At 38.1% G+C, this 144,179-nt stretch overlaps 1 protein-coding gene across 5 annotated transcripts; it reads left to right on the forward strand.

The window, feature by feature from the left end:
• Positions 1–44,257: 44,257 nt before the first annotated feature.
• On the forward strand, positions 44,258–111,412 carry ST18 (ST18 C2H2C-type zinc finger transcription factor). 5 transcript variants are annotated; one of them, XM_028119003.2, is made up of 19 exons: positions 44,258–44,447; positions 51,917–52,298; positions 52,386–52,708; positions 57,323–57,457; positions 59,164–59,254; positions 60,297–60,401; positions 62,601–62,794; positions 64,978–65,189; positions 73,771–74,016; positions 81,062–81,177; positions 89,869–89,931; positions 90,715–90,783; positions 92,848–92,910; positions 93,012–93,092; positions 93,996–94,217; positions 100,202–100,290; positions 106,944–107,047; positions 108,929–109,072; positions 111,272–111,412. In XM_028119003.2, exons 1-19 carry the CDS (start codon positions 44,267–44,269, stop codon positions 111,410–111,412), a joined length of 2,961 nt encoding a protein of 986 aa, XP_027974804.1. In that variant the 5' UTR covers positions 44,258–44,266. The 5 variants fall into 5 exon arrangements, with proteins under 5 accessions (XP_027974804.1, XP_087879269.1, XP_087879270.1 ...); XM_088023143.1 differs by having other exon boundaries at positions 51,917–52,708; XM_088023144.1 differs by having other exon boundaries at positions 51,920–52,708.
• The last annotated feature ends 32,767 nt before the right edge of the window (positions 111,413–144,179 follow it).

The raw sequence follows: 144,179 nt of genomic DNA on the forward strand, positions 1-144,179 counted from the left end.
GTTGACGACTTTAATCTTTGAAAAATGATCAGGAGATTAAGACTGTTTGAGGTTGTGGAGACATGGCCTCAAAGAATAGCAGTGCTAATGTAAATATGCTGGCATTCTTCTGTTTTTATTTTACTCCTTAAGAAACTAAGTCCGAGAGTGGTCTCTGCAGCTTGTATTAACATTCCAAACTTCTGAGAGGACCCTGCCATGCATTTCCATCCTGACTGAAGTACAATAGTCTGTCCATTGGTGAGAAATTCCAAAAAGAAATTGGTGGTCGTGGTGAGCTCCTTTTAGTTATTAGTTAAAAGGCTAGAAGTGTTACATACCCTTCCTATTAAATTTATTGGTTGGTCGTGTCATCAAATTTTTCACTTTGAGTATAGTTTGGAGGATTTCTTTTTTTAATATTGCATTTTTTTTTTTGGAACCACAAGTAAATCTGTGGTTCTCTTTTTAAGGATACAACTGACATACACATCATATCACTTTAGGTCATTCGCTCCCACCCCCACCCCAGATCACCAATAAAACATAATCTGATATACTCTTCTAAAAAATAACACAGCAGATTCATTCTAATGTATCATTGGTTGAAGGAACTGTCTTTTTCAGAAGCAAGTAGTCACCCATGAAGCAGCTGTAAAGAACTGAGAGGCCCTAATTATTGGCATATAGTAAAGCAGACAAATGAAGTACTTTGTGATGATTCCATTTAACAAGTAAAGCCATGTCTTAATTAGAGAGTACATTTAAGGACCGTGTAGCCCATTAGGCTACTAACACTTTGGTGGTTGTCATCTGGTTTTATCTTTTGAGATTGGTGTTTCATAAAAATATGAGCTTTAATGGAAAAGTGTTCATCCTAGTAGGGGGGATAGAACTAATGTTCTTGCCAATTGTGGGAACTTGGTCAAGATTCCAAGTCTTAAGTTCTGTTCCAGAATGTCTATTTTCTATGAATATATTAGTATGTCCTGAAGTTTTACAAAATGGTTCAAGATCAGTGAAAGAGATTGAAGTATGGCAATTAATAAAAATGGGTTTTATAGGTATCCCCTTGCTGTAATAATAGGACACATGTAAGGGACAGAGGGAACCAATTTCGGTGGAAGATTCCTTTTAGTAACAGCCAAGAGTGTGTTTCCAAAAAGTGGGGGTGGGGGGTGGAGTTATTAATGATAGCACATGGAATGGGGAGCCTCTGAAGGGCTCAAATTTCCCATTTGTATTTTGGTGTACTTGGATTTTTCAAGCCCTTTTGTGTCAAATCCTATTTCTAAACTTATATTTGTTGGTGCCCTCTGTGCACTTCTCCAAGTTGATCTCAGCTGTGCTGCCTTAACTCTTCTCCCCAGGGAAGGGAGAGACAGCAGATGGGGTTAGGGCAGAGGGCTGATGCATCTGACAGCAAACGGCCGGGTTGTTGAGTGGAAGCTGCAAGCGTTAGGAAGCTACTTTTCCCCTGAGAACCAACTAACCACTGAAGAAAGTTGAAAATGAGCCCTTTGAGAAACGCTATTAAAAGTAGTAAAAAATTGCAATTGTGCAGATGATGTGCTGCTGTGTGCTTATTCGGATGCTAATGAGTTTGACATTAGGGAACTCAGAGGGTTTACAGCTACTCCCTTATGTGATTCAGTTCTTTATTGGCAATCTTTGAGAAAATAAATGGAAAATGTATTGCTAATAAATACATAACACGATAGGGTATTAGACAAAAAGCCATTACTTTCAGGATTTAGAAAGAGCTTTGCTCACCAGTGTGACTGTTTTCCAGGATCTTTTGTTTTAGGTTAGAGTGTGGCAAACAAAAGGGAATAGGCAGGTGGAAAGCTTCGGGACTCTTTCTGAACTGAGAGTGAAGTAGAATCAGCCAAACGCCATTTGTACAGAAAGCCTTTTTTTTTTTTTTCCAGTTGCAGTCAAACACAAACTAAGAATTCCCAAGCTCCTGTGCCACTTTTCAATTCTGACATCATGTTCAATAATCTGCTCTATCACTTGAGAGAGTTTTATACCTATTTTTCCCCAGGAACTACAGTTGCTGACTTGAGTTGAAGAAGCATCTGCTTAATGTCTGGTCAAAGCTTACAAGCAATACAGAAACCTATGGTTAAAAAGCCAAGCACTTCAATCTACTGAAAGGGTGAAATACAGGAAGATAGAAATCTTCTACAGGGAAGGTTAGTGGCTTGTGTTTTAAAATACCAGAACTTCCAGATATACACACTTTAGATGTGCATTGGTATATGTGATATTTGTATAAATAGCCCCTCTCTAGGATGCTGAGTGTACTATGCTGAATGTCAAAGTTTTCTCTCAAGGGCCAAATGGCCTCAAGACAGATTCTCTTTCCATCCCTGGGACAAAATAGAGGTGAAGCAGCTCTGTGTGTTATGTCTGAATGCAAAGTAAAACAAGGGTAAATCATTTCTATGGAAAGCAGGTTAAAATATTGGCAAAAATCATTAGTAGCATTTTCTGACAGTCTCATTAAAGAGAGCTCTAAACAACAGAAGGATGAAATTTGAATCTGTCTTTTGTGATTTCTTGAGTAGAGCACTTTCCAAATCTTGTCTGAACTTCTTTTGGTGGTTAAAAGTAAAAATACTAGTGATAATCGTAAAAATACTAGTGATAGATAATACTATCCAATTTATCTACCAAATTGAGATGTAATATATATAGGTCAGTAATTAAGACAAGAATTAATTTGGCGACCTTTAAAAATGTAAAAGTCTTTTTCCAATTGATATTGTAGTATAAAATTTTTCGTTCTGTCTATGGTAGAGCCCAACCAGATTACAGGTAAAAGTGTCAATGCATTACTGTTCACATCAGTGTTTACTACTGATCTTCTGTTTAATTTGACACGCCTTCCTTCTTTTATTTTTGATCCCAATAGAATGAATTTAAGGACTTCTCACTGAAGTGGACATTTAGTCACTTTGACAGAGCAGGGCAAACCAAGTTGGCAGACAAGTTACCTGGAGAAAAAGAGAGGTAAGGCAACATTTTGTATTAAAGAGTAGAATCTATTGGAATAAAATGTATCAAATCAAAGCATTTATATAAAAGCTCTCCTTTATAACAGCATTTTATGGATTTGCTCTGAAAGAGATTTATTGTTAGTGCCGAATTTGGAATTGGGATTTTTGTCAGAAGCATGATCACTTTAATATTTAAAAATATTAAGCAAGTGGAGTCCTTTTGCATATTGATTGGTTTATGTTATTTGCTCATACATGTTTACCCTTAAAGAAAAGTTCAGCATTAAAATCATCTTAAAAATCTATTTAAATTCATTTGTGTTAGAAATTAGTTTCCTGAAGGATTAAGAATAAACAAGTGAGATAGTTTAAAAGTATGTTTTTAAAAGCACTATAGATGACTTCTGAAGTTAATTCCTACAAACACTGGAAGATAAAGAATTGAATTGTCCTTGGGAAAAACCTATTAAAATAATTTATCCCTCTATGAAGGAGCTTGTCTTCTAACAATTACATATTTGTACACATGCATCTCAATATATCAGCAAGAAAAAAATTAAGGCCCTTTTAAGGTATTACTTACTCTGAGTTATCTCTAAACAGGGTATATTTAAAAAATACACAAAAATTCTCTTAAAACGTAAAGCTGGCGATTGCCCCCTTATGTCTCAAAGCTGTGACTCAGAGGCCGTAGTACAGCGACTAATAGAAATCCTTGGCACACGTTGGCTACCTAAGGGAATAATAGAACTATTTGCTGGAGTCGTTTGGCAAAAGGACACAAACATATGGCTTTGGTTTATATTCAGCTTTGCCAGTTGTGCGAAGTTACAGGATGAAGTCGACAATAGCCAGTGACAACTCAGGAATGAGAAATGAGACTCAAAATAGAACAACTTCCTTATAAAGCTACCCAAGCTTTTCTCAGGTCTAAGATTTCTTTTACTGGAGTGCATTTCCAAGTGACTCTGGAAATCCCTCTGAAAATCATCTCCTTATCTAAGGGGAATGGGCATGTAGTTGGCTCTCAGAAAGAAGAGTTTCCCAGAGAACTGCACTTTTTTTTTTTTTTATCTGATGGCGGACTGAGTCTGCTTCTTCCTTAGGTGTGGTGTTTGTCGGGGTGAGAAAGATTAGGGCAGACGAGAGAGGTATCCTAAATCTAAAGGGGACACATCATTCAATTCTCTAGCTTTCTGTACAGAATCAAAGATAGTATAATTAGAGACATATAGGTAAGAACAAGGATTGGAATCAGAGGTAAGGATAAAGGATTCAGAAAATTTTCATTTTATCTAGAATAAAGGATTTAGAGAAAGTTGAGAAAATTAATACAACATGTTGAATGATGTAAACAACAGTTTTTATTAGTTTACATTTTTTTAAAAATCCATTTTTTGATGTACTCTTTCTGAGTAATTAAGAAACATATGAAAAGAAAACCAGAAAATTAAAAAGAGGGTCAGAACAGAGAAAAGAAATACTTGAACATTCCATCTCAATATTCTCTCAACAAGTAAACTATTTTTTTAGTATCACAACTCATGTTCCCCATCCTTTCCCTGTATAACAGGGAGACAGCTTTTGGTGCCATTTTGGGCAGGTCCAAACCTGTATTTAAAAGAAAATTATGCCAGAAATCAGCAAAAGAAAGGGCAATCAGTGTAAGATTCTTTGTTCTTCAGTCTGGCCAAATTTCATTCTAAGATACTGGCATCCTCCAGTTGTTTCATTTTCTGGGTTTAGCCTTTCCAACTTCCTGAGTTTCTCTTTGTTATTTTTTTTAAAAAAATTGATTTTTGTAAAGGAAGCATCCACTGAGGATAAAAGGCTCCTCATGGAGAGGACCCCAGGACCTCTTCTCGGCAGCCATAGAGCTTCCTCTCTCCATTGCCACATGTTCCCTGGACTTGAAATGACATCTAACAAGAGTCATGTGGCACAACCTACAAAAATGCATTGCCAGTCCAAAGCTCTGAGGAGGGAAACACAATGAAATCTTGTTATAAGTGGAAATTATTGCAAGTTGAGTGTATGTGAAGGACTTCTCAAATTAAAGGTAGTTACCATCACGAGATTGTATGTAAGTAGACAGTATTAAGAATAATTGCATCAGGATTTTGAGAAGGTGTGCTCGAAATGCTATGATCACTATGGCTTTTTATATTAATAGTAAGAAATTCAAGACTACTTATATATATTATATCTATCTATCTATCTATCTATCTATCTATCTATCTATCTATCTATCTAGGACATCAGTGTCTACGGTTCTGTTGAGAGGAAAAATAAAACTTCAACATCACCAAGAGATATTTTTTATCCAGTTTTTAAGAAATGATTAAATATTTACTTGGAGATTTTTTGTTTTTTAACCATTAGGTTAAAATAGGATTTTGAGTGAAAAATAAAATCAAAGGGAACTTTGTGTGACTGAAAGCAAAACTGAGTTTATAAATTCTGTGTCCTGCTCCTTGAGGCTCTCCTTCCCACAAACCAGCGATTTCAGGACTCTCTCTTCAGCCCAGAAGAAGGCTCCAGATCTGTGCACTGGGGTGATGTGGACAGGAGATCTGCTGATTGCCCCTGATGTGAGTGCCAGTAAGAAAAGATGGTCAAGTAAAAGTAACTAGGAATTTATGATGTGCACCTGTATACAGGTTTGTGAGTATATAAGGATGTTAAGTAAGGGGTTTCCAAATTCAACTAGTAGTTAAATTTTATTTTATGGTCATTTTTCTTCTTCATTGCCTAACTACTTATTACTTGCTGGTTCTTGCATGTTCTTCCTGCAAGCATATGCTTGTTGGATCTTGCATGTCCTTCCTGCAAGTTTCACTCCTTTGCCTTCTTTATCTCATAAGTTTCTTTCCCTTTTGCCATTTCTCCTTGTATTAACTCCTCTTCCCAGAGAACTGGGGAATGAAGTCTTGTAAAAATTTTTTCATGGCTTTATTATGAATACCAGGTAAGAACCACTTTTTTCTCCTTTTCACATATTTATACATAAAATTTTTATACTTGTAGGTTAGATGAATTTTTTTAAGATTTTATTTATTTATTTGAGAGAGAGCGAATAAGAGATAGAGAGCACGAGAGGGAAGAGGGTCAGAGGGAGAAGCAGACTCCCTGCTGAGCAGAGAGCCCGATGCGGGACTCGATCCTGGGACTCCAGGATCATGACCTAAGCCGAAGGCAGTCGCTTAACCAACTGAGCCACCCAGGCACCTGGTTAGATGAATTTTCTTAAAGTAGTTTCAGATCAGGAAAAACAAATGGCAAAGCCTACCTTCAATATTTTATCTCTTTCGAGAAGTAGATTATCAGAGCCAGGAGGAACCCATTATAGGGATCTCAGAAAATATCTTGACGTGTTCCCATTCATAAACAATGAAATGAGGTAGACAAAAGTTCTAAGAAACCTCAAAAAGGACAGCTTTTTTAGAAAATCAGATCTCTGTATTGAGAAAGGAAATGATTCATCAAGTTTTGCCAAATTCATTGGAGACTTGTCAATAGCATTTGGGACTTCAGCAGTAAAAATGACCAAGTCTCCTCTTCCAACAGAAAAAAAAAAAAAAATGTTCCCAGCTAGAAGTGTAGCTTCCCAGATTGTAGCACGTGTTAATTAGGTCAGTCTCCTGAATCATGCCATAGCTGTGGGCCTTCTCTATAGGTCTGGAAGAAGTTGGAAGGATGGGAATTCCACCCCCACCCCCACCCTGGCACACTTCCCCCAGGTATCAACACATGCACTGAGATAGAAATCTCTTTCCACCTTTAATGCACCATTCCCAGAACAAGGTACTCACTGAATATGAAGTTTGATTTTATAAAAATTAAGTCTGCTTATTGGGAGTTTATTAAAATCCACGAGAATAGTCCATATAAAATGCTTAGAAATTTCTACACCCATATATAAGGTTTTAGAAAACAAAGACTTATCTTCAGATGGAGATCTGTCAGGAGAGCAAGCCATCTCATGAATGTTAAAAACTTCCACCCCTAAAAAGAAAGCACATTGCTTTAGGTTTCTGATCTTCTTATTCCTCAATGAGCTATCAGACATGAGTAGACACTGAATTTAGTAACTTTTATTGTTCTTTGGTTGTGAAACAGAGAAAGAAGGTGAAATCGATGGATTATATATTATGGCCTCGATCCATTTCACTCATACAACTTGGCACAAAGTTAAATTTGAAAACTTAGCTTTATGAATGAGTTACCAGTCTTTAAAATGTTTAATGGGATATATATGCTATACCATCAAGAGGACAATAGTGCCACAAAACACAATTAGGAGGCTAGCATTCCAAGCGTAATCAAGCAGAGGGCCATGAATATGCATTCCTTCCAATGACTTTAATGGGGAGGCGGCTGCATGGGGTGGTTGCAGACCTGTCAGGTCCAAAGGGGTAGCTGAATTGCAAAATTGAATTAGTCTTAAAGCTGTTATAAGGAAGGTTCCAGTTAAGGATGTTTCTGAAACTTTTATATGTGCCTGCTGGCACTCTTTGCAACCTGTGTTTCAGTTTTGGTAAAGAAACTTATGGAGTTCAATCTTCACTTGCCTTTCGGGAGAGATTTTTCAGAGTGGTTGGGGAGACCTCACAGCACCTGTGTGGCAGGAAAATGTTAGAATTGTGTTGAGTTGCTACTTGCCCGTGGGAGTAGCCTCCTCAGAAATAGTTGGTGGTTTTCATCATTTTAACCCTCCCTGCTACTGATCTCTCTTAACTAAGTTACTCCTTGAGCACATGGAGGGGAGTTTGCGTGAGTTGAGCCACTTTATATGCAACAGAGATACTCATGGAAGAGGAGGATTTCACAACGCAGTGCTCACCATGCTGAGTAAACCAAGCCATTTTAATCCTAGGCAGTGTCACATCTGTCATAAATTCATGTGGTTTTAAAAGAAGGAAAATCTACAGGAAAAAAAAATCACCTCTGTTTTATTATTATTTTCTCTTATGTGGTTTTAAAATATTCATAACGATGGACCATTTTATTTAGACTAAAGCAACTGCGCTTAGCAAAAGCAGTGAACACTTTTTGTTTGCTAATTTAAAAAAACAGTTCAATGATTGGTGTGGTGTTTATTATGAAATGATGACAAAAGAGTACTGGTGGTTTTAATAGTTTTAGCTTACGAGAGCTGTCGTTAATTTTGTCTGTAGTGTTGCAGGTGAAAAAATGCACAATGGATAAATAGTCTATATTGGTTTAACTGAACATAATATATAGTGTGTTCTGGAGTTGTTTGTCTCAATAGACTATAGTAATCAAAAGTAATGAACCTATTATGTGCAGGACCTTGGAGAGCGTCGAATGGCAGTAAAAGTGTGGCACATAAAAGGTTTATTAAAGGAAATTAAAGTCCATCATTGCCACACCTGCTCCCCTATTATAAGTCTATGGCAGGTCAGTGCCTTCAATCACAACTCAGCCTGAGAGAGCAGAGATGCGCCTCCCATTACCATTGCAGTCATACCGCATCCATGCTAGTGTCAGGATTTAAGGATGGGCACCACGGACAGTGCCTTCTGGCTACTTCTCAATTTCAAGCAAAATAACTTCTCTCCATTTAAGAATTCCTTCTGATAATGTGCAAAGGTGAATTAAACTAGAGATTATTGGAAGATTCTAGTGAAACCGAAGGGAGTAGTCATGTCTGACTATCTTCAGAGGGACAAAAACAGCAGGCTCTTAAAGTCTTTCCATCCTTTCGATAGTTTATTTGATTACATTTAAAATATTTAGTAATGATGTTTTAGGGAGTTTGATGCTGACACGTGCAGCACTCAAATTTCACTTTCCTTACAGATTTGCACAATTATAACCAATATTTATTATGGAATTCTGGGAGTGAATATATATCATTTGATGATCAACGTTTCCAGTGGTATTTTGAAATGGGGGCATTTCAGGGATTTGCCTTCATGTGGCTTTTTTGCACAGGGGATTATTTTTCCTGAATTAGAAAGAGGTGCATATCAGACAGGGTCTAGAAATGCAAAGGAATTAGGTTTTAGTAAATTAGTCTGAAACCGTTTGGTTTGGCATTTGAGGTTTTGTCTCCTTTACAACCACCGTTAATCAGACAATCCTCCCCCCCCATTTTTGTAATGCCAGAAGTGTTTGAATCACTAGCAAACACTTATGGACAAGGACATCTGCCCTCTTGTCACTGGTCCCTCTGGTTTCAGCATCTATAAAAGTATTTCCAAAACTCATGTATTGCAAGGGCAGTCGTAGCTATATACCTGCCAAGGCAGGGTGCTATTCAAGAGCATGGAAGGCTAATCTATTTTTCACTATGACCTTTAGAACTTGCAAGGACATATTTTCATATTTTGGTCAATGTCAAAGGAATGACCTCAGGACTTTGTGTTCATGTTACAGATGGATGCAGAAGCTGAAGATAAAATGCTGCATACCCGCTCTAAAGGAACGAAGGGTGAGTTAGCAAGCAGGTTCCATGACACCGTGTCCACCACACCATGAAATATGGGAGTTCCAATGTTCAGTCCCTAACGTATAGTCAGAATGATTACAACTTCCTCAGGGCTTCTCTTTTTAAATCAAGCTAGGACATTGGATCATGGCATTGAGAGGCAAAATATTACGAACCAGGAGCTAAAGGACTCAGAAAAGTCCCAATGTGTGTGATGCTAATTTTTACAAAATGCAATCATGAGTAGATTTAAAACATCATGCAAAACAACATAAGGGTCAGCAAGGGAAGAATGCTTCATGGAGACCTCCAAATTATTGAAGTGACCTTTAATGGCCAAGGGAAAAAACAGAATTGTTAGTTTACTGCCAAAGCAGATTTTGATTTTTATGTTATCTGGTTTAGTGGCTCCCAATCTAAACTTAGTTCAAGTAAAATGATGATGTTTGTTTTTTGCCTGTCCCTGCTGGGAATTTCTGGCAGCTCCGCAAAGTAACGTTTGAAAGGTTTAACTTGCCGGTTATCCTTCTCTTTTTGTAACCAACAGATGGTAATGTAATATTGAAATATAAACAGGCCCTTGATGATCTAAACATCTGGAAAACAGGATTGACTGGCAATAATACCCCTTAAGGAAAATAACTTTTATTATAATTAGCTATATTTTTGTGACCCTTAATTCTAAATGGACAACTGTAGTTTCACCATAACCTCTGAAAACACTCTGGATAGCCGTTCCCCACCTGACTCTTCTCCCGGTCGGCCTTGTAAGGAAGGGTTTTCGAGATTTATCGTTGAAAGTGGCTAATCAGATGAAATGCTTTCCTTTGCTATGTTTATCTTTGTGGTCAAGGTAAATAATGCCTGTTTGAATAAAGTCCAGAATCCCAAAATTTTTAATAAATTCCAAGATGATTTTTTTTCAGTTAAAATGTAACCATGGTTATTATTAGTTATGATAAACAAAATGCAGAATAATGCTGTACAAGATGCAGGAACTTTCTCTACCCAAACAGAAGATTTACACCATGTTAGTGCCCAGTTTTACTTCAAGTTACATTTAAAGTAATTACATCATATATCCTAATATTTGAAATGCAATAGTTCTAACCATTAAATTTTTATGCAACAAACTTCTCAATAGAACACAAGTTGAAGAAAGAAATGGTTTGTATTGTTCTTTAGGATAAGCTCACATCTGCTATAAATACCAGCCTTCTAGGGACTGTATTTGGATTATATGAATCCCTTGTTTTGACTTCTAAAAGCACACTATTCTAGCATACTTTTAAAATGTGGTCTTTTAATTTGCAATTCTTTTTGTACTTTGAATTCTTTGGCATGTAATATACACCCTTAAATAGAGCCAAAATGTTCTTCTAGAAATGAAACAACTGTTTCTCGTGCGGCATGAGTAATCTTTAAAACCACCTGTTGTCTTTCTCAATATGCTGCTTATCCTTGTGTAGGCAGGTATTTATAAACATGAACTTCTTTAATTCCCATCACTTGTCAGAAAAAAATCAAAACTCTTTTTTCTACAAGATTCTTATTTTTAAAACGATATTGATACTAACATGGCTGAAGCATATCTTTCTCTTTCTATACATATAAAATTTATGGAACGTAATCTTGGGACACATTCACTTAGTAAAACTTTCCCAGTTTTGTATAAATACTTGTTTAATGTCAATAAAAGTGTCAGGATTCTTTTGAAAAATTTTGTATAAACAATAAAATTGATTTAAAAAATAATTCAAGTCCTTCATGTTCTTGTATGTTTTCAATGAATCTTTAAAGATGGGTATTTGGAAAATCCAATCCATGAATGCAAGGTCCCAGGGTCACCTAAGGCACTAAACCCAGAATCATCTGTTCTGGGCCATATTCATCTATCCACTGGTATCCACTTCAAAGAACCAGAACCAGAAATGATCCATTCACCCAGTGGGAAGTTAAGTGGGGTCTGGATTAACCATTTATTGGTCATAATCTCTAGGTGGGTGAAAAGTTTCAAACAGTTTTCAAAATTACAAACTGATTTTTCTCCTTTCTTTTTGTCAACAGTGCCAATAGATTCTCTAATTCAGGAGCTCAGGTAAGATTGGTCCCACGTTACTTTTTCTAGTATTGATTTGACTTTAATTATTAGAATGTTTTTGTACATTTCAAACCTGAGAATCCCTGTGGTAGTAGGAGGTATAGGCCAACAGGCTTATTAGTCTATACCCCAAAGGAAAAGAGAAAGGGAAAATTGATTCAATTGATTCAAAACAATTAGGGCTCCCATTTTGATAACAAAACACAACATTTTGCTGTAATGTAGTTTCCCACTTTCCTCTGTGGAGTGTTTGCCGCTTCTGTGCCCACACCTTGCCTGTGGTTCGTTTGTGCACTGGTTATAAGTGAAGAACTGAACTGTCATCTGTGAACCTGATCAACAAATGACCCAAGTTCCAAGTTCTCCAGTTTTTGTTATAAATGATTAGATAATTCTATTATATAAATTTTTAAATGCAGTCATTGGAAGACAGTAGGTTTGTGGGTGTGTCCATGCATTTCCAACTTAGAGACTATGAATGCACCTAAGGCAATGTTATGGAAATTCCATCATAAGAGGTTTAGCAGAATAAACTCCAATTAGTTGTGGAGTTTGTTTTGTTTTGTTTTTTTGCAGAGTCTCTGTTAAGGTGTAATTTATTTTACTTTTTTTAAATACATTCAAAAAAAGAAACACATGCTGACATACATATTTTGTACCAGTGATATTTTTTAGGGAATTGTGTCAGGAGCAAGATGAGTCCTTTTTCCCTTTTCTCTTGTTTGCTATTGCAGTCCCAGAAAGTCTCAAACCTACCATCTAATCCAACTTTCTGAAAACCACAATGGTCTATATGTGTTCCTCAGGGAAATGTCTGAAAATAGGAGGATATAGAACAGCATTTGATACACCTTGAAATTTACACTGTATCCATGAACAGTTTACATGGTTTTTTTTCCAGGTAACTGTGTTCTGTGATTTCCTGAAGCAAAGGCTCTCTTAGTTGCTTCCATGTTTCAGAGGATTCATTCTGTCATAATTTTGGTTCACTTATTTAGTGGAACACCTATCTATCAGAATGGAGTACAAGCTTTCATGCTGGTACTCTTCTCTGGAAATTTGTTCGTAGGCAATCCCTGGTCCTCCCTACATTTCCAATTTTGTGATTGAGAAGTTTACATTTTACATTTTAAATCACTTGAGCAGAAAGAAGAATGCACCCACACATCAGGGCAGGATTAAATGCATGAAGTGTCTGACTTGCTTAATTTCTTGGTTTTTAATCTGCTCTCATTTAAAATTCCTATCTGCTTGGAGACTTTATGTTCCCTATAGAATGAGCAAAAGAAGTTTAAAAGGATCAAAGGCTTAAAGTGCATGAGGTGTTTCCCTATTAGGCAATGGTTTCCTAGTGGTCCGAGCAGAAACAGGGCACCCAGGAACTCATGGTCTTCCCCGCTGTAGAAATGACTGTGTCTCCAGTCAGTCTTTTTAGGGAAGCAAACCCTTCTTGGGAGGGAAGAGGGCCTTTTGAGTGATATCTTTTAAAAAATAACTTGAAAAGAAAAGAATTTTGAAGGAATGAATGAGTGTTTTGGCTTAAGGAGAAATCTATAATTCATAGAGGAAAAGGGAGGAATTAGCAGAGAGAAGCAACTTTGTAAGAAAAAACTGTTTAATATAAACTTTCTGGAGAAATAGAGATTACTATTTAAGCATACTGTTAGCTTTAGTAATTACAATAAAACTAATATATATTGAGGTCTTGTTGTGTACCACACTCTTGAGCATTCTTTTTCACATTACTGTCTCATTTAATCCTCACAATAAACTTGTAAGTTAAGAACTATGGTTTTTCCAATTTTCAGATGAAGAAAGTAAAAATAACTAGCCCAAGATTACACAGCTAGTAAGTAGTCCAGACTTCTGACTCAGGCCAGGTTCTCGACCACCAGACTATGCTTTCTCTCATACACAATTAATACTAACCATCTAGAATATAAATCAAAAAGAAATGGTTTATTCATATTGTCAGCAGCTGGATTTTTGAAATTCTATATTTTAACCTTTATGGACTGTTTTTCAACAGCTTAGGTTTCTGAAATTGAAACAAAGAAGATATTTTGATTAAAAGTAAAAATATTTCCTATTTTCCAAATCATTTTTTGTCAGATATTCAATTTTACCTAATTTGTCATTAGCCCAACTCAGAAAGCTGGTGATAATTGCTGGGAAAATTCATAAGCGAAACCAATTCACCTATTTTTCTTTAATAAGAACCAGTTTATAAAAATCACTAACTAATTATTTATTTTATAATTACTTATTTTCAACAGAATGTTCATGCTTAAGCCAAATAGTTTCCAAATTATTTCTTACGTGATTTAAGTTGACTCAGGTATAGACCTGAACTATCATTCTATGTAAATCTTGGAAAACATTCCAATTTATACGGAAGGTTATATTTTTAGTGTCTTTGACATTCTTATATGACTTTATACATTTGCTACAATTGCTCCTCCAATTTATTCTGCAGATTTGTTGTGCTCCAGAATCTAGAATTTTTGTGCACCTGAATTCTGAGTATCTTAGGATATGTGGCACATTTTCCCCAGTGTAAAAGTTATGGCCATTTTCTAGAGAACATTGGCAACTTTATTTAGTTCTTTTTAGAATGCATTGGACATGTTATTGCTTCTAGAGCTACTACTTACAAAAATACTAATACAAATGAAGCTAATTTAAATATACTATATATTGTTCATGACACTAATAAAAATTGATAGTGACATTCTCATCTTCTTATTATACTCTATGTCAGCTACTATCATCACCATTAAAAAAGCAATTTATAACCACAGGCCCACCTTTAATCACATTCCTTATTAGCATTTCCAGTCTTTCCTCCGACACAATTCAGGTTACAGGTGGTGTTGAGAAGGTGCTCTCATGTCCTTCTAAATCATGACCATTGTATTATCTCTGCTTTTCTTTTATTACTATTATCCGTAATCTGATCTGAATGCTATTGCATCTACTAATATTGGTAATTGTCTCACGCATTGGCAAAGTGTTTTACACCAATCCAGGCTTTTCCTCTAATTAGGAAAATACATTCTAGCCTCTGAAATGGCTTTCCTATGTGACTACTTAGAGACACAAATGAATTCAAGACTCTTAAGTGTATTAGAGTCAAATCCCACTGTCCTTTTGTGGTCTTATTGCTGCTTAGCAATTTGTTGGCAAGTTTTGTAATGAAAATTACAATTTTGTTGTCTCTTTTCACTTTTTTAAATTTTGTATAATTTGTTTCTTTATTTAAAAACCATGTCATTTGGCATTTTTTATAAGTTTTAAAATGTTAAGTATTTTATAAAGTCTGTAATCAATAGTCTATAGATTTAATCATAATATTTAATCAGCATGTGAAAAAAATGTGACTTACAGATTTAGATGGCTTTCTCTTTTTTCTTCTATTTTATTTCATTCATAAGAGTTTTTATATCAATTAAACATTTTACTTAATACTTAATAGCTTTCTTCCCAATTTTGGGGTGGGGGAATAGAGTTTCTTTTAATAAGTATGATTTTATTGCAACTACTTGTTGCACAGAGATTTCTGGAGATGACAACTGAAGGAAATAAAATAGACGTAAGTGGAGTTCTAAAATTAAGAGTTCCATAAGTCCATCATCCACGTTAAAGGAAATAAGTAGCTGTAATCACAAGGTTGGATAAAAAAATCACAAGGTTCATTGCTATGATTTCCAAAAGCAGAGTTCAGTTCATGTTTTAGATTTTTATAGCATATCTACTACATTCATGTTAGCAATATGTCTAAATATTGTTGCCAAACCTATAAATTAGAATCCAAAAGCCTGACACCTTAAAGAAAACTCATTTTATGATAGGCCACTTTGGGGGCAAGTGAGATTGATAACCGAAGTAGCGGATGATAAAGATTGGATGTAGAAGAGAAGTGTCCGTCTGGGGGTGCCTGAGGCACCATTGTTTATTTGCCCACTCTCCGCCTTCCTCATCCTCACCTCTGGGTAATGGGTAGGCTGTTGTTGGACATGTGACGTTGAGGCATAAGATGAGTTAATCACTCCAGAGAGATAATTTTGTTTTCTCTACTGTACTTAGAGGGACAGAGAGTATCTTAAAATAGATTAGGGAGACTTCCAATAAGAATGAAATTTAAAAAAGAGTTTGTTATGTAACAAGAAAATCTCATTAACCATAATTCTATCATATGTTTATGTACTTACATAGCCTTTAATAGCATTTAGCACTGAACCTACCATTGAGTGGGGCTTCAATAGGTGCCTGTAGAGTGAGTGGTTGAAAGAACACACAGTGTCTAATTGGATCCGTACAAGCCGCCTGGGAGGTAGTCAGGACAAATGACATTAGCCACATTTAACTCATGAGCTGGGGAAGTTAAGTGATTTTTACAAGGTGTCTGAGTAATTAGTGACTGAACTAGAAGTAGAACTTAGGTCCTATGTGTGGTCCAGGGCACATCCCACATTTCCCAGTACCTGATGCAGCCTCTGTATTATTTTCCACTACTGCAAGCCCTCACATTCCAAGCCCACCCACTCCTGTTTTTTGTTTTTTGTTTTTACTTTTTAGAGCAGTTTTAGGGTCACAGAATAACTGAGCAGAAGCTGGAAGGTACAGGAACTCCCCATAGACCCTGTGCCCTGATGCGCACAGCCTCCCCCCAAGTATCTCCCCTCCCCCCACCAGAGCGGTACTTTTGTTACAACTGATGAACCTCCATTAACACACCAGCATTCCAATTCATTATCCGCTTCTGGGGTAAATATTTATTTGAACTTTATCAATAAATTAATAAATCAAGTTGACATATATCCACTAACTAACCCCGGCACCTTCTCTTTGTTCACCACAGTACCAATTATAAAGAGGTCATTGTCCTTTCTTTCTAGATCTTTCCATGAATTGCGTGTGATTTTATGTCTATATTAAAGTATTAGGAGATGATACAAATATGTGTCTTCTCTATTTGTTTTTCCTTTCAAAATGCTACCTCCCAGGTGATGAATCTACCATGGGCCTTGTACTTCAAAGACTGCTTTCACAGTGTGGGAAGTGTGTGTCACTTAACACCCAACTGAGGCTGATGATAGGCAATTAGAAATGGGCCAACAATGGGGTTCTGTCCCTTCAGAGCACATTGAACTTAGAGACTAAATGGCTGTGTATTTTCCAGTTTGCACACACCATATATATATATATATATATATATACATATATATATATGTATATATTACATATAAAGTTATGATTACATGGGATGGGGCACTCCCCAACTTAATTGTTTATGTTCTACTTTAAACTATAATGTCTGTATTTCAGTGAAATACCATGGAGCTTCTAAGTAAATATCCAGAGTGAAATTTCTCAGAAAAAAATAAGAACAAGGAAATGTGCTTTATTTTCTTTACCTTTTATTTTTATATTCGAATATTATCACAAGGATATTGGTGGCTTATGTCAACCAATGGCTTAAAAGAGTCTAAGGCACTAACATCTCTAGAAATCAGACATTTTCTAAAACTGTGAAAAAATGCCACCACTGCAAGCCACACGTGAAGATTTACCTCACTGTGGCTTTCAGATTTGCAGAGCTCACCAACAGAGATAATTTTTTTTCATCCATTTAGCTCTTCTTTTTTGTAACATGAATCTTTTTACACAGCAGTATTTGCCACTCTTGATTGAGGAATGAATTTTTCCTTCGCTATTTGTTCATTCAGTGCTATTTCTGCACCAATGTAGGGCTAGGGATTGCAGTAGACAGAAAATTAATGGTATCAGTGTAATAAGCCCAGGGAGTTATGTGATGATGTCATTGTGGGTGATGTGAGCAAAGTGCTACAGGTTTGTAGTGGGAGAGAGAACTTCTAACATGGGGATCAAATGTGACCTGAAGCCTGGCTACTCAGAATGTCAGTATGCTTGGCATCCCTGGGAGCTTATTAGCAATGCAGTCTCAGGCCCATCACAGACCTACTAAACTTGCATTTTTAATAGATCGCTAAGCTACTAACATGCATACTAAAGTTTGAGAAGCATTAGCTTAGACTTTACTACTTACTTGGAAAAACTCTTCTCTCCATTGCTAATTTTCAATGGTGTGGGTTGGCAGGAAAGTCAGATGTTTGGGTTTCTTTGGGATTTTCTTAGTTCGTGAATTCTTGGGCTAATGTTAATGATTGTTTGCTACACAGAAGTTTCCTTAGCCAAGAAGGCAGCAAGACTTGACATTTGAACATCTCTCCAAGGTCACACGCTAGCCACTGACAGAATCCCCAGAACCTAGGGCTTCTATTAACCCATTGTTTGCATTTCTATTTGATGAAAAGTAGCAGAATACCGAACAATTTTAATAGCAATGTAGCAAAAAGCACAAGCCTTAGTCTCCTGTGAGTCTTTGTTTTGACCTATTGGAAGTGTTTGATATCAACCAAATCTGCCTTAAATATTTTTCACAGATCATTAGATAGAGAAAATATGTAAGGATGCTTTTTAAACAGCATTTTATATGCCTCAATAGATGACTCCATAGTCATCCAGAGTGTGTTCTCAAAGTTTAATGATTGTGTCTCAAGCAAAATCCAGAATATCAACTTCCTTCTGTCACATGACTGCCTTGCTACTTTGACTTATTAGTAACTAATATGCTGAGGTTCCTTCTAACTTGCTAAGGCCCTTCACAGTTTACTTGTTCCCTTTGGTTGGCATCTTCTCGCCCTAATGTGCTTTTGAGCACCTCTAGCACAACACAGAATTATTTAATACTATTGCTTGTTTCAACTCAATCCTTCTTGAAGGAGGACATTGACTTTAATCTTCAGGCAGAATATTTCATCTCTTGCTGTTACCTTTTAGGTAAACTATAACCATTGGAAGTTCCATTTAAATTGCATGATATGTTTACAAAAATAATGTTTCTGGCATCTTGCAATATTTTTTCTGCATCAAGTGTGAACTGAAATAAGTATGTCCCACAGTGTTGACAGATCAGCTCCCACAACCAAAACATGGTGTTCTTGAGTTTTCATTCCTCACAATGGGTGACTTCTCATAACACTAATTCAAACCCTCACTTAGGATTTGGCTGGCCCATGTGGTAGAAAGAGTAGTGGGTTAACAGCAGCACTGGGTTCTAGGGGATTCTGTCAGTGGCTAGCATGTGACTGTGGAGAGGTGTTCAAATATCAAGTCTTGCTGCCTTCTTGACTAAGGAAACTTCTGTAGAGCACTTTCAGTCCTGGCCTCTGAACTCACCTAGCTGCCCCCAACCCCCATCCCAAAGTATAGCTACATTTAACCTCTTGGTTTATTCACACCTAACTTCTGAGTTCATCTTTGCCTTAGAACCTCTCCTTGGCTCCCTTTGCACCTGATCTTGTTTTCCTTGCATGATCTTTCTCCTTGCTTATTTTCTTTTTTTGAAGGAGAAAGCATTTTTTTTCTTTTTAAAAAAGATTTATTTATTTATCTTTGAGAGAGATAAAGAAGAGGGAGGGGGAGCAGAGAGAGAATCTCAAGCAGACTCCCTGCTGAGCATGGAGCTCAAAGCCAGGCTCCAACTCAGGAACCCGAGATCATGATCTGAGTTGAAATCAAAAGTTGGACACTTAACCAACTGAGCCACCCAGGAGTCCCCCTCCTTTTTCTTTTCTTTTTTTTTTAAGTATTTTTTTCTAATTATCTTCATCTTCACATTTTATTCTTCTAATCTCACCGCCATACTATTTCCTGTAGGAAAACCCATGCCTAAAGCTGGTGCTTATTCTTGTTTTTATAAAATGCCCTTTCCATTTCAACTCTATTATAGTCTATTCCTGGCAAAATTCTTTCATTTATCTTCTCCCACATGGGATTCATACTCATATTTAAAGCGAATGATGACTAATGTCATCTCCTCGATGAATTGTCCCTGTGACCTCCCAGGCTGACTAATACTTTTTTTTCCATTGTGTACTCAAAACACAACTTTTCTTGTCTGTGTTAAAGCACTTATTACATTGAATCATAGCTATTTTATTATTCATTCATCCATCTGTCCACCCATTCAAAAGAAAGCAGATCCCCTGCCTTTAAGTTTATAGTTTGAGGGGCAAAAATTAAAAAAAAAAAAAAAAACTAAACTAAAAAACTAAACACTAAAAAATTTAATTAGTCACATACCTTTTTGATACACTTTTTTTTTGGTCAACTTTTTAAGGACAAAAAATATTTTATTTGCCATTGTATCCCTAGTACAAGATGTTACAAAATATTTTACATTGTCCACCAATGTCTGTTTTTAGAATAATGTAGTTAGTAACTCATTGTAAAGGAATTTCTATTTAATGTTGATTCTCTTTAACTATTTTTATAGAGTGCCCACAACTTCTTTGCTTCCAAATTCTTAGATTCTTTCCTTAGTTCTGTTACATTAAAGTCAAGACTGGTTAGCCAGCAAAACTCCCACTGGCTCCTTAAATACAAGCCAGCCTACTCTAGGTGGCTTCTAATTCATTTCTAAGTCATATTCCTACTGTCAATACATGTCTGCCTCTCCAAATATATTCTATGAAAGTGTCAAACATAAAAGTGAGGTGCTCTTTATTCTGTTAACTTCTCCTTTGGTCTCATTTGGCCAGTTTCAGTCAGGAAGAGAAAACAGAACTGGAATACAAAATCATATTTCTATGTTTGTATGGAGGGATCAGCCAAGTGAGTCTTTGGACAGGGGTAACCTCATGCCACAAGGTCAGAAAGTAAAGCCACTGCTGGACCTATGGACACTTAGAAGAAATCCAAGGCTGGGGCAACCAGGTGCAGAACAGTGTAGATAAAGAATGGCTTTTGAACTTGGGTTTTCTTTGAAGATCCTCACCTTGGTTCAGGGGCACACTCCCCTCTGTGGGGGAGGCACACATCAAGATGATCCTGAGTTGGGGTGGGGGATGCATTCTGGGGACTCATTTCAAAATCAGGGTCTGGGGAGTGAACCTATGCAGGGAAATGATTGCAATATGTCCCTGAGGGCACACTCTCCACCTTCTTTCCTGTGTGGGAGTCACAGAGTGAACTCCCTTCTTCCAGGTCACCCCTATGAGAATGGAGAGAATTTAGATTCCGGACTCATCACAGTATTTGTGGTAATTGCTCCAGAGCCTTTGTCCTTGGAGGACCCAGTGTCCTTGTAGATGGAAGCTAACACAAAGCCTGCAGCCTGTCCTGTGGGATCACTAAGCTCTGAGCTCCTTGAAGGAAGGACTGGCAGGTTCATTCTGCCATGATCATTTTTAAAGAAACTTGGCTTCCTGACATGACACACTTCCTGATTTCCTTCTAGCTCTTTGTATCTTCTTAGTTCTTATTGCTAGTTTCCCCTCAATGTCCCAGACTCTAAACACTGGATCCCCCCCCACCCCAGATGTGTCCTTGTTCCTTTTTGCTAGTGATCCTTTGATGATCTCATTTAGGCTTTTAGTATATTTACATGAAAATAAATCCTTTCTTCCCTAAACTTCAACTTGTATTTCCAACTGTGTAGTCAGCATCTCCAAATGGATCCCTAATGTGTATCTCAAACTTAATAATCCAAAATTGAAATCACAGTCTTCTGTAAATTGGACACATCTATAGCCTTGCCCATATCAGTAATTGGGGAAGCACAAAAGCCCTGGGGCCTCCTTGACTTTTCCCTTCATACACTATATGCAATCTCTCTGAATATTGTTATGACTTGAATTTCAAGATAAATCCACAGTCTGACCATTTCTCACCACGTCCACTGCTATTACTAGGCTTCCAACCCATCACTGTTCACTTGAGTTATTAAAACAACCTCCTCACAGGTTTCCTTATCTCTGTCCCCTTAGCAACTTGCAGTTCACTCTACAAGGTGGCCAGAATGACCTTGTTAAAGTGAAAGTCAGGCCATGCCACCCCTCTTCTCAAAGCTTCCCTATGGGTTTCTCTTTTCTCAAAAGAAAGGCAAAATTCTCACTCTGACCTGGTTTCTCTGACTTCTCCGTTGCCCCTTGTATGCCCGTGCCCTTCCCTGGATCAGACCTGCTGATGCCTCAGGCCTTTACATGCTATTCCCTTTGCCTAGAATGCTGTTCCTTGCATAGTTGCATGTCTCCCTCCCTCTCTTGCTTCAAGTCTCTACTTAAATGTTTCCTTGTCAGCAAGTCTTTCCCTGACTTCAGCCTTTAAAATGCCAAACCCTCATTTCTTAGTCTTCCCTATTCTCCTTCCCTGTTTTATTTTTGGTGGAAAAAAAAGAAAGAACACCTTTTAACATACAGTACAACTACTTATTACCTTGTTTCTAATCTGTCTCTTTTCATGGCATTGTTAAGTTTTCTGAGAGCAAGAATTGTTTTCCTTCATTACTTTGATAATATTCCCAAATCTAGAATAGTGCCTGATGCATATAAGGAGCAATTGAAAAATTTTTCATAAATGTGTTCTGAGTGCTACAGAAGGCACTGGAATAAGACAAGAACTCACAATGTTTGAAATAACCTAAAGGTCATGAAAACACAGTGTGATAATTTATAAAAAGTAGATTTATGTAAGGGAGCACAAGGGATGAGCCAGCTAATATGGTTGGGGGTTTGACCTGAGTTGTAAGGGTAAGAATGTATCTGCCTAGGCAATTCCTATGGGCAGAAAGCAGGCACTCTGTAAAGATGAGTGAAATTAGCTTGAATGGCAATCTCTTCCATCAGCCTGGTTCCTGGCCTGCTGTGGGTTTGGGGTGGCTTGGGTGGCAGGGTCAATAAAAAAGGGACAGATAAGAACAGAACTTTTCCCTTGAGTGTATATGAAGGCCAATTCCCTCTGTTACTTCAAACCCACTTCCACTTGCCCATCCTGAACAAGATTGCCCCATATTTTTAAAAGCAGTAAAAAATCATGTATCAGAAAAAAGCTTGTACTGTAGGATCCAGATGTCTTTTTTTTTTCTGATTTTGTGCTTTAATGAATTAAGCTTTAACATTCAATTTATTTCTATATCTAAAAAAAGCGGGATGATCTCTTGATAACACTGTAGACCAAGCCTGCAAACAGGTCTTTAACCTCATGATACTTATTAATCATGGAAACATCCTTACAAATAATGATTTACAAGATAGCTCCCAGAAGTGCACCCAACCAATGTGTGGATCAAATGGTGAAGTGAGAATCCTGAGCTCTCCCATGCTCTTGAAGCACTACTGTCCACAAGAAATGAGCAAACTCTGGCTCAGAACTCGGTTCCCAATTGCTTTGGTGTTCTCAGGGAAGCACAGTTTTATAATATTCTGAATAAGAACATGATTTTAAAAAAGGTTACGTGATAGAGTATTAAATTTGAATGGAGGCACTGGCAAAATAGTCACTCACTCCTACCCCCACTGGTGAATGGAAATGTAGGGGCATCCTGTGTGTTGCCCAGTAAGTTGAACAGCCTGCTGGGTTGGGAGACGGTAGAACCATGTTGGGACCATGGCTGTCTTCAGTGGAGCAGTCTGGGAACAGAGGTGGCCAGGAAGTGGCTCCTCAGAAGCTGTGGTGGTGCAGGGACGTGTAGAAGGGGTTGGGTTAAAGGAAGTGATGTGTGGGACTGGTAGGCTTCGTTTGTAGCAGTGTTTCTAAATCAGGGACAGCCTTTCAAAGCAAGTTATTTCTGATTCAATCGGATACTTGGCTGCTAAAACAGTTCACAGATTTGTGTGTGTACACATATATACTTACACATACTCACACAGAGAGATAGACATTACACATACATTTATATACACATAATTATAATGATATATTAAAGTAGGTGATTCCTACTATCTCAGTACTCACTTTGCTATTTTCACCCTTGATCCTCCTTTTAAATGTTATCCCAGCATGGCAGCAAGTTCTGTGAAATGATTCATAGTATGTTCTGGTGAAGTAGAGAAGGATAAATGGGAGCATTCCAAATATTGGGCAATTCTTTTTCATAGCAAAGACAGTGTGCATATCTATAGGCTTCTAGTATTTTAGTTCAGGGAACTAAGAAAGGAATGTAGATTTATGGACCAAATATCTGCATTCAGGTAAATGTCAAGAAATAAAATTGGCATTTATGATAGTAGTCATAAAACAACCACATGCTTTTTAAAAGTCTTTTGTCATAGTCATTTTAAAAACCAAAAAATTACCATATGACTCATATTACTTGATGAAGTTCTGTATTTGTGTCTGTTGTGTTTTGTTTTCCTTCAGTGGGTACATCTTGGCCTCCTGTTGGTGTGTCTGTGTCTCCTACTCTTTCCCACTTTAGGCTGTGCTCAGTGTCTTCATTTCTGCTCATCTTTGACGAGCTCATTGTGTCTGCCCCCACCCCATGCTTAGTTTCCTTCCCTTCCCCACTCCCCGTACCCCCTTCCTGGCCTCCCAGACCTCCACTTCCTTCCTCACGACCTCTTCCATCTCATCCTCTTTCCCTCTCTCTTAATACTCCTTTTCATAGACTCTGTCCTTATGCGAATTTCTATTCTAAACATCCACACTAGATCTATCCTACTTGAAATTGAGAAAAGCATTCTTTTTAACATTGAAAAATATCTATAGTAGAAATCACAATGGGAGTTGCTCAAAAAAAATCAGTGAATAATGAAAAGGGCAACATTGGTAAACTCTGTTCCAGATAACAAAAATAAATGTGACTTTCTTACTACAACATCATACAAATATAAATAATACCTAATGGAACTATTCATACATAAATTTCATCCAGGAGTCATGAATTAATTATATTTCAAAGAAAAGAAGCCACTATATTACTTTCCAATATACAAGTCATGGTTATATTTATCCATTGTAAGTAAAAATATTTAATTCTTACATCAAATTTTAAACCTATATTAAGCTTCATTCTCAATACCCATTCAGAGCCCACTTTTTAGCGAGTTCACATATGCACATCTTGGAAAAAGAAAATAAAATGTTCAAACTCAAGAACAGAAGGACACCTCTTTATTCATTACAGGGCTAATTAGACCTTTGTGTTTCCTGATCTTCATATAGAGCTCTACTAAATTAACTTTATTTTACTTATGTGGCCCTGGTTTGAGTGTTTCTGGGAGTGACTGACCCCCAGAAACAAGGAAACTCCAAACCCCATCATTAGTTAATGATTTTTACTTTGTAAATAAATGAGATCATTTTCATTAATAAGGATGTGCCTGCATCACAAACATGTAGGAACTTGATATTTGATAGGTTTGGACATGGTGCATATAGAAATAATTTTTTATAAAGTTGTCCACAATAAACTTTCTTCCCTCTGAGTTGTCTGGCTAATCCACATGATCTTGAATTTATTCACATGGCCATGAATTAAATATTAATTACCTTTGTTGTTTTTATTCAAAAGCAATTTTGAAGCAGATATTTTTCAATGTGTATTTTACAATCACTGTCACTTACTCCATTCTGACATTCCATTAAAAAATGAGAACAGAAGTGCAGTTTTGCCAGTGCCTGCATGGAGGGAGGTTCTGCATTCTATTCAACACCTTTCATTAAAGCTTAAAGTTCTCGCCCTGATTATTAAATAACTGCACTTACTTTGAACCCTAAGTTTTATGACAAAGTTAACTGTTTTTTTTTTTTTTTTCCTTAGAAGTGTGCATGGAAGGGTTCTGTTTCTCTTCCAGCTGCAGAAAGTGCTTGCCCAGTGGCTGGATGATCAAAACAAACACTACATAACCTCTAGGAAGCCCCAGGCACCATTCTACACACACATATATAAAGTGTTAATATGTTTAAATAAAGTATGAATAAGGTTTAAAGTCAGGGAGAAGACATAGAGGATGTCAGTCCTCACGAGACTTTTGCCAAACAAAATAAAATGAGATATTGATTAAATGGCAAGATGATTGAAGCTTTTCCACAGAATTCATGGGGGTGATTTGAAAATAACATGAAGATACTTGTTTTTAAGATTTCTTTTTCTTTCAAGTTTGAGGCTTGGGGCTTAAAACCATTTCCCCCAGGAAAGAGCTGAGCCAGCTTGGCTCCTTCCTCCCCAGAAAGCAGGGGGAGCCCTGGCAGCCCAGTGGTCTTGTTGGCCCAGCCTAGGGAAGTGGGAGGGAGATGGGGAGGAGCAAGGGCATTTTCCAACCCCAACTTCAGCCTCAACTATGTCTTTTACTTTATAAATTTAACCATTTTTGCAAGTGTTTTCTGCTAACAAAATTTCTGCTACTAGCACAATTGTTATATAAAATTTTATACAATACTATGCTAGAGAAATTAAAGGAGGGTACACTTTATTTTCTTCTAAAACTAGATATTTGTGAATATACCCAAAAAATGAGTGTATGTGGTCTCATCGTATACTAATATACAAAAATACAGTATTTTTATCCCCATTATCATGGAATTTTACAGCTCTCATTATTTTAACTTATTTTATTTTATTTTTGGCTAGGAATACCAACCTTAAATAAAAGAAAAGAATTCAGATCATTGACTCATTAATGTAAAAAGAGTCACTTTAAACTCAACGCTACAAATGTATTTAACTTGAATTGTCAAGATGCTATTATTATTCAACCATGTTTAATTTTTTAGCAGATACAATCTATATAATAAAATACTTATTATAGGATCAACTAAGATGCTGCCATAATCTTCTTTTAAAGTGTTTTTGGGGGGTGGTGCTTGGGTGGCTCAGTCAGTTAAGTGTCTGACTCTAGGTTTCAGCTCCGGTCATGATCTCAGGGTCATGAGATCGAGCCCCAGGTAAGGCTCTGTGCTCAGTGGGGAGTCAGCTCGAGATTCTCTTCCTTTCCCTCTCCCTCTGCCCCTCCCCCTTGTTTGTGCATGTGCTCTCTCACTGTCTCTCGAAAATAAATAAATCTTTTTAAAAAGAATAAAAAGTTTTTTTTTAAATAGGACTTAATTTAAATATCTTCTCAAATATAATACTATTTTGATAAGGCAAACATTTATGAACTGTGAATTTCATTTTTGTATTTCTTTAGGTTTAAATTAAGGTCCCCTGTATTTTATTTTTCTTAATACTTTGTTTTACTATTTGACAAAACATAAAACCACATATATTTTTATTTTATGTACTTAAAGAAGATATTTGGAAGTATTAATAAATTAAGTCTCATTTTAATGAAGTTAAATTTCCCAGCAAACAATAAATCTCTTTCTGTATTTAAATTATTTTTGAATTCTTTTGGTATCCTGATCATAAAATCCACATAATGACCATCTCTTGCTGTCTTTAATTTTCTAACTTTACCTTATTATATTCAACTTCTTTTGGGGAAATCCCATGACCCATCATATTATGTTTCTGAAAAGACCAACGAACTATTCATATATTTCATGGCTAAACCATCGCTATACATTAACTGAATTGTTTAGTTAATCTATAGGCAATTCAAAGAAGTTTGTTGGTACACACATTATTTAGCTGAGATACAGCATTTGCATTTGGTTACAAATTAGAGGAAATTTATATTTTAGTTAGACCATATTCCAAATTTTGGTATATTATTTTGTGTTTTAATGAATGATTGACTAGTTCTTTCTTTAAAATTTTTGGTTCATGTGCGGATTGAATTATTTTTAGAACTGTATGATTCTTCCGCATTCTTGGAGAGTAGAGTTTGGAACTGATTGGTTCATAACATCACGGTCATTTGGTCAGTCTTTATGGGGACCAACTAGGATTTCTTGACTTACCTGCTACTGTTAACTTACCTCCTGTCTCTTTTTTGGCTGTGTTACAAAAGCACATCTTCAGTGGTGAAGGGAACTATAAGCAAAAGCTCACATGGATCAGTGAACTTTTGCTCCAGGGAGGTGGGCCAGCGCATCATCTGTACATTCAGTGAGTAGCTTTTTGATGCATCTTCTGGAGAAAGGCAATTTTCTAGGTTCATGTTTGCACTGACGTCATTTTCATATGCTTATGTCTGAGTGGAGTTGAACTTCAATGAACATTTACTAATCATGTTACTAAGACACAGACCTTATATACGGGAGATATAAAAATAAATAAGAAACAATCTGTTTTCTTGCAGATGTTTCCAGGTTACTGGGTGAGGTGATTACAATTCAGAGGGTTAGGTTTTATAATCATGGTAAATGACAAATGCAATGGTAGCATAGAAGCAATGTGCTCTGACAATGTTGCTGGAATGACATCCCAAAGGAGGGTATGTTCACCAGCACAGAAGGGCAGCAGGAGGTTTGTAGGGAGTCTTCTTAGTGCCACTTACCTATTACCTCACATTTCAGAGCAAGTTATTATTATTATTATTATTTATTATTATTATTATTGCAATGTGGCTTTTAATGGCTTGACTATTTTTTTAAAAAAACTGTTGTGGGTGTTATACAATTAATCTATCATTCATAAAACTTAATCTCAATTAAATAAGGAAAAAAAGCATCTGTTAGCTCTGGCCTTATGGGAAAAAAATTCCCCACTCTTATAAACCTAATATTATCAAATAACCTTGCCAGTGAACCAGTGTTCCATGACAGCAAACCAACCATCGATAAATAGCAACAACTTAGATGCTGAATTTATGACATGAGTAATAGGAGAAGCTTAAATTATAAGTTTACTGTTGGGCACACTCTAGCTTGACATAGCTCTATAAACACGAACAGGGTCACAAGTTTCTAAGACATACCTGAGAGAGCTGGCTCGTGCATTGCAGGCGCTGTCCTTAAAGAACGAACAATATCTCTATAGTTCCTGTGTAAAAGTAAATTTGCCATTCACGGTAGCCTTTAGGCTCTCTCAGGAATCATAAGGCCCATTTCAAATGAACACAAGACTTTAACTTTCCCACAGGGTCCTATCTCCTGATTTCCTAAAAGTATAGTCAAGTAGCTATTGTAGATTGTCCGGGTATCCATACCTCAGAGTGTTGGGGTGGAGAGTTTCAGGAAAGGAAGTGACAACTCCTCAAATTAAACAAACAAACAAACAAAAAAAACTTCAGAGAAAATATAACATTGTATCAAATGTGGCATCATATCTGGGGTAAAAATTACTGCACATTTGCCCAAGTTCTTTTTTTTAATTTTTTATTGTTATGTTAACCACCATACATTAAATCATTAGTTTTTGATGTAGTGTTCCATGATTCATTGTTTGCATATAACACCCAGTGCTCATTACAACATGTGCCCTCTTTAATACCCATCACCAGGCTAATGCATCCCCACACCCCCCTCCCCTCTAGAACCCTCAATTTGTTTTTCAGAGTCCATAGTCTCTCATGGTTCGTCTCCCCCTCTGATTCCCCCCCTTCATTCTTCCCTTCCTGCTATCTTCTTCTTCTTTTTTTTTTTTAACATATATTGTATTATTTGTTTCAGAGGTACAGATCAGTTCTTACCAGCAATGATTTAGGCATTTAGGATAATCTGTTCATTTTGTGAAAAATATAGTGGAAAAATACTGAAAGCCCAATTTTTTAATATATAATATTAAGATTACATTTTCTTTTTTTTAAATGAGGTACTTAGACTTCAGTAGGTAGTATTTTAGATCACTAAAAGGAAGCTTATCTGTTAAAAGATAGAGACAAGAGCATCTGTTCTGTGTACCTCTTCTATGACCTACTCTCTCACATATTGCTGTGGCACTCATTTCAAATGTAATTGTGTATTCTCTCTTGTCAGTTGTTGTGGTCTTATGTGTTTACTTTCTCTCCATAGTTAGATTATGAGTTCTTAACAGAGATCATGTTTCACACTTTTATATTTTTTATTATACTGAGCTAATAACAAGCTCCTTGGAAAAGCCACCAAAATATCTCAAATTTTTTTCAGATTTTAAAATTAAATATATAATGATAAAGACTCACCATGAATGGATATCCCAATGGAGTAATGTGAAAAGCATATGTCAAAACAATACACTGTGTTGTCAAATAAACTAACATTTTATTTTTACCATCACTCTTTCGAGTAAAAAGCATCAATGTTTCTTGGTTTTCTACTTGAGTAATAACGAGATGTGCCTTCATCTTCTTGCCTCCAATGGAGTCAAGAACAAACCCACAAACTGCAGCCAAGGCCATGAATTCTCAAGGATCTCATAACAAAGATTGCAAGAAGGACTATATCCAGGTTTTTTTAAATTTTTTATTGTTATGTTAATCACCATACATTACATCATTAGTTTTTGAGGTAGTGTTCCATGATTCATTGTTTGTGCATAACACCCAGTGCTCCATGCAGAATGTGCCCTCTTTAATACCCATCACCAGGCTAACCCATCCTCCCACCCCCTCCACTTTTGTAGGTAAAGAGTGAGCTTCATACCTACCAGCACTTCCAGCCTAGCCATCAGTACCTGCCTTCAGCCCCCAGGGCTAATCTCATCAATCCTTGACCCATCATTAGATTCCCTGAAAAATAGATGGAGACAGGAATGTGCCACACAATGCTTTTGTTTTTGTTTGGAGGTGGGGTCATGCTCATGGGAGCAACACTTTTTAGAAGAAAGGACAGCAGGATTGGGCAGGGGAGAAGTTGAATTGTAATGCAGTTGTAACAGAAGACTTGGCCATTTCTACTGAGAGCTCTGGGATTGCTCTTCAGAGTCTGTCCTGCCTTAAGGCAAGAGTGAATGTGGGCTGCCCCTGTGGGGATGTGATTTGGGGTTAGATGGTTCTCTGACCAGGGGCAATTCCTAGAAATGGATTCAGCTAAGACCCATTAGATTCCAGCACTCTCACTAGGTGGGGGAAATGAATACCTTAGTCCTGAAGCAGAGAGAGGGTAATGGCATACCATGGTATCCACTACAGTCTACACGTCACAGTTCAAATCCACTTGCTTTGTATATTGTTTATTTTCTACTTACTCTTTTATTAATTTCCTTCATCCTTGCTAAATACCTCTGCTGATTTGGATGGCTTACTTGGCGGCATGACTCAGACCTTCCTCCTTAAGGGATCTGAGCCCCTGGTCACCATAACATTCAGTTATGTGCTGCATATGTTGCTTTGTTGCCAGGTTTGGACCAGGAAAAACCAGGAGACACCTCAGTGGATCACTTGGGTGCGAAATGTATTCTTCTCTGTCCCCAAAATGTAATAGCAGCCTCACTACTCCCAATGACCAAAGAAGTTACTCCTGCCAGGATGGTGACTCTTCTTTGCCATGCTGATTATCCCAGCAAAAGAAGCCCAAGTGGCTGAGAGGCATTCAGGGCTTAAAGTTTAATAGGACTTTTACTATGTTCCCTGATGGAAGCATTCTCCTCTTGAGGACCAGGGATCATTAGAGCCACAGAGTCCAGATTTGTGATGAGGGATGTATAAGTCCTTCAAGTTGGCCACTGGGAGTCATAGTAAACCAAGCCACTCCTAATTCTATCTCTTAGCTCTTGTACCCATATATTCAAACTCTCAAGGACATAGAATTATATAATAATCATTAAAAGTGCATATTGCCAGTGGACAGGCTTATCCTGGCCTGGTGCTCTCCCATGGCCCTAAGCCCAGTGGGTGATGTGCCCTGGTCCAATGGTTGCAGGCAGTCTGCACAGAGGGCACCGCTTGAATGCCTGGCTCTGTGATCATGAGGGCTTGTGTTTCTGGGTGCCAAGGGACTGAAACATCATAGAGACAATTCTTGGCAGGCTACCATCTTCAGAGCACAGTGCAGACAGCAGACTAAAACACTCCCCCAGTCTTCCTGTGACCATTCCTTAAAGGCTGGGAGAGACAGCTGTTAACCTAATACATAGAAACAAACACAGAGTCAATCAAAATGAGGAAACAAGAATATGTTCCAAACGAAAGAAGAAGATAAAATCCCAGAAAAAAATTAATGAAAGATAAGTAATTTATTTGATAAAAAGTTCAAAGTAATGTTCATTAAGATGCTCACCAATCTCAGGAGAAGAATAGATGAACCCAGAGAGAACTTCAACAAAGAGATAGAAGCTATAAGAAAGTACCAAACAGAAGCCACAGAGTGAAGAATACAATAACTGAACTGAAAATACACTAAAGGGGGGTACAACAGCAGACTAGATAAAGCAGAAGAAAGGATCAGTGACCTAGAAGACAGGACAGTGGAACTCACCCAAACAGAGCAGCAAAGAGAAAAAAGAATTTTAAAAAGTGAAAATAACTTCAGGAACCTATAGGACAAGGGCAACTGGAAAAACATAGGGGTCTTAAAAGGAGAAGAGAGAAAAAGGGACAGAAAACTTATTCGAAGAAATAATAGCTGAAAACATCCCTAACCTGGGGAAGGAAACAGATAGATCCAGGAAGTTCAGAGAATTTCAAATAAAATGAATCCAGAGATCCACCCCAAGATACATCATAATTAAAATGTCAAAGGCTAAAGATAATGACAGAATCCTAAAAGCATCAAGAGAAAAACAATTTGATATGTACAAGGAAACCCCCATAAGACTATGAGCAGATTTTTCAGCAGAAACTTTGCAGTCCAGAAAGGAGTGTCATGATATGATCAAAATGCTGAAAGCAAAAGCTTCTAACCAAGGATACTATACGTGGTAAGGTTATCATTCATAATTGAGAGAGAGATAAAGTGTTTTCCAGACAAGTGAAAACTGAAGTAGTTCATCACCACTAAACTTGCCATACAAGAAATGTTAAAGGAACTTCTTTAAGCCAAAAGAAAGAGTACTAATTAGTGACAAGAAAACATATGGAAGTAAAAGTTCACTGGTAAAGATAAATATATAGTCAAATCAGTAATCACTTATAAAGCTAACATGAAGGTTAAAAGACAACAGTGGTAAAATAAATAACTATCACTATAAAACTTAGTTAAGAAATAGACAAGATAGGGGCACCTGGGTGGCTCAGTCAGTTGAGCATCTGACTTGTGATTTTGGCTCAGGTCATGATCTCATGGGTTGTGCAATCGAGCCACAAATTGGGCTCCATGATCAGCAAGGAGTCTGCTTTAGACTCTCTCCCTCCCCCTCTGCCCCTCCTCCCCCATGCTCTCTCTCTCTCTAAAATAAATAAATCTTTTTAAAAAATAAATAGACAAAATAAAAAGATGTGTAATATGACATCAAAAACATAGAGTTTGAGAGCGGGGAATAAAAATGCAGTTTAGTTCAAACTTGCTACCAACTAAAAAAAAAAAACTAGTCTATATACATTGATATATGTAAGCATCATGGTAACCACAAAGCGAAAACCTATAGTAGCTACACAAAAAACAGTGACACTGCAATCTAAAAATAACACTAAAGAAAGGCATCAAACCACAATGGAAGAAGGCAATAAAAGAAGAAAGAAACAGAGAGGAACTACAAAAACAGCCAAAAACAATGAACAAAATGGCAATAAGTACGTACCTATCCATAATTACTTTAAATATAAATGAACTAAATACTCCAATCAAAAAACACAAAGTGGATGAATGGAATAAAAACAAAAAACAAAAACAAGACCCATCTATATGCTGTCTACAAGAGACTTACCTCAGATGTAAGAAAACACACAGACTGAAAGTGAAATGATGGAAAAAGGTGTTTTATGCAGATGGAAACAAACAAACGAACAAAAAGCTGGGGTAGCTATACATATTTCAGACAAAATAGACTTAAAAACAAAGACTGAAATAAAAGATAAGCTGGGCATTACATAATGACAAAAGGGTCAATGAAGCAAGAAAATGTAACATCTACAAATATTTATGCATCATACATAGGAGCACCAAATTATGCAAAGCAGGTATTAACAGACATAAAGGGAGAAATCAATGGCAATATAGTAGTAGTAGGAGACTCTAACACCAACTTGCATCAATAGATAAATTATCCAGACAGAAAATCAAGAAGGAAACATTGACACATTAGACCAGATGGACTAAACAGAACATTCTATCCAAAAGCAGCAGAAAACACATTCTTCTCAAGTGCACATGGAACATTCTCCAGGATAGATCATATGTTAGGTCACAAAACAAGTCCAAATAAATTTAAGAAGATTGAAATCATATCAAGCATCTTTTCAAACCACAATGGTGTGAAACTGGAAACCAATCACAGAAAACAAACTGGAAAAATCACAAATATGTAGAGATTAAACAACATGCTACTGAACAACCAATGGATCAGTGAAGAAATCAAAGAAGAAATAAAAAAATACCTGAGAAAATTAAAATGAAAATACAACATACCAAAATCTATTGGATGAAGCACAAGCAGTTTTAAAATAGAAATTCATTGCAATTCAGGCCTACCTCAAGAAACAAGAAAAATCTCAAATAAATAATCTAACTTTACACCCAAAATCTCAAATAAACAATTTAACCTTACACCAAAGGGAACTAGGAAAAAAGGAAACAAATGAAGCCCAAAGTTAATGAAAAGAAGGAAGGAGATAATAAAAGATCAGGGCAGAAATGAATAGACACCAAAAAGACAATAGAAAAGATCAGTGAACCTGAGAGCTGGTTTTTTGAAAAGATAAAAAAAATGATAAACTCTTAGCTAGACTAAGAAAAAAAAAAAAGCTCAAATAAATAATATCAGAAATGAAAGAGGGAAAGTTACAACTCATACCAAAGAAATACAAAGGACCATAAGAGACTACTATGAACAATTATATGCCAATAAATGACACCCTAGAAGAAATCAATAAATTCTTAGAAACAAAATCTTCTGGGTCTGAATTATGAAGAAATAGAAAATTTGAGTAGTTCAATTAGTAAAGATCTTGAAGCAGTAATCAAAAACCTCCCAAAGAACAAAAGTCCAGTGACAAAAGGGTCAATAAAGATGACCAGATGGCTTGGTGGTGAATTTTACCAAATATTCAAAGAAGATTCAATAATTATCCTTCCTAAATTATCCAAAACATTGAAGAGTAGGGATTATTTCCAAACTCATTTTACAAGGCCAGAATTGCCTTGCTACAAAGAAGTGGACAAGGACAATACACACAAAAAAGAAAATTTCAGTCTAATATCCCTGATGACACAGATGAAAAAATCCTCAACAAATATATTAGCAAACTGAATTCAACAGTACATGAAAAAGATCATACATGTGATCAAGTGGGCTATATTTCAGGGATTCAAGGATGGTTTACCACCCACATATTAATCAGTATGTTAACAAAATGAAGCATAAAAAATCTTATGATCATCTCAATTGATGCACAGAAAGCATTTGAAAAAATTCAACATACATTTATGCTAAAAATGCTCAACAAAGCAGTTATAGAAGGAATGTACTTCAGCATAATAAAGGCCATATATGATAAGTACACAACTAACACCATACTCAATGGTGAAAAACAGAGCATTTCCTTTAAGATCAGGAACAGGGCAAGGTGTCCATTCTCACCACTTTTATTCAACATAGTACTGGAAATCTTAGCCACAGCAATCAAACAAGAAAAATAAATAAAAAACATCCAAATTGGTAAGGAAGAAATAAAACTGTCACTATTTTCAGATGACGTGATACTATACGTAGAAAATCTTTCTAAAACCTTCACCAAAAAAAACTTAGAACTAATAAATGAATTCAGTAAAGTTGCATGATACAAAATCAATATATAAAAATCTGTTGTGTTTTTATACACTAACAACAAACTATCAGAAGGAGAAATCTTAAAAAACATTCTTACTTACAATTGCATTAAAAAAATACCTAGGAATAAATTTAACCAAGGAGATGAAACACCTGTACTCTAAAACTATAAGACAGTGATGAAATAAATTGAAGAAGACATGAGTAAATGGAAAGATATTCCATGCTCATGGATTGGAAGAATTAATATTGTTAAAATGTCCATACTAGGGGTACCTGGGTGGCTCAGTCAGTTGAGTGGCTGCCTTCAGCTGGGGGCATGATCCCAGAGTCCCAGGATCAAGCCCCACCTTGGGCTCCCCGTTCAGCGGGGAGTCTGCTTCTCCCTCTGCCATTCACCCTGCTCGTGCATACTCTTTCTATCTCAAATAAGTAAATAAAATCTTTTAAAAAATAAAATAAAATGTCCATACTACCCAAAGCATTTTACAGATTCAGTGCAATCACCATCAAAATTCCAATGGCATTTTTCACAGAAATAAAAAAAATCCTAAAATTTGTATGAAATCATAAAAGATCCTGAATAGCCAAAACAATCTTGATAAAGAAGAACAAAGCTGGAGGCATCACATTCCCTGATTTCAAACTATTTTGCAAAGCTATAGTAATCAAAACAGTATGGTATTGGCATAAAAACAGAAACATTGATCAGTAGAACAGAATGAGAGCCCAGAAATAAACCCACACATATATGGTAAGTTAATTTATGACAAAGGAGGCAATAATATAGAAATATAGAAAGGACAGTCTCTTCAGTAAATGGTGTTGGGTAAATTGGACAGCCACATTCAAAAGAATGAAACTGGACCACTATTTTATACAATACACATTAACTCAAAAATGGTTTAAAGACTTGAATATAGGACCAAAACCCACAGAACTCCTAGAAGAAAACATAGGCAGTAAGCTTGTTGGCATTGCTCTTGATGATACTTTTCTGGATCTGATTCCAAAGGCAATGGCAACAAAAGCCAAATAAACAAATAGCACAAATCAAGCTAAAAAGCTTCTGTGCAGTGAGAGAAATCATCAAGAAAACATAAAAGCAACATACTCATGGGGAGAAGATATTTGCAAGTCATTTATCTGCTAAGGTGTTAATATCCAAAATATATAAAGAACTCATGCAACTCAATAACAACAACAACAAAACACAAACAATCCAATTAAAAAATGGGCAGAAATCTGAATAGATATGTTTCCAAAGCTATATAGTTGGCCAACAGACATATGAAAGGATGTTCAACATCACTAATCATCAGGGAAATAAAATCAAAACCATAGTGAGATATCATCTCCCACCAGTCAGGATGGCTATTATCAAAAAGACAAGAAATAACAAGAGTTGGTGAAGATGTGGAGAAAAGGGAACACTGTTGGTGGGAATGTAAATTGGTGGACCCCCTGTGGAAAACAGAAAGGAGATTCCTCAAAAAACTAAAAATAAAACTACCATATGATCCAACAATTCCACTTCTGGGTACTTATTTGAAGAAAATAAAAACACTAATTTGAAAAGATTATTGCACCTCTATGTTCTTTGCAACACTATTCACAATAGCCAAGATATGGAAACAACCAAAGTATCTATCAATGAATTAATGGATAAAGATGATGTCACACACACACACACACACACACACACACACACACACACACACACACGATGGAGTACTACTCAGCCATAAAAAAGGATGAAATCTTTATTTGTAACAACATGGATGGACCTTGAGGGTATTATGCTAAGTGAAATAAATCAGATGGAGAAAAACAAATGCCATATGATTTCATCTTGGCAGGGTATCACCTCCAAAGGTAGCATCTCAGCTATGCCTTCCAGAAGCCATTGTATCACTCCATCAGGCCAGCAATTTCTGCGATGTGTGGTAAGTGATAATAACAGTGTGTCCAATTATTTTGTTCCCACAGTCATCTTCCTAACAGGGTTCCTTGGTCCAATGAGATGTATGAGAATTTCTTGTTAGTAGAACAAATGTTCTGTAAGCCCTCAGTGCTACTATCTGAGGTTCTGAAGGCAAGAAAAGCAAATCCATATCCAGAATATTGTTAATTCCAGTCAAGTTGAATTATTGCCCCTTCCAGAATAAAAAGGGTCCAGTGGCTAGTTGGTCTCCTCAAGGGATGATGTCATATTGGGTGCATGTCATTTATTTCTTTTGCTGATAGATTGTACTGTGAGAGTAGGTAAATCAGTCTTAGTGGGAATCCATGTTTTGGGGTCAGTTCAATGCTTCATTCCCTGCCCCTGAGTCTACTCCATTAATGATTCCACTGCAATAGCATATGACAGCTGAAGACAGACGCTGGCTGACTTCTGACCAGGTCATTCTGTCTAGATGGTGATTTAATGTTTATTCCTTGGTATGTGCTCTGTGGTGGGTGTGATCATGCAAGACAATGGCCTTCACATTTCATCCTTACTTTCATAAGTCCACCCAAATGCCTCTTCCTCAGACCTTCTTGTCACTGATCGTCCAGCTAAACCATTCTTCTCTGTCTCCACTGACTACCTAAACTATTCACTTTGCCCATGGGTACATATATTTTCTTACCTTGGCAACTTTTCTCTTCATGCAAAATGGGGAACCAGTTGCATCCCTGCCCTGTCCTGTAGCTCTACCCATTGAGAAGATTTCTTCTCTCTGAGCCTTTCAGAGCCATTCTTAAGTGGTGACCAGCAGCTTATTTTCAGATTGTACTCAGATGCTGAGCCAACTCACTTATAAATCAAGTTCATTCCTTTTCTTCCTTTGTATCTGATATTCGGGTTCATCTGTGGCAGCTGGGGGTGAGGTACTGACACCATAGTGGTGGATGTCATGGAGGTCTGTTCATTCATCTTGCTTGTTTCCTCTAGACTTGCTTCAGCCTAATACTAGATCTTTCATCTTACGATGGATTACTTCTACGCATGCTGGACATCATAACTTGGTAGATCTAACAGAAACCAGTCCATGATGGCCAGCTCTGGTCTCAAGGTCAGGGATATTTCTGCTAGAGCTGTTTTTCAAGTAATTTATAACTCTTTGCTGCAATATCATGGTCTTGCTCCAGAAGCCTGTGTGTGATTCTTCCATTAGATATCGCCATAAACTCCATAAGTATCATTTTCTTTTGCCACAGCTACCTCTAAACATACCATAGGCTCTATTGGGTTTTATGTCCAACCAGCAAGGCTATCTCAAGGTAGCCTGGATCAGCTCTGCAGCCCTTTCAAAGCTTTCCACCCCCCTTGTCACTCAATGCATGGGTCCAAATAATATTCCCACATGTGGAATATGCTGTCCCCCAAACCTAAAGAGGCTAATCTGGCATTGTGCTTCTGTCTCAGTGTAGGAAATGTGAGATGCAATAATTTGTCCTTAATTATAAATGGGGACATACAGAATGCTCCAGTCCACAGAGCCCCTAAAAACTTCACTGATATGGTGTGCCCCTGAATCTTTGTTCGTTTATCTTACACCCTCTGGAACACAGATGTCTTGCCAAAACTTCCAGAATACTTGCTGCTTCTGATTATCTGTTCTTGTTAATATGATGTCATCAATATAATTTACCAATGTGATATTTTGTGGGATGTCTGGATTACTCAGGCTGCATTATAATCAAGGGCAGCAAAATGTGCAGTCAAGACTTTACGTCTATACTCTTTTCCTTATCATTGGAATACTGGCTGGTCTTGGTTCTGTTCTCTGATAGAGATGGGAAAGAACATATTTGCCATGTCAGTGACTGCAAAATACATATTTGAATCTGTCTTAATCTACTAAAGCAAAGATTCCATACTTTGGTCTATTTGCTGTGGTTAGAACTATTATTTGTTTGAGTTTGTGATAGTCTGCTGTTAATCACCAGAAACATTCTTATTAGGGTCTGCAATGGTAAATTTAATGGAAAAATTATAGGAACCACTGACCATACATCCTCTAAGTTTAAGGATGGCACTAATCTTTACTATTCCTTCTAGAATATAAGATTTTGGATTTATATTTTGGTGATGGGAAGGAAGAAGTTTTACAGGATTCCACTTATGGTTATCACTTTATTAAACAAGGAGCCAATATATATTTTTGCATTTCTCTGGAGTTGAAAGAGCCTGAACACTTCTTCATTTGTGTATCTGATCTTTTGTAAGTGTCTGCCTTTATCTTTTGCCCGCTTTTTAAATTGATTGTCATTTTCTTATTTATTTGCAAGAATTCTTTATATATTCTGTATGTACCTTTTTTTTTTTTTTTAAATAAAGACGAACTGCAAATACCTTCTCCCATTCGGTGGCTTACTTTTTCTACTGTCTTGTTAGTCTTTTAAATCTATAATTCTTCCGGAATTGTTTGTTGTATATACTATAAGGTAGACGTCAAAACCTTTTTTTTTGTCAGATAGATACCTAGTTGACTCAGTGCCATTCATTGAAGAAACAACCCTTTTCTCAATGACACCATTGTCAAAAATTGACCATATATGTGTGAGCCTATTTCTGGACCCAATGGATGGAACATCTATTCTGTTTCATTGGTCTATTTGTTTATGCTTGCACCATAGCACCCTATGTCAAGTACTATAGGTTTATGATAAACTTTGACATTAAAAACTATAAGTCTTTGAACTCTGTTATTTTCTTCAAGATGGTTTATGCTGTTCTTAGTTCTTTTCATTTTCATACAAATTTTAGAATTAACTTGTTAATTTTTAAAAAATATATTCTTGGAATTTTGTTCGAGATTGCATTGAATCTAACATAAATTTGGGGAGAATTGCAATCTTGCAATACTGAATCTTTTATTCCATGCGCATCTTATATTTCTCTATTTAGTTCTTTAATTTTTTTTAAATGTTTTATATAAGTTTTATGCATCTTTTGTTAGGTTTATTCCTAAGCATTTTATATTTCTATGCATTATAAATGGTTTTTTTCCTAATTTTTTATTGATGGTTTATAGAAGTTCAAATAATTTTAAATGACATCATTATATTTGCTTCCTTCTTTTAATATTTTATCTGTAGAATCTTTTGGATTTCCCTTAAATAAAATCATGTCTCTGAAAATAATAATAGTTTATTTTTTTTCTTTTTCAATCATTCTACCTTTGTTTTATTCTGCCAATTATCTTAATTCAAATTCATACTTCTTGGTTCCTTTCCACAAGTCTCTGGTATTCTTCCTAACTAAAAGAAATCTGTAGGAATACCCACTATGAATATTCCACAGAAATGGAGCATATAAATAATTTCCTTAGGCTCAGGGATACATAACTTTCATTGCTTTTTCTATTTTATTCTTTGGAGGTGTGTGCTCAGAGTATATCTATACCGAACCTGCATTTTTAAATTTGTTGCATATCTTTTTATAACTTGCATTGAGAATTTATTACTGTGGAAAACAAACTGTGAAACTGTAGAGCCCAGTAGTTATTGGACAGATTTTGGGGATTCATAGTTCCCTAATTTGTTGTATTCTTTTTTGAAATCTGAAAGGTCAATGAACTTGACTTCTAAACATACTTCTGGCACTGAGTCTATCATTAATGTTATCTAATTGTTGTTTTCCTCAATCATTGTTTTGAGTAAAATTTCAGCCATATGTTGTCATCAAAGGGAATACCATTTTCAAATTAGAATCTGAGTTTCTAAATGGAAACATTTCTCAATTATGTAACCCAAAATTTCTCTCAAGTAAAAATACAGATCTTTAAAGATATTTTAATAAAATCAAAACCACAGATATGAAATATGGTGTTGAAAGGTATTTGGTGCATTGATAAAGTTCCCTCGAGGACTCTGGATGTTTAAAGCAACAGTTTGATTGAATAGAACAATAAATGCAGGGCTGAGTGTATTTTTTCTCTTTCTTTCTCATCTACTAGAAAAATATAGATAATAGAGCTCATTTATTTCCTTAACATTTCAGAGCTCCACAGATGGGAAAACACAACCCAGTGGAAATTATTTCTGGCAACCTTGAGAAGATATGTTAGCATTTTGTGGCATTTCTTTCAGTGACATGTAAAGCATGGCTTTCCCTCATTGCAGTGTCACAGTGAAGTGTCACAATAAAGCCAAAATAGTGTGCCCTCAGGGAAAACTAGGGAAAGGGACCATTTTCCATGCACACACAAAGGGTAATATTTATTATGAAGCCTTTCATTTTAGCTCCAAATGCTTCCTGGGCCATGGCTACTTTGCAATAGAGAAATGCACAGAATGTGAGATTTAAAGCAAATGTTATGTATAAATCTCATGTAATTTATGTAAATATAAATACTATGTAAAAAATTAGAATGCATTTATGGACATACAAGCATGCATAAATCTGTACAGTGTACTAGGGAGAGAGTTTGTGATGTTGCATTGTGGCAGCATTAGCCTGGTGTTGATGGAGTCCAAGGAGCACTGAACTGGGAGTCAGAACAGTTCTATCTTAACCTATTTTAGCCACTACAAGGACAGATGTTATCTTCTCTATCCACAACATATGATATAGAAATTATAACCCGTATTTGAGGGATAAGGAATTTGGTCTTCCAAAAAATTCAATTATTTTTCTCAGATTACACAGATAATATTCCTTAAACTTTATACACAGTATCAAATACAATCATTTATTTTAAGATAAATTTGTACTTTTGATAAAACTTTACATATCCCCTTCATCCTTGCACAGTTCTTATTTGGACCTAAACACTGAACTTGTTTTTTACTACCATTAAGTGTCATCTCATTAGGTTCACTCTGCTACTCCAGACTATGGACATTTGGGGGGTCTTAATTACATTTGCAACATGATTCCATTGCTGCAACTCAGTATTATCTCTAGATCTGATGAGTGTCCTATTTATCTGCTCCTCAATCATTGGGCAAACCCCTGTGATAGGCAGCTCCTTTCCAGTTAGAGAGGTGGCTGGTTTATCCAGGTATTACTTCACTCATTTGTCAAATGCATGTGGAAATTAACCAAATTAATTGTTTTAATTTGGCAAATGTAGGAGAGAGCCTGAGCTTTGGGTTCCAGCAGCCTGGGATTCAAATATTAGCCCCACTGATTACCAGATACATGATTTTGAGAATGATACTTGTCTTTATAAGTAAATTTGGATAACAATATTAACAAGACTAAGTTATGGGTAGTAAATGTTCAGCCTCATTCATCAAGCATCAAAGAAAGAAATTTTCTGACAGACCAGTTCTTTTTAACTAGTTGCCACCCAGGTCTTATTGATCAATGTTTCCTGGTACTGACAAATCTTTGTTTTGATAAACTTTCTTGGTCTCTTTCCCAGAACCAATGGTATGCTTAAATTGGTTTTTAGAATCCACTTTTCTTCCCTGCTTTAATACCTGAATGATATTTGCCAGAAACATCTCTTCTTGGTTTGAGGTAATAGTTTAGTGGTCTTGTATATTTTCTGAGCATCTTTGATGCAAGTTCACTTGATTCTGGAGACTTTAACTAGTTTGGGGAAGTTCTTAATCTCACCTCACATACCTAGGAAATGTATCCTTTTTGATATGTTTCTCTGTCCCTCTTCCTTCTGAGGTCAGTCTCCTTGGCAAAGAACACTAGTGCTAAGGGTAGTTCTGGTTCTTTATGCCTACTCCTATTATATCATAACCACATGTTGTAGGCTTTTCTGTGACAAACCAGCAGATGTAGGTTTCCACTTTTGACAGTCTCCATATAAAGGCAGGTTTTTGCTCCCATAGTCATCTGGTTATATTCTCTTTTGCTCCATCTTCTGTACAGGGTCACTTTAAATTTGGGCTCATGGGAGAGATTTTGCAAAGGGAAATTAATTTGTTTGGGAACTTCACTGTTCTCTTTGTCAGGATAATTTTCAGTTATCCACTTTTTAATCTTTTTTGAGAGATTTGTAACCCTCTTGGATTATCTTTCCTTCCAGAGTCTTTTGTTTTTCCTAGAAGGAATAGTACCCCCTTTTTCTTCCCCTCTGAAGTTTTTTTAATCTACTGTTCTAAGTTCAAGAATTCATATACAACTATAATCATTTTTTATGAATGGGCCACCATCTTTGCATTGATATTCCTGAGAGAACAATTTAAGACTTTCATTTATTTGATAATATTACTGAGTATTCAATCATTTTTTTTTGTGTGTGTTGGAGTAAGTAATATCTCAAATACTCTGAGTCTAAGATTCTCTATTCTGGATCTTTGCTTCTAAATCTCTTGCATTTTTCTTCAAAGGGCATTTAATAAATATCTCTCACAGACTCACTGTGGGCTAAACCCTCTGGTCTTTCTGGATCTTGCCAAGAGGATGTTTGTCTTAACTTCAGCACATAGAATGATCTGCATTAATTCTGAGTGAGCTATATGTAGGAAATCCGTTTTGAAAGGGCCGCCCGCAGGAGCATTTCCAAATAAAATCATATGAGGACAGGAGTAAGGATAAACTGTTGTCCATTTTTGTGAAATCCAATCTTATTTTTCCTCCTTTTATTTGTTTGTTCTGTGTGCCAAATGGGTGAGAATCAGAAGGCAGAATGCCAGGTAACATCTTTTCACCTTTTTTTTTTTTTAAATGTGTGTGTATATGTGTGACTGGAGATGGGTTGATGGAATGTTCCTAGCTTGCCCCTCCTTTTATGCTTTTCTCTTTCAGGTCAAAGCTTGGGATGTGGGCATCTCAAGTTTGGTGCGTAACTGCAGCAGAGATGAGCAGTTTGGGTAGCAAACAACTATTTGAAAAACCTTATGATTTATCCATACTGGACACTTTTTTTGTGTCTGGTGGTATATTTTTCACATTAGCTGTTTCTTAGGATTAGCAAACCAGTGCAAATCTTGTTTCATCCCTCCCTGGATATTTAATGTAGTGCCAAGCAAAGCACAGATTAACATATGCTTACTCAGGATTAAGGATGATTTTTTTTTAACTCTTCTGATAGGCAGTAAAATAGAATCCACATAGTTCAGTAGATTCAGTGGATGGGCTGTTTTCATTAGTGCCAACAACTAACCCTAAACCTTTAGTCCCAGGTTCCACAGGCTTTGGGTTATACTTCATGGAACTCAAATGGCAAGTAGCAGTAAAATCTTTCTCCATGTTCTTAATTTGCCTCAATCACTACAGCACTGCATATGATTGCTCCATGGCAAAGAAGAGGAAAGCTGCAGAGCAGGCTTTGGGCGTCCCAGTCAACAAGAGAAAATCCCTGCTAATGAAGCCCCGACACTACAGCCCAAACCTGGACTGCAGAGAAGAATGTGATGACAGGACTGAGGTGGAAGAGGAAGATGGCCTCCCAGAAGCCAGCGATCGCACTGCCACAGGTAGCAAGCGGGAATAGCCCAGACTTTATCTCCTCCCTGGCACCAAAGCCTGTCTTAACTGGTGTAGAACATATAGTCTGTTTGACTATAGAAGCAAGTTCCCATTTGAAAGCAAAACCAAACATTTATTTCACTCAGCATCCATTTACTGAGAGCTGATTTTTTTATCAGGAGAGTCTAAATATAAGTCATAGAGAGTTCTGGCCTGAGTCCATTTTCAAAAGCACAGAATTGGAGTGTGCCTCTTTTTGAGGAAAATAAAACCTACTAAGCCTTAAAGAGTACCTTGACTCCTTAATAGGACAGATGTCTATCCCTGAAAGAACCCTTGAAAATAAAAGGACATATTTAAGCTTAAGGTATCTAAGATATGACATATATAAAGTATTTACTTTTTTGTTTTATAAACATACAGAATATTATTTGCCCCCCCCAAATATAATAGGTATTAACAACACAGACTAATGCAGGTGACTTGTGACCTTAATCTTTTCACCATTTTTAAGATAAATACTTACAACAATGGACTTAGCAGAAGGGACCTAAAGTTGACAGCCTAGATCCTTCAGTAGGAAAATGATGTGTTATAGAAAATGTATCAGTGTGCCCATTAGTTCTGAAATAATTTTCAGTTACCTTTAGGCACACATTATATTTCATGAATTCAATTCTTCACTTACTCACGAAATGCTGTTTGCATGCTAAGTGACATATAGTTACTATTTTGAAATTTTAGGATGTGTTTCTCCCCAGTTCACAGTTACTCCTATTAGGTTCATGGTAGTCACAGTGCCTCCAGGAGTTGAACCAGCACCAACCACTTTGTGCTTGAGGCTGAAATTGAAGGACATGCAAAATATATCAAAAATTTATGAAAAAAATAAATGGAAATCAAAAGCTTGAGTGATTAGAAAATGAAATGAGGTGTACATATAGTCTATGAAATACATTTTTTCTGAATGTGACTTTTTAAGGAATCAAAACATACTAAATATGATGTTATTTGAAGAGAAGTATGTATTATACAAACCAAAAGCAAAGGGCTCTTAGATCATAAATATCAATTATAGACAGAATTACAGTAATAGTGAGAGGGATTAGTGGAAAAGATGTTAAAAGCATACTGACCAACTGAATACAAATGTCAGGCACAACCATTAGATCTTCAGTAATCTTGGCTTGCAAGTAGTTTGAGATTCTGTAGTGAAAACAAAGTTGTATGCTGATTTGACAATATTTAAGCAAATGTCCTGGCTTCTCCATATTTAGCATATGGCTTAAAGCCTCGTCACTCATCTGTAAATTATAATCATCCTTGACTCATTTTGTTTCTTTGAGCTGGTCAGTTTTTTGTTGATTTATGAAAATTGTAGGTTGAATCTAGTATTAGGGAAGGTCCTTGAATCGATGTGGTTAGGCTTAAGGTATAACTCATCTAGTTGACATTAATTCACCGAGTACTTTTTTAAATGGGCATCTTTTACACCAACCCTTTCTTATAAGTGCCATGAGGACAAGGACTCTATCTGCCCACTGATTTCCTGCCTTTTATGTTAGTTGTGTGATCATCATAGATGCTTAATATCCACCAAGAAAATATTCTGTCAAAATATACTCAGTCATTCAGATGTATAAATTCATGTTACCATTAAAAAAAAAATGTACTCAGTCAAACATTCAGTTATAAGCACTGATGGACATCTATTTGTAGGTTCACAAATGTTATCTATTTTTATATTTAGCACTGGAAGCACTACTAATAATGAATATGCTGACATTATAGTAGTAGTGGCCATTATTTTTGAATTCTTAATATATTCCAGGTGCATAAATTATATCACTTAATCCACCCAACAATGACATGAGATATGCATGATTATGGTCCCAAATTTGCAGATGAGATCATTGAAGACCAAAGAGATTTAATGCTTAAGGTAATGCAGCTTGTAGGTGTTGAAAAGAAGATAATTAGGACACAATTGAAGGATAAGCAAAATAATTATTTCCCAGCTAACTGTGCTCCATAATCCAATCCTCCCGTGCTCTGACTACCTTCCAAAAGTAGATAGAGCAGTGTTATATAACATCCAATCACAAAGTCACATTTCCAGAAATGACAGGTCACAGATGCTCCTATCCCCAGTTGAAAGACTAAGCTGTCTTCAGTCCTCTGAGCAAGTTACCCACCCCCCCACCCCCCCTCACCGCCCAGAAAGAAAGAGAGCTGAGTTAGTGCCTAACTCATAATGGGGGATTTTCACCTGTCGTCTCATTTACTCTGGGTACCCCGAGGTCTTTACCTTGCAGGCGTGTGCCCAGTTATGCCTTCAGCAAGTGGTCCAGATGATGAAGGGGACAGTGCTTAGGAATGCTAAGGTCCTGAGCTTGAATCCATTTAATGGCAAACGATATCTCATACCCTCAACTGGCTGTCTTTCCAAGAGCGGCAGGTAGGTATTAATGGTGATAGAAGGGAATGTGGACAAAACCGTACAGATACACCTTCTTCACTGGGGCAAACAGAAGACGAGTTTGCAAAGTACTACCAAGAGGTAGGACAACTACCAGGAGGTTTCCCAATGCAGACAAGGAAAAAAAGGGTAACCTAGAAGTGAGATTAGCCACATGTGTAGAGTCCCTCCTCAGTTTCTAAACTCACATTCATGACTTAGGGAAATCTATCACAATGGTAGGAGCTCTAGGAGCTGAGATGATCGTTTTAACAAATCTTATCTTTCAACAAAATGCAAATAAGGGATAAACCACTCTGATTTTAGAACTTTGAAAGATAAGTTCATTTTTCTAGGGCTTTTATTCCCAGCGAGATTTACATATTCAAGAGATCTGGAAAACTAATTTATCTATACAAGTAACTTTGATAGTTCCAGAAACAGAACTAAAATCCAATTATAATAAAATCCAGTTGTATTAAAGGAGTCAAACTCCAAATTTGTGATTTTCAGAGGAATTTTTAAAGTTGTTTTGGGACAGAACCGCTGACGCATAATGTGAGTATCATTAGCAAATGCTTTCTAGGATTATCAGACCCCTTGGAGTAGAAATTTGGTTTCAAGCAAATAAACAAATGTGAACTTTTTCATATCAGGCAAAAACATTTATTTATTTATTTTTTACTCCATGTCACAGAAGTTGTCTTCCAGCTCCGGCCCCTCCTCCTGCCCCACACTTCGAAATCCTTTCAGGAGGAGAAAGGGGTGTGCTAGCTAAACATCCAACTCTCTGACTGCACCCCCCCCAGCCCCGGGGAGTGTGCCCGAGGAATTTTCTGTCCTACACTTTTTTACTGAGAAAGCCAAGGCGTGGTTTCTTGTTAATTTTTGTCTTGTTATTGCTGTTGATTCATTTTTACATATTTTATTTATAATTTAGGAGTCACCGTTTTTTGATTGAAAGTCAGCTGACAATTGTATTTTAGTATCTTCCTATAAATTTACCCTTGAAAGTACCCAAACTTGGGAAAATAATGGACTATTAGTATTCTGAACAGTGTCTCCTAAGGGTTGCTTAAGATGTAAACATCAGTTGAGACATATGACCTTCCTGGGCTATGGGATTTGGGGTAGCTTGTTGCAGAGGGATGGCCCTGTGTCAGCCCCCCACCCCCACCTCCACCGCTACTGGCTAGCTGTGTGATCTTGAGCAAACCCCTAGCCCCTTAGAAAATCATTTCCCTTCTGTAAAATGGAGCAGAAACTCCCTTTCTTGTCATTACTGTAAAGATTAAATGCAATAAAGAACTGAACACCATGCCAGGAACATAACAGTTTATTGTCCTAGGATGTCACTGGGATCATCCTCATTTAAAAGATGAGGATCCAGGATTCAGGAAACACAAGCCTGCCCCAAGTTTACACAGGCAGGTGGTGCTGGGCCAGCAGTTCGGCCCCAGTCTCTGGACCTCAAACCCATTGAGGTTTCCCCTCCACATTGTGCACTGTGCATTGAAGCTCCAGTTTCTGAAGGCAGTTGATGAGCAGTTCTATAGCATGCGTGGCCCGGGTGGTAAACTGGCCGAGCCTCCTTGACACTGTGGACTGTACCCTCTCTCAGGGATCAGTTTCACCACTTATTCTAAACAGAACACAAGCCCCACCTCATTTATGTGGAGAGTCTCATGTATCCCCTGCCGTTACCATCCTCTGAACTTGTATCTGGGGAAGGGAGAAGACAGATGTCATTTACTGAACACCTGTTGTGTGGCACCCGCTTTGTGTGGGCTCCCGTGTCAATTCCACAGTGTGCCTCACTGTGTGAATGAGGACACAGGGTTCAGAAAGGTCAAGGATGCCTTTGGGGTTTGCAAGGACTTGAGCACACAAGCCCAGAATCAAAACGAGGTTACTTGTTTCAATGACCAAGGTACAAAATGAATCTCCAGGCCACCCATGAAAATAAAAACACACTAGTGTAAACACGTAGGCAGCCCATTACAAAGCTAAGAGAAACAAAAACCTCGTCACAGATCTGTCAGGTTCAAAAGCTAACTCGACTTTTTTTTTTTCTTCTAATGACAGTGAAAGCCAGAGAGGGGTGGGTATATGGAAAGTTGGTTTGCAGATTTGCGGAACATCCCTGGAAACTGTCGTGTGCGATGCACGTAGGCACCTCTATCGGCAGGACTCCTCTCTTTCTGAAGAATAATTAATAAATATTTTCTTTTAGCATATAACAAACAGTTGAACCAAACAATTATGTAAACTGGAAATGACCCAAAATGCTAGCAGTTGGCAGCAGCACAGTGAAACGCATTGTCGTGCACATGTGCGTTTTTGTCACTCCCGCCTCTCTGGTGATCTGCACTTAATAGGAATATTTTAAACTATGTAGCTAAGCAACAGAGGTAATTGTTGCTTTCTAGAGCTTTTGTTAGCACTCTAACACAGCCCAAATATGCATAATTAGGTATAATGTCTATAAATCATTATTGTACACATGTGGGTAGTTAAGTGGAGTGAGAGAACAGTTCAATGAATTGAGCATATTCACTGAAAATGCTTTTTATTTGTTTTCTGTAGTTCATAATACTTTAAAATTATTATAACCCTTTACACTTTCTCCTAATAGCCAACCGTGATATTGAGAAAAACTTCATTTGCATTTTAGACTATGTTTAATATATTATTTAAACCTGGAATTCCTCTGATATGAATTCCGAAGGGAATAGACCATCCTATCACATATGATGTGCTTGTTTATCCAGCCTCTTTTCTAGGAAGTAAAATGTTAAATTTTTCAGTTTATGTTGAATAGATCCCAACAAAAGACTGCACCCTATAATCAGCATTATTTAAAGGGGCTAGTGTTGTGACTAAATTCTTCCCTTCATCCAAAAATGCTTTTAGTTACTATGGCAATATTTACTTGATCCTGGCAGCCCAGTGTTGATTTAGGGAGATAATTGCCAGAAAGGAAGATGATGGAGATGTATTTTTGAGTGTCCTTGTCAGAGACAATGTTTATAAAAAATTAAATGAGACCAAAAAAGGCACATTGTCTCCTGCACAGACACCCTCTCCTGCAGCCATCACACAGGATGGCTGTCCTTTTCTTCCCTCCAAAGATGTTTATTAACACACTTGGTGTCTTTCACAGTCTTTAAGGGGGCTTATTATTTTGTGTTGCCCATCCCCCACTTTGCCTTCAGAGACGCAGAAACGGTCCTGCTTCTTTTTTTTTCTTCTTCTTCCTTCTTCTTCTTCTTCTTCTTCTTTTTTTTTTTGTCTTAGTGAATATAAGGGGACCATTCCTGGGTTGTCTGGCGCTTTACACAGCCGCATGTATGCTGGGTGTCATGCTCCCCAGACCACTGTGCTTGCTAAACCAGGGCTGCTGGGTCACTAGCAGATCTGCACCCTGAATTGCACCCTTTATTGGTGTGTTTCCATTGGGACAGGCTTGAGTAGGCTATCATTATGTATATACTATATATATACACACACACACACACACACACACATACACACACCCACATACGTGTGTATATATATATGCGTACACACATACATATGACTGTAGACACACACATACTGTCACTGCAGCTGGGCCACTCCAAGAGGGAAGGGGATAATCCTGACAACCAGACTGGGACAGAACCAGTGGACTGTCCTGGACAGACTGGCACGTGGAGACCTGTTCTTAGTCCCTAGGCTCTTTGACTGTTAAGACTCCAGTCGGCCCGCTTCTGAAAACAATTAGTTAATGTTCTACATACTCCAACCATCTCCACCTCTCGTCTCATTGCCTTCTTACACAAATGCATGCAAGAAATGTGCCACTATTTTACACATTTGATCATGCTGGAGAGCCTGGGTGGCTCAGTCGGTTAAGCTTCCAACTTTCTGATATCAGCTCAGGTCATGATCTCAGGGACGTGAGATCGAGCCCTGTGGCAGGCCCTGTGCTCAGCCTCTCCCTGCTGGAGATTCTCTCCGTCTGCTCTCAATCTCTCTCTCTTTCAGTCCCTCTTTCTCTCTCTCTCTCTCTCTCTCTCTCTCTCTCTCAAATAAATAAATAAATAAATAATCCTTTTTAAAAAAGATATTTGATGATGCTAATTCTCCCATTTACTTGTATTTCCATTGGCATGGAATTTCTGTGTGACAGTTCTGAAAGTCAACAGGAAGCCTTGAAAGCTTTAGAACTCTTTTAGTTATCATCTGTATGTGGATGTATTTTATCTTTTAGCTAACATTCCATAAAATCTGGAAGTATGTTTGAGAAACTGTGGAGGTAGTGAACATAAACCAAATAATATATTACAAGTTAAAAAAAAAAAGATAGCAGGAAGGGAAAAATGAAGGGAAATCGGAAGAGGAGACGAACCATGAGAGACCATGGACTCTGAGCAACAAACTGAGGGTTCTAGAGGGGAGGGCGTGGGGGGATGGTTAACCTGGTGATGGGTATTAAAGAGGGCACATACTGAATGGAGCACTGGGTGTTATACGCAAACAGTGAATCATGGAACACTACATCACTACATCAAAAAAAAAAAAAGCTTTGAAAATACATTGCCATGCTAGCAGAGAAATCTGATGAATGTTTCCTTTATAATGCATAGTATTATGCATATTTGATTTCCTTCTGGTTGGCTAAGATTTGCAAATGTAAGAGGTACAGTTACAACAATTTCACATTCAGCACTCCGTTATTGTTAAGTATCTATTTCAGTATCCTGGAAATAATTAGCTCTTAATATGCTGAAAATTCTACTAGCTCACTTCTTTAAATGCAATTCTCAGAATATTAAGGTCTGTTTTGTTTTGCTTCATATTCATTCATATATATTTTTCTCTTCAGTGTTTAGAAAATTGATAGAGCCCACATATTCGCATATTGTACTTATTGTGTAAATATATATAAATCCATCTATCATCTACATATTGCTGCAATTTTCTTAAAATATCTTTTGCTGTTGTTTTTTAAATATTGGCTTTCTTTTTCCATAGAAGAAATCGTGAGAAAACCTATGGATGAGAACCTTCATTCGACTGCACAAGAAAACTCCGATGGGAAGGAAGACAGATATGGCTGCTATCAAGAGCTCGTGGTCAAATCTTTAGTGCACTTGGGAAAATTTGAAAAAAATGTTTCTGTTCAGACCATAAGTGAGAATTTAAATGACAGTGGCATCCAGTCTCTAAAAGCAGAGAGTGATGAAGCTGATGAGTGCTTTATGATTCATTCTGATGATGGAAAAGAAAAAATCGATGATTCCCAGCTTCAGTTCTGCTCCTCAGATGACAGTGAAAGTAACTCTGAAAGTGTGGAGAATGGTTGGGACAGTAGCTCCAACTTCTCAGAAGAAACCAAACCACACAGGGTCCCAAAGTATATTTTAGTGGATAATAGAAAAGACCTATTGGAAGTTCCTGAAATAAAAACTGAAGGTGACAAGTTTATCTCTTGTGAAAACATGTGTGATTCTGAAACAGAAAGGAGAGACCCACAGACTGCTCACATGGAACCAGGGGACAGCAAAGCCCAGCCCTCATTTGCTGGGATGGAGGAAGAAGATAATGCGTGTCTGGAAGGCATGACAGAAGAGTCTGCTGACCGGGAGAAGGCGAAGGGGAACTTGAGTTTGCTGGAGCAGGCAATTGCTCTCCAGGCTGAGCGAGGTTGTGTTTTCCACAACACCTACAAAGAGTTGGACAGGTTTCTACTGGAGCACCTTGCTGGGGAAAGGAGGCAAACCAAAGTTATTGACATGGGTGGAAGACAAATCTTTAACAATAAACGTAAGACACATTTTTTTTTTGCATTTATTTTAGGAATAAAATTTCTTTGAGTGTTGGAAGAAAAATTAGTAAGATTTGATTACCACTTCCAGATAGCTTTTGACAACTTGATGAAATTTAAAAAACCAATTCATATTATAAAATAAACTATTTCTTTTTTTTCTCTCTCTCTCTGCTCTCTAGGTTGTTCTCAGATCAAGCTTGGTCAGTTTTGCAATGTTTTTACACACAAAAAAAGAATCATTGCCTCTTTTTCTCTTAATTTGACAGCTTTTAAAAAATATATAGTACTTGTACAGTGCTATATTGGACATGTTAGAGGTACATTAGTACTTTTTGGATTTTAAATCATTTTATTATAATGAAATCAATTCCATAAATTTAAGTTTTCTTTCCCACTTTCTTTCTGGGATCATCTGACTCCTTTGGAGCTTCAAAATTATGTCGAGCTACTGGCAAGTCAGGCAGGATAAAACTGGATGTTAATGCCTTTATAAGCCGATGCTTTTATCAGTTCTCTAACTCAGGGCCACAAATGTCTAGTCCAAACATGAATGAGAAGAATAAATGTGCTTGGAGGAGGCCTTAAAACTGTTCCTCAACTTTAGGGAAATTGTGTCCCATCCCCCATAATGCTACTCCACCCCCCACGCTGAGTCTTACACCATATGGGCCTAGTGATAATTCCCAAATGGTGGTTCTCAAGTGCCTAGAAGGCTTGTTTAAGGTGGGTATTTCCAGGATCCTATCAGACTTACTGCTCCAGAACTTGCATTTTTTTAAGCGCGTTTTTCAGATGATTCCTGCGTACCTTAAAGTCTAAGAACCATAGAATTAGAAATATCTTAAAGAAAATCAAGATCATGGCCCCAGGGGGCTTACAAGAATAATATGTTAGTTATGGTTTGGATGATCTGCTTGCTGAGATTTATGCAGAAATGAACTGTATATTTTGTCATGTTGGGTCTATTTTAGTACTCACCTACAATCTTGTCAATTATTGTCTTGCAGCTCAGAGCTGAGAAAACAAAACAAAGAATAAAATGTCATGTAGTGAGGAGCAAGATAATAATACTATGCAAACACACTGCCAGGGTTGGGACCGAGACAGAATATCAATGAGCAGTGTATGGTTTGGGACAGGACCCACTATGAACTCTGTGCACACTACTAATATGCAACTTGCTAAACTTGCCTGTGTGTATGTTTGTTATTTTTTTTTTTTATGGACTACAAAACCAAAAAAAAAAAAATAGATAAAATTTACTTCAAATCCCAAAACATCATAATTTGTCATCTACTATATTTCATTCATTCTAAGATACACAGTTTTCCCATTTTAACATCTCTGAAATCAGAAGAGTGTGTCATAATTTAGTTTTCAATAATTTTTTTCTTTCTTTGCTAACACACAAAATGATGTTCCATGTTACAATTGGTGATACCTTCCAGCCAGTGAAATTCAGTGTTTGGAGAAACTTTAATTATTTGTGCCATAGCTTAAAATATTTAACAATCCTTTGGTCATTTTTATAGAACTTAAAAATTTTTGTTTTCAAAAACCAACAAGGCAGTAGAATCTGTGTTTGTAAACATGGGTGATATAAGATTTAGAGAGTTATGAATGAGTCTGGCTGACTCAACAGTATATCCTATTGGGTGAGGGCTGGTCCTGCCTTTTCGTATTCAAAGTCTATGCAAGAAGATCCAGACTAGACTAGTATGAAACAGGCAAAAAGAGGTAAAGCCCATAATGCATGGGAATTATAGGCTTTGTCTAGAGGATACTTGCAAAGTCCAAATTAGGTATTCGCCTTCCTGTTCCTTGTCCCGGATGTGGGAGACAATGGCTTCTTTCTCTGGTGTGCATTCCATGCTCCTAGGTCAATACTTGTACTGACTGACAATTCACGCTCTCCACAATACCATCCTAATTTCCCGTATACCTCGAGTATGCGACCCTTCTGTTAAAGGAGAGAGCACTACATTTTAAAATATCGTTTTACCCAAGGCTTCAGATGAGTCAGCAATTCTTAAAAAAAAAAAAATGACTATCTTGTTGCTACTAAGCATTTAGTGAGACTTTATGTCAAAGCGCATGTGGAGTCACCATAGAACTTATTGTACAGCCTAAGACACTTTTCAGAGCCAAGGGGAGTGCTCTGAACAACCGCAGGATAATATCAGGTGTGAATAAGACAGTCCCGGGCATATGGGCGTGTAAGGTCACCAGAAGATAAGGTCACTCTCATTATGCAGCATTCAGCAAAGAAAATAAAAGGAGAGGAAGAGCCAGGCCTGAGAGTCACCTGAGAGCTCAAGCTCTGGCTTCTTATCATGCAAACAGGTTCTGCCCCACAGAGCATTTCATGGCATCTGTCTCGCCCAGCAGAGGAAGCTTGCAGTCTGTCAGAGGACCACACCTGGTCAGGTGCCAGCCCTGCCTTATCTCCCACACCCTCTCTGGCTTCCTATAGACAAATAATGTGGCAAGGAGGGGAAATGCGCGGCGCCAAACCTTTCAATGTGGTTTAGAAATGTGGCCTCACCTGGACCAGGTCCAAGGGAGGAAGGGCATCAAAATCCACCTTGCTTCTCCTCGTTTCTAATTCCCTCTCGTACACAGTGTCAACCCCCCTAATGTCACTTGAATCAAACTTCAAAGATTTTCAACTTTCCGTCTACAGATATTATAGGCCTGAAACAACTTCAAATTTGGCAACATTTTTGGATTAAGTAAAATATATAGCCATAAAATCATAGAACATGTCAAAACTCTTAATATGCCTCTTTGTTTCTTGCAAAAGACAGAGAACAGTCCCAATACCAGGGCATTTAAGTCCTGTCTCTCATGAAACATAAATGTCTGCTACTCAAGGTATCCCTGTCTTTGGGCTGTTCATTTCTCTCTTTCGATTTCCAGTTTTCTCTCTGCTGAACTTCCCTCCCAGGCAGTGTGTGCCTAACTTGAAGGATCCTTGGCTCCTCCCCCTGTACTGAAAGCATGCCCCCAAATAATTGCATTACATACAACCTGCTGTGCCCATCTGCCCAGGACCATTTATCATCCAACAACTGGGGTGGTGTGGTATCACAGAGGCACGTCTGCTCATCGCAATATTCCACCCTGGAGATGTCTGTCGCAACCCGTGACATTTCTCTGCTCTCGGTACCACGCTTGGAGCAGGAGCATATGGGCCCTCCACATCCTCACATGGCAGGACTCTGCCCCCTAGTCCACCACCGGCAGCTTTCCTAAGGCAGGATCACACAGATTATTTATTTTCGCTCTCAGCATCAAGTGGATTCATTATTCCTGATACTTCGTGTTCTGAGAAGCCTGCGGCCAGCCTCCAGTCCACACTGGTCCTTTCTCTGAGGCCCCCGTGCCCGTTGTGATGCTGGTTCCGGCAATGCTGAGTGACAAGCTTGCCCCAGTGATTGGTACATCATTCCAGGCACAGGTTAGGGGGCTGATCTGGGCTCCAACTAGGCATTTCTGTTTTAAGTTTATGTACTTACTATCTGGATCACGAATATGAAAATGTCTACAGAAGGCCTCTTCTCTGTTAGCTCTAACCCCACCAATATTCATGATAATCCTCATTTATTTTACATATTTATATAGGCTTTCATCTAAGCCTCAGCAAAGTGTGCACCGGAAGATTGAAACTCCAGCTTGTCTTCCGCCCTCCCCCTCTAGGCCGATGCCCCATTGTAGCCTGACAAGCGGTGTTACAAGTTGCCCCTTCTCTCCGCCCCGTGGCACCTATGGTCCCCTCCCGCACCCCAATGTTCTTGGCGGCGCAGACCACTCAAGGCCGTCCCCATTCTGTATTCCCACACCTCCTGGAACGTTTCCTTGCCGGGCCGTCTTCCTATCGCCTGGGTTTTCAGTTTCTGCATTCAGAGTAAAATGAATGCTGCTTCTCCGTAGGGGCTCTGTACTGATCCAAAGAGGCAAAACATCGGAGTTTGGGGATCTGGGGCCTCTGCAGCACTGCCGACTGCGTGGCCATAGCACACAATGGCATTGTTGACTCCCTTCCTAACTCTGGCCGGAGTGGACTCTGCACACATGTGGGAGTAGCCACTTGGCCCTGGAACCTTAGGGCCACGGGAGGCCAGGGACCCACAGGGACAACACCAGAGCAGCCTTTCTCAGATATGGTGGCTTCTTTGTTTTATCATTTTGAATCTGGCTTTCTTGAGACCCTTTCAATAAGAGATAGGTTTGGTTTAAATACATTCTTTCTTCTTTCTCACCTTTTTTTCCCCCCTTTTTGGGAGCTTGTGCATCCTCTGCCTCTGACGTAGGGTTCATTTTTCATAATGAGACTCTAACTACAATATGTGACATGACAACTTAAAACTATCTCTGTATTTTAACACTCCCTTGCCCTGTGTCAGCCTTTGCTTAGAAAACCAAGAAAACTGAAAACATTTTTTATGCTTCCACAGGTCTTAGTTGAGAGTCTTATTCAAGGCAATGTGAGAAGAATGTTTATGCTGTAAAAAACTGAGTGAAGTGAGAATGTCACCTTGCAAGGCCACTCTGGTGAATGGGGAGGGAAAGAAGAGCCAAATGAATTTCTTGATTTAATTTCTCTGTAGATTCACCGAGGCCCGAAAAGAGGGAGACCAAGTGCCCTATCCCCGGGTGCGATGGCACAGGACATGTGACGGGACTCTATCCCCACCACCGCAGCCTTTCGGGGTGCCCCCACAAAGTGCGGGTTCCCCTGGAAAGTGAGTACAACTTATCCCTAAAACCAGTAGGCTTCTTCTTTTATGCACCACAGCATCATGACCTTATCTTCTTTCTCCTCCAATGTGGAATTCGGAGTGGAAATACAAAGTTTCCTTTCTGTGTCAAGACAATTTCCATCTAGCTGGGTGTTTAAAGTCAGTGTATTAATAGAAAACTTAGGGGTACAATTAGGACAGTAGATCAGGAGACAAGCAACATTGAGAAGAGAATTTGTTACAGTTCCTGAGGGAAGGGGACGTGCCACGCCAGGCAGGGCCACACAGAGTGGCACCAGGTCGTCAGGGGCCAGGGTGGGGGCAGGGGGGAAAATGGTTTCTGCGGGAAGGAGCAGAGTAAACAGGCTGAGGATTGGCTAGTTTGACTTCTTTCAGTAGGCTCCAAAGCTTGGGGGTTGTCTGTTGGTGTCTGATACCTGGCAGGTGGAGAGTGTGAGTCTAATAAAGGAGGCAGTTGGGTGTGGGCTGACAATTGGTTGGTTTACCTTTGAAAGGGCAGTGTCTCCAGGGTTTGCAAGGCCCCAGATGACAAAATATCAGAATGCAGAAAATAAAAGGCATGGTTAATACACCGTGGACTACATAGTCCTTTCTCACCCAGAGTGTGGCTGCCTTAAGCCCAGGAGCAGTCTTAGCTTCAGTGCATCATCTAAATATAAGAAGTGCATTCCAGGGGCTCCTGGGTGGCTCAGTTGGTTAAGCATCTGACTGTTGATCTCAGCTCAGGTCTTGATCTCAAGGTTGTGAGTTCAAGCCATGAGCTGGGCTCCACACTGGGCCTGGAGTCTTCTTAAAAAAAAAAAAAAGTGCACCACATCACCACTGTCCTCCTTACTCCCGGTCTCCCCGTTCCTTGTAGGAACTTGTGTTGCCTGCCATGTCTCCCCAGGGCATCCTGCAGTAGTAGAGGGCCCTGGGCAAGAGCAAACATTGGTTTGCTTTGCCCTGCTGTGAGCTAGGAAACTGGAGGAGAAGGAAAGGGCTGCCTTCTAAGTTTTGAAGAATCAATGTGCTACATCCTCTACTATTTTAACCTACGTATTGAGACACCTTTGGTTCATACAAACCATAGTGGTGTGAATGCCTCAGCATCACCCTTCTCGAAAGCACAGTTTTACAAATCTGTGAGTCTAATCTGTTCAGCACTGTCCCAGTAGATTAGCAGTTCCTCAAAGTGATTACCTGGTTGTTCACTCAACCATGCTCTTTTACCAATAACTGAGTGGCAGTGGGGTGGGTAGTGGGGAGCAATGGACAAGATTCAAAGTAATATCTCTTAGAAAATAAAGAAGACTATATTCAGAAGTTCACACCATGGGGAAAAGATAAAAGGAACTACTTGACAAATAATGTTCTCCATCCATTCTTCCAAGGAAAAGCACATAAATGTAAAAGGAAGGTTATGAGTCTCTCAGTTTAAGTTAAATAGAAATAGCATAGTCTTATTTAAGTCTAGTGTTAACCATGACATGAAGTTTATTAGAGAAATTAAAACTTGAACAAACTTGCTGAATTTAATTTATGAAGTTCTTAAGTGCTCATTAATTTCAACCCAAACATCTATGGGAGGAAGAATGGCAGATTATATAAACAAATTCTTTTGAATGCAACGTTGAGAAGTCAGTTTGTCTGTGTGTTATATATTCATGGTATACTATTCTTTTCTTTTTGTGATATTTTGTGCTTAGTTCTTGCCATGCATGAAAACGTGCTCAAGTGTCCCACCCCGGGATGCACAGGAAGAGGGCATGTGAACAGCAACCGCAACACCCACAGGAGGTAATTGTGATGAAATGCTACACTTTTACCTTACAAAGAGAAGTGAGAGAAACTTTCCACCGAGAAAATAAGCAACTAACAATGTGTCATCAAAATCGCTGGGTCACTATCAAATATGTTACCACTCGATATAGATAAATATTCTCAATGTGTGCCGAGTAAAAAACAAACAAAAAACCCCACAATTTACTTTCCTAGAAATTTTCATTTAGCAGCCAGTTATGCAAACAAAAAAATGTTATATTTGAAGACTAGAGTTATACATTCATATAGTTACACAAATAGAACATGTTCTTTTTTACTCTGGAACTTTACCATAGCCGTTTTGACACTGAAAAGAGTTGCATAGGGTTTATGTTGGATCCCATCCAATAAGCATTAACAAGGTACCAAAAGGGCTTCCATCTACTGTGGTTCTGACTATAAGCCAGGAGGAAGGTAAACATCATTTCATCTCATTGAGATTCATTACATTGAGATTGCTACTCACTTAAAACACATATGTGCATTTATCTACAAATGTATTGTGTGTATGCAAATGTTTTTGGTGGGAATGCCTATTGTTTTATTTGTACTTTATGCTATGTATCTATTATGTGCTCACAAGATACTATGTGACTAATAAGCATATTGCCAGAAAACTTCATGTTCTATACTTTAAACTGATTTAAAATTAAGTCCCTAACATTTTTCTAAATATCTTAAGATAAATCATGGAATTGTCATGCTAACATCTATAGCTGGGCACATTGCAATTGGAGTGGGTGAATTTCTATGGAGTTTCAGAATAATTCCCTTACAAATTTTCTGATTTTAAAAACGAGTTCATTACTCATCACTTCTGAGATGGAAATGTGGGGCAAACGTTGACACGGTAGTTTGCAAAACCTTTCTGGGATCTATTAGCATGAGAAAAGTGCTAAATGAACTATTAATATGACTTAACATTTATTGTGTGCCAAGTATGCTGTGAGGTACATGCCAAAGCAAATTACTTTATCTTTTTAACCCAAATCGTCCCTTTTTATTTTTTTTTTAACAGTCTTTCTGGTTGTCCAATTGCTGCAGCTGAAAAATTGGCAATGTCCCAGGACAAAAATCAGCTTGAGTCTCCCAAAACTGGGCAGTGTCCTGACCAGGTTCACAGGTATGACCCTCCCTTGCGTTCCTAGTAGTCTGTCCGTGCCTCAATGGGTCTGTCTCCCCTCATGTGCCAGTTCACTATGGCCCGACCTTCGTTCGCAACTACGGATTTCTATTTGAGAGGCTGGTCTAGTTAATCATACTCTCACTTAAATGAACTGCTAGACCCTCCAGAAGTTTAACATGAAATTAATCTGTATGTAAAGGTAACATAATGTGGATGAATCTAAAGGAAATAAAGTATATAACATACATTAATCAAAATTCTGTGTCACTAAATGCAACCCATCCCACTAGTTAGGTAAGCTCTCCCGATGATTAACATTTCTGCCTGCAGATAATGCTTTCATAAGTCACTCACACCCACCCAAAATATGTGATGTTATATATTCGTTCCTCTGTTCCAGCTATACATATAATTTAAGACAAAAATTCATTCCATGACTTGATAAGTATTAATGAAATATCTCCTGTTTGCCCCAGGTACTTCACAATCTCCAGCAGTTTGGAAGACCTTACTTACACTTAAATAATAAACCACATGTGATGACACAATGTGAAGTTATACATTTATTTTTTTAAAAGATTTTATTTATTTATCTGACAGAGAGAGACATAGCGAGAGAGGGAATACAAGCGGGGGGAATGGGAGAGGGAGAAACAGGCTTCCTGCGGAGCAGGGAGCCCGATGCAGGGCTCGATCCCAGGACGCTGGGATCATGACCTGAGCCAAAGGCAGACGCTTAACCACCTAGGTGACCCTGAAGTTATACATTTATTAATAATAACATATAGGTAGGAAAAGTGATTTCAGGATTAAAACAGACGACCAGATCTTCACTGTTACTAAAACACTGAAATGCAACATTGTTATTAGGAGTATTTTCAAGACAAGGCTTCCCTTAATATTTGCTCTTATAGATTTAATTAAAAGAGTCAAAATCAGATGAGTGAACATATGTCAAGCAAAGATCATGAATTACTGAATAACTAGCAATTAAAAATCTTAACAAAAAGGTTTTTGGTTAATATGGCCATATCCTCTAGTTTCTCCGTAAGTAGGTAATCTATCAAATATAGAAATGGCACTTAGTTTTATTTTGTTAATTTCTTAAAAATAAATTTGTTTTAGACTAGAATGCTGGTGTATTAGGGGTATAAACCAAGTTACATATCTAATAATAAGATCAACTAATTATTTAATATTTTTATGTAGCAGTTAAAATGTTTTTTACATAATCCAAGAAATATCATTGAAATTTTGACATTCTGATGATTCAGGCATGTTTTGGTGGAAAACAAAAGAAAAACATATATGTTCTTTTGATATTGCTAAATCCCCAAAAGTGTATTGTTTATGTTCATTTACCATTAGACTATGTTTGTGTTTTTCTTGGCTGGAATTGGTGCTACACAAATATGATGCCCTTGTTTAATCCAAATACACTAGTTGTAAGAGAATGTTTAACTCACAGCTTGGATTAAGGTAATTCTATTGAAAAAAAATGTGATAGCTATTACAATACAGAATTTTGATTCATATTGAAATAACAATTTAACAGATAAAATATTGAAGTATTATTTACATCAACAAAACACTCAGACAAAAGAGAAAAAAGGTGAAAAGCCTAAGAAATTCACAATTCAGAAGTCAAGTTTCTGGTGCCTGTGCTGCCCCTGTTAGGTGTCAGGCTCCTGTCAGCTCTGCTGAAGGAGTGGGGCTCAGCATTGCTTCTTCTGAACTGACTACAATGCCATTTCTCCACCAGCTACAAACGTGACTGACTTTTTACCACCAGTCAAATTATCAGTCCTAATAAGCAGAATATGCACACCTTGTCAGTGCCCTAATGATAGTTACATGGCACTTTTCTCTGTGGAGCTCAAAGTGCTAACAGACATTAAATACTTGCTGCTCATTGCATCTGCATAAGACAAATGCAAAATTGCACATTCCTCTTTTACCCATGGGAGACTCGGACCCACAACATGCAGCCTCTCCATAACGATCCAGAGCCCTTGGTGCCTCCCATCTTTCACTCCCAGCACAGAGCACTCTATTTTTATCATACTGTGACCACAGCTCTTTTTCATAGTACACTATCTCTGTGGGTACCGATAGGCATGACACGTTGGATCTGCTTTAAATTCTGATGCTAATATGCTCACCATAGTTCTTTTGAACTCTCCCCTCTTTCTTCAGGACAAGCTTGGTGAAACAAATTGAATTCAATTTCCGATCACAAGCCATCACCTCTCCCAGAGCCACGGTGTCAAAAGAACAAGAGAAGTTTGGAAAAGTACCATTCGATTATGCCAGTTTCGATGCCCAGGTTTTTGGTAAACGCCCCCTCATACAAACAAGTCAAGGACGAAAAACACCACCATTTCCTGAATGTAAGCCTCAAATTCTAATCCTTATTCCCAAAAATGCATCTTTTCTATGTGTGTTTGGGGCTGGGGGTGTGCTCAAATACAGAATACATTATTTACTGCAGGGAGAAGAGAAAATATATTGTACAGCGAAGTAAAATAAGGAAAACAATGATAAGTTGATCAGTATTCTGATTTTACATGAAGTTACACTGAATATGGTGAATAGTTAATGGATTATTCTCCAAATATCATGCCATTGTTGGATTGAAATACTGTAATTCTAAAGAAATATTTAATTCACATTTAGCTGGGATTGGGATTAATGAAAACTGTAATAGTCATCACAATACAGTAATTTTGATTCATGTTGAAATTATGGAAATTTAACAGGTAAAATATTGAAATACTACTTAAAATAGTATTTAAACCAGCAAAAGCATTCAGACCCAGAGAGAAAAAGTGAAAAGTCCCAGAAAAAACTCACAGTTTAGAAATCAAGATTTTACAATAGGTGCAATATGTGTGACTATGGAGATGTTTATCCACATATTGGAGAATTAATATAGAATCATTTAAAATGTGTTAATACTGTACTGGTAACACATCCATATAGAAGATCATGACTCAAAGATGCTATAATATGCACAACTTGGTGTTTTTACTAACACATTTCTTCAAGTGTTTTAGAGTCCTTGAATAGTCTAATGAAAAGGTAAGAAAGTGAACATTGGGAAAAACCCAGGCATGAATCTTGCATTATGATATCATAAGGAAAGAAGTGAAATAATTCCCCAATTTGGGTCCTCCATAGACTATGGATTCTTCACAACAGGCAAATCCATGGAATCCCTTTGATCTCATACCTCCGGACCTAGACTGAGTGCTCTTAGAAACACATAATATGGGCTTCATTATGTGATGTTGGTCACTTCTTTGAAAGAACTAGAATGTTATATAAAACCTAGCAGTGATAAACATATTTGAAAGGAGTTGGCCCGTTAACAACATGTACATTATACTCCAAAAGATATTTTATCTATTCTTTCTAAAAATAAGGCTCAGCTTACATAACACTGAGAACCTGTTAGATTCGGGGAAAAAATTATATACGCACACATGCACGATGTTTTCTATTATATACACGTAAAATATACACATATGCATACACATATACATATATGTTTAATTCAAGCGAAGTTAGTTAAAAGCATTCTATATACTCATATAATACAGATATTGTTTAAAAATGCAAACGTTCAGTGACATTTTTTACATTTTTATAATTGTAGGAATAACATTTGGTAATGTTTTAAATTACTTCATGAAAAAGAATGATCAAAGTTAGGAATAAAGAATATTTGCAGCAAAATAAATAACTAAATGCTTTTATATTATTCCACTTAAATCTTGGGTGTTTCTCCTGTAACCTTGAGTGATGTTTACAAACACCCAGAGTGAAGAGAAATATGGTTAATTCTCTCTCTCAGTAATACCTTGGTGCCACAACAGAAACATAAAACAGAAACTCAGCCTTGATAACTAAATTGCCTTTCTGCTCACCCTGAGAACATTTTCTCTGTCCTTTACTTATCATGCTGTACCTAAATATGCAAAATGCTAGCTCATTAAAAGACTCTGCCATTTATTTAGTTTCATTTAGTTGGACATTAAGAAGAACTTCTACTAGTGTAAGCACAAAACAAACCTGCATATCAAATAATAAAAATGCAATTCTATGTCTAAATATAAATTGTTACTGTGAAAACAAATATTGAAAGGGTGCATTTTTTTCCTCTACTGGAATAACTGGTCTTCACACATACACAGTTAATAGATGTACAAGCCTTAAGCCTCTGTAGTCCCTGATGGGTTTTGCCAGTGTCATTTTAATCCATAATTTTTGCCATGAATGCTGCCAGTGCACCTGCCCCATAACATTAGTTATAGAGTTTTTACCGTAAGAAGTGAAAATACAAAAAATATTAAGAGAACAGACATTCTTCCCCAGCCATCACATCATTTGATCTGTGAACTTCTGTGAAAACCAATCTGAATAACTTTCATTGAGTGTACCAATAGGTAATGGATCCTGTTTTAATTTATTCTTAACATATTTTAATGTAAGAAGTTATATCTCTAAAACAAATCTATTTAATGACTAAAACACGTACATGCAATTTGCTAATCAAATCTCTCTTCAACAGCAAAGCATTTTTCAAATCCAGGGAAATTTCCTAATCGACTGCCTAGTGCAGGCGCCCACACACAGAGCCCTTGCCGTGCCAGCTCTTATAGCTACGGTCAATGTAGTGAAGACACCCACATAGCAGCAGCTGCTGCCATCCTGAACCTTTCCACCCGCTGCAGGGAAGCTGCAGATATCCTCTCCAACAAACCACAGAGTCTGCATGCCAAGGTAGGCCAGTCCAAGAGCCCGGAGGGTGGGCCAGTGACTGAACCGTGAGAATAAACTGCCTTTCATGTTCCTAACCACATTCACTACCATGCCGCTCCCCACCCCTAAAGCACATCCCTTCCTCGTCTTAGGGAGAGACTCAGAGGAACACGAACAGGGATGAGTTTCGTGGCTTCAAGGAGGAGTGAAGGAGTGTTGTTCTTGAAGGCGGTATACCAAAGGCTGGGGAGAAGAGAGTGATGGAGCCTGGTTGGGGAGATTTATAGACATCAAACCTACCTTTGTGTCGGGGACTTTGGCACACAAGAAAGAGGCTTGCCATTAAAAATCAATCTGAACAATGGAAGCTTTTTGCTGTCTGCAAATCAAAGATGGTAGGAAATGTTTGACTACGCAGTGACTTGTAAAACAGTTGCAGAATTGACTCAGGAGATTTTATTATTGCACACATTACTATTGTATAAGGCAAGATAGTCTCAGGTGCCACGGTGTTCTCAAAGGACACTGAGTAAAACCTGGATACATTAAGTTAACAAGAGATTGGTTCAGGGGGACTTTTGAGAACTCAGGGCATTCAAATCCAAAATCAAATTCTGTGAGGTTCACGAAGATGTCACATTTCTAAGGCCCATGAAATTAGTCACGTTTCTCTAATAAACCTCTCCTCCCTGACTGACAATGAGGAGGAGACACCCATATTTATGATACCTTGACGACAACAACAAACAAAAAGATCCTCAATGTCTCCACTTTTGAGGAGGAGGGGTTTATCAGGCTACAGAGCAGCAGCAATCCTCAGATCTAAAGAGGGAAGGTTAAAGCTGCTCCCGCAGTCCTTTGGAGCCTGGAACTCCCATCTACACAAAGGGCTCAGTGAAAAGAAATTATTTTCCTACCTAGACGGCTGAAGCCAGCTGAAGCCAGCTGAAGCCATCTGAAATAAAGTGCCCAGGCTTATCTGGAGAAGAGATTTTCCCCTTGCTTTAAGTGGGAGATCTCCTGGGTTAAACCCTAACCCTGAAACTCAGGCAATTAGATAGCTCTCTTTTTCCCTGCAAGCGCAGCCCCATCCCTGGTGTGGTCAGCTGCTCACCTGTGCTGTGCCAGGCCTTCAGGAGAGCAGGGAACGCGGTGCCATCGAGCATTTGACAGAAGAATCAGAATTAGCTTCTGGACAAATCTGAGCCAAGTAAACCCCAGGAAGAGTTGGTGGCCAAAAACCACTCAAAAACAATTTTTAAACAAATGAGGTTCTTAAACAAAGAAAAACGCATCCTCTGAAAATTATAAAGAAAGTTCTGAGCTTACCAAATTCAAAGGAATTCAGGTCAGAAATTATTTACATCAGAGAATGATTTAGGGTGTTTTACAGCATTACTTTAGTTCATTTTTATTCATTTTGTTAAAACCTGAATACATTTCTCCTTTTTAAAGGGACATTCTAATGGGCAGCTAGTTGGAGTAATACTAAAATATCTTCCTTCTTAGGCTTTGTTTTTTAAAGGCTGTCCTTTGAGAATAAAAGGACCACTATTATAATGAGTAATGCTGCTTAAATTATTTGAGCAAATGATTGTGGAATGCGTGCTTTCCATCTGCACAGGTAGATTTGTTTTGTTTTGTTTTTCAAAATTCTGCCCTTAACCTTTATATTCTCCATGTTCTAGTAGTTGCTGGAGCCAAACAATGAATCAAACAAAGATGACCAAAAACTGAGGGTATTTTCCCTTATCAATATATGTTTTGTTCTTTTCTTGAATACCTTCTGGTCACAAATGTGACTGTTAAGTTGGCACATTCCAAAAATCCTAATAATTGACTTCTGCGTCTATTCTCACACTCCTATTGGGAGCATGCCGTGTGCCAGAGTTGCTCTATGGAGCAGATACTTCCGCCCAGGGTGACAGGAACTGCCCTGTGGGTCTCAGCCTCCATACAGCCAACCAAGTCTTAACTGCAGAAGCCAAACCATGGACGTGATGAGGAGGATGGAAGAGACAGAGAGTACCAATCGACTCTTAGAAGGAGTTTGTTACATTAGCAGTTTAAAAAGCCATTTTCCTACCAAAATGATCTCATTTGACATAGTGGTGGTTAAAAGAGGATAAATATGGCACCCTACAGTGTCGCTTTGTGCAGAATCCTTCTTCCAGGCTCATATTCTCACACAACTGTAGCAATTTGCAGAATTCTGTTTAGTTGGATCCTATGTTCTAAACATAAAAGAGAACCTCATAAATTCCTAAAACCACAAAAAATAATCATTGTAGCAAAAAGTGAGAAAAAGCCAAAGTAATTATCCCTGAAAAATGGCCTCTGATCAAACAGTGGCCAATGTAGGCCATTTCTATTCAGCGTTTCACTTTACTTTGTGACCTTCACTTAATATAGGATTAGCTATATATAAACGATCTTCCCCTGTTGAATACTAGCCTGATTCTCTATCCACTATGACTTGATTTTTCTTCCATGCTGGTTAGTATGTTTATTTCTGCTAGCCAAAATCCATAGTTTTCTTGAGCTTCTTATTTAGAAAAAAGGATATAGAGATGTACAGATTTTCCCTACTCTTGACTTCTGTAGCTGAGCATAGAAGCATTTTTTGATGTATAGAGAGGTATTCTGGCAGATGGACTCTTAGCTGTACCCACCAAATGGTCTATGAGGTTTGGACTGCCCAAGTCACATGTTAGGTCCTGCCACAGACCCTGCCTTCAAGGAGCTTATGGGCGAAATGGAAAAAAATGGTTGTTCCAGGTAGAGAGCTACATTTTCAGAGGTGACGTTTCTGATGTCCAGGGGAGGCATGGGTGGCTTTGATCAGAATCTGGGTGAGGGCAGATTTCTCATTTTCCTTCTGCCTCCATGCAGTACTTTCTGTGATGGAATGAGCTTCTCTGACATTGCTTAAAGAGCCCAGTAGGAGAACAAATTACAGGTCAGGCTGTCACATGTGGGCACAACCTTTTTAAAATCAAACCAAAGGACATTAACCTTGAAATTGCCTCCATACCCACTTGTTGGGGCTAAAACTGATCTTTCTCGTGCTACCTGCAAGCTCACAACTGACTCTGAGTTTAGTGGGAAATCTAAATTCATGATTTACAAAATCCCTATTCTTAGGGAAAATAATGGGAGCAGAGGCTGTCTGAAGAGAGGCAAGAGAACTCTGAGTTCCTACACAGTCTAAAAACAATGTAAGACAATAAAGATATTCCACAGTGTTCTTCTCCTTCCGAAGTTTCCCAGCCCCACCTGACTGTCTACCCAACACTAAAGCACTTCCTTCATGGACTCTTTCCCAACACCATGTTGAGAAAATCAGTGCTAATATTGCCCACCACTGCCTAGTCGAGTCCATTATATTCTGAAAGTAGATGTGAAAAAGGAATTATTCGTTTGTTAAAATATTATATGTTAAAAAAAAAAGAAGATAGCAGGAAGGGAAAAATGAAGGGGGTGAAATCGGAGGGGGAGGCAAACCATGAGAGACTATGGACTCTGAGAAACAAACTGAGGGTTCTAAGGGGAGGGGGGTGGGGGATGGGCTAGCCTGGTGATGGGTATTAAAGAGGGCACGTACTGAATGGAGAACTGGGTGTTATGCACAAACAATGAACCATGGAACACTACATCAAAAGCTAATGATGTAATGTATGGTGATTAACATAACATAATAAAAAAAAACTAATGATGTAATGAATGTTGACTAACATAATAAAATAAAATTAAAAAAAAATACAATCCAGCACGTACACAACACATCTACACCACCAAAATTACCTGTATGTTGCTTTAAGTATCTGTGAGGAATCAAGTCAGAAGAAAAAATTGGTAATATCAATATTAGTGGGTATCATAATGGGTAAGGGTAATTTGTCTGAAGTATTCAAGTCTCTTGAAACTAGTACTTTCATTGGTTCTAAGATTGGTATATTGTCCTTTGTTTTAATTTGTAATTAATATGAGTTTGTAAAACGTTCATGGGCCACAACCTCAAACACCCCCCTTCGGTCTGACCACCGTTGATGCTGTTATGAGTGCAGCATTCAGTAGAAACAGGCGGCAGGCATAGAATGAGCACCCTGGGTTTGCTGAGTTTGCTGAAGGCTGTCCTCCGGCCCCTGAGAGCACGTGCCAGCACGTGTCGGAGACACTCCCTGTTTCCTTCCTTCCTCCCTCCCACCCTCAGCAGCAGAGGTACAAACATGCACACGGTCTATCTTTATCCTGATCACTTCTGCTTGCCAAGCATTCTGTTGTTTGTTTTGGTGTTTTCCCCACCTGTTTAGACAAAGTGACATATGCACAGTGTGCCTTAAAAGAAAACAAAAAACTGACACTTGCTTGAAATGTTTAAAGTTCAAAGTCTGTTTTGTGCTTGAATAAGGCCTAAGAAACAACATGATAACACGTCACCATCCTCGCTGCCTGATATCAGAAATAGCCTGATGGTTCTTGGGAGGGTTAGAATCTAAAAGCAGCCTTTTTCAGTAACTTTAATGTCGTGTCAGATTATACCATATATTTTGAGTGAAATACTATGAGAGACTTGGGTCGGAGATCACAAGGAACCAACTGATCTGTGTGTATATATTTAATAATTCTCTCTTTACCTCTGCATACGGTAGCATAGGGATGTGTCTTTTGGCATTTGGAAACCCAATCAAATTATTATTATTATTATAAGTTGTCATTTATTGAACACCTACTATGTGCCAGGCACTGTAAATAAGCACTTTGCTTACATTAATTCTTTTTAATCCTTCCAGAAACTGTAAAGAAGGTATCATCCCATTTAGCAGATGAAGAAATAGTAGTATGGGGACATTAAATAATTTTCTCCAACTGGCACAGCTATAACTGTTGGAACTAAAATTTTAACTCATACCTGTCCAACTTCTTATGTTCTTAAAGATTTTACCATCATGTCTTATATAGACTGCTGGCCAACTTAAGAATTTTCACTGACTTTGGTTCCAAGTCTCAAAGATTTTTGGAAAATGGTTATAAATTTAATTTTAATTTCATACCTTATGTCAGACACTGATTTCTCCCCTGAATTCCATCATTCTATTTATATTGAGTAAATTTCACAAGTTTACACTCTGAACTTAACTGTGTTAATACTCAATTACTATTTGGTAAGAATAAGATACTTTAATTTCATTTTTTATTGTTAATACCCTGCCTACTTTGAAAACATATTTCAGATAGCTTTCAATACAGAAAAGATACTCCCCAAACAAAGCACCCTGAAGCAAAAGTGAAAGAACATAAGCCAGAGGATGAAAACCAGAAGCTAATTACAGCAGAAACTTAAGCTGAGGGACACTTAATTTTTGCACTTCCTAGTATCCAAGTCAAAAAGGAAAAGATGGCGGGTGACCCCTCTTGTGTTAATAGAAAACCTGACAAATATAGAAAACAGTGGTGTCTTGTTATATCTATGTTTTGAAAGTTAACACTTTTCACAGTAGACCTTTAAGGCAAAGTTATCTTTCTCTCATTACCATCTTTGAACGTGTAATTTTTAATTGTTAGAACATTATCATGCTGTCATTTGCCTGGAAACTATTGGAGACTGGCCTTAAGACTATCTTTTAAATACAAGTACTATAGTTTCTGTGTTTTCCCGTTTGTTCTTCAGGAAACAAATTTCTACCCTTTTCCCCTGGTTGTAGGCATAATAGGAATGCCAGGTTGTTTCCTGCTTTCCGTAATAGACGTCTTTTCCTTGTTGTAACATAATCCTCGTAATTATGATTTTACTGGTTGCATAATGTGCCATTAAATAGATGTAGCATAATTTCATTAATCATTTCTCTGTTGATGGGCATCTGAATCACTTCTCATTTTATGGTGCACATAAGGATTATATAACAAATAATTATTTCAGCTTTCAGTTGAATAATAATTTATATTTATTAAATTACCTTTCACTAACAATCTCCTCCTCTACATATAACATAAGCTCCTTGAAGGCAGGAACAATATATTTTTCAATTTTCTTTCTCCCAAAATATGGAGCTTGAAAACATTAAGTGCTTTCTCAATAATTTAATTAATAAATACATCATACATGGCATTGGTACCTCAAAATTGGCTGAAAGTGATGGTCCTTGATGTTGGCCCTAACTTGGAAAGTACATGAATAGTATTAGACCTATGTCTACCCTAAAAAAAAAAAAAACCCTTTAAATTTAAATTTAAATGACTAAAATAAGGATCCAGAACAGCGAATGGCACTTTTAGAAATCAGAATGCTAGAAGTCAGCAGTGGGGATCCATGTCAGCTGAATGTTATGCCCTCCTGCTCCTGTGGCCTCTCCCACCACCCCCTCCTTTGTGTGCTGCCATTTGGAATTTCAAGCACAAACAGAAGTGATGTCTATTGATACGGCTCTGAATAAAAAAATCCATGCAGTAAACGTGTGATCCACCCATCTATGGGCAGAAAGGGACCCTTCTCTGGTACTGTGTGTAATTGTTGAATGCATCTGTGCGCTCACTTAAAGCCCATCTGTACCCTGCTGCCCAAACGTGCTTTCTCCCTGTCAAGTCAGGTACTCAGAGCAGCCGGCTGGGGCACGGGATATACAAGAGCGCCTCTTTTAAACATTAGGAGTGATTTTTTTTCCCCCAATCAGCTCGTGATTACTCAAGATGTAGAACATAACAACTCCGAGAATCTCTAATTTTTTTTTGTTTACTATTTGGAATTTTTTTCTGCAAAAACTAAAATATATATTAGTGTTGTCTTGGAATAGTTGATATTTTTTTCAGGGAGATCGAATCTGCACTATTTATGGGTTTTGCACTATAAAACTCTGCAGCCCAGTCACATGGCTTCTTTTTCCTAAGCCATCTGTCACAGAGGTCTGGAATTTTATGTGAATGTTGGTTGTGCAGTCTTAACCCAAGTTTTTTTTTTTATTTTTTTAATGAAAAATGTCAGCAACTACAATATTTAGCATTTTACTTTACATTGGCCATTAAACTTGATTACTATAGCTCTGTTTCATTGCTATAGTTACATATCAGCTATGAAGCCAAGAATTATTTTGATGTGCTCACAGCAGAATACATTGTTGTACCATGGAGAGAGCACATGGCACTGATATGGTTAATATCTTGGAGTTTTGTAACTAAGGTTTATTAATGCTGGTATAAAAACGTATTTGATATTATACAGATGGCATAAGATGTTGTGGTTACTAAGTTATTATCCCGGATAAGCTGTACTGTCAAATTCAGGGCTTAAAACTATCACAGGAGATTAAACTATTTACTAAAAAGGACAGAAAGATATAGCCAAAGCATCTTAGTGCAAACGTATTAGAAGTATATTTACCTCCCACAAATATAACAAAGCATATCTACCTCAGAGGCTGAGAGATTGAAAATAGGAACTATGCAGGTGAAACAAGCAAACAGAAGAGGTGCCTCATTTTCCAAATCAGGTGCAAGCAGTGAGCCTTTGGAGCACAGCTACGTTGGCCCACACCTCAGTGGCAACTGTTGGGGAGGGGGAAAGGCAGAGTGTAAATGGGGAGTTAAAATAAATCCCCCCGGGGAAGTAACTGGCTACCATATGGGTTAGGGATCTTGCTAACGTATTCAAAGAGACTCCTGCTTTGCCAGCCAAAAGGGAAAAGAGCCGAGACGTTGTCCAAGATTTAATCGTGAATTGATGGATGATAGTGAAAATACGGAGAGGTATTTATCTGACCCACTTAGGAAAAAGACAAGTGAGCTCTTCCCGCGTTCTGAGTCCTACTGCATGGCAGTAGGGATCTAGTTGGGACTTGTACCTTAAACTACAACAACAACAACAAAAAGATAGCCAACGATATCGCAAGGAGAAATGCCGTGAGGTGTAGTGAGTTTTAAGTCTCATACTAAGTGTCTGGAAAAGAATCAGTTTTATTCTCAAGTTTCACTGTACAACTTACCTCCAAGCAGGCCTGATGGCTGCAGATACCTGAAGGCTTCCAGAATCAACAACGGTTTGCCCTGTCTGCCTCTGGCCCCCGCCCCCGCACGTTAACAAAGCTTTTCTGGTTCAAGTAACCCAGGGGAAAATGTCATGTTCGTATTAATCTAATATTCCGATAAAAATTCTCTTGCAGCTGGCTATTTTTGCATATATTCACGTTAGATTAATACTGCATTGGGGGTGAGCTGGGAAGTAGTGCTGGGCCTTTTTATAAACTCAAGTGTTAATGCTATAAGTGATGAATTGAAAGTGATAATTCTGCAAACCAGAAAAGGAGATTTAAAGCTAAACTTCAAAAAAATATATAAAACAGGGTTAGCCAATGCATTTAGCATTTGGAACATCTTATTTATATTAGATTCTACTTTGTTTAAACCCAGAAACACGAAGCTCACTAATGGTGCTGCTCTTAAAAGTCTGCCTAAGAATTGAACATTAACCAAAGCAAATCAGAAAGCTAGATTTTAAATCAGATATACTTACATAAAAGCTTGCATTTAAAATTATCCTTTAAAAGCCCCACATGGCTAGGCTATAACTGCAAACTGCTTAAATGTTTTTCTGTTTCCTATTGTATACCAGGGAGCCGAGATAGAAGTGGATGAAAATGGCACATTGGACTTAAGCCTGAAAAAAAATCGAATCCTGGACAAAGCTGCACCCCTAACTTCCTCTAACACTTCTATTCCAACTCCTTCCTCTTCCCCATTCAAAACAAGCAGCATTTTGGTCAATGCAGCATTCTATCAGGCTCTCTGTGATCAAGAGGGCTGGGATACTCCTATCAACTATAGCAAAACTCATGGGAAGACAGAGGAGGAGAAAGAGGTATTGTTTCAATATGTCAATCACTAAGTTTAAGACAGAGCATGATTGGAAAGTATTCTTAGCTTTTTCCTCCTATGTTACTTTTTGTACTCCTGTTTAGATAACACATAATTCTGTACCTTGTTTTAGATTTTGGTAAGGTGATGATCTTAAATTTCATCAGAAACTGATAAATGAATCCAATTTTTTCTGTCACTTGACTAAAATGATGTCACTGAGTGAATTTGATCCCCATCAGGGCTGCAGTTGTGTGCACTGCGTGAGAGATTATATTAAACATCCCTGCAGATGCAGCAGCCTGTAAGGTGCAATGTATTACTCAACACTGAAATGCCAACTTACTAACTCTTTCTGAACCAGAGGGTAGAAAATGAAATCAAATCAGGGATGACTAAGAATCATGGCAAAATCCTTTCCTTGGTTTCATGAAGGAACTATGCTAGCCTATCTACGTCTAGAGCCATTGGCTGAGGTGTTTGGATCACGGGTGTCTAAATTGTATCAGTCTCAAAGTCAAGGAGATGCATTTGTGTATTTGGTTATCTTTGGAGTAGCCAGGTGTCGTGACTGTACAGGTTCATCAAGCCTTCATCTCCATAGTTTGAGCCACCTGGCCTAGTCTAATTAGCCATCGTTTAGTGTCATCCAAAAGAATTCATGGCCAGAAACCTCCACTATTTAGACTCTATATCATTGCAAATGTGACCCTAATTGTTACAGTAGTGATTCATTTTGCTTTGCTGTTTGTCGGGAAAGTTGATACTTGCCGGTTGATATGTTTAAAGAAATAAAATAGCCACTGTCTTTGGAAGGGTGCACCACCTTTTTCATCTTTTTGAAGTACAGAAACTTTTGGGGGAAAAACTAATTTGATGTTAGCATATGCTTTAACATCTCAGAGCATAAGTTGACATAAACAGTAGTGATCACAAGATTGGGTTGTTTCTCCCATTCCCCTTCTTTTGTTCCTTCCTCCCTCCTTCCCTTCCTTCCTTCCTTCTTCACTCCCTTCTTCCTTCTTTCTTTCCTTCCTCTACTCCTCCCTTCCCTCCCTCTCTCTCTCTCTTCCCTTTTCCTTTCCTCCTTCCTTCCTTCACTCCCTCCCTCCTTGTTTGCTTCCTTCAGCACACTTTCCCTGGCATCTCCATGTCCGGAAGTAACATAGGTCCCAAGGAAGCAGCACCAAACTTCCCCCACATGTATGCTCAGTCTGATAGGGACACTGACAGGTAAATAAATACAGTGACAAATGGAATAGCACAAGCAGGCACACAATGAAGAAATAAAGGAATGCCAACCCTATGTACAGTGGTCAAGGATGGGTTCCTGGAGGATACCCCAGGATCCAAGGCAGACTCTGTGTCACCACCACCCACACCATCACAGAGAAGTGGGAGGGGAATTCACACAACAGCAGTTTCTGATTCGATTCTGCCATTCTAGTCTTAGTCATTTTATTCTGTTTGGCTTTACAAAATTTGCCTCGAGTATTTAGGGATGGTCTTAGTTAATCTATCATAACACTATTTTAGAAGAACCATTTCTAAAAATAATATATGTTTGACTCCGATCATTATAAAACTAATACCTGCAAAGTATTAGAAGCTGGTTTACCTTAAGTGATGACCACAGATGGGCAAACACGTACCTCTTCCCTCCACCACATCCCCCCCTGCCATTTTGGACTTGTGCAAAATAACAGAAGTTACACCTAACTGCTGTTTATTTTTATAATCTGGAAATCTGTCAGTATGCACATTAACTGATCATTCTGCACAACTGGTCCGAAATGGAGGTCAGGAAGCAGTGTAAGTTGTTGAGAAGTGCAATCACGATGAGATCAAGATTGTTGATCCAATCCCACTCTGTAGAAACCAGCTTTAGAGAAAGGGAATACCCTCTCATTCATAAAACTGCTTCATCCCCAGCTAGTCCAATAGTCAGCGGGATCATGGCATATCCCACTCTACACCACCAAAAGGAAACCCAATCCTAGTTAGAAGATCCGTCGATGGGGGGTTCAGTTAAAGTCTCATGTCACATGAAGGACTATATTTACAAAGTAAGCATAACTGTGCTCCTATTCTTGGATGAATCCCACTAGGATAAAGCCTACCTTGTTTGGGAGCATCTCAGTGTCATGTGCAGGGTGGGACTTAGACTTTCTGTCCCCACCCTTGTGACTGCTATAAATGGACCATGGTCAACAATCACCAGAAATCTTCCTTCCAATGTCAGACATACTGATTCAGTCCTGAGTAGTAATGAAGCAAATTTGTGTTAAGTGGGTTCTTGTTTTCATTTAGGGTCTCTTGTATTGTTTTAACTGGGTTATGATTTTTGGCCTCGGCAACAATGTCAACAATGTCCTCACATTCTGAGACATTCCTCTCATTTGGAGGTCCAGTAAGTACCTCAAGAACCTCCTTGGCTATATTTCTTATCACTCAGGTAGCCAGAATATGAGGTCTCATAACAAATATTTTCTTTATTTCCAATCTCATTTTTTTTGCATAATTCCAAAAAACATCTGGATTCACCTTGGCAGCTTCATGGATTCAATTGGAGTATGTTCTTATCTAATGCTTATATATCTGTGACAGTGTTTTTTTGTTTGTTTGTTTTTTAAGATTTTATTTATTTATTTGAGAGACACAGCGAGAGAGGGAACAGAAGCAGCGGGAGTCGGAGAGGGAGAAGCAGGCTTCCCACTGAGCAGGGAGCCCGATGCGGGGCTCAATCCCGGGACCCTGGGATCATGACCTGAGCCGAAGGCAGACGCTTAACGACTGAGCCACCCAGGCGCCCCCTGTGACAGTATTTTATTTCCCAGCAATTTCATGGGGAAAATGGATTTGGTTAGATTAGATTTCTGCTCTTTGCAGAATGGCTTACTTATTCAGGCCTGACAGTACAGACTTTTACTGCTACAGTTTGCAACCTAAGCATTCTGGAATCTGGAATCGAGAAGCTATGTGGAGATTCAGTGTCACTAAGAATGACAAAAGAGGACTTTGAAAATGCTAAGTGAATTCATAGAATCAAGGTGCTTGCCCTAGGTTTGAGTTGACAAATCGTTTTTTTAGAGAGAGTGCACCCTTGCGAGCTTGGGGAGAGGGGCGGAGGGAGAGGGAAAGAAAGAATCTTAAGCAGGCTTCACACCCAGCACAGAGCCCCACACTGGGCTTGATCTCAATACCCTGAGATCACAACCTGAGCCTAAATCAAGACTCCCACGCTTAACCAACTGAGCCACTCAGGCACCCCAACAAAATATTTTTTAAGCTTAATTTTTATTGTCACGGTAATCTGAGCCTGAGTGACTCATTGCTTGGGGATATTATACCTGATGGGGATACACTCACACAAAAGTGCTTCTGCAGCACTGTAACTCCATAAGACAGTTTTTCACCCCTCCTTCTTTGTGCCTTCATCTGTGCTGAGGTAATCTACAAATAGACAGTATTTATCACCCTGTTCTGAATCTCATAAATGAGAACTGTGATACTTGCTAGTTATTATTTTGAAAAAAATAGATTGTATTTAACATCCTCGTTGTGAAGATAGCAGAGGGACATTGAGTTCAGTAAGAATAATCTTATTATTCTAACAGTCATGTCTCATTATCCTAACAGTCATGAAAAGCAGGATTATTGTCAAAGTTTTTGGAGGAGAAATGGAAGCTCAAGGAGGTTAAATTGTTGGTCCTTGGTCCTATAGAAATTAAGAAATGGGCCTGGGCTTCCCTAAAATGAAGAAAGAGGAGAAGGAAAAGAATGGAGAGAAGGAAAAGGTTAAACAGCACATCAAAAAGTGGCAACAGCTAGGGAGTATAGAGGACAATTAGAAAGGGAAGGGAAAAAGAGAAGGAAGAAGAAATGGTGCTTGGTGAGGCACGGGGAAGCCAACAGTGGTCTACAGTGCTTCCCAGGGCAGCAGGACCAAACCTCCCCTGACCGTGATCTACAGGATACGACCACACAAACCAGTCACAGGAAGTGGTCCGTGCCTGTCTTTTCCAATGAGCCCCACCTGGATGCTGCACTCGGCTCAGGCAATATACTGTCAATGTTTGAAGACCTGGTGGTGTTCGGCTCCTGATCTGACACCTGGTCCTTCCCACGGGCACCTCCACCCTTAGCCCACATGACACTCACACACGTACACACACACACACATGCACAACCAGAAACAAGAGTGATTATTTCTAATTCATTGTTATCTAGTTCATATGCACAACAGTTGCTTAATTTTGGTGGTAATTTTCAGAAAATATTGTCTGTCTCTCTTAGTGAAATAGCCTGTCCAGATGCCCCCTAAAAAAAAAATCCTGAATCTGGAAAAAACTCAAAAAATCTCGAAAGGAAAGTGCTGAGAAATAACTAGGGCTGTCAGTTCCATTCAACTGTCAGTTCTCCAAAGATTTCAGGGTTTAAAATGTTAAAAGTGCCAGATGCTATTATCTGTTATTCGTGTTACCATTATGTTCTGGTCTTTACTGAAATCAATATAAACTTCCATCTGTACATTGAAGGAATTTCATTGCATCCATATACTTTCTAAACACAACACGTATATGCCAGAGTCTCTCTTACATATCCACAGGATAAAATTATCATTTTTAAAATTATACTTTAAATTTCAAAATAATTCTTCCAAATGACATTGGCTTATTTTTTACTGGGTGCTTCTTAAAAATTTATCTAATATAAAGTGATTGTGCAACAAAATTAAGAATTCTTTCAATGATGTTCGCCTGTATTTTAGTACATATGCTCTCTGCAGGTTTCTTGGGGTAGGATGCTGAGCAAAGAAAAGGAGAAAAGACAATCATTTCATAATGTAATTGCATGCATATGAGTCCATAGTTTTTACAAGAACCCACGAAATATTTAAAAGCCCATATCCAGTGAAATTATCCTTTTAAAACATTACCACATGTTACTATACCAAATTAAATACCATATATTCTGCAAGCATTATTTTTATATACATTTTAGTTACAGTAATAACTTAAATTTTCATAATTGATGATTTTTTCAAAATCCCTTATTCCCTTGTCTCCCATAATGTATAGATTCAGCAGTCAAATGATAGCTGATAAAATTTATATGTTCATCTATAAATGTACATGCCTTTAGGAATACTTTGTTCTTAATTTTATCATAAAGAAAATAATAAAAAGCTCTTTTTCACTGTATGCCATTTTTTTAAAAAAAATTAGCATCTAAACAGAAAAACAAAGGCTGTTCCACACTGAGGCAATATTGGATTTAGCATTTGTATCGACTTTCAAAAAGCCAAGACATTTATAAATTGTAGCAGAAAACACTACTAAATCCAGATAGCACCAAATGGAATAGATGGTGGTATTATCAGGTTTAAAGTCTTCTTTTTTTTTTTTTTTTTTGCTTCTGTAATCAGTATTTTTATTTTAATTTTTTAATGTTTTTATTAACATATAATGTATTATTTGTTTCAGGAGTACAGGTCTGTGATTCATCAGTCTTACACAATTCACAGCCCTCACCATAGTACATAAGGTCTTCTAATTAGGAATTGCCTTATGTTGGGCATTTATACTATAAAACTTGAAAAGGAGAAGCACCATCCATCTATTTTGCTATAGATTCCATGGAAGTAGCTTTAAAGTGGTACTTCTCTTTGTATCTTAAAGGGCACCTATGATCAAGCACCCATTTCTCCTTATTTTTAAGTGGTGTACTATTATCTCCTACTATTTTCAAACATATACCAATTTTAAAATATGACAACTTAGAACTATAAATAATATGAAGAAAGAAATTTTACCAAACGAGGTTTTATTTATTTGGCCTGAAGATAGAGTTACTTGAGATAGTTTACCAATGTATTTACCACTGTGTGGCTTTGTGGAAAATGACTGAATTGCTATCCAAGTAATTAATGAAAAAAATTACACTTACCTTTATGACTGAGATCAAGGTGTAGAATTTTTCCTTGGTACAGAAAACCCAGGTGTTTGTTTTTCCATTGATTTTCAGTATAGACTTAGGATTATTAAAATTAAATTTTGCTATCGCATGTTTATATCCATTTAACTTAAATGAGATTTACCTTGAATAATTCAAAGAAGTTTTCTCATTTTAAAGAGATCAGTACTTTTGAGAATTAGAATACAGTTTTATATATTAGTTAATCTGATTTTAATATTAAATCCAGGAAGTATTATATTTACTGGATATAAGCTTAAGATGTAAGTAAGCTAATTATGTAATTGAGGAAAACCATCGTTAGTCTTCTGTAAGATAATATATCAGATGGTAAATAAATTATTTGAAAGGGTTACTAAATCTTCCTTATGAAATCAAGATCAGTATTAAGCTTAACAGAAGGCCACAAAAATTAGTGATAATCCAGCAAGAAATTCCATCCAATGACTAAAGCATTACAAGATACCAACTTAGCAAAAGAGGTCACTTAAGAAAAATAGGAAGTGATGTGAGAATAAAAGCAATTATCTGGAAAAAATAAAATTCAATGGCTAAATATTGTGGACCACTTATTACATATTTAAACAAATAATTTAAATCTTACTTATTTGTATATTAGAAAGGACATTTTGTTAACCTAAATTTACTTATTCTTTTTTGTTTAAAAATTTGTGGTTCATTTTTGCAATATTTCTTTTGTTTTACCAATGACTGCTGTGTATATAAAGAACTATTCTTATGTTCTCTAGGAAACATTCATTATACAATAAAATCTGAAACGTATTCGTTATATAGCTCAAGAAATGCCTCTGTGGTTATATTTGCCAAAATGTGAACTTTTAAAGTTGTCCCCCATGAATTGCAATTTTTCTTCACCAAGGATGGAGGTCCATAATAATCAGAATATATCCTTATACTTATTACCTTATTAATTTTATGTACAAATCCTATGAAGAATTGCAGCTTAAGTCATTAAGCTAAAACTCAAATTCCTCCCTGATGACTTCAAATACAGTTGTCTTTACAGTGTAGCCTAATGCCTTCTGTGCTTCTGTATTTTTTTTTTCTTGCAGAAAGACCCAGTGAGCTCTCTAGAAAATTTAGAGGAAAAAAAGTTTCCTGGAGAGGCCTCCATCCCAAGCCCTAAACCCAAGCTCCATGCAAGAGATCTCAAAAAAGAACTAATCACGTAAGCAATCTTCACTGGCATATTCTGTGAGATTCTAGAATTAGGAGACTCAAGTTCAAAATTTTGAGTAATAATATCCTGGTTTATATGGTTGACTTTAGGAATGTTATAGGACAATTTCAGCCAGTCGATAGTTAAATGTTTCAAACATACCTAAATTTATGCTTAGAACTAAGAGGATTATGGGGAAAAAAGTGTACATGACGTGATTTCATGCTAAGAGATGATTGAAAAAACAAAAACAATATAAAGCAACTAGAAATGTTTATGTGTTTTGTTTTGTTTTGTTTGGCTCCTCAGAACTTTTCACTGTGCTCTGCTCCACTGAGTCAGGCTGAACTCAGCGTCTCCATAGTACCATTTACTAGTTTCGTAGCCTTGGACATAGTTTTTAAACTCATTTGAACCTCCAGTTTCTTATGTAAAGCAGGGCTATCAATAGTCATCTCATGAAATTGTAAAAATCTAAGGAAACAACCTATAAGAATATATAAAATGCCTAGTGGAAAGTATGTTTTCATTGTGCGGTAATTATCACGGCTTGTGGCATAGACCATTAAGATACAGTATTCTAAGCAGGATTATTGCATTTTGCCCACTAAAGGCATAAACATTTTTTTTTAATGGGGAAGTACATTAATTAATGTCTCTATTGAATTTTTTTGAGAAATTAATCACATTTAGTTAGGATTTAAATAATTATTACATTGAAATTTTAAAAATATGACGTGTTTAAGGTACAGATGGCAGCCATTTTCTTTTTGACTCTGCAATAAATATAAAGTCCCTAAAGTCTGTCAGCAAGTTAATGTTTCTTTCCATAACATAATTATAGTATCGTTAGCATATGGATGATACAAAAAACCTACTACCCATAGGTCTAACCTCTCTAACAGACTCATAGATTCTCCTTGAAAGCAGAGGCCAGCTTTTTCTTTTTGAGGGGAATTTTTCCACTTAATTTTGGAATTCCGTTAAAAATCACCTAACGTTTTTTCACGATGATGAGTTTAGTGATACTATAAAGTCAGTTATGGTGATGGAGTGAAAGATCCAGAATCCATTCTTAAATTTAGAGTCACATCTTTTTAGGACTAGTTGGGTTTAGATATTATTCTCTCTGTGGCAGTGGAATAATTGTTAATTTATTCAGTAACTATTTTTTGCCTGCCTACTATGTTATGTTCTAGGCATATGTCAGATGCTGGGAATATAAGGGAACAAATTTGAAGTGAACTCTGCACTTCTGGAAAGTGCCTTGAAGGAAATAAATAGGGTGTCGGCATAGACAATGTTGCTTCTGGGTCGGGTGAATGAGTCAAAAAAATGTTTATATTTTGATCAGAAGTTCTTAATCTGATACCTACTGACCCCAGAAGATCCAAGTCAGTTCTTCAGGGAGTCTATGAACCTTATAACACTTAATGCAAATGATTATTTGGGTAAGGGATTTTATGGCTTTCATCACTTTCTCAAAGGGTTCTGTGACTCAGGAGAGTTTAAAGACCAGGGCATTCGACAGCAATAAGTACTAGTTAAGACTACAGTAGAGGCTGGAGCAGAACAAAGTTTCAGGGAGCAGGGGCCCTGAGCTGAGCCCTGAGGACTAGCCAGATGTGGAGAGACAGAGAGTGCAGGCGTGGACTCAAGCAGGAAGGGGCCCTAAGAAGAGTGCCTGGTTGCAGGTTTGCGTGAGAAAACCACAGGTGTTTAAACAGGAAAGTGAATTAATGGTGTGGTGCTTTAGGAAGAACAGTGTGTAAAATTATTCTGAAGCTGGAAGATCATCTAAAACATTGATGTGAAAAAAAAATAAAACACTGATATAAAGATTCAGACATGAGATCATGAGGCTAGAGAAACTATAGAAAGAAAGGGATAGAGTGCTCTTGAGGCCTTGAGGATGCACATGCTGCTGGCCCCTGACTGGGCAAAAGGGAAGCCCACAAAGAACACAGAAATGAGGCCCTTTAGAGACACAGGAGGACGACTAAAGAAAATGTCCTGATGGCAGCCGCTCCTAAGTTCCTTTTCTACTTCACCTCCAGTTATCTGGCAGGGGAGTAGAGATCCCAGGATAGATGGTAAGTGAGGAGGAGGAGTGGGAGGTGTTTTAGGCAAACACAAGGCAGGAGCCATTGTTTTTCTACAGTTATATCCTTAGCAGGCAGTATAGTCCTGCTTGGGTTGTGTTTCACACGAGGGAGTGAGTGACATGCAGGAAAATATTTTCTGTATGTAAGTGGTGAAATATTAAAGTATATTCATACACAAATATATTCAAAGCTGCCAATTAATGAGAGTTTCTAGCAAAAAGTAACTCTTCCACTTAGCCATCAGCATCTGTATGATCTCTTCTGAATCTGAATCATTCTCTTCTGAATCAGCACAAAAGTATGTTTCAGTTTTTCCAATAAAAAAATTAAAGCCCCTCTCTTGACTTGGCTTTCACCTTGACCCCCTATTTCTTCTTCCTTTCATAGCTAAGCTCCTCAAGAAAGTGTGACCCTGTTTCTCACCTGAATTTCTCCCAGATAGGCCTCCATTCTCACCGTTCCACCACAACCATCTGTAAGCCCTCCAGGGAACCCATCTGTGTGTGGTATCTTGGTCTTCTTGACCCTACTTGATTGGGCTGCCAGACTTGACAGAGCTGATCGCTTCCTCCTCTGTCTTCTGCACCTGGCTTCTAGGGTACCACACCTTGGGACAGTTTCCCACCTCACGTATTACTCCTGCTTAGGCTCCAGTGCAGCCCTTCCAAAGATGGAATGTCCCAGAGTTCAGTCCTGGAACCTCTTCTCTCCTCTGTCTACATTCAGTCCCTTGGGTTCTCGGTGTTAGAACCATCTCTACTCTGCGGACTCCCAGGTGTGCATCACCTCCGGACCCATTTCCAATGGCCATGGGGAATGAGCTCTCCCTTCTCCGCAGGACCCTAGCGTAGGGTCTACCCCTCCCTCTCCACCAGCTGCCTCTTCTCCTGCTTTTCCCTAAGGCTTCAGGGCCTCACGGTTGCTATTCCCTATGCCACAGATGTCTGCCGGGCGCCATAACCCCTCATCCTCCCTCAGCTCTTCTCTCAAATGTCACTTACCCGAGGAGTCTTCCTAGCTGCTTTCATCCCCCACTCTCAGCCCTGATGCTCCTATCCCCTGTTTCTGGAACTCCTGTTGTCCCTCAGTATTTATCACCTTCTAATGCACTCATACATTTTGCTTGCCCACATTCTCTGTTGTCTGCCTTCCTAACAAGAATGCAGGTCCCAGGAGGGCAAGGGTGTTCTTTCATTGATTTTGTTCTCTCCTACATCCACACCATTGGTACATAATATTTACTGCAGTGCCTCTTACTTCCCCAACTACACAAACAGTGAATTGGGAGCAGGGAACACATCTCAAATGCTATTACAAGCCTTGCACATAGAAAGTGTTCAATGAAATTATTCCTAGTGCAACACTGATATATTGTGTTGATATGTGACTGATTTTTAAATAATCTTAGACTGTATTCTTTATGGATTTCATAGGCAAACATTACTGGCTCAAATATGATTTTCTCTTATGAGTTTAATGTTCACTTAGAACTTGGTAGCTGGAGCAACGTGATGGATGAGTACCAAACACACTAGAGTTTAAATGTCACTGAACATTGTTTCTTCCCAGAGGTGACTTGGGGTCAGCCATATACTTACTCCCTTGTGGAGTTACTTCAAGTTTTTTAAATCTTTTTAAAAATTTTTGTTTTTTGATTTTTGATTTTGTTTCTTCATATAACTCTGAATATCTTCAAAATTGGCAAATTTTCATCATTTGGAGGTAGATTTTTGGAAATTGTGAGAGTCATTCCAAACTAAATGTAGTGTAAAAGATTGATAATTAACCTGCATTACCATTTTGAACAGAAAAATGAAGTGAGATTATTTTGTAATGAGCACTTCTCACTGGGACAAAGCTAATACAAAAGAGGAAGGGTTCTAAAAACATTGGGACAGGTTTTGAAATAGAATTTCATCATGAATTCTTAGGAAATTAACTCTATAGAAACCTCATGGTTCTCTCCTCATTTTCATCCCCAGACTGATGAACACTTCAGTGGATACTGCTGATCTTTATGTACCTGTGTTATACACTGGTTTTGTAAAAGTCTTACTATAGTTGCATCCTTTTTCAAAAATTGTGCTTTGCTTTATGTTTCTTTTTTTAATTTTATTTTGTTATGTTATGTTAATCACCATACATTACATCATTAGTGTTTGATGTAGTGTTCCATGATTCATTGTTTGCGTATAACACCCAGTACTCCATTCAGTACGTGCCCTCTTTAATGCCCATCACCAGGCTAACCCATCCCCCCACCGCCTTCCCCTCTAGAACCCTCAGTTTGTTTCTCAGAGTCCATAGTCTCTCATGGTTCATCTCCCCCTCTGATCTCCCCCGCTTCATTTTTCCCTTCCTATTATCTTCTTCTTCTTCTTCTTTTTTTTAACATATAATGTATTATTTGTTTCAGAGGTACAGGTCTGTGATTCAACAGTCTTGCACAATTCACAGTGCTCACCATAGCACATACTTTCCCCAGTGTCTATCACCCAGCCACCCCATCCCTTCCACCCCCCACCATTCCAGCAACCCTCAGTTTATTTCCTGAGATTAAGAATTCCTCATATCAGTGAGGTCATATGATACATGTCTTTCTCTGATTGACTTATTTCACTCAGCATAATACCCTCTAGTTCCATCCATGTCGTTGCAAATGGCAAGATTTTGGTTTTTTGATGGCTGCATAATATTCCATTGTATATATGTACCACATCTTCTTTATCCATTCATCTGTTGATGCACATCTTGGCTCTTTCCATAGTTTGGCTATTGTGGACGTTGCTGCTATAAACATTGGGGTGCACATACCCCTTCGGGTCACTACATTTGTATCTTCGGGGTAAATACCCAGTAGTGCAATTGGTGGGTCATAGAGTAGCTCTATTTTCAACTTTTTGAGGAACCTCCATACTGTTTTCCAGAGTGGCTGTACCAGCCTGCATTCCCACCAACAGTGTAGGAGGGTTCCCCTTTCTCCGCATCCTCGCCAACACCTGTCGTTTCCTGACTTGTTAATTTTAGCCATTCTGACTGGTGTGAGGTGGTATGTCACTGAGGTTTTGATTTGGATTTCCCTGATGCTGAGCGATGTTGAGCACGTTTTCATGTGTCTGTTGGCCATTTGGATGTCTTCTTTGGAAAAATGTCTGTTCATGTCTTCTGCCCATTTCTTGATTGGATCATTTGTTCTTTGGGTGTTGAGTTTGATAAGTTCTTTATAGATTTTAGATACTAGCCCTTTATCTGATATGTCATTTGCAAATATCTTGTCCCATTCTGTCAGTTGTCTTTTGGTTTTGTTGACTGTTTCCTTTGCTGTGCAAAAGCTTTTTATCTTGATGAAGTCCCAATAGTTCATTTTTGCCCTTGCTTCTCTTGCCTTTGGCGATATTCCTAGGAAGAAGTTGCTGCGGCTGAGGTCGAAGAGGTTGCTGCCTATATTCTCCTTTAGGATTTTGATGGACTCTTGTCTCACATTTAGGTCTTTCAACCATTTTGAGTCTATTTTTGTGTGTGGTGTAAAGAATGGTCCAGTTTCATTCTTCTGCATGTGGCTGTCCAATTTTCCCAACACCATTTGTTGAAGAGACTGTCTTTTTTCCATTGGACATTCTTTCCTGCTTTGTTGAAGATTAGTTGACCATAGAGTTGAGGGTCCATTTCTGGGCTCTCTATTCTGTTCCATTGATCTATGTGTCTGTTTTTGTGCCAGTACCATACTGTCTTGATGATCACAGCTTTGTAATAGAGCTTGAAGTCTGGAATTGTGATGCCACCAGCTTTGCTTTTCTTTTTCAATATTCCTCTGGCTATTTGGGGTCTTTTTTTGTTCCATACAAATTTTAGGATTATTTATTCCATTTCTTTGAAAAAAGTGGATGGTATTTTGATAGGAATTGCATTAAATGTGTAGATTGCTCTAGGTAGCATTGACATCTTCACAATATTTGTTCTTCTAATCCATGAGCATGGAACGTTTTTCCATTTCTTTGTGCCTTCCTCAATTTCTTTCATGAGTATTTTATAGTTTTCTGCGTACAGATTTTTTGCCTCTTTGGTTAGATTTATTCTTAGGTATCTTATGGTTTTGGGTGCAATTGTAAAAGGGATTGACTCCTTAGTTTCTCTTTCTTCTGTCTTGTTGTTGGTGTATAGCAATACCACTGATTTCATATCCTGTCACTTTACTGAGTTCCTGTATGAGTTCTAGCAGTTTTGGGGTGGCGTGTTTTGGTGCTTTTTCTTTCTAACAGATAAATGTACCTTAATTGATTACCAGAAACTGTTTGCAAAATAGGGTTTTTTAATGTCATTGATTAGAATAAATTTCCTTAGAGTTTGAGGGCCACCTCCTGAAGGAACTAGCTCATTTCCTTTCTCTAAGTGTTAATACTTTCTTTTCTAAGATTTTTAAAATTTATTTATTTGAGAGAGAGAGCATGAGCAGGGGCAGGGGGAGGGGCAGGAAAGGGGAAAGCAGACTCCCCATGAGCAGGGAGCCTGACACAGGGTGAGATCCCAGGACCCTGAGATCCCAGGATCCTGAGCTCACCACTTGAGCTGAAAGCAGATGCTTAACCTACAAAGCCACCCACGTGCCCTTCTAAGTGTTAATACTTCCATTTGCAAACCTACCCAGATTGTTTCACCCAACTGGTATGGGCACATGTTATTGGATAAGATTTTTCATTGACTATTTGTAATTTAAGCCAGCTATCAGAATTTGAAACAAAAGCTTTTCCCACAACACCATCTTCAATCCTTTATTCCTTAACCTCTTTATACCACCAAACTTAAAAAAAGTAATTAGCAGCTAATTAAATGCATACTTTACTATTTTACTCCCTAATTTATAGCTGATGGGTTTAAAACTCATTGGCACTTCTTTGCTTCTCATGGCAGTATTGATAGAAATAATGAAAAAATAGAAATAAAATTTAAAAAATAAAATAAAATAAACGCAGTGCTGTTTTTGCACACTAGGTGGCCATGTATTTCTAAAGTGGGGATTCCCAGGTAATTACAACACATCTCTCACGCTCTGAATATTCCAGTTGTACAGTGTTCAGAAGAGATTGTTTCTCCATTTAGTGGGTGAATGGCACTTGCAAGATAACTGAGCTCAAATGTTAATCATTGTTCTTTTTTCTTCCTTTACTTGTTTACATGTATATATAGCTTCCACATTTTCCTTTCTGATATCCCATCTAGGGAAAGTGGTAAGGGAAGAGCTAGGCAGTTCAGCTTGGATCAAGCCCTGAAAATCAAACCTCTCTCTGAGAGATGGAAATGTTCTAACACTTATAGTTTCTTTAGATTACCTGAAGATGATTAGAAAATAGCTCACAGGAAAACAACAGCAACAACAAAAAACTAAGAAGGTGACATTTAAGAAAACTTGAATGTTGGCAGTCTATCTCTAAATGTCCTTTCAAAGGGGTAAACTCTGTACTCTACACATATGGATAAGCCTTCACTTTAGGCAGCATGTCAGAGAAAACCAGAAGCCTGAATGACGTAACTGATTTTTCCTCTGATTAACACCACCACAAATAGCACTGAGTAGGCTGAGGTCAATCTGCTTACTCCAAATGAGTGACTTTCTAGCAGCATCAGAGGAAAATAAATGACTGAGAAACCAAGGAACCTGTTAACTATGGAAGAAAATCCTCTTACATTATTTTTAAAAGACACATAAGATGCACAGAATATGACCAGCTTCTGAAATACAATGGAATGCATCAATACAGACTCTGGTCTTTGGCAGATGGCCTGGAGAGCCTATTGCTTTGGTGGTTAATTAGCAATTGTCTATGATGGTTTCAAACTTTGGATAAAATTGATCCCAAGCTTTAATAACTAAATTTCTTATAGGTTTCTGTATTGTCAGCAACTTTCCCACCTAAAATGTCAGTTTACCTTTCCAGGATATATAGTATTTTCAAAGATTTTCTTTTTCAGGCAGTTTCTAAAATGTATATGAAGTTACTATAATGACCTTTTCTTAAGAACTCACAAAAATCCTTGGGGCGCCTGAGTGGCTTGGTTGGTTAAGCAGCTAACTTTTGGTCTCAGAGCAGGTCTTGATCTCAGGGTCATGAGTTCAAGCCCCACGTTGGGCTCCATACTGGGCATTGGGCTCCATACCGGGCATGGAGTCTACTTAAAAAAAACCCTCAAACTCACAAAAATTCTTTTCTGAAATCTGTTATATAATTGGTGCCAGTATTCCTAGGAGCCACTCTCATTATAAAGCGTGGGTTTATAACATTTATATTTTCAAAGAGATAAAACATCATTGGTTGTTGACTCACAACATTGCTAGGGCATATATTTCAGCATCACTTTCCTACATGATTTGAGTCAGAGAATTAATGTGATGGTGAAAACTAATGCCTTCAGATCATGCCACTATTCTTCTAGCTAGTCTCCTGGTTCCTAGATAACACAATTCCTTAGTTCACTAGCTCCTGTGTGTCCCGTACTGTGCTAACTGATCTTGAAAAGAGAAGCTACCTCATAACCTATAGACAGCAAATGAATCTGTGAAAACCCCTTGACTTTAACACTATATTTTTTATTGACTCAGCTGCCCAACGCCAGGATGTGATGGAAGTGGCCACGTCACAGGAAACTATGCTTCCCATCGCAGGTACCTTACAACTTACATCTTATTCTAACGTAAATACTTATTCTCAACTATTCTAGGAAATTATAATCTGGATCCAAAATTGAAGACTGAGTTAGTTGGGGTTTTGTTTTGTTTTCCAGAAGTAAAGCTAAGTTAAATCTTCTGGCTTTTTGTGTATATGGTATAGAAATCATGATTTTGGGCTAAAAATAATGTTCTGATCCTATTGTGCAGGTTATAAACCAAAAGCTAGAGTTTATGTCAGGGCTTTGGTTCTGTCTAGCTTTAGGACTCAAGTGAAACCAAGGTAAAATAATAGAGTGACCTGGGTTGACCATTCACCTTGTGGAATGTGGCAGCCTCTTCCCTGGGCAAATACCAGATCAAGGTGTTAAACAGAGCAAAAAAAGCTGTATTTAATCTTTCCACTTCCCTTCTTCATTGATGTGATTTGCTTTTCCTTTGGGCACCGGTTTAGACCTTTAAGCCACCACCCCTTGGTGTGCAATGGAAATGGACTCCGAATCAGTAATCATTGTATTACTGAATTCTAGAGTTGGGGAGTCTCATTGGGTTAAAGCCCTTCATTTGATAAAATAGCAAACCTGAGTCTATGAGAAATAACTGAGGTGTCCACAAGCCAACACTGGTTAGAGTAGCAAAGCCCAATTCAAACCTAGTTATATTTTTCCCAATCTCCAGGCACCAGTAAATTTAGCATATGTTCACAAACTCAAAACACCATTTGAGTTGGATCTGTGTATGTCAGGGTTGTGTGTTTTTGTTTTTCTCATCCCTCTTTAGTGTTTCTGGATGTCCTTTAGCAGATAAGACTCTTAAATCCCTCATGGCTGCTAACTCTCAGGAGCTTAAGTAAGTATTGGAATCATGACCTCCTAGCTCTTCATTGACTGTGTTAGGACTCCCCCTCATTCAAGACCCATGTGGGTTTTCACTAACAAGTAGTAAATCATGACTGACTAAATTATAACCAATGCATTCTTTCACCGCAAAGTCCAAATGACTAAAAACAACTCATTGTAACTTAATTTAGTTCATTTGCTTGCTTTGGGGATTTTTTTCTTTTATAATATTTTTTAAAGCAACAATAGAATAGTTATTAAACATAATACTTTTTTCTGCTGATTTCAGATTTATACACTAAATCAGACCTATGAAGGTGTGGCAAAGCACTTTCATCATCTAATCTTAAGTAAACTGCATAATATTTTACCTTATGGGAATTTTGAATCACATGTCTGTCTTTCAATTCCAGGACCTAGACACAATTTTGGCACATTTCAACCTAGGATCTCAAAGCCACGTGTTTATTAACTTTTACTTATTGATTTTATTTTTCCTATTCCTCTCTTCTTTTATTCCAAATTTCTCACTTGTTTTTTTTTCCTGCACTGTTATATTACATACAGAATAATAAAAAGTTATAATCTACCTTATGCCCTTTAAAATATAATAGGGCATAAATTTAGAAAAGATAAGCAATAACTTTAAACAAAATTAATGAAACTTATCTGCAATAATAATCTTAAGAAAAATGAGTGTTACTAAGTCTAATGATAAAACAATATTTGTATAAGTAGTAGAATCAACATTTGATGTCTAAATCACAAGTAAAATTTCAGATATTTTATTTTCTTAATATTTTGTTAGTCTTCCCATTTTCTAATTTGTTTAAAATTATTTCCTTAAAAATTACAAAGAATGAATTTATGAAAGAAGATGTGAATGTGATATTAAGCAGATATAAAACTTGGGAATGTTAATACCAGAAAAAGTAAAGGGAACTATGAAATATGCAACTTTTCTCATATTCAATATGAGAAATAATGTACAGTTGATTGTGTCAGTATAGATTCTAGAAATCATGCTATAGATTGCCATTTTTCTAGACTGAAATGTAAGAATATTAGGTTGAGACATGACAGAGATTGAAAATAGAGGAGTGCCAGGCATTCTTACTCAATCTGACTTACTTACCTTACTTACTCAGTATTTATTATTCAATTTTACTCAATTGTTCTAAACTTATACATTTCTGTACCTTAATAATAGCTATTGGTTCTCTTAAGTAGTTTCTCTAAACATTATTTCTAGGAAAAAATGTTGATAACACATTGAAAACATGTAGATTGAGAAGTTCTATAGCAATATTCAGTATTTACATGTTTTATACAGCCATCTGATAAGTAACATCTTCAGTTTTTTCTATAAAAAAAGAAAAAGACATTTATTGACCTCTTCTTTAGATATTCAGTTTTTACTTTCAAGTGTATTTTGAAGCCTATTCCTACTCAGCATTCCAAGTAGAATTGGATTCCCTTTCCTCTTTTCCTCTTTTCATTCCAAATTTAGTGGTTGAATGTCGATAATAGCTATGGGTAGATTTTCCAAAAGGCCATTTAAGTTGGGCCATGAGGCAGAACAGACCAGGTGCAAACGACTTAGGTTCTTTGGCAATTATATTAGTGTGCCAAGTCTCTGGAGCTCACACATACCACTCTTGTTCATCTGAATTTAATGGATTATTGTGGTAGTGGAGCAAATCAAAGAAAATAAATTGTGTACAAAAACAATTTGGAAAACTTTTTTTCTTAAGCAAAAAAGGAAAACTTTGCATGATGTAGACAGAAGGCCAGCAGTAGGCTGTGGGCCGAATTACAGGTTCCTTCCAAAATAAAGTTTAAAAAAAAGAAGGTAGAATAAAAGCTAATACATTGTCTGCTAAGCATCACCCAGGAGATACGTATCTTAACATTTTCTTTAAAAATGTATTCCTAGCCAAAAATTCATTATATTTAAGGAAAAAGAGTCCCACAGAAAGCAACTCATTGTGTTTCCTTCTATTTGAATGTGTCGTGATCCCCCTCCCTCCACTACAACCATGCGGCCCATGCACTCTGTTCCTTCATTTTCCAGGTGTCCAACCCCGGGGTGTGATGGTTCAGGGCACGTGACTGGAAACTATGCCTCCCACAGAAGGTAAGATCGACTTCGTTTCTGAAGTAGGGAATCAGAATGTCCATAGCAATGGCCAGTGAGATCACATGGTTTGGTTTTGTTCCTTGTTGTCTGCTATTTAGTTTGTCCGGCTGCCCTCGTGCCAGGAAAGGTAGTGTCAAGATGACTCCTACAAAGGAAGAAAAAGAAGACCCTGAACTCAAGTGAGTGTGGTAGTTAAGGTGTGGCAGTTGAAGGGTGGTCAGATGTAGTTTGTTGGTCAAATGGGCGGGATGTTGGTTGGGATGCAACTGAGCATTGATTGAGGTTGGGGGGAGGCACCCTATTAGACGCAAGGACCCTTGAAGCAGCAGTCAGAGGGTTTAAAAGCTTGAGAAAATTATCTTATTCCTAGCTATGTGTACACAGTACTTTGATAATGCAAAAAAAAAAGTAAGTTCATACTTTTTCTAATTGTTGTAAAGAAAACAGCATGGTGAAATTACAAGCATGACAAATATGGCAGCATTTCCCCCCAAATCTTTAATTTTGTTAAGGTGAAATCTTATCTTAAATTCCGTGCTCTACAACATTTCTAAATGCATTATTGAGACATTTAAAAACCAACATTCCAGTGCTGTGAACAATGCACTGCGTAATGTAGGGCAAAGCAGTTAACATTTTACACCCGTGGTCTTTGGTTGGAGGCAGCATAGAGCGGCTTATGTGGTTGACTCTAGAGCTAAAAAGTGTGGGTGTGGTAAGTAATTTACACTTACATTTTACACTTCTTGTAAAATGGGTGGCAAGTTACCTAAGCTCTATAAGCCTCATTTTCCCGACCTAGAAAATGGGACAGTAACTCTCTGTGCCCAGTGGGTTTGCAGTGAAGATTCCAGGAGATAGTGCACAAACCTTGCTTCGGTCAGGCCTGTGGACCACTATTTCTGCTAATACAATGCTGTTTAGATGGTTGTAGTGGCACTTTAAAAAAAACCCTTTAATTCCACCTTTTGCCGTCTGTATCGTATGGAATTGCCACTGCCTTCTTATTCACCTACTTATAGCACTTCATGTGAGTTATCTAGTGTCTCCCAGCTGGTAATGTCTCTGCTGTGTCTCTCTAGATGCCCTGTGATAGGGTGTGATGGCCAAGGTCACATATCAGGTAAATACACATCCCACCGCACAGCTTCTGGCTGTCCCCTGGCTGCCAAGAGACAGAAGGAGAATCCTCTCAATGGGGCCCCCCTCTCCTGGAAACTGAACAAACAAGAGCTACCACACTGTCCCTTGCCAGGCTGCAATGGGCTGGGCCATGTAAATAATGTTTTTGTCACCCACAGAAGGTAACATTTGTTTTCTGCCTTTTGTTGTGTTGTTGTTGTTGTTGTGATTGTGTGTCACCTCAGTGGCTTTGGGTTGAAGGGGGAATCCCTCCTTGAGTTCATTAATCATAGCACTTTAGATGGTGCAGTGAGTCTTGCCAGATAGATGTTTGACTCCTTTGAAGAATGAAAAATGCTATTTCCTCTGTTTCTGAAAATTTGCTACATAGTTTTTAAGTGCTGTAGAAACTACATTTTTTTGTATTCTCAAATTTGCTTATGCTGCTATTTTTTAATGGTTTAGTCTTTTAATGGTTCACTTCAATTTCAAGTGGTGATATTTACTCTATTATGTAGTGTAATTGTAAACTTTCTCTTTACATATTTATGTCCCTCCCTCTTGTGAACTGGCTCAATTTCAGGCCAAATTGTAGTTATTTTGCTGCTGGGGAGATGTGACTCATCCCCAGCAACCAGAAAGAGAATGACACAGTGACTACTAAGTATACGACAGGATGAGAGAGATTTAGAAAACCCTTTATAGTTCCACAATGACTTAATTCCTTTATCACTGAGTGTCGTGGATTTCAATGGAGTTCTTTTTTGGGAACACTGATCTTATTCCAGCTTTTTGGTTCACATTCTACCTAAAGAAAAGGCACAAGAAGATTCACTATACACTTCTCCAATCAAGGAGGACCTTTCTAGTCCTCTGGCCTCTGTGCGCAATGCAGATTTAAAAATCCGATGAAGCTTTAGTGAGCCCTGATGCTTTGCTTATGAGCAGTATGCAAACTGAGCAAAGCTGGGGCATTCTATATTTTGTTTGGTTTTAAAGATACATGTCAATGGTATCAGAAAATTAAGCCTTCCAGGAATTGCTGTTTTAAGTGGATATAAAGCTGCATCTGCTTATCGAGAAAACCTACATTTTTTTAAAAGATTTTATTTATTTATTTGACAGAGAGACACACAGCGAGAGAGGGAACACAAGCAGGGGGAGTGGGAGAGGGAGAAGCAGGCTTCCCGCCTAGCAGGGAGCCTGATGAGGGGCTCGATCCCAGGACCCTGGGATCCTGACCTGAGCCGAAGGCAGATGCTTAACGACTGAGCCGCCCAGGCGCCCCAAAACCTACATTTTTTTAAAGATTTTTTAAATTTATTTGACAGAGAGACAGACAGTGAGAGGGAACACCAGCGGGGGGAGTGGGAAAGGGAGAAGTAGGCCTCCCGCCGAGGCAGAGCAGGGAGCCTGATGCGGGGCTCGATCCCAGGACCCTGAGATCATGACCCGAGCTGAAGGCAGCCGCTTAACCAGCTGAGCCACCCAGGCGCCCCCCTACATTTTTTAAAGTGGTTTATTTTTTTTATTTTCAAATGCATGGTCATTTTCACAATAGCTCACACTGTTTTATTCTGAGTTTGAATCCTCATTTCATATTTGGGAGCGACAGTCACAAATCAGGTGTGCCTAATGGCATATTAACTGCACAGTAGCTTGACTTCCTTATCGTGGACTCAGTAATATCCATGTTAACACTGATAATGAAATGTTAATGCTGTACTATGGTGAGAGCATCCCTCAGTCAGCAACAACAGAATTATCTTTAAAAATCATGAAGTTTTAAATGATGACACTGAGGCTTGGTGAGGATAGGGAACAACAGGGGCTCTGACTCCTAGTGGAAGAGTAATTAATTGGTAGAGCCACTTCAGGAAGCAAAGTGCCTTCAAAGAGTCCAGTTGAAAAAGAGCAAATGGACATGCCCTGCCACCCAGAACCTGAGCTGTTAGGCTGATGCCTCAGAGAGTCTCCTGCACCCTGGAGCCCAGAGACATGTCTGAGAATGTCTGTGGTAGCCTTGTTCTGTGAAGCCCAGACTGGGAGCAACCCACGTGCCCACTAAATCAAGCACGCAAGTAGACCATGGTATCTGCATACGGGGGGGCTGCCATGCACGGGTGACAATGAAGATGTGTCCTGGGCTGATTTTAGAACACAGTGCTGAGCAGGAGAAATTGTGTGTGGCATGCTTCTGTTTCCAGAAAGTTAAAAACAAGTAGCAAAATTGCATTTAAAAAGCTAGGGAATCGTTAACCTACAATTCAAGGCAATGGTTATATGTCTGGGGGCAAGAGAGGCAACTGTTGAAGGCATGGGGAGCTTCAAACATGTTCATGTTTGAAGGTAAAAGGTATTCACCTTGAAAGTATTCTTTAAACTGCAAATACACACTGTATGTATCTAGGTACATATTACCTGTTTCATAATAAAAAGAAAATTATGAGTTCAAAAATTAGGCTTGAACATTAATGCCAAGATGTTATCTTCTAGGAGAAAGAAAATAATTATTAATTATATGTTAAAACAAGTGAATAATTCAGATTTCACTGTTCTTCACTAGAGAGTTCTCTTGCTACTTGAAAGATTTAAGAGACTGAATTTACTTTGGGGTATTCTCTTTAAGGTGGAATGCTTCTCTCTACTATACATAGACTGTAATGAAATTATGTAATAGAGTGCCTAGCTTATAGCCTGGCACATAATGGTGTCTGACCCAGACTATTTCCTTTCCTGTTCATAAAAATTGTATTAACATATGTGTATATATGCAATAATTTATTAATAATTCATTAAAGTCGGAATGACTTATGCTGAAATAGCATGATTTGACCTGTGATACACTTTTATATATTCTACATTTTGCCCCTCAAATCCCCAAGGTTGTTCGGTACTCTTTCCCATCCCTCACAATAGCCAACATCTATTCAGGGCATGCTCTGTTCCAGTAGAGAGCACTGTTCTAAGTACCTTAGGTGGTTTATTCCTTTAATCCTTTACAAAACCCTGTGAGCTACAGAGGTGGTACAGTTTTCCTCCATTGACAGAAGAGGACAAGCACAGGGAAGTTCAGGAATTGCCCTTGCACACAGCGTTGGGACAGCAGAGCCCCTGTTGCGAGCACCGTATCATCTTCATCCTTGGTGTTCAGTGGATCTTTCTGTGTGCCAGCCTCATAGTCTTTCCCCAGCCATTCCCTGTAAGGTCAATTTTGTAATTTTTCTCACTCTAACATGCAGCAAAACGGGAATAATTACAAAACTTACCTTAGAGGATGGTTGAGAACAATTTGATCCATGCATTTACCTCAGCGTAATATTTACAGACTAATTATTTTAAAACTGTGCTTTAAGTCTTGCATGACAAACTTCTACTTTGAAAAAAATAGCAGTCTGAGAAGACAAATGCTTTTATATTAAAACACACCGACACACACACACACACACACACACACACACACACACACACACAAGATGGACGTTTGTAGTTTAGGACTAGAACTTCTGTGACAAATAGACCTCATTTAGTGCTGTGCCATAACTATCATTTTTTGAGGTTTTTTGAGGTTTTTAATATAAACAGTGATGTCCATGTAAATTGTATCATCTGCTATTTCACTTTAACAAGGCAGATGAAGATATGGTTTGAAATTGCCATGATATGAGATAAAATTGCAAATTGGTCAAAACCATAGAAGACATTTTTTCCTGCCTTTGCAATAAGGAGCCCAAACCTTGATAGTGACACCTCCACCTTTTCTTAAGCAGCAGATTGAAGCCCCATGGAGGATGTGACCATCCTCAAAAGGAAAAATGACTTTTTATAATATTTTCGCATCCCATTTTTTTTAATTTAAGATTTGTTTTATACCCTGGAAGATGTAACTACATTAGAAGATATAAACTATCAAGTGACATTGTGAAACCATACTCTCACTTTCATAAGTTAACTATATCCTTAGGTTCTGAGTCATACAGCTGTGCACACTTCCTTAACTCTCCTCACCACTGTGTTGCAACTGGATATTTATTGCCTTGTTGTTGGAATAAAGCTGATTGTTTAGAGGACAGAGTCAGGGAAGGTCTGCTGAGCTATTAATAGCCACTACCATTATGTGACAAGTGGACTTACTACAGGTTACTTTTTTTTAAGATTTTTTTGCTTTATTTGAGAGAAAGTGAGTGTGGGGGGATAGGGAGGGGCAGGGGAGAAGAGGGAGTAGCAGAGGGAGAGAGAATATCCCAAGCAGGCTCCCCACTGAGTGTGGAGCCCATGTGGGGCTCGATCCCACAACCCTGAGATCATGATCTGATCTGAAATCAAGAGCTGGATACTTAACCAACTGAGCCACCCAGGCACCCTACTACAGGTCACTTTTAAAATCCACCTTACCAACTAAATATTAATTCTGTTCATGACTGTTTTCTAAGAACAATATACATGACATAAAACAAGACAGACTTGGGCAAATGTTTCAGAAAAAAAAAGATAATGAAACTTATATAGGCCACACTTTACAGTGAAGCTTACAAAATAGGAAAATCCAGTTCATCATTCTCATTGTGCTTTTTCATTATTTTCTTTTCCTGTGTTAAATATTTCATAATTTATCAAATTTTGGCAAACCACATAGCCTTCTTTTTCTATGTAGTAGTACATATCTATTATTTTTTAGATTTCATATAATCTTCATATAGAATAACTGAATTCACTTAAAAATACATTCATGGAGTGCCTGGGTGGCACAGTTGGTTAAGCGACCGACTCGGGTTTCAGCTCAGGTCATGATCTCAGGGTCATGAGATCAGGCCCCACATCTGGCTCCATGCTCAGCAGGGAGTCAGCTTGGGATTCTCTCTCTCCCCCTGCCTCTGCCCCTCCCCCCCACTGAAAGAAATAAATAAATCTTAAAAAAAAAAACACATTCATGTAGCAAACATTTATTAACGGCCATTCTTTAGAAATATTTCTTTTCACTTTGCCAAGTGTCCTAACGTTTGAATTGAAAATGATTATTTCGTACATGAATTGCAACCAAATTTCTGTGGGAAAAACTATTCTAAGTGGCTGATTGTGACAATTTTTAACATTATTTGAAAATTGTATCTCCAAAAATACAACAAAATTGCAAAAGAATGAATGGTTGCTTAGAACAACAAAATCATCTCATCACGTACTACAGCAAACAAGTTTTGTTCAGTGTTGTCATTACCATTTTGGTGCAATCTAAATAAAACAGATGACATTAAAGAAAGGGAGCACAGCTAAAGAATACAGAGATTAAGGAAAAGATGTAAACCCCACTGCAACACAATACACCGCCCACAGAGAGCGCATCTGAATATATTTATAGTGGTTCCTTTCAGGGTGGAGATTTATTTTAATGAAAAATAATGTTTCAAAAGTTAGAGAATAAATTAGAAATGTCCCCATGCCCAAATGGTATGCAATATACCTGTTTATTTTTATTATTTTGGGCTTGTATTATTTGGGGTCATATTATTTTGGGTTTGTATTAATTTGAGTCATTCTGCAAAGACCAGACTACAGTACGTAAAAAAACAGGAAGAACTAGATTCTGCTTTATTATTCATGGAATTTTGACTAATTTGGAACAAATCTTAATTGTGATATATATGTACCATTTTGTGTTTACAGAAAACAAAGTAACCACTCCTAAAAAAAGGCATTGTGTGAATGCAGAATAGTAACATTTTATTTATTTGACAGAAAGAGATACAGAGAGAGAGGGAACACAAACAGGGGGAGTGGGAGAGGGAGAAGCAGGCTTCCGGCTGAGCAGGGAGCCCGATGCGGGGCTCGATCCCAGGACCTTGGGATCATGACCTGAGCCGAAGGCGGACGCAGAATAGTAACATTTTAACAAAATTAATTATATGATAGTATCAGCAATAGCTATTTGAATTTTGATTTAAAGAGCAAAAACACAAAACATAGTTACATTATCTGAGGGCCTTTGCTTTTGTGTTCATAAATATTACGTGTTATTTCTACAAAGGGACTGGAGATTATAACGTAATTAGTAGGCAGAGACCTAGTAAGTAGTGAATACAAAACTTTAATTTTTGAAAGAAGTAACATGTGTTAAAAAAAAAAGAAGTAATATGTATCTCACACATTGGTATAATTTCTATCCTTACAGCTTATCTGGATGTCCTCTAAATGCACAAGCCATCAAAAAGGGCAAGGTCTCAGAAGAACTAATGACCATCAAGCTCAAAGCAACTGGCGGTAAGATCACAGGGCGGCTGCCTTCAGCTCAGGTCATGATCCTGGGGTCCTGGGATTGAGCCCTGCTTCCGGCTCCTTGCTCAGTGGGGAGGCTGCTTCTCCCCTGCCTGCCATTCCCCCTGCTTGTGCTTGCTGTCTCTCTCGCGCGCTCTCTCTGTGTCAAATAAATAAATAAAACCTTTAAAACAAAAACAAAACAAAACAAAAGATCACAGGGCTAGAGACTGCCATCCCCACCAAAGTCTCAGCCGTAGCTCCCCAAAGCGTTCGCATGCCTAATTATTCTCTATATGGGAAGTGCAATTTTAATATACAAGAAGGATGCTCTCCTTGAATTTGAACTAGAACTATAACTTCATCTAAAGAACAAATTCTTGTTTTTTTTTTTCTTTCCTTTTTCGTAAGTATCTCTAACACAGAAAATCAAGCATTGCTATTCGAAGGATTAAGACACACTGGCTGAACTTTTGTCCTTCAGTCCTCAAAATGACAGCTTTTGCATGAGCATGTGTGTGTGGGGGGGGGGGGGTTCCTGGTGTAAACCTTCTATCAAATTTCAAGAAATACAGTTTTTGGCATCTGTCTTTGACTCCTTAAATTTTGTTCCATCCTCAAAACATTTTTATAATGAATCTGGATGATTTAAATTTATATCTGTATTTCCCTAGTGTCAATGCCTTATAGAAGTTAATAGATGCAGTTTCTGAGCTCTATCTTTGGATCCTCCAATTTTCCTTTGATTCTTGAGTGCTTTTCCTAAGATTTCTCATCAATATCATCTCAGGCACATGTTGTTTTCTTAGATCATCATTCTAAATCATCATCTAAACAATGGCAAAGCATTGTTTTGCTTTGGAGATTGATTTGTTGTTGTCTTTGGCACATAACTGGAATGGAGTAACTGTTTTTACTTTATTTCTTTGAAAGCATTGCCCAATCTTTTTAATTTGCCTCTGATTTTTTTTTTAAAGAAGATATGCAGTATCTGAGGGAGGGAAGCACTTTTGAGCTTCCTACTATTTCCCTTCTGAGGCTTCCATCTGTCAGATGCATTATCTAAAGTGGCCCCTTAGGGGTCTGCTCTCCCTCATGGAGCCACCACTAAGAGGTGAGGGGGGGTCAATTTGCCTGTGGTGGAGGAATAAAAGCTCGGGAGGCTAGGGACTGTGCTGGACATTCTTTCCAACATTTAGATGCTCAGTAAAAGTGCTTTCTCCAGATGTTTTCATTGTTCCTTGGAAATACTGCCCACTTCTCAACTGCCTCTTAACACATTTTCTGTGAAACTGGCACAATTTAATATTTATTTATTTATATGTCACCTTTCAAGCAATAGTTAAATGATGGAAAGTGCAATGCTACATTTAAAAAAAGCTACTTAGAAGTTAATTAAAAAAAATGAGACAAAAGGAGATCAAAGATAAGAAAGCAAGGTGGGACAAGCCTGAAGATAATAACAGGAATGTACCCATTTCCCAGTGGGTAAAAAGGGATCTCAGATTTGACTCTCAGCTTTTTAGATGCCAAAGCAAAAGGAGAATATAATCACTGTGAGAATCACACTGTCATTGAGTAAATTCAAAGCAAAACTTTCTCTGGAAGTGAGTGTATGAAGAAAATATTTTCTATGAGTTTTCATTATAAGAACCCCAGCAACACCTTTAACAGTAAATATAATAGAAATCCCAGACTGTTTCTAGTAAAGATAAGATCAAAACAGTAAGCTGTTGGCACTACAGCAAATTATAGTGAAGCTTTGCAGAGTGCCAGTGAGATGTGGGCCGGGTGCACACAGCTCCACTGCGCTGTTCAAACCCTCTAGTAGATGGTTATAGTAACCTGGGAGCAGCTGGACTGCACACACATCCTTTGAAGGGTGCTTTTTAACTTGAGCATCTTCAGCTGAGCTTTCAAAGGATGTGGAGCAGCAGCAAGATGGCTGGAACACATTGACAAGTGTCTGAAGTGTATTTATTCTAAATGGGCCAGGAAACTGGAAAATTACACGTTTTCATAATCTAAGAAGCTAGGGGCGGGGCTGATGCTCATCTGAAGCCTGAGAACCTACAATGACTTGTGTGTGAAGAAAAATGCCCCTGAGTTCAAGTCAGTCGTCAGTGGAGGGTCAGGGAAGACCTAAAGTCATTTGAGGTCTTCTCTAACGATGTGCCATCTCCATAGTCCCCTACCTTAAAGCTTGGACACCTCCATGGTTCCCTGGATGATTTATAAAACAGGTATAACCCCACATTCACCGGATCCTAAAAAGAAATCAAATGGCAATAAACTATAAAGTGCATATGACTTTAAACTTCTTGGTGTGCTATATTAAGTTAAAATAGGTACAAATCATTCAGGCAATTGGTTGGATTACATAACATGTTAGGAGAATTTTACCTACAAACCAGTTAAAACATGGAAGGTCGACACCAAAAATGTTTACGTTTATTTTAGAAGAATCGATCTTTAGTTCTCCCTCCTTGGCATAATTAAATTGCCATGCTAATTTTTTAAAGACCATTACTGGTCCTTGATAATAAAATTAGAACATCTGTACATGAATAAATACTTGCCTTTCTGTTCTTTGTGATATAAATAAAAGTTATAATGGTTGACCTATGTATATGTTATTATATTTAGTAGATCCTTCTAGTTCTTTCCATGTGGCAAAGTACCATGCTGTAAATATTGTGATACATTATTCTTTTCTGGATAGAACTCAACTATTTAAAGCCCCTTAAAGTTGAGCCTATCTACCAGATTCAAGTATTTACATCCCTTAAAAACTTATACAGAATATAAAGTATTATTTTAAATTATGTAATCCCTAATTATGTATATTAGGCATAGATTTGTACGAAGTAAAGAAAACATATTCTTTTGCTTTTAAACAGGTACACCCTATAAAGGAACAGGGCCACTGAAATAGTTCCACTAAAATATTCAGTGGAAAGTTTATACGATTTCCTTGGTCAACAACACATGGCTAGTCTAACCCAGCACTCTATTTCTACTCTCTATTCTATTGTGTATATTTTTGTCAAGGAACATCAGTGCAAACATTTAACTGATAATTTCAAAGCAGATTAAATAGCCAGGAGTAAAGGTAGCATTATAATGGTTAAGAGAACATATTCTGGGACCAGAGAGCTTGTGTTTTGAATCCCAGCTCTACTGCTTACTACTTACCTCTTCATGCCTTGGTTTTCCCATCCATAAAATGAGGTAAGAAGTGTATCTGCCTCTTGGGATCCTTAAGAGAATCAAATGGGTTCATATTTGCAAGTGTGGTGTGAAATTCAAAATCTGTGGTATCTTCTCAGTTCTACTCTGGAGGAGGCTCTTAAAGACTGTGTGGAGAGGAGGTTGACAGATAAATAGATGGACAGAAATAGATAAGGTAATGTATTCATGGAAAAAAATTACAAAGAGATTGGCTAAAATGCCTACCCTCCCAATAAAATAAAATAAAATATCTCCCCAAATCCCAGAAATCATAACAAAAACGTTAGTTCACTTATTCATTAATTGCATGAGAATTTATGGAGTGCCTATTATGTGTTAGATCCTGACAAAATGTTTCTTTTATGAGGTCTCATCTCATGATCATACCTACCCCATAGGTTTCCAGGTACCTTTTGTTCTTAGGCATCTTCCAGATGGCCCCATCTTGGTCAAGAGCCTTGAATGTCTGCAATAACATTGGATGCCAGGGGAATGTAATCCTAGCTAGAGCTCAATACCAAGAACCCGGGCTCTCAGAGTCTTCTCACAAGCATCCATGACTTAACAGCCAAATATAAACTTTTGATTTTCCTGCTGGAAGCGTCTGCTTCATCCCCGGAATGCCAGTAGTTGTCCAGCTGCTTGAGCAGAAACTGTCTTCCTTGATTCCTCCCTTCTCTCATCCCCTTCCTCCCATTCATCACAAGCACTGCAAATCCCACCAAATCTTTTATGTTGAGTCCACTTCTATTACACTTACTTCCACTACCCTGGGGCAAAGGACCATCAGATGAGCCAGGACCCCAGTGATAACCTCCTCACCTGTCTTCTGGTTTCTGCTCTGTCTCCCTCTCACCCCATTCTCTACCCAGAACTGAGTTATGCTTTTGAGAAGCCAACCAGATCACATCAACTCCCCTGCTTAAAATTCTTCACTGGCTCCCGTTGCGCGGAGAATAAGCCCAAGCTCTTTGTGAGGTCCCCCATGACCTGTTTCCTTGCTCACAGAGGCTTTCTTACAGTCCCGGGAGCAGAATTCCCATTCCTTTCTCATCCCAGGCTTCTGTGCTTTCTACTCCCTCCCCTGAGATGCTCATCCCAACCCAATCCCAAGCCTTTCATATGCCTGCCTTTTTACTGTATCAGTAAAGTCTCAGATTCAAAGAGGCTTCCCCAGTGAGGGTTCTCAAAGCACCCTGCTTGTTTCCTTCATAGCTCTTCATATTTTATCCATGCTTTCTTGCTTATTGTCTTCCTCACCAGATATTATATAAGAAAATACCATCTTCTGGAGTGGAATTTTATTACAAAGAGACAAAAAAGAAAAACAATTTGGCAAAGAAATATAACATTAGAAGTTTTCATTTGCTCAAACCAGAAGAATTTCAAGTGTTGATAGCACTCAAAATACCTGTTTAATTGATAATCTATGCTCCCTGGTGTTGCCAAAAACAAGTATTTCAATCCCACTCATCTGCGAAAAGATCCTGTTCTAGGATAATAACTAGTAAAACTTGGTGCTCAGAATGCAGTGCAATTCCCTAGATACAGCCAGCCAATTCAGAATAAATCCTGTGTCCCGTATATTATACAACCATTAGTGTGGTCCTGGGTAATTGTTTATTGTTTTCTTAGGAGCTGTGTCACACTGTTGACTCATATTCAAATTGATCAAGGTACTAAAATACCTGGATCTTAGTTGTTGGTTTGCTTTCCTTCTTTATTGAATCTCAGAGCCCTGTATTAGGTCAATCTTGTGACATACTGTCTTCATTGGTGCATGCATAGCCCACTTAATTTAGGTAGTTAGTTACTTATAATAAAGCAGTAAGTACCCACAAAACAGCCACCTGTTTTATCAAGCTTTATGTAAACAGTCAGGGCTTACATTTTCCTTAACACGTTATTGGTAAGAGTCATTCATGCTGTTCTGGCAGGCCTGCGGTGTGTTTCCAAGCTGGGCTTTTGTGAAGGTGTTGTGTTCATCTTGTGCAGGCCTCCTCTTGTGCACCTGCAGCCATTTGTCTCGGGTGTGTACTTAGGGATGGAATTGCTGGGTCACAGAGCACTGTGAAGTTCACCTTCAGGGAACAGTGAACTGTTTTCCATAGTAGTAACCACAGGGCAGTGTAAGAGGCTAGAACTCTTTCAAATAAATTGTCAATTCCCTCATTCTTGCTGTCATGAATTCAATCCTATTAAATTCAAATGCAGAAGTTTACATTTATCCCTCTTAATTGTCATCATCTTTCTGGTTCAGATTCATTATTCGGGACTGTTAAACTCACCTCACATCCTGCTTCTGTCCCCTTTAATATGAGCTAGCAGGGGCGCCTGGGTGGCTCAGTTGTTAAGCATCTGCCTTCAGCTCAGGTCATGATCCCAGGGTCCTGGGATCGAGCCCCACATCGAGCCCCACATCGGGCTCCCTGTTCAGCGGGAAGCCTGGTTTTCCCTCTCCCACTCCCCCTGCTTGTGTTCCTGCTCTCACTATCTCTCTCTCTGTCAAATAAATAAAATCTTTGAAAAAATAATATGAGCTACCATTCCCAGCTTTAAAAAAATACTTAAAATGTATTCATATTCCTTCTATAAAATAGTTATGGGAAATAACTCCCATTCATTGAGAACCTACTGTATGTTCAGCACTTTATAATTTACTGCATTAATTCTCACAACATAGATTTTATGCCTAATTTTATTGAAGAGGAAACTGGGGCACAAAGAAATTAAGTAAGTTGTGCAGGTTCAAGAACAAGAGTCAAGGCCCGCATTCAAACTCTGAAGTCCATGTTCCTTCTCCTAGATTGCATTTCTCCTTATCCAACTCTACATAGGGAACCCAAATTCTGTGTCCCTGGACTCTAAGTCCCCTGCCAGCACCCTAGCTCTGCCTCCAGTGATGGTTCATAGGGTCCCACACAGGTAATAAATATACAATTAATCAGCATAATTCGTGCCAGAACTGTTCTTCAACACTGTGTACAAGAGGGTGCATGGGCTCTGGAATTCATTCCTAGCTCTGCTATTACTCTGGACGCAGGCAGGTTATGCAGCTTCTGTCAGTGATGAGTGTGGCCTCATTTAGCCTCTCCAGGACTCAGTGTCTTCATATGTGAAAAGGGTATACTGGAACATGCCCCATAGTGTGCAGTGAAGTTTAAATGAGAAATTATCTGCGGATATGTCTAGCATTATACCTGGAATATAACAGCACTACATTAAATGGTATTACTTTTCTACTCCCTTTTCTTACAAAGGAACTCTTTAACCCACTTTTTTAGAATCTTAGATATGGATTTGGGTAAAAATTCAACATTTCAAATTAAAGTCTAATTTTCACTTAGGAAACCACAAATTTAAACATAAAATGACTCATGTTGTCACTGTCTCATATTTTCTTTTTGACTCAGTCTGATTTTTTGTAGGTTTAGAGAGTGATGAAGAAATTAGGCATTTGGATGAAGAAATAAAGGAACTAAATGAATCCAACCTTAAAATTGAAGCAGATATGATGAAACTTCAGACGCAGGTAAAAACAACAATAACACAACAGAAAAGCTATTAGTTATCTTTAAAGTGATCGCAATCATTAGTAGAAGCAAAACATTAAACTCTTAAACGTTGTGTTAAAAAATAAACTGATATCTTACAATGAATACACTGAGCATGTCTCGATGACACCCTTACTGTAAAGCTTGGATAGGTAGATCACCCTGGGCCATCATTGACTGGGTACCTGTAGGCAAAGCTACTTATGTTTTTGCCTTGGGTGCATTAAAGGCTTTAGAAGCAAATAAAGCCAATCATCCTGTGTAAGCAGAGTCCTGCAGAGCACGTGGTGCGTTAGAAAAATTGTCACAAGAAGATATGAGAGTAGTTAGTTTTATTCAAAATTCAAATAAACAGAGCAACTTTTCACGTTTAATTTTGGAGGTTTTTCTGGATAGATTTTTTACTGAAAAATCCAAGCAGTTTCTCAATTCTGTATTCCCCTGTGTAATATGTGCCCCATGCCCTGACTAGATTTACCCAAATGGAAAATAAAAGTTCAGTCTAGGAGTTTGTTTTTTTTAAAAAAAACACTAATAATGACTATATTGCAACAAATCAGAAGGAAAAGAAGAGTGAGACAAAACCTGGACAGAAGTTTCTTTCCCTCTTTTGTCGTCTCCTGAAACTCAGGGGTTTGGGGCCTCTGGTTACTGATCTCAGAAGTCCTCACTCACAGCAGCTTCAGGCAGAAGGCTTCAGTCCATCTGAAATGCAGGTTTGGTTTCCTTACCCACTGTGACCAGTGTCATAATCTTTTAGTATCAGCAACCAGGTCTACAAAAGAGCTTGATGCATTGGTTTACGAATCATGGGGACTCCTCTTGAGAACCATTAGGGAAGACAGCACTCAGGGAGCTTAATGTCTAGAAAGGGGAGACAGATAATAACAAAAAAGAATCATCAGTGACTATTCACACTGGATGGGACAAGGGCACAGGGCCAGATTTCAATATAAAATAGGTTGGCCGGCTGGCCTCAGGAGGAAGGACACATGTTGGCAAAGACTTGAGAAGCTGAGGGAGAAGCTGAGGGAAGCATACCAAACAGGTATGGGGGCAGAGTGTTTCAAACAGTGAAAACCACAAGTGCAAAACCCCTAAATCTTGAGAAGGCTCAGAGTTCTGAGAAAGATCAGAGTAAGCACGGCAGCAGGCAAGCGAGCAAGGGGGGGAATCAGAGGAGATGAGTCCCAGAGGTAACACATGGAGCACCCCAGGCCGTTTTTATTCTGAATGAATGTAGAACCATTACGGGGTTTTGAGCCAATGGTTAAACCCAATCATATTTGACCTATAATCTGAATTACATTTTAAGAGACTTGTATTGGTAGCTGTGTTGAAGACCGGCCAAGAAAAGATTGTGTGGGGCCAAGCCAGGTGCAGGGTCACCCATGAGAAGGCAGTCACAGTCCCTCGGGTGGCTGGGCCCAGGGGCCAGCAGTGTAGGTGAGGACAGTCTCCATCTTGGGTGTTGTGAAGGAAGACCCCAGTGGATTTAAAGTATGAGAGACAGAGAGCCTTCAGAGATACCTCGGAGGCCTGAGTGATGTTCAAGTTGGGAAGGTGAGGACTGCATGTGGAACAGGTTTGGGGGAAGTAGCAAAGGCTCACTCTTGAACATACTGAGCTTGAGATAGCCACCATGTAGCCATGTGGAGATGTGGAATTTGCAATTTACGGGAGAAGTCTGGGCTAGAGATGTAAACTTGGGAATGTGATTCCCAAAACTTAAAGCAATGTGGTGGGTTGCAGTTTTATGAGGGGAAGTTGCAGAGTACGCACTCCTTGGCAGTCAGGTTCAGCGGATGCCTTTCCTTCAGAATCCGGCTGCTCACATTCCCAAGTTATTTCCATTTCAGATCACATCTATGGAGAGCAACCTAAAGACAATAGAGGAGGAGAACAGGCTCATAGAGCAGAACAATGAGAGCCTGCTGAAGGAGCTGGCAGGCCTGAGCCAAGCCCTCATCTCCAGCCTTGCCGACATTCAGCTCCCACAGATGGTAAGTCCAAGGCAGGACCTTGGCTGCTCCATCGCAGCGCCAGCGCGCAGTCACCGCAAGGGCTGCCCGTCAGCAGCCGCACAGGTATGGCGCCCGCTCCGTCACGCCTGACAGGCAACAACCTCCTCCCTCATGGGGACCATGACAGATACGTACATTAAATTACATGAAGGCCAAGGGCTTTTGAAATTGCAGGAATCATTTAAAGGTGAGGGCTTATTAGAACTTGCTTTATAATGTAATATGAAGGTCGGAGGCCAAAGTTCCCTTACTAAAAGTTTATTTCCAAATAGAAAGCTTAGAGGGTTTACAGCCATTTGTGCCATCCACCCAACTCAAGAACTGTAAAAACAAAACAACAAAAGAAGCGTTTTAAATTTGGCGTTAAGTAGGAAGAACATACTTAAGTTCTCATATGGAATAAAAAAGTGAGCAAGTCATCCTTATTTTCAAAATCTAAACATATATTTGAGTTTTGGCAACTATTTCAGATTCATAGGTAATTAGTTCCTGTCACATTTTCATACATATTACAAACATTTGGAAGAGAGGCTGCATTGTTGAATGCTTTTAATTTCCTTAGAACAAGTTTTTTAAAGCTGCAAATTTTATGTATGAATGATTTAAAGAAGCAGCAATTTAACGAAAAAATATGATTGGTTTACCTGAAAGCAATAAATCCCTCAATTTACCCGATTTTGCAGCATGGAGCCCTCATCTTACCCAATTCCAAATGTGTCTCTTGACAATAAAAAAAAAAATCGATAATGTAATAATAAAGAACACAAAGGACAATAAATTACTACTTTATGGTCAGTATTAAGGTAAATTATTGGATATTATTATATTATTTATGAACATTTGTCTAATTCATTCTTGAAATTTGTATTCATTACTATGTTTTCCTTCACAAATGCCATAAAAATAATCATTACCATTCAAGAGAACTTGTACCTTGTAGAGCTATATGCAAGGCAACCTAGTGGTGATTTTTAGGGCTGATTACACTAAATGTTCACACAGACAACAAAGACTGAGCCTTGGCCTTCTCATTCTGTAACTGAGGAAATCAGAGCTCAGAGTTCATGTAATCTGATCAAGGCTCCAAAGCCAGATGAGCCTGGCTTTTTTGTGTGGCCTTCATCCACTCTGCCGCCTGGGTCCTGGTCCAGTTACAAACTCTCCAAGAAATGCATGACGCAGCAAGGGCCGAAACTGAAAGGGAGCAGAAAACCATGGTTAGACAATACTCATAATTCAGTATTTTACTGAGCACAGCAAGATAATCTTCAGATTTAGCAAGCCTACCTTTTAAATAACAGCAATAACGATAGCATCCATTATAGCTCTAGTATTTAGACCTTCTAGAAATCCTTTCTTCCAAGCATTTTGTGAAGCGAGTAAATCACATGTCACATTGTTTTCAAAAAGGTGGGAAAACGGAGGCACCCAGAAATGGTTAGTAGCATGCCCTTTGTGTCATGCATTTCCTTCAGGCGCACGTGCAATTTACACGGATCACGTGACCACTCTCTGAAGCACCACGTTAGGCAAAGGAGCTACCAAAGCACGCAAAAAGAATAAGAGCAGAGCTTGACTTGGTGAATCTGATGTGCTACCTGGAACAGAGATAGAAAAATACAGGGTTATATTACAATGATGCCACAAGGGAAAAATGGCCAAAAAGGTCTCTGAGGATGAAAAAGGAAAAATTTCCACCTGGTTAGTGAGCAACTTGCTCAGATCTTAACATGCCTTAAATTCCAGCCCAGTGCTGTCAAAAGAACCACCTGGCTCAAGCAAAGCCTTCCTCCATAGCCTCTCTGACATTCCCCTTGCGCAGACAGGAGGTCTGTGTTATGCAGAGCATGTGCAATTGAAGCTGAGGCATCCTCTCCATAGAAGCAGTGCAGCTTTGAGGGGTCCAGCTCAGTAGCCAGACATCTACCTGATGCGGCTCCAAATTAATTAATCCACAAAATATTGACAATCACAGCAATCCCATTAATGGAGTAAAGAGTGAACAGATGAATCCCAACACACTCAGTCTCTCTCCATCTCCCCAAACTCCAGCAGTCATATGGATCCTTCCCTTCCCTTTAAGACTCTGGAGTCACTGATACTCTTTGTGTTACTCGGTCCTCTTTTGTCCTAGCCTGAGTGACTCTGATTGGTTCAATGTGTTTTGTCTTCATTTAGGGGCCTATCAGTGAGCAGAATTTTGAAGCATATGTAAATACACTCACAGACATGTACAGCAATCTGGAACGGGACTATTCCCCGGAATGCAAAGCTCTGCTGGAAAGTATCAAACAGGCAGTGAAGGGCATCCATGTGTAGGACCACAGCGCTGCTGGGCAACAGAAATTACAAACAGCAGTTAACACAGACGGATCTGAAGGGGCTCCTGTGCTGCTGAGGCACGTAGGTTGCCGTACTGCATTTACAATTGCAACATTGCACTAATTTTTTCCCCCAGCTGACATAAAAAGGAAAGAAAAACTATGATAGACTCTTTGGATTAAAAGCAATGCAGTCAAATATTAAATCTTATTTATTTTCATATGTTTTAATTTTATTTCTTCATTGCACTCTTTTGGGTTTTTTTTGTAAAGTATATGTAAAATAAATGTGACATTTTTATATTTTATTTATTTCTAATCAAAGAGTTTTTTATCTTTTAACTGCATTTTGAAGTCTGCCATATTTTTACAAGTGTGTTTATTAATTTATTTTCCAATAGAATTTAAATAGAAATGCTATTCTCAAATCACATACCTTGCTGGGTTTAAATGAGAAAACAAAACAGGAAGAAGGAAATCCTTGTCTAAGGACTGCACTATGGTCCAGTTTGATTTTTATTGCACATTTCTTTTCCTCCCTTTCACTGGCTTTTGTATTTACAAATGGGGTTGCCGTGAGGTGCGGGGAAGAAATAAGAAGATAAATGGCGCCCACTAGTGGGAAATGCGCACTCACAGAAGCACAGTGTACTGGAAAACAGCCTGTTCAGAATTTGTTAGCAATAATTAAATAGAGCAATCAGCAAAGTATTCGACTTGGCTGTACGGTTTTAGTTAATATGAATTATTTATTTGACATGTTTTAAAGAAACATAAGCTTTTTTAGTGATGCAGATTTGTCTGTTTGTTTTTCAAGTCATATCAGATAGTTGGCAACTCTTATCCCAAGATGAGAAATAAGACTTGATGTGACCAGCCAGGCTTTCCTGCCATATGTTGGTACAATATACAAGTGACAATATTGATGTAGATTTGTACTTAGCAAATACAAACACATCCAAATGGAAAATTTTGTAGATACCATATCCCCTGAAATAGCATTTATCTTACTGGGTGGACTGGAAAGGAATGGGAAATATAGTAACACATGGGAAAAAAAAAAAAACGTTACTCCTATCCAAGTCATTACTTTAAACGCTGGCGACATTGTCTTACCCTCCATAGGCAACAGGGAAACTTTCAATTTGATAAAAATCTTTCCATAGAACTACAAGTGCTACAATGTATACACATTCACACCCACAGAGAGACACACTCGCATACACCCACACTCGCATGAAATCTTGAATTTCTGGATGGATCAGAGTTTAGTAGTTGCTATAGTAAAGGCAATGTCTATTTCAGGGACTGTAAAGTAGTTAAGCATTGTTTCAGAAGTTTTTTTATATTTATTTTTTTTAAGAAAAAGGTATAGACAACCAGCTAAACTGCCTTTTTGGTGTGCACACACACCTCGTGTGCAATGTGCCTCTGTGTAAATGGACACTTGAACTTAGTGTGGGCTTAATTTTCTGTGCTATAACAAAAGTGTTTATTTTTTATTAGCCTCATGGATATGTAGACTGAATGTGATGGCACTCACAGGCTTGATATATTCCACTGTTATTACTGTTACCTGCACAAACGAAAAGTAATATCAACAGTAATTCCACTCCCATGACACTGTGGTCATTGTTATGTACTAAGGTGGGGCTTATCTTCGGTTTGGGGTTCATTTGAACCCTTGAATCTTAGTTTAGTGGAAATGAGATGTCTGTTCTTAGGTAGGAACGGTGTTTATTTAAAAATCACTTTAAAAAAAGAGCTACCATATGTGCTGTCTATTATAAATGGGACACCAAACAAAATTTTCTATTAAAGTTATGTACTTGCAAACATTTTGCTATACAGTACTTGATAGATGCATACAAATAAGTTCACTTATTACAAAGACAAAAGTTTAATTTGCTAAATATTTTAACAAGTTTGTTATATATTTTATTTAATTTAAAAGAAATCTCTTACCAACCTATGTATTTATTACAATAATTTACTATGACTTCGGGTTAATTTATTTGTGTTTGCATAGTTTGAGCAGACTGTTTTGTGAAGTATGTTTGTATTTATTTGCCTCCTTTGTACTTGATGTGTTTTGTAATGTGCACTGATTTTTTTCCTTTCGACTCTGTTAATGATAGATATGTAAATTGGGTCTTTTGTAAACAACAAAAAGGCAATGATGTATGCATTTTTTTAATTTGAAGTAGCTTGTTTGTATACTGTTTCTTCAAACAATTAATATTTCTTACATCAAAGCAACAAAATTGTGTTCAGTGCTGTACATTTGGTGTATGGTAGGAAATAAAAATTGATAATGAGTTTTGCTGTGCTCTTTCTTGGGCTACTCTTTTGAGACCGTTATTGCCGTTCCATGAAAAGCGCTGTCTTGGAGGACCTCTGCTGAGGTGGACTACCCCAGAGTCCGGTAGTGCTGATGCATTTTGGTTCTGCCAACCAGTCTGCCTGGCTTATTATTTCATCCCTAGTGGACAGGATTTTTTGCCTACTGATAAGGTGTCACAGCCTTTGGTTCAGTAGACACATCCAGAACAGTGGCTACCTTTGATGTAAGGGAAAATTTGCTAGCACTAACAGGTGATTCACCTGTATCTAGAGAGCGATTAAGATACAGGCCCCACTCTGCTAATTCCACGATTGCTTTGGGTACTGAGTCTATCTCTATATTCATACAAGCCAGCTGAATTCAAAGAAAAGTAATAATTAATTCTTGACAGAACCTCCTTTGCTTGTGTGTTTTTCCTATCTAATGTCAAACAGTCAGCTTAATTTAATTTTCCAGTTTCCGCCTAGATTTACACATCTCTAGGACTGGTTGACATTTATACTCAATGTGGTAAGACCCACGTAATCCATGTAATGAAGAAAAGTTGACTGAAGAGAAGTCTGGATCCCCAAAGGAACACCAGGGCTGTACTTGGGTAGACCTATGCTGGACAGGGCTTGGCACACAGCCATTAATCCACAAGATAGCCTGCTCTAAGTCACCAAATTTACTTGTACCAAACGTGCGTACAATACACCCTGTGAAAACGGATCACAAGATGCAAATCTGCTCAGCTGTGTTCTTAGCTCACCCTTCAGAGAAGATGTGTATCTTACCCTGATTGTGATTTCTCATCAGGAACTGGTGTCTGTGTCCCTGTCTCCCAACATATCAGAAGAGGCGTACCAGTCCAATTGGAAATAAGAGAGTGATCGCTAGGCTTCATATATTCATACAATAGAGGTTTAATTCGAGGACGTTTATGCCAGGCCCACTTCCTGGCTTCCACATCCATTCATCCCAGTGAGGGACGATGAAATGAGTGATAGGTACTGAGATGGCCGTGTGTACGGGCTCCTGTGGAAACAGTGTGCAGGGGCACCTAACAAACTCCATTCCCGGAAAAGTGCCAGTGACAGGGGTGCGGGGCATGTTCCAGGAAAGGCATTGCAGGCAGCGGGAACCGCATGTGCAAAAGCATGCTGGTGAGACAGATCATCAACCAAGCAGCCTAAGGTAATGAAAATATCAAAAAAGTAGTGAGAAGTGAGAAGATAAGAGGCAAAGAACAAAGGTTAAGTGTCAGAGGGGGCCACACTATAACTGGCCACGTTGAGGGGTACCAATTTCCACAAGCAGACTTCAGAGTGCCACAGGAAGCTTTAAAACCAGAGAATGAGGGACACCTGGGTGGCTCAGTAGGTTAAGCATCTGCCTTTGGCTCAGGTCATGATCCTGGGATGGAGCCGCACATCAGGCTCCTTGCTGAGCGGGGATCCTGCTTCTCCCTCTGCCTGCTGTTCCCCCTGCTTGTGCTCTCTCTGTCTCTGTCTCTCTCGCATGCTGACAAATAATTAAATAAAATCTTTAAAAAAAAAAAAAACAGAGAATGACAGGATCGGATTTCCACTGGAGATAATGATTATTCTAGCAATTCAAACAATTACTATTTTTACATCAAAGTAAGAAAAATGTTGAGTGCTGTACCTTTGCTGTACAGTAGAACATAAAAATTGATAGTGAGTGTTGCTGTGCTTGTTTTCAGGCTACTCCACAGAGACTGTTCTCATCATTCCACGAAAGGTGCTGGGCCTTCAGACACAGAAGTAAAATGCTTCCACTTGAACCAAGGGCCCCGATGAAAAAAAGGAGCTGCCTCACCAGAAAAGTTTTTAAAAAATGAGACTTGTTATGCTACATCAATGATTTCTTATTATTCACAAAACTAATGTTTTCTACATCTCTTCCCACACATTATGTCCATTTTAGTGTGGTCTGGGAATAGTACCCTGCTATTTCCTCTCATTAGTCAGCAGATAATTATAAAGTAAGCAGATTTAATTGGCTAATAGCTGTCTACACTGTCAGACACAACCAGTGAAGCCTGGTATACTGTGTCTCATGAAATCCTCAGCCACATTTATGGAGTAATTATTACCGTGCCCAATTAAACTGACGGGAAAACTGGTGCTCAGGGAAGTGAGTAACCTGCCCGAGATCAGAAAACTAGGGAAAGGCAGAGTCAGGATTCGACCTCTTTCCACCATTTTGAAGACGTAATCTGTGCCAATCAGTCTAGTCGCCTGTCAGATCCTGCCTCACCTGCGAGAAAGAAAACAAGAATTGGTTCAGATCAAGATATATGCTAGAGCCCAGACATGCCCCATATTCCTAAATCTTGACATGATAAGAATGCCTACCTACGATTACTGACAGCCTCCTGGTGCCCTCAAGCCCCTGAGCTGACTCTCCTAGGCTTCACAGCAAAACTATGGTGGGCATTATGAGCAATATTATACAGATAGAAACCTGAGGCTTAGACAGAATACAGAATTTGCTTGATGCCCCAGAGATAAGTACCAGGGTCAGGATTCAACCCAGCTCTGACCCACAGAGCAGCTCCTGTCCCTCCTGCAGACCATCATTACTGTCTCTAGCCAACCCCCAGCTCGCTGGCCGCCATCCTAACCTCTTGCCAAAGTCGGTGGGCAAGAGGCAGTCAGTTTAATCACCACTCCAGATAAAGTTGTTCAAAGAAGCATCATTTACACATTTAAACCACACTATTATGGATGTATTTTTCTTGTAAAGGCATATCATAAAAATATGACACTTTAATCATTTATTTGATGAATTGGGATTGAAAATCTTAATACGGGTTGTAATAACAGCCAAACTATGAAGAAAATGTATATAACTCATTTTTTAGGACAAAACATCATAATTATTGTGTTCTGTCACTAGCTGCTTCGTATATGCTTGACAGTTTTGAACTGACCTCTGACAAATAAAAGTTCGCTGTGTACCGACCTTTACCAGCTATTAAATATTTAAAAACATAAAGAGAACGTGAAGTTCCCTGATCTTAAGAAACAGCTGTTGTTCCAAAATTGTCCCCTCAAATATGTATTATCATATATAAATATAGTCATTTTTCTTCTATGACTGATTACCTTGTTTGGCTTGAGATAAAATCCAGAGTTGTCTAGATATTTTGAAGAATGGCACTTTGGGGATTTGACACCCTAATAATGCTTTTAAAGGATCAAACTTTTAACCACTGGAAATCTTTGTAAATATTTACAAATATTTACAAAAATATTTAGGCTAGTGTACTTGAATTTCAAAAATTAAAGGGAGAACTTTCAAGGACCAGAAACATACACACACACAACTGGCTGTGCCCAGGTCTTAGTGAGCGGTCTTCTCTGACATGCCTCCACTACTGGGTTGTGTCCATTAACATGAGTTTACTATTCCAGGAAATTTCTGCCCAGGAAGAAAAATGGTAAATATTTTCATTATTTGTTCCAGGAACTTCTTAACAATATATTTATCTGAATGGGAACTACTCAAGGTCCTCTCAGAGTAAATACCCATCTCAGAACAACAGCCAGCCCGAAATGACTGTTTTCTCTTCGAGACTCACTTTGAACCCCAGCTTTGCTGTGGTGTCTCTTCTAAACCTTTATGTCATGATTCTACCTGATTCCAACCACACTCTTATTAAAAAGTCCTCCTTAAATCAGATCCCCCAAACCACATACACACCCAGCCTTTACCTTCCCCTCTCCTCAGATGCGAAGACTCTGAGGGTAAACTAAGTTTTGTTGTATCAAAAGATCATTTTGTCTGTATTCTGGAGGATTTGACAGGCCCAGGTAATTCCTACACCCAACCATGAATACATAGCTGTATCTTCAATTTTTCAGCAAGCAGGTGCATAGATGGCTCAATTTTGAATCACCCAAACAAACACCTAAAAGCTTAACTCTATAAAGATTTTCAATAATCTCCTCGGATACTTCTGTGAACATAAAGCAAGACTCAATGTTTTATTCTCTCCCACATGCCCTTTTCCATCTCTGGTGACCATCTTGATCAGTAGGAAAATACAAACCATCAACAGAACCAGGGGAGGAAGAAGAAAAAGAGCAGAGGGAGGAAGGAGTGAAAGGGAAAGGGAAGAAACAAGGACAAGAAAAGTTATCATTCCTTGATAACATGAGGATTTTGAAAAGTAAATAAAAAGTGAATTCAAATTCCTTACAGAGAACAGCAGAAGCTAATCCACGGTCCTGGACAAGCGTGAAGCCATCTCACTGTTCCCACAAGTACTCCAAAACACTGTGAAGTGTTTTGTTTTGTTTTGTTTTTAAAGGGTGTGTGTGTGTTTTAACATTTATTCAGTGCTTAATGTTCACCAGGAATTTCTCAAATATTATACACATATTATATAACTCTCACTACAATTCTGTGAACTCAGAATTATTATAATCATTACATATTTTGAAGAGGATTCACAAAGTGGTTAAGTAACTTGTGCACAGCTGAGGACATCTTACACCTTCACCTCTTCTCAGCTCTTCCCCAAAAAAGCTGCTTAGTTCCATCCATCCTGCGCGCCCTCCCCTCCCAGCCTCGGGCCCTCCTGCCCCTTCCCTGACTCTGCCTTCCTGCACTTCCAGCACCATCCACAACCATAGGGGCTAAGCACTGAATTACATCTGGTGCCACAGCAGATGTAAAAATATCTGGGGCACATGGGGTTGAATAAGCTATAGTTTTAAAATGAAATTCTCCTTCTCTTTTTACTTATTGTCAATGTAACTGCTAGAAAATGTTAAGTTGCTTGTGTGACTTTCACTATGTGTCTGTCTGACCATTCCTTCTGCAAAAAACCAGAAGAATGTTCAAAAAGAAAATCTAAGAAAATATTCTACTTTTACTTTCTCTACAGCTTAGAAATCACAATGTTTTTTGTTTGTTTGCTTGCTTTTTGAGGAAGAAATCCTCCAAATATGAAAACATCTGAGAACTATGATAACTTTTCTGTGTTCAAAGAAGCAAAGTGGCTAATCAGACCGTAAGATCCACACATATATAAAATAAGATAGCATAACCTGAAAATCTAGCCATTTTAGCTTTTTTCCCCCCACAAAACCAATCTACAGAACGAAAGTCTGTTTTAAAAGATTACTGCAATAGTTGGAATCTTTTTGTTTGTTTGTTTTAGTGCATAGCTACATACAGTGCTGAATTAGAGGCTTAGAGAACCTATTAGAAATTAGAAACCCAGGGCACTGGGTGGCTCAGTTGATTAAGCATCAACTCGACTCTTGATTTCAGCTCAGGTCACGATCTCAGGCTGGTGAGGTTGAGCCCCACATCAGCTCAGCGCAGAGTCCGCTTGTCCCTCTCCCTCTACCCCTCCCCCTCAGCTCCTCCCCTTGCTTACAGGCACGCTCTCTCTCAAATACATAAATAATAAATAAATAAATAAAAATTTTCAAAAAGAAATTAGAAAACCAAAAAAGGAGCGTGCCTGGCTCTGGCTGACTTAGTTGATAAAGCATGTGACTCTTGATCACCGGGTGGTGAGTTCCAGCCCCAAGATGGACATGGAGTCTACTTAAAAAAAAAAGAAAGAAAGAAAGAAAGAAAAATCAGTTGGATTTCTTTTCCTTTACGGAAGCACAATCCTTTATTAATAAAGAAAACAGAGTTCATTGCTGCCACAGGAGAACATTGCTTCTGGAAGGGGAAAGGCAACCATGGGTATTTATTTATATTGTGGGGGGCTCTGGTTTAAGACAGATCTCTCCATGGCAGTGCTTAACTGGGATTGAGTAAATTTCATGATATAATAGCGACAATCATTAGACACAGGTTAAGAGGTGAGCATTTTGAAGGGAGTTTTGGAGACTAAACAGCTGTTTGATGCTATCTATTAAAAACTGATAGCTCTGATGTCCACTTAAATAGATTTTGGGGGAGGAGTTTCTGAAATGAAAAATAAAGTTATTTGCAACTCTTTCTTCCTGGGAAGAATTTCCTGGAACTGTAAAGTCAAGTGGACAAAGACAATGCAATAATATAAATTAGTTGCATTAATGTATATGGTAAACTATGTGGGATAGATAGTTTCTGCTCTCTGAGGTAAATATGCAGAGATTTTATTGTCGGGGTAAGGAATCCTGAGGCCTTAAAAGCTGGCAAGTATGGCTGATTGTGGACCCTTTCTAGGTATGGGGACACTACAGGTTCTCAGAATGTAGTAGGAGCAAGCCCATTATCTATTAACAACCATAGCACAGCCTGACCATAGACACCTCAATCCAACACTCCTTCATTGCACGTATCTGGGAAGGGGCCAATAAAAAGCATACATGCAGTCTTTGCCCTTAACACAAAGACATATGAACCTTGAGTTAGTCAAAACTGATGAGCAGAGAGGTAGAGTAGAGCCCAAAGGAGGGATGTCTAATGTAAACCAAAAGCTGCTGAGTATATGTAATCTGAGAAAGTCTCTAAGGCATATGTAATCTTAGAAAGTCCCACAACACAGATATTTGTATCTATATCTTACACAAGGCTCAAAAAAGTTAAGTCATCTGTTTAAGATCACCCAGCTGGCTTATGAAATAGCTAGAATTCAAACCCAAGTTTGTCTGACTCTAAATATCATGGTTCTCCCCACATTATATGCAACCTGGTCCTTGACAGAGAAAAATATTGCACCTGGGAAGGGGATGAAGTAGATGGGAGAAAGTAAGTTGGGAAAACCAGCTGGGAGGCTATTGCAAAGGTTGAAAAGATGGTGAGGGCTTGATCAAAGGTAATTACAGTGAAAATTAGGAGGAAGGACAAGTTCAGGAAACATTTGAAAAAGTAGAATTATTACAATTTTTAGATTAGCCAAGAAAAATTCACACACATAGATAGATGGATGATAGATGATTGATAGATGATAGATGATAGATGATAGATAGATAGATAGATAGATAGATAGATAGATAGATAGATGATAGATAGATAGAAAAATAGATAGATATAGATAGATAAATAGATAGATAGATAGATTTATTTTTACATCAGGTGAAAAAATAAACCTCTGAAGCTGAGCTGATCATCTAAGACTGGGCTTCTGAAGTGTGATAAGCGGGCCACAGGGAGTCCCCAGGGTCTGCCCCGTAATCTCTAAGAGGTGCAGCAGTTTCAGAAGAACAGGCAGGGGAATAAAGTCGTCAAATGCATTTGACAGATTTGAAATATAATCTCAATTATTATTCCTGCAGAAATCCTGTTTATCAGTTGGTTCTTAAGAATTGCACATAAGCTGTGGATGCCCTGGGTTAGTTTATACAAGCTAACATTTTGTTAATGGGGTGCAGTTCATCTCTGCAAATGTATTTTCATGTCAGCTGAGCCTTATGTTTAAGTTGATTACATTTTCATTGTTTTTTTGGTTGGTACAGAAATGAATTGAGGGCTCAAACCTGATTAGTTGATGTGAAAATGAAGAGGTGGCAATTCCAACATGAGTATTTCAATTTAGAAAAACATATTCCCCTAAGGCAGATAATAACAATTTCCCCAGTGATATATGGAGAAACTGAGGCATGCATGGATTTCTTTTCTTTTTTTTTTAAGAGAGAGAGAGTGGGAGGGGTGGTAAGGGCAAAGGGAGAGAGAATCTCAAGCAGACTCCCCACTGAGTGTGGAGCCCGAGGAGGAGTTCTGTCTCATGACCCTGAGATCATGACCTGAGCCAAAATCTAGAGTCGGATGCTAACCAACTGAGTCACGCAGGTGTCCCCATGTAGGGATTTCTTAACCGGAATTTCAAAGCTCCCAGGTAACAGAGCTTGGATTTGAACCCTGCCATTTTAGGTCTGGAGCCTGCCGTTGTAAGCCCTATGATATGCTGCCACACAGTTAATGAGGGAGCCTTGTTCTGTTATCACCCAAAATCTGTGAGATTTTTCTTCTAAATTAATGACAATTTTTAAGACCTTATTTATACTTAGTATCAGTACTAATGGAGCACCTGCTAAATGTGAAAAAAGGAAGGGCATTAGTACTGGAATAAAACTGGTTCAACCTGAATGCCAATCCACAAACTACTTCATTCATAGAGAGCAGCTGGTGTTGCAATATGCTTCTTGATCTTAATGTTGTGTTGAAGGAAACAGTGAAAACTGGAAAATTATCTCTGGACACTGAAGATACATATGCTTAGCATTCTTTGTAAAGAACCAGGAAGTAAGTTTGGTTTTTCACCCTGAAGTGTGCTATCTAATAAAAGGGAAGGCATAAGTGCTAATCAAGATTTTTCTTAAATGAAGAATGAAATAAAGATATTTTTTAATTACCTTGATACTGCCAATTAAAACCACCTCTCAGATTTCATGCAGCTTTGTTAAGTTGGGATCTCAAAGACTGTCAGTGTCAGAAATAAGATGAACCTATAACTTTAAAGCTAAAATATCATAATTTCTAATGTTGAGGATAAGAAAAGAGAATTTCCTGAATAAAGCAAACTACAGATTAAATAGTTCAGTCACCTGAAGTTAATACTTTCACAAAACTTGATTATTTTTTCACTCAGTGGAGAAAGAAATCCATGCCCCCTTATTGGATATATTTATAAACTATACTAAGACCAGGTACATTCCAAAATGCTTTCAGAGACATAGACAACCAAGCAATGGATTACAAATCCATTTACAGCTATTATCCATGTTAACATTGAACCTCTCAATGAGTGTGAGGTATTTGTCACCTTAATACACTTGAAAACCTGAAATGACTAAGGAGTGGGAAATCTTGGCATTATTTCTGGGTCCGTGTTCAATCAAATATCCAGAACTTCCTGTCAGAGCTGCCAAACAATTGCTATCATCTGAATGACTTATAATTATGCTAGGATTTTTCTAATTTTGCCGGGTTTTGTTTTTTGTGGTTTTTTTTCAAGCATAATTAACATGAGTGTTATATTAGTTTCAGGTGTACAATATGGTGATTCAACAGTTCTGTACACTACTCAGAGCTCATCACAGTAGGTGTACTCTTAATCCCCTTCATCTATGTCACCCATCCCCCCCACCTCTCCTCTGGCAACCACCAGTTTGTTCTCTACAGTTAAGTCTGTTTTTTTGTCTTTCTCCCTTCTTTGTTTTGTTTCTTAAATACCATATATGTGTAAAATCATATGGTCTTTCTCTTTCTCTGACTGACTTATTTAATATAGCATATTATATTCTCTACATCCATCCAGATTTTCTAATTTAACATAAAGAGTAAAAAAAAAATGTTTAATTGTGTTAGGTTTGGTTTATTTGAATATAACAGTAAAACCCCATTAAGAGTAGCTTTAACATGATGGAAAGTTATTTCTCTTGCTCTCTCTTTCTCCAAGAAGTTGGATGGCAGGCCGTCCAATGTAACTCTAGTCTTATCCACCTTTCTAACCCATCATCCTCCCACTAAGTTTCAGCCTCAAGGTTACCACATGAGACAAAGTGGCTGCTGGATCTCCAACCATCTCTCCTGCATCTCAGACTAAAAGAAGGCTGGCAAGAAAGGAAAAAGAGCAAAAACCGGAGCCACAGAGCTTAGCCAAGTCCCTTCAACCAGCCACCACACAGAACACTTTACTTTCTTTCATCACATGGACTTCCCTAACTCTGGTTGAGTAGGGTGTGGGCAGTGAGATGGAGGACAGAGCTGCTGAGCCCTCCTCCTACCCTGCTTCTCCATCCATTCCAGCCCCCCTCCTTCTGCTAGGTGCCTTCTGGGACCAGTGACACAACTCCAGCCTCTCCCACCCAAACTGTCCTCAGGTCAGACTCAGCTGGGGCTGGAGACTGTGCCTCTCTTAGCCCCCACACTCTCCACTTTAGGTTCTCAGGTCCTCTCCCCATCCTGTGTGGATGGCGACTTCTTTCTCAGCAGCTCTGAACCAAAAGAGGAAAGCTTTCTTCAACTACAGAGAGGAGGTAACATCAGGCTGTTTTAAAGTTTAAATGAGTTCAGGTTTGATGACAGATAGTTCTGCCTCACACACTGTAAGGCTTGTCCAGCCCCTTCTGCCCCTTTCCTCCTATTTTTACTAATCACAGCTGGGCTTTTTTCAGATCATTTCTAAATCTGCGCATGTGGACAGGAAAGGAAGTCTGAAAGGGCCGAGGCTCAGAAGCTCAAATAGGTAGCATCCCACATCCCAGAGTTCTGAGGTTTGGCTGTGTTTGTTGCTATTTTGTTGTTTTGTTTTTAGATATAATTGACATATAACATGATACTAGTTCCAGGTGTACAACATACTGATTTGATATTTGTATATATGATAAAATGGCCACCATGTTAAGTCTAGTTAACATCCATTGCCATACATAGTTACAGAAACTTTTTTCTTGTGATGAAAAATTTTCAGACGCTTAGGAACTTTCAAATGTACAATACAGCATTATTAACTATAGTCACCTAGCAATACATTATGTCCCCAGGGTTTATTTATTTTATAGCTAGGAGTTTGTACTTTTCAACCCTTTTCACCCATTTTGCCCACCCCCTATCCAAACTCTCTGTACCAGTGCTAGGGTTTTTTTTGTTGCTGTGATTTATTTGTTTTTTAAATTCTACTTTACATTAGATCATAAATTATTTGTCTTTCTCTGTCTTACTTATTTCATTTACCATAATGCTCTCAACGTCCATCCATATTGTCACAAATGGCAAGATTTCATTCCTTCTTTATGACTGAGTAATATTCAAAATATATATATGAATATTCTTTATTCATTCATCCATCCATAGGCACATAGGTAGTTTCCATATCTTGGCTATTGTAAATAACTGTTGCAATAAACATGGGGGTGCGTATCTCTTTTCTTTCTTTCTTTCTTTTTTTATTATGTTATGTTAATCACCATACATTACATCATTAGCTTTTGATGTAGTGTTCCATGGTTCATTGTTTGCGTATAACACCCAGTGCTCCATGCAGAACATGCCCTCTTTAATACCTACCAGGCTAACCCATCCCCCCACCCCCCTCCCCTCTAGAACCCTCAGTTTGTTTCTCAGAGTCCATAGTCTCTCATGGTTCGTCTCCCCCTCCGATTTCACCCCCTTCATTTTTCCCTTCCCCTGCTATCTTCTTCTTTTTTTTTTTTTTAACATATAAGGTGTTATTTGTTTCAGAGATACAGGTCTGTGATTCAACAGTCTTACGCAGTTCACAGCACTCACCATAGCATATACCCTCCCCAATGTCTCTTTTCAAGTTATTGTTTTTGTTTACTTTGGACAAGTACCCAGAAGTAGAATTGCTGGATCATATGTTATTTCTATTTTTAATTTTTTGAGGAACCTCCATACTGTTTTCCATTGTGACTGCACCAATTTACATTCAACCCAACAGTGCACAAAGGTTCCATTTTCTCCACATCTTCACCAACACTTGTTATTTCTTGTCTTTTGATAACAGTTATTCTAACAGGTGGGAGATGATATACTATTGTGGTTTTGATTTGCATTTCTCTGATTATTAGTGATATTTACTACCTTTTCTTGTGTCTGTTGGCCACCCATATGGCTTTTGGTTAGGGTCTAGAAGAAGGAGCTGTGAAATTCAGTCTCACGGAAGGATGGTAGAGCTGCTGAGACAGCTGAGAAGGAGAACAGTGTTCTTGCTGCAGCTCTGCGCTGGGGTGGTTGGGGACACTGATGCTCTGAGATCCCCTCAATAAATTTGTACCCCCTTCTCTGGGAGTTTTCAGCACTTAGTCCCTGGGCAGGCTGCTGCTGTGTGTGCCCAGCTGGCCGTGCCAAAGGAGTTTTATCTTCTCACCCCCAATCCCTCTTGACTGTTGTGCAAGCCTGGGGATATGACTACTACAGCTCCTTTGTCCCTGATCTGCCCTCTCAGAAGGGGACCTACAATGTCTCAAAGTTCCCTATGGGGTTGAGCCAGAGCCTCCCTCTGTAGATCTTCTCTCTGGGCTTTGCTTGACATCCCACCCTTGGCGGCCTCCCTGTCCCTCCTTCCTAACTCCCCTACCAGTTTTTCCTGGGAACATTTCCCAATATCACATTCACTGGAATCCTGGTCTTAGGGACTTCTGGGTGAAGAACCCAAGTAAGGCACCACAGGGTTGAGGTGAGCAGCCAGTGGGCAGAGTATGGTTGTGGCTAAATACAAGCCTTATCACTTCATCACCCTGCCTACATCTGATCTCTTTTGTTTTCCAGTTTCATTGAGAAATAATTGACCTACATCACTGTGTAAGTTTAAGGCATACAACATGATGGTTTGAATTAATATATTGTGTAATGTTTACTGCAATAGGTTCAGCTAACATGCATTTTCTCATATAAATACATGATCTCTTAATTTGGGGGTGTCAGAGGGGCCAGGCACCCACAGGCAGCCCAATGAAATAATTATCTCCCTTTTTATTTCACCTTGAAAAATCTAACTGAACAAATTATTGTTTTTTTATTTTCACCCAAATGTGAAAATTATGATTCATATTAGCAAAAACTGTAAGGTACTTAGATAAGATATTTGGCATAGAGCTAAAAGCATCTGTATTTGCATGAATACGATTTAAAAAAAATTTTTTTTTACTTTTCCTCTAAAGGATTTGACACTAAATAGGCAGAGCCTGAAAATTATTACAGCCTGACTCATGTTAGCTAATGTTATATAGATTTAGGAAAACAAATTGGCCAAGACACAGTTTTTCAAAACTGCTATGCAATAATCTAATGCTAATTTCTCCACTGCAATTACATTTGGATGTGGCACTAAACAATGAGTAAATCAACTTTTCAATAGCCTTTTTTAGCCTGTTCCTATGACTGAATTATACACATTTCCCACGATGCTCTTAATTTCAAAACTCATTTCCTATCATAGTGCATATCATTTTTCTGCATGTTCCCTCATGATTTTGAGGCTTCTATATTTGATTCCTCAAACACCTGATTTAGTTAGGGCACATAGTGTGTGGAAATCTTATGTCACATTTAGATAAATGCTTTACTCTTCAGTGAAAAGGTTGGTTTACATGATCTATGGAGAGGAACTCATTAAAATGCGGGGGGGTTCATGTATTTCATGGACTGTGACAACAGTGACCCAATTTCATCACCTTTCAATAGCCGTTTTAATTTGTTTTTCTTCCCTCTCTTTTGTTGTCATAATTCTTTTCCAGTCAACCCTACACATTATTCTATTTGAAAATTAGCCCGACGTATTCTCTGATTTAATTTGGTCCAAAGCCCTGGTTAGTAGATTTGCAGTCAATTGATATCTACTCTCTATTTTGTAGACCCAGAACAATTTATCTTAATAATGTCCTTTAATAGTCCCTAAAACATCTGAAGGCTCTTGATAAAAATACACATAATAAAATTTACTTTTATTAACTTTGGGAAATCCAAAGAAGTGATCAGACAAAAGTATAACATATAGCCATAATGTGACACGTCCTGTTTCTCCCAGGGATCACCTAGCAGACATCACCTCACCTTGCAACTTCCTCACAAGACAATGCTCTGCAGGGCATCCTCTCAAACCACAAGGAAGAGCCACTCCCCTCTGTACTCTGCAGTCTAAGATAGTAAGGAGAATTCATCTCATTCAGCTAACCCATGAAGCTGTCCAGCAGATGTGATCTCCTTTAGAGGATGCATGAATGTCCTATCACAGAAGATGAAAACATTGAGTTCCATAAAGCTACACTTTTAGCATGTGTTTAATGCTAGAGCCACTCTGGGTGTGTTCCAATCACATCGCTCTGCTGGCTTTGGCTGGCCCATCAGGAATTCTAAACATAGTTTTGGGTCATACTGAACTGACTCTCCGTTTCTCCCAATCCTTGTGTAGCTGTTTATGTAGCCCTGCAGGGCAGTGATGACTGAATTTCAAGTGATGCCTGAGACAGTCAAGCCCCAGCTTCAAAGGCAATTCTCAAAACTACAGTTCCAGACTACCCCCCCAAAAATGTGTCCAGATTCCAGAGAGAAGTCTATGGAATAGTTAAAGGGAAAGTGAGAACCAGGAGAAGCCCACCAGTCATTTCAACAAGGGATGTTTGAATTTTAGCTCAGTGGCAAACAAGGCTTCAGAATGAAGTCCAAAGTGGAGCTAAAATTAGTCTTTCATTTTTTAAAAATGATTTTCTGGGAGGTGTCTGGGTGGCTCAGTCAGTTGAGCAATTAACTCTTGGTTTCAGCTCAGGTCATGATCTCAGGATTGTGAGGTAAATCCTGCATCAATCTCCATGATCAGCATGGAATCTGCTGGAGATTCTCTCCCTCTTCCTCTGCTCCTTCCCCCACTCACACACACACTCTGTCTCAAATAAATAAATAAATAAATAAATAAATAAATAAAATCTTGTTTCAAAAAAGATTTTCTGTAATGATCCCATTGGAATCAAGACTTTCAGAAGCTGAGAGTCACAGGCACTTTATGAGATGCGTGGGAGCTGTCCTTAATGAGGAAACGATGGGGTTGCCGCTCTAACTCTGTTAGTTACTAGCTGTGTGATCTGGGATGAGTTTCACAACATTTCTTGGCCTCAGTTTCTCCCACTATCTAAAGTATAGGTTTAATTTAATTCAGTATTTGTTGCATTTCCACCTAGAAATAAAAGGCTCAGTCTCCTATATGAATTTCCTTGAAGTTCATCTCTGATTAGAACAAGACCTAGATTGAATTCCTTTTTGACACTGGGCTATGATGGGGGCAGAACTAAGAACCTCTGTTTTGTTCAATTCAACCAACACATTCTCAGTACCTCTACTGTAACAACACATACCAAAGTAATGCCAACTACATCCAGTAAAGAAGAGGTAAGATCCCAGGAAAGAGACACTGAGGTGAAAATTTTCATAGAGGATGTTTAGTGGTAAGTGTCCTTACAATCATGTCCTGTGGGAGCAGCGCTGGACAGATAGAGGAGCTGAACTGTGATACAGTCCTTGCAAAGACTTCAGCTGAGCCCAAGGGGAACTCTGGAGCTAAGATGGCTGCGCACTGAGTCAAGGGAACTGGGCCTTTAAAATCCACCCACCTCCAATAGATGAGTCCCTAGACCCTAGCAGCTCTGTGAAGGAAGCCTGTCCTGTCCAAGGCAGCTCCCTTCAGGAGAGCTGTTGGCCACCTACACTCCCAGAAACCGAGAGGAAGGGGTATCATTGTTTCAGCCGGGTAGTGAAGGACTAGGTAGTGCCCTCAGCACCCACCCCAACCACACTTTATGAAAGAGGAAGCTCTTTTTCTAAATCACTGCATTGCAAAGCCAGATGTATTAAGTGCTATAGTAGATGAAAAAGCAACAAAATAGTATGCTCTGAGAACATAAGATTAACTCTGCCTGATGAGGCCAAAGAAAGTGTTATGGAAGCTGTAATATTTGAGCTGGGATGAAAGATGGGCATTCTAAGTGAAGGAAAGAGTGAAAAGAGGAATAAAAAAATGCATTTTTTAGAGGATCAGGTTTGGAGAGGCAAATATCGATTGGTCAGATTTAACTAACACAAAAAGTAGTAAAGGGAAAGTAACTAAAGAAAAGATACATAAACAAGAATGGAACAAATGAAAGAAGGAAGGAGACTAAGGGGAAATTTCGGATATCTACAATGTATAATCATAACTTATCAATGACACTCATTTGGGAAATGAGGTCAAATATATTAAGAGTAAGTTTTAAACTGTAAGGTCCATTTCACTAATTTTTCACAAGATAAAATAATAGCTTTGGGCAGCATTACTTAAAAGTATTATAAAAGTCCTCAAGTTCTAGTTGAGTCATTGGGGTATTACAGAGAATTGAAATTTGACTCAAGTCTCTACCCCACATGCTACAAGCATTTCAGTACCTTCCTTAATACATATTAGGATTCCCAGAGGGACTGTGTTCTTCTGGTGGTTTTTCACTCTAGAGCCCTGCTGCCACAATTCTGGTCACCACTCAAAGCAGTGGCAGCTGTTGGCCCTGTTCCACATGACCTCTTCCCCTTGTGAATACACTTTGTGCCCTCCTGAGAAGATGAGCTAGCCCCAAAGTAAAGCCAGGTCTTCTTGCCCCCAAGCCTATCCATTCTGTATTTATATTAATGAATTCAAGGGAAGGGGGTAGGGTGGGGGGAAGCTCTTGGTACATGTAGAGATTTCACTGAGTTTTAATGTTTAACATATCTTTTAAAGAACTTAATATAATGTATAAAGTATGTTCATTACTAAGATATATGGCAGTCTAGTTATTACAAAAGATTCTTGAATAAACTCCTTTCTCTGATTCACAGTGTATGTCTTTTGAAAAATATATGAAACTTCATCTGTCTTTATAAGAGTCACTTTAGCAATAATTGGATAAAGAATACAACATTATAAATGTTTACAATTTTGTTACTAATTCATAAACTATTTATTTTATTTAAAAAGAGTAATAAACTGATCAATTTTGACCATATAATTTACAGTAATAGACTCATTCTCTTTTGGCTCTGTGGAAAGGCCGAGAGAAATGCAAAGCATGTGACTATGTTTAATGTATACTGGAAATAGCTCTGCTTTATTACATTTCATGAAACACACAGGAAAAATGTTTTTTTCATGCTTATTTTTGTCCAACTGCTAGGAGAAATAACAATGATGATATTTATTGTTATTATTTGATACCTGGTTGTATTTTTTCTTACAAATTATTTTAATTGACACGAAAATACATTAAGATGTAAATACAGAAAAAAATGCACTGGAAGTCAGGAAATACAAAGTGATATTAACAAGAGATTTTACAAAATGTTAATCTTTAAATGTACACATAATTCATTAGCAGCCATTTCCTATTGTAGTAAATTCCTTCTCCTTACCTTCCCCCTATTTTTCCCCAATAACCTTCCTAACACTTACATATTTTTATAAAAATGTTTTATTTTATTTATTTTATTTTTTTATTTTTTTTATATTTTTATAAAAATGTTATCACTGGAGGGACCAGTGGAAAAATCTTAGTAGTTAAAACCTTTCTGATAAACTACTCTGAAGGAACGAAAGGCCAGAAATTGTATCCAGAAAACACTACTAATTACTTCTGTGCATCCTGCTGTTCTCAGAAAATATGAAAGATGGATATAAGCCTTGCTTTTACTCATATATGCCCATCTCGTTTATCAGAGTAGAAGGAAGGGATGGTGAGTTTAAGTAGGACAGCTGTAGTGTAGCTAAATATTTTTGCTCTTTCTCCATTTTTAAATTGAATTTTCCTAAACTATGAGATCAGCTAAGACCAAGGAAATGTCATGAGCAAGGAAAACACTGCACAGGGAGGGGAGGCCACTGCGCAGCTGAGTGGGCTGTGTCTGGGCTCGGTGGTGCCTGCAAGGGAAGGAATGGGGGTGCAATCCAGTTCTCGGGAGACTTGTGCCCTGGCCTGGATGTGCCACCAGAGGACACAGCTGCATTTTCCTAGTGCTTCCACTTAAACAGGCCCCTGTGTTTGTAATTCAGTCAAAGGAAGCTGAAGTCCTCGAAATAGACTTAAAACAAGAGTGTACAGGAAATGAAGAGTAGTTAGAATGTGAATGTTTAAGGGGTGAGTGACAGAGACCCACAAAGAAAAAAACAAGAACTGTAAGTCTGAAATGGAGGTGAAGCAATAAGAGAAAAATAGCGTCATAGAATTCAGGGAAGCATCATAGAATTTGGGGGAGCATGTGATAATACTGAATGCAACAAACAGGTCCAAAAGATAATGATTGAAATCTGTCCTTTGCATAAGGTCATCTATAGGTCATTTAGGACCTTCCCAGAGCATTAGCACTGTTAGTGTCAGGGTCAGAAGAGAGAAGAGAAGGAGCTCAGGCCAGTAGCTAGAAGGGCAAGCAGGTTCAAAGGAGTCCTTTTGTCTGTTTCTCATGGAAAAGGCTTGAACATGATTATAGCCTGATGGGAAAGAACTGGTAAGAGGCATAGATATTATCTATAAAGAAATTTGCTTGAATAACAGTTTTGAGATCCTTTTTTAACCTCTTTTATCTTCTTTCAACTATCTATATTTTGCATCCCCTGCCATCAACCTCATATTATTTTCCTGTATCAAGTATACTTTTGATCCATTAATTTGTGTTTATTACAATCATTAGTATAATGTCTGGTTAATGGCATCTCATTATGATAATTTGATGCTATTGAAAATATTATTTGCAAGTTATAGATGTTACAGGCAACATTAATTCTCTCTCTCCCTCTCTATTTTTTTATAAAGTCCATAACTTTAGAAGCCAAATAGATTTTTAAAAACTTATTATTCTTTTCAAAAAAGTTGTTAAGGTCATCCTTTTAGCCTAGGAAAATCTCTGTGGAAAGTTTTTACCTAAAACTATTATGTTGGCCATACAGTGAAGGGTCAATTTCAAGAAATTCTAACAAGGGAGAATTAGCACAAAGCTAAATGTTTAAATTTGCTGACCACCAGCCTTCTCACTCCTAGGTATTGGCCCAAGAGAAATGAAAGCATATGTCCATAAAAATATTAGTACATGAATGATCAAAACAGTTTCATTTGTTATAGAGCCCAACTAAAAACAACCCAAATGTCCAGCAACAAGGGATTGGAAAAGCAAATTGTGGTACATTCATGCAATAGAATACTTCTCAGTAATAAAAGATAGTGGACTGTTGATACATGCAACAACATTATGGTGAATGAAAAAAGCCAAACAAAAAACAGAGTACCTTCTGTAAGACTTTGTTCATATAAAATTCTAAAAAATAAAAAAGTAATCTATATTTCCAGAAAGTATAAAATGGTGTCAGGGATAAGCTGCACTAAACAAAGATACGATCTTATTCAGCCTGTTGCAATAGGAGAATGTTTGTTTGACTTGTTTCTATAAGAATATAAATTGTGAGAACATTGAAAGTACTGGAAGTTAAATTCCCTTAATTTCTAGGAATTTTAGAAATACTCAATTTATATAAGTGATTATCTCTTAAGGCAGTCAGTCAGAGTATCGTTCCTTTGATTTAAGAGATTTTATGATCTAATTTAGTAATACTACCTGGAGGTAGGAAAATATTACACACTCACACAATCAGAGATAAAGTTCTTTCCAAATAACAGACATAAAAATACGACACAGACAGAGAAAGCTTATGGATTCAATTCAAAATTTTTGCCATGAGTCAAAGGTAAACACAGAATTACAAACTCACTGATTTATGTCAACAAGCTGTTCCCTTCCCAAAGGGTATGAATCCTTAATTGATTTAAGATCAAAATAGATAAACTAGACAAACAGAACAGGCTAATAAATAGACAAATGGACATAAGATCTCTATAAACCATCAATTCATTTAGAAAGATTACAAAATGGGGCTCCTGAGTGGCTCAGATGTTAAGCGTCTACTCAGGTCATGATCCCAGGGTCCTGGGATCGAGCCCCACATCGGGCTCCCTGCTTGGTGGGAAGCCTGCTTCTCCCTCTCCCTCTCCCCCCGCTTGTGTTCCCTCTCTCACTGTGTCTCTCTCTGTCAAATAAATAAATAAAATCTTTTAAAAAAGAAAGAAAGAAAGAAAGATTACAAAATGGATTGACCATAAAATCAAAAGAAGCCAGTACCAGCAATTGAGTACACAAAAGGAAGCAAAACCAAATTCTCACAATGTTATGAGAAGAGAGTTCTGACAGAACTGACCACCGAATCAGAAGCTCCTCTCACTATTTGGTCCCCAGATGGCCAACCATTAATGGAGCCCTTTAAAGACCTCATCACCTGGATGGAGTAAACAAGAATCAAAGGCAAGGTCCAAACTTATGGAGTCAAGGCACCATGCTGTCAAATACAAAGTGCACTGGACAATTAAGGAGATGATTTTATTCTGGTTCTTGCATTCATTAGTGAGGAATATCTCAGAGAAAAGGAGGCAGGTAAACAAGAGATTCATCCATCCATCTGATGGGAATCATGAAGAAGATTGTAGATGGGTCTTAGAATACACAAGTGTAGACAGTCCTTTAGTCTGAGCTCTTTTTTAGGACACAAAAAGGTGGAGAGATTTTGGAAAACAAAAGGGTGGGGGGACTTCTTAATTGTTGCTTTCAGGAGCTCAGGGCAGAGGTCAAGTCACATTGTCAGTGGTTGCCTGGGTTTAGGGGAGAGGGTGGGAGGAGAGAGGCAGAAGAGAAGGATGGCAAAGGGGCACAAGGAAATTTGTGGTGTGATGGATATTTTTATTATATTGACTGAGGTGATGGTTTCAAGCATTATAAAAGTGTGAAAAATTATCAAACTACATTTTAAGTATACGCGGTTTATTTTATGTCAATTATACCTCAAGAAATATGTTGAAAAATATGCTTGATAGATTGGCCTGACTGGCATAATATTTATTTTCAGGGAGGGATTGTGCTCATATTGTGAATTATCACATTACATTCAAAATTTTGGAAGTTAGACCACTGTTCACAAGATACTCCACGTATGTTCAAAAGCTGAGCCCTTTACCAAATTATACGCTATATTTTAAAACTAATAATTATTTCAGGAGATATAATTATACTAGATGTTATAAATTTCTACCATTGCCAAGAATTCTTAAAATTCAATCACTTGAGTTATTTTCAAAAGTCAGCAACTGCCATTATATTATGAAAAACCAACTCTCTGCTTTGGTTAATTCTAATCTTCTTTAATGTAATAGAAGCATTTCCAAAAAGTTATAATTCAATATAACTTTTGTCGGTTAACCATATTTAAAGTCATGAAAATAATTCAATATTATTTTTTTATTCAGTTTGTCATAAAGTTATTAATTTTTTATTCAGTTTGTCATAAAGTTAGCTTTAAAGATAATCTAACATCTCTTTTAATTTCTGTCTATTATGATACAGAAGGGGACTGAGGACGAACTCATTTGGTGCATATAGGTATAAGCATTGTGTATTTTATGTGCCAGCTGATGGGTCAAGGAGTGCTTTTAAATCACTAGAGTGGGAGTCTTAATTGTTTCTTTGAGTAAGAAACTAAGATAGAATAAAAGTGAGAGATGGGGAGAAGAAATAATAACATCGAATGTATAGTAAATGGGCAAAATAGAATGTTGTATGGGGCGGATGTCCTTAGGATAACGCCTGGCTTGATCCTGTATTATTTTACTGAAGGGAGGTTGAGATTTACGAGCAGAGCCCAGTAGATGGACCTGTAACTCAGGTTTGGGATGAAGTTTGAGGCACTCATGGATCATCCTGGGGAATATGCAGTTGTCTGTTTTATAAAAGAGATGTGCAACTCAGCAGAGAACTCTATCAGGCCAATAGAACTGAAAACTGAAGAAAGAAAAGTACTCTCACACACCTCAAGGAGAAAAGCATTTGTGGTATTGAATTATCCAAGAAACTGCTAAAGTTATCTCTTACTTTGTATGAGTTATTTAACATTGAAAAATATTCAGATTACTTGAGCAGCATTTTTTTTCATGAAGTCTAAATTTATTTATATCTAATAAATTGGGACCTGCCCACATATTATAATCTTGTTTTTCGCTTTCCATTTATAAATTACTTTTAACAAAAATACTTTATCCTTGTTATGGGTTGAGTTGTGTCCCTCTGAAATTCATGTTGTCATTCTAACCTTCTATACCTCATGACATGGACTTATTTGGAGAGAAGATCTTTAAAGATAATTAAGTTAGAATGGGATTATTAGGGTGGGCCCTAATTCAGTATGACTGGTGTCCTATAAGAAAAGATTAGAACACAGGCACACATACAGGAGGAATTCCATGGGAACATGAGGACGGCCATCTCTACACCAAGGAGATAAGCGTGGAATGGATCCTTCCCTCACCTCCCTCAGAGGGAACTCACCCTTGATTTCAAACTTCTGGCCTCCAAACTGTGAGACAATACATTTCTGTTCTTTAAGAAACCAGTCTTTGGTATACTTTGGTATGGCAGCCCTAACAAGCGAATACCTCTCATACACTTTCAGAATGTATGCTTCCTCTGTTTATACCATATTGGATTAAAAAAAAAATCTTTAGCCCAGTCTTACAGTTGACTGTCATCTAAAGTCCACCCTGACTGGGATACAAGCAGTAAGCTGACAAACTGATTATTTTGTTACTTCTCCTGTTTTTTTAAAGTTTAAGAGGAACATCTGTGCACTACTCATGTGTAGTTGCTGTTTCACCCACAAGCAGCTGTGGGCAACCCAGACAAACATTCCCACATGGAGATAATTGCAGTGTGCAGTGTAGCCACAAAAGCAGGCAATCAGCATTTGCTTTTAATTTTCCAGGCACCAGTACTGGGGTGCCAATTCTGAAACTAATATACTGAAAAAAAAAATGTTTCTCAGTCAGAGTAAAAGAGCATTTTATCAGCTCTGAAATAAGTTTGGGGAAATTGCCTGATGTAAAAGACACATTTATTTTTGTAGAAAAAAAACCCATTTTGATAAACTTGTTTAAAACCAGTGAGAGAAACAAGTCAACCTTCAATAGTCCATCCTAGCATTAAAAATTATAAGATTAGATAAAAATGTGAAATAGTGAAGATTCTACCATTTTGTGATTTATGGTATTCTCACTCATGTTTTCTCAATGTGATAAATTTCAGCCAATACTCCGTACTCACTAAGGAGTTGAAATTTTACAGTTTTTCTAAATTTCGGTTCCCTTGAGGCTGGGTACTGCTGGGAGAGGAAGACATTCTGTAGAAATCAGAATCAATGATGCTGCCCAGAGAATTTGGAAGTAAATTTTCAAATAATTAAAATAATAAAAACAAATATGGATGATCACCCCTCCTTGCTATTAAAAGTGCATAATTCTTCATGTTGAGCAGATTTTTAATGAAATAACTACTAAGAAGTTTCATATGTAAAAGAGTTCTTTAAAGGGATTAGAATGTCACCAGTAATTCAAGGAGTTGTACTTTCCCCTGTGGTCTTTGGCAAAGTGTCATAATCCTATAGCTGTAGAGTCTAGTGTTACACACTTTCCAAAATTCCACCATTTACTTTATAATGATTGATATTAAGTGATGCTCGTAACACTTTCTTCCCTTTTATGGATACTCACAGGTTCTCTGTTTCCCTCTTTCTCCCTCTGTCTGTCAATATGACTGTCTCCTCTCATCCTCTCCTTCTCCCCATCTACTCTTTCATTTCTGTGGTTAAATAATCTCATTTAACTGATTTGCTTTGTAATCTAGTATCAAGTTATATCAGTTAGGTTGAATTGGGCTGCAACTATCACACCCTGGCTACACCTATGTTAAACAATAATGGTGTGTGCTATCTCACACAAAAGCAAGTCTAGAGACAGGGCAAGCTTCAGGGTTGGTTAGCTCATTAGCTTAATTAGTTCAACCAGGAGTCAGGTTCCTCCATCTCTCTGCTCTGCTCTCCTAAGTATCATCTTTATCCCCAAGAGTTCTAGGCTGATGTCAACCCAGAGGATGAAGGCAGTTTATTTCTTCCTATGACATTCCCTTAGGAGCAAATTGCTGGTCCCAAAATGTCTACTACAGGCCTCTCCTTACTTCTTGTGCCCTTCCCTGAAACAACTATTGATAAAAGAATAAGAAATTAATTGAGGTCACTCCTCTATTTTCCCCTGCTTTTCTCACTGTGCACTTCCAGGGTTGAGCAGATTGTCCTTATCCTCCTGCCCAAGCTTCTAGTTCTTTGGCTTCCCTGCATTCTTCCAGCCTCAAAGACAAGCCCACTAGTCTTGGCTATCACAGTGAGCTGATGTCAATTTCCTCTTGTGTCCACAAATCCCTGAGCTTCAGGATCTTCCCAGCATCTTTCCTCCACTCTCCGTCACTGTGCTGCAGGCTAGTTAACTGCCTTGCCCATAACTATAGAGTTAATTGCCAAGAAACGTTCAGCAGAGCATAAGAATTCACCAGAGGTTGGTAAGTTATAGCAGTCACAGATCTGAGGAGATGGACAATTAAGTGGTAAACAGAGAGGAATAAAAATATCAGGGTGTGGTACTTCCAGAACTCTACCCTGAATAATTATCATTCTTATTTGAGCTCATTTGAGTTGGGATTCTCTTGCTTCAACTAAAAGAGCCCTGTCTAATCAACCACGCATTGGCTAAATCTCTCCAAGTCTTATGTCCTTGTTGGAATTAACATCCTGTTAAGAAAAACTGCATAGAGCTGACCAGCCCAGTTCTCCACAGACCTAATTGAGCAACTGGTAGGGCAAAAGCAAAATCCTTAAGAAGCTTTAAGGCAAACCAAGAAGATCCAGTACTAAGTCCAGATTGATAAGAGTAGGAATATAAAAGGAAAACAGAGACAAGAACAAGAAAAGATGAGATCAGAAGAGAGAAGAGTTAAAAAAGCAAGCAAGGAGAGCTCCACTGGTAGATACATGTGTGTGATAAACTCTCTTAGAGATAGAGGCTCAGGTTAGATGGACATCTTTTTCAATTAGGAGAAAATAGTATTTTCCTCCAAAACTGATGTAAGGTAATATATAAGATGCTGAACACATTGTAAAATAGTAGATATTTTTCCTTTCTAGCTTTTGTCAAAGTAAATGAGATAATGCATAAATGGGTTGTTAAAGAATGACAAATTCTACCTTCTTAAATTAATCAATGCTTCTCATTCCTTCTGTCCTTGCACAATGCTGATGTTCTCCAGCATTACCAGTTATTACCAGTGAAGAATACACCAAAACATGATTTAAAACTAATAAATGAATTCAGTAAAGCCACAAGATACAAAATTAACATATAAAAGTCAAGTACATTTCTATGCACTAATAAGAGAAATTAGAAAACAATCCTATTTAAAATTGCATCACAAAGAATAAAATACCTGGGAATAAATTTAACCACAGAAGTGAAAGACCTATAGTCAGAAAACTATGACATTAATGCAAAAAAATTGAAGATTACACAAATAAGTCAAAGTATACAGTACCCATGCATTGGAAAAATTGTTGAAATACCCATAGTACCCAAAGCAATTTATAGATTTAATGCAGTCTTTAGCAAAATACCAATGGTATTTTTCACAGAATTGGAACAAGAAATCCTAAAATTTATATGGAATGACAAAAGACCTCAAATAGCCAAAGCAATTTTGAGAAAGAAGAACAAACCTGGAGGAATCACACTCTCTGAATTCAAACTATACTGCAAAGCTGTAGTAATCAAAGCAGTATGGTACTGGAGCAAAAACAGACACATAGGTCAATGGAATAGAGTAGGAAGCCCAAAAATAAGCCCATGCTTATAGGGACAATTAATCTATGATATAAGAGGCAATAATGGGCGTGTCTCTTCAATAAATGGTGTTGGTGAAACTGGACAGCTACATGCAAAAGAATAAAACAGGACCACTATCTTGTACCATATACAAAAATAAATTCAAAATGGATTAAAAACTTGAATGTAAGACCTGAAACAAAAGAAACACCTAGAAGAAATCATAGGCAGTAAGCTCTTTGACATCAGTCTTAGTAATATTTTTTTGAAATAGTCTCCTCAAGCAAAGGCAACAAAAGCTAAAATAAACAAATGGGATTGCAGCAAACTAAGAAGCTTTTGCATGGTGAAGGAAACCAACAGCAATACAAAAAGCAACCTACTAAATGGGAGAATATATTTTAAAATCATACATCTGATAAGATATTAATCGAAAGTATATAAAGAAATCAAATCTTGAGATAAGGATAGTGGCAGAGTAGGAGGACCCTAGGCTTTTCTCATCCCATGAACACAACTAAATAACTATCAAATCATCCTAAATACTCCAGAAATATATCTAACTGACAGAACAAACTCCACAACTAAAGGGAAAGAAGAGGCCACACTGAAGAAGGTAGGAAGTACAGAGACATGGCTTAGGGAAGAAATGGGTAACAGCTGCTATGGAAGGAAAAAGGGAGAAGGGTGAGAGAGAAGGGAACACACAGGAGAACACACAGGAGAACATTTCCCCAAAGCCATTGGCTTGGAAAACAAGAGGGGATGAACTTTGTGAGTTCTTGCAACCAGTGGGGCTTGAAGCCTGGAGTTTTAAAGGTCAATGGGCTTAGCCAGGATAAGGTCCAGAGGGCACTGCCCTACTCCTGGAGAGAAGGCAGTCAACCCAGGGGCAGACACTGTGGATACACTGTTCTGAGGGCATCTGTAGTACACAGCGGGAGATTATTTGCTCTTCTCAGAGTGTATCCCTGAGAGACAGAGTTCATGAGACACCTCTCTGGGAACAAAGGATCTGGACAGTGCCATTTCCTTCCCCCCATCCCTAAGCATAAACACAGAGCAACCTGCAGGAAGCAGCACAGCATGGACAATGATTGCCTAACTTGCTTAACCAAGACCCACACCTCTGCCCACTGGTGGGACTGCTCTTCTCAATCAAGCTTGCCTCAGTCCCAGTGCAGCAGGCTACTCACCCAGAAGACTAGCACAAACCCCTGCCCACATCACATCTCCTGACCAGAGAGTTCTGCAGGGCCTCAGTTCCAGTGGAGGTGGTGACAGGTCTCATTTAACAAGCAGACAAGTTAAAACTCTCCACATTCAGGCCAGGGACCAAATACTTCCCATTGCAAGCAAGGAGAGCCTCTGCAGATTACTGGCCTAAAGGATAGAGCAGCCAAAACACAACAGCAGAGTGCACACAACACACACTGGAGACAGTCTCTAAAGTGCCAGGCCCTGGGCACTACATGACCTCTTCTTCATAAGGCCATTACTTTCAGGAGCAGGAGACATAGTTGGCTTTTCTAACATGTAGAAGAAGGCAGAGACTTAGATAAAATGTGAAGTCAGAGGAATTTATCCCAAATTAAATAACAAGAAAAGGCCATGGCCGGAGATCTACATGAAACAGATATAAGTAACATGCCTAATGGAGAATTTAAAGCAATAATCATAAGGATACTCCCTGGGCTTGAGAAGAAAACAGAAGACATCAGTGAGACCCTTACAACAGAAATAAAAGGGTTAAAAAGAATTAGTCAGAAATGAAGAGTGCAATAAACGAGAACAGAAACACACCTGAGGTGGAAGAAGGTAAATGGGGGAGGAGTAGGGTGACCCTAAGCTTGTCTCCTCCCTTGAACACAGCTAGGTAAATATCAAATCATTCTGAACACCCAAGAATCAATCAGAAGTCCTGTACCAGAATAGTACACGTCTACAAACTGAAAAAACGACCTGTGTAAGCTTCTTATAACAAGCAGACCAAAATGCACCTAGGATCCAGCACCCTTTATTTTATTTTTTAATTTTTTAAAAATTTTTTGTTTTGTTTTATTTTTTTCCTTTTCTTTTTTTTTTCCTCCAAAATGACAAGATGGAGGAACTTACCCCAAAAGAGAGAACAGGAAGAAATGATGACCAGAGTTTTAATCAATATAGATATTAGTAAGATAGCTAAACCAGAATTCAAAACAACAATTATAAGGATACTGGCTGGGCTTGAAAAATACATAGAAGACACTAGAGAATCCCTTACTGCAGAGATAAAAGAACTAAAATCTATTTAGGCCAAAAATTAAAAATGCTGTAACTGAGATGCAAGCTGGAATGGATGCCATAAAAATGAGGATGAACAAAACAGAGGAATGAATCAGTGATATAAAAGATAAAATTATGGAAAATAATGAAGCTGAAAAGAAGAGGGAAACAAAAATAATGGATCATGAAGGTAGAATTAGGGAACTCAGAAACTTACTAAAATGGAATAATATTCGTATCATGGGAATCCCAGAAGATGAAGAGAGAGAAAAAGGGGCAGAAGGTTTATGTGAGCAAATTATAGCTGAAAAATCCCTAATCTGGTGAAGGATACAGACATCAATATCCAGGAAGTGCAGAGAACTTCCATTAAATTCAACAAAAGCTGACCATCACCCAGGCATATCATAGTCAAATTCACAAAATACACGGATGAGAAAAGAATCCTGAAAGCAGCAAGAGAAAAAAACGTCCTTAAGCTACAAGGGAAGACAGATCAGGTTCACAGATCTGTTCACAGAATACTGGCAGGCTGGAGAGTGCTAGGATATATTCAATGTACTGAATGGGAAAAATGTGCAGCCAAGAATACTCTATCCAGCAAGGCTTTCATTCAGAATAGAAGGAGAGATAAAGGGTTTCTTAGACAAGCAAAAACTAAAGGAGTTCATGACCACTAAACCAGCCCTGCAAGAAATATTAAGGGGGACTCTTTGAATGGGGAAAAGACCAAAAGCGACAAAACTAGAAAGGACCAGAGAACATCACCAGAAACACCAACTCTACAGGTAACACAATGACACTAAATTCATGTCCTTCAGTAATCACTCTGAATGTAAATGGACTAAATGCTCCAATCAAAAGACATAGAATATCATAATGGATAAAAACAAACAAACAAACAAACAAGATCCATCTATATGCTGCCTATAAGAGATTCGTTTTAGACCTAAAGGCACCTGCAGATTAAAAGTGCAGGGATGGAGAATCCTCTATCATGCTAATGGATGTCAAAAGAAAGCTGGAGTAGCTATACTTGTATCAGACAAACTAGATTTTTTTTTTAGACAAACTAGATTTTAAAACAAAGACTATAACAAGAGATAAAGGACATTATATTAGAATTAAGGGTTCTATCCATCAAGAAGATCTAACAATTATAAATATTTTTGTCCCCAACTTAGGAGCACCCAAATATATAAATCAAGTAATAATAAACATAAAGAAATTCACTGATAATACAATAAGAGTAGGGAACTTTAACACCCCACTCACAGCAATGAACAGATCATCTAAGCAGAAGATCAACAAGGAAACAATGGATTTGAATAACACCACTGGACCAGACGGACTTAAAAGATATTCAGAACATTTAATCCTAAACCAGCAGAATACACATTCTTTTCGAGAGCACATGGAACATTCTCCAGAATAATTAACATACTGGGTCACAAATCAGCCCTCAACAAGTACAAAAAGATTGAGATCATACCATGTATATTTTCAGACCATAACACCATGAAACTTGTAGTCAACCACAAGAAAAAAAATTGGAAAGACCACACATACATGGAGGTTAAAGAACATCCTACTAAAGAATGGATGGGTTAACCAGGAAATAAAAGAAGAAATTAAAAAGTACATGGAAGCAAATGAAAATGAAAACACAACAGTCCAAAAACTTTGGGATGCAACAAAGGCAGCCCTAAGAGGGAAGTGTATTGCAATATAAGCCTATCTCAAGAAGCAAGAAAAGTCTCAAATACACAACTTAACCTTACACCTAAAGGAGACAGAAACAAAAACAAAACCAGCAGAAGGAAGGAAATAATAAAAATTAGAGCAGAAATAAATGACATAGAAATTTAAAAAACAATAGGACAGCTCAATGCAACCAGGAACTGGTTCTTTGAAAACATTAATAAATTTGATAACCCTCTAGCCATACTTACCAAAAAGAAAAGAGAAAGGATACAAATAAATAAAATCACAATGAGAGAGGAGAAATAACAGCCAACACCACATTAATACAAACAATTATAAGAGATTTTTATGAAAAACTATATGCCAACAAATTGGACAATCTAGAAGAAATGGACAAATTCCTAGAAACATATAAATTACCAAAACTGAAACAGAAAGAAATTAAAAATTTGAACAGACCCATAACCAGCAGAGAAATTGAATCAGTAATCAAAAATCTCCCAATGTACAAAAGTCCAGAGCCAGAAGGCTTCACAAATGAATTCTACCAAACATTTAAAGAAGAGATAATACCTCTTCTTCTCAAACTATTCCAAAAAATAGAAAACGAAGGAAAACTTCCAAATTCATTCTATGAGGGCAAGATTACCATGATACCAAAACCAGATAAAGATACCACTAAAAAGGAGAACTACAAGCCAATATCCCTGGTGAACAGAGATGCAAAAATACTTAATAAAACACTAAAACTGAATCCAACAATACATTAAAAAAAATCATTCACCAAGATCAAATGGGATTTATTCCTAGGATGCAAGTTGGTTCAATATTTGCAAATCAATCAACCCGATACATCACATTAGTAAAAGAAAGGGTAAGAACCATATGATGCAGAAAAAGCAGTTGACAAATACAACATCCACTCATGATAAAAAAAAAAAACCTTAACAAAGTAGGTTTAGAGGGAACATACCTCAATATAATAAAGGCCATATATGAAAAACCAACAGCCAATTTAGGATGATCCTAAATGGGAAAAAATTTGAGAGATTTTCCTCTATGGTCAGGAACAAGATAGGGATGTCCACTCTCACCACTGTTTTTTAACATAGTTCTGGGAGTCCTAGCCACAGCTATCAAACAACGAAAAGAAATAAAAAGCATCCAAATTGGCAAGGAAGAAGTCAAACTTTCACTATTTGTTCAGGTCACATGATACTATATATAGAAAACCTGAAAGACTCTGC

The sequence above is a fragment of the Eumetopias jubatus genome, unplaced genomic scaffold (genome assembly GCF_037043125.1).
Source record: "Eumetopias jubatus isolate StellerSeaLion01/CBP00866 unplaced genomic scaffold, mEumJub1_p1.0 scaffold_4, whole genome shotgun sequence".
Classification (NCBI taxonomy): domain Eukaryota; kingdom Metazoa; phylum Chordata; class Mammalia; order Carnivora; family Otariidae; genus Eumetopias; species Eumetopias jubatus.

Excerpts from the sequence above, each read along its gene's own strand:
- ST18 (XM_088023143.1), top strand. The coding sequence starts at position 44,267 with ATGGCAAAGAAGAGGAAAGCTGCAGAGCAGGCTTTGGGCGTCCCAGTC. Across the intron at positions 44,448-51,916 it reads CAGCGATCGCACTGCCACAG|AAGAAATCGTGAGAAAACCT; the intron begins GTAGCAAGCGGG and ends CTTTTTCCATAG. Across the intron at positions 93,093-93,995 it reads AAAGAAGACCCTGAACTCAA|ATGCCCTGTGATAGGGTGTG; the intron begins GTGAGTGTGGTA and ends GTGTCTCTCTAG.